A 144,179-nucleotide genomic window follows, 5' to 3' on the forward strand; every position below is an offset into this window, starting at 1 on the left:
AGTACGTGTCAGAGAGTATAAATAAACAATTTTTCATATTTTAGTAAGAGGTTTGATATTTTACTAGTCATACCAAATTTGTGGTTCGCTTATAAATGCCATCAATGTCATACATAAATATAGCTGAAGTTCACAACTTTACACACATTTTCGTTGAGATGAAAAAAAACACGAGTTTTATGGTGAAAAGCATAACCGAAAGTAAGAATCAGACGGCAAAAACCGCTGTTCATATTCTGGTGAAATTTCACTTTCACCAAATTTATCGGCTGCGAATATTTTTTTCATGTTTTAACTAAAAACAGCTAAGTTTCACACTCATTTTCCTAGCCATTCAAAATGTTAATTTTTAGGATGAAAAGCATAACCGGAAGTAAACATCAGACTGTATAGCTGCTGTTAATTTTTGGGTAAGAAAGTTGTTGTTTTTTACCACTTATGCAAAATGTATTGTTGTGTATACTATTAATGGTAAATAAAAAAAAAAGTTAAGGTTCACTATGTATTTTAGAAATTTAAAACATTAAGATTTAAGATGAAAAGCAGAACTGGAGGTACATGTCAGAGAGTATAAATAAAGCATTGTTCATATTTAATTAAGAGGTAATTTTACTACTCAAACCAAATTTGTTATTTGTTTATGCCATCAATGTCATGTAAAAAATAGCCACAGTTCACAACTTCACACACATTTTTGTTGCTATTCAAAAAACACACGTTTTAGGGTGAAAAGCATAACCGAAAGTAAGAATCAGAGGGCAAAAACCGTTGTTCATATTTTGGTAAGATTTTACTTCCACCGAAATTACCGGCTGCGAATATTGTTCTTTGAAATTATTCAAGTTTCACACTCATTTTCTTAGCCATTCAAAATTTAAATTTTAGGATGAAAAGCTTAACCGGAAGTAAACATCAAACTGTATAGCAGCTTTTTTTTTTTTTGGGTAAGAAAGTTGTTTTTTACCACATATGCAAAATTTATCGTTGTGTATACTATTAATGGTAAATTTAAAAATAGTTAAGGTTCGTAGTATATTTTAGCGATTTAAAACATTAAGATTTAGGATTAAAGCATAACCGGAAGTACATGTCAGAGCGTATACATAAATCATTGTTCATATTTTAGTGAGAGTTTTTTTTATTTTACCACTCATACCAAATTATGCCATCAATGTCGTATATAAAAATATCTAATGCTCACAATTTTACTAAGCGATTAAAAACATTGAATTTTAGTGTGAAAAGCATAACCCGGAAGTTTATGTCAGCCAGCGTCTGAAGCCAGCTGGTGTAACACGCCGCCAAATGAAAGTTGTCTATGTCAGTAATTCTCCACGCCAGTGTCGTAACTCGCTTTCACTTCCTCTTTTCGGAACACATTGAACAAAAAAAGAACAAAAGGTCCCCTCTGTCTCCACAGCCACCATAATGTCGGGACACGGACACGGCCATCACGACCACGGCTGCAGCTGCGAGGGCTCCCATGAGCCCGCCGAGAGAGGCGTCGAGTACGGCCTGTATCAGCGGATCGACCTGGACAAGATGCAGTGTCTGAACGAGAGCAGGGACGGCGACGGCAGGCTGGTGTTCAAGCCGTGGGACCAGCGGAAAGACCGGGACAAGGTAGGCAGCACGGCTGACCTCCCAAACAAACTTAAAAAGACTTCCATCCATCTTCTTCCGCTTATCCGAGGTCGGGTCGCGGGGGCAGCAGCCTAAGCAGGGAAGCCCAGACTTCCCTCTCCCCACCACTTCGTCCAGCTCTTCCCGGGGGATCCCGAGGCGTTCCCAAGCCAGCCGGGAGACATAGTCTTCCCAACGGGTCCTGGGTCTACCCCGTGGCCTCCTACCGGTTGGACGTGCCCTAAACAGTTCGGGTGGCATCCTGACCACCTCATCTGGCTGCTCTCCATGTGGAGGAGCAGCAGCTTTACTTTGAGCTCCTCCCGGATGACAGACTTGAATGCCATTTTACAAAGTCCACCTTTGGCCGATTCAAATAAGCAGAGTCGTTTCAAATATCGATATCAACACCATATTGCACAAATACTATATTGACAACTACATTAGGTATAACATAGTCAGTAGCCATGTGTTTTTATATGAAAAATAATGTTCAAAGTATATATGAAAAGGTTTAAACATAATTTATTTCCTTGATTTTCCGCCGGGCCGCGAATTAATTTAAAACTTCTTCAGAAGCATGCAGTAAAAGTAAGCATGCACTAATTAATTTAAAACCTCTTCTCACTCCGGCACTTACCAAAGACATGCAGTAAAAATTTGAGTGTGATGTAAGCTTGGACCTTAAATCCTACTGAATAGCTCTTAATCTTCTTTCCTTTATGCGATTTCAAATTACCGGTATTGAAATCAGCCTCCTCCATTTTGAAAATGACGACAGGGGAAGTTTTACTCGTGACGTCACAAGTTTGACCAGGCGGTAATTCAAGGCAGGCGCATACTATATGCCCTGCGGCAATTCAAGGAAATACGGTAGTTTTATAGGTCAAACGGGTCAAATCTACTGTAGTAAAGTCCATTCCAAACTGTAGTGTAGCTTTGGCAGTATTTGAAAAGTATACAAAACAAAATAAATGGGCAACAACTTCTTTAGACACAATACATTTGTAAGGAAAAAGTTTTAACTTAAAGGCCTACTGAAATGAGATTTTCTTATTGAAACGGGGATAGCAGGTCCATTCTATGTGTCATACTTGATCATTTCGCGATATTGCCATATTTTTGCTGAAAGGATTTAGTAGAGAACATCGACGATAAAGTTCGCAACTTTTGGTCGCTAATAAATAAAGCCTTGCCTGTACCGGAAGTAGCAGACGATGTGCGTGTGACGTCACGGGTTGTAGGGCTCCTCACATCTACGCGTTGTTTACAATCATGGCCACCAGCAGCAAGAGCTATTCGGACCGAGAAGCGACGAGTTCCCCATTAGTTTGAGCGAGGATGAAATATTCGTGGATGAGGAAAGTTAGAGTGAAGCACTAATTTTAAAAAAAAAGAAAAGAAAGAAAAGGCGACGGCTCCAGGCAGCAGCAGTGGGAGCGTTTCAGATGTATTTAGACACATTTACTAGGATGATTCTGGAAAATACTTTATCTGCTTATTCTGTTAATAGTGTTTTAGTGAGATTATAAAGTCATACCTGAAAGTCGGATGGCTGCGGCGAACGCCAGTGTCTCTGAGAGAAGCCGAGGAGCCAAGATCTCAGCTGCCTTTTTGAGCTGCAGGAGGAGGTCGCATAATCCACTGAAGTCTCCTGTAAAAGCCGACTCAATATCACAATTTTCCCATCCAAAAACTTGCTGGTTGACGTAGAGAAAACATGTTCGCTTGACCGCTCTGTGTTAAAGCTTCACAACAAACAAAGAAACACCGGCGGTGTTTCGGTTGCTAAAGGCGGCTGCAATCCACCGCTTTCCACCAACAGCATTCTTCTTTGACGTCTCCATTATTAATTGAACAAATTGCAAAAGATTCAGCAACACAGATGTCCAAAATACTGTGTAATTATGCGATGAAAAGAGACTACTTTTAGCCGTATGTGGTTTTTGTGTTTTTGGAAACTGTGGGCGTCATGTCCCCAAAAGGGACAAGCGGTAGGAAATGGATGGATGAAAATGGCCACCGATTGTACACCTCTGTGCTATATGGATGACTGTGTGAAATGATGCAGTGATTGCTGGTGTTTCCCCTTGCAGTACGTGGAGAGCGACGCCGATCAAGAGCTGCTGTTCAATATCCCGTAAGTTGTATTTCCCTTGATGAGTCGGCGGGATCGCACACGGTTGGGTTGCCGTTGGCGATGACGCTCGTCTCCTCCTCAGTTTCACAGGTAGCGTCAAGCTGAAAGGAGTCATCATCTCCGGGGAGGACGACGGCTCACACCCGGCAGAGATACGACTGTGAGTGGGACCGGCGCCCGTCCCGGCGTCCACCGAACATAGTCACTGTTTTGTGTTGGCGCGCCAGGGATACATTTGGACCGCTACACATCGTCTTCCAGAGAACAAGACAACATAGCAGGAGGGAGCAGTGTTGCCAACTTCCCAACTTATTTCCTCATACAAACATTAATCACTTTTCAGTTCACGCTTTGGCATATATGTCCTTTTTTACATTTAAACGCATATTCTTCCTGTTTTTGGGGCATTTCCAAGCATAAAAACAGCTATACTAAATAAAAATACCAAAACTGTAATAGTATGAGCCACTGAATGGAAAAAAAACTGCACCAATCGCCAACAATTTGCACAGGAGTTGTCAGCAAACGATTAGCACAGTAGTTGTTAGCACGCGATTAGCGCAGTAATTGTCAGCTAAGGATTAGCACACTAGTTGTCAGCAAGTTAAAGTTAAACTACCAATGATTGTCAAACACATTAGTGCACTAGTTGTCAGCTAGCGTTTATCCCACTAGTGGTCAGCTAGCGATTAGCACTCTAGTTGTTAGCAAGCGATTTGTACAGTACTGGTCAGCAAGCGATTAGCACAGTAGTCGTTAGCACGTGATTAGCACACTAGTTAGCAAGAGGTTAGTGTAGTAGTTGTCTGCTAGCGATTAGCACACTAGTTGTCAGCAAGTTATTAGTGCACTAGTTGTCAGCTAGTGTTTACCCCAATAGAGGTCAGCAAGCGATTAGCACTCTAGTTGTTAGCAAGCGATTGGTACAGTAGGTGTTAGCACGCGATTAGCACACTAGTTAGCAAGAGATTAGTGCAGTAGTTGTCTGCTAGCGATTAGCACACTAGTTGTCAGCAAGTTATTAGTGCACTAGTTGTCAGCTAGTGTTTATCCCACTAGTGGTCAGCTAGCGATTAGCACTGTAGTTGTTAGCAAGCGTTTGGTACAGTACTGGTCGGCAAGCGATTAGCACAGTAGTCGTTAGCATGCGATTAGCACACTAGTTAGCAAGAGATTAGTGCAGTGGTTAACTGCCTACGATTAGCACACTAAATGTCTGCAAGTGATTAGTGCACTAGTTTTCAGCTAGTGTTTACCCCAATAGTGGTCAGCTAGCGATTAGCACTCTAGTTGTTAGCAAGCGATTGGTACAGTAGGTGTTAGCACGCGATTAGCACACTAGTTAGCAAGAGATTAGTGCAGTAGTTGTCTGCTAGCGATTAGCACACTAGTTGTCAGCTAGTGTTTACCCCAATAGTGGTCAGCTAGCGATTAGCACTCTAGTTGTTAGCAAGCGATTGGTACAGTAGGTGTTAGCACGCGATTAGCACACTAGTTAGCAAGAGATTAGTGCAGTAGTTGTCTGCTAGCGATTAGCACACTAGTTGTCAGCTAGTGTTTACCCCAATAGTGGTCAGCTAGCGATTAGCACTCTAGTTGTTAGCAAGCGATTGGTACAGTAGGTGTTAGCACGCGATTAGCACACTAGTTAGCAAGAGATTAGTGCAGTAGTTGTCTGCTAGCGATTAGCACACTAGTTGTCAGCAAGTTATTAGTGCACTAGTTGTCAGCTAGTGTTTATCCCACTAGTGGTCAGCTAGCGATTAGCACTGTAGTTGTTAGCAAGCGTTTGGTACAGTACTGGTCGGCAAGCGATTAGCACAGTAGTCGTTAGCATGCGATTAGCACACTTGTTAGCAAGAGATTAGTGCAGTGGTTAACTGCCTACGATTAGCACACTAAATGTCTGCAAGTGATTAGTGCACTAGTTTTCAGCTAGTGTTTACCCCAATAGTGGTCAGCTAGCGATTAGCACTCTAGTTGTTAGCAAGCGATTGGTACAGTAGGTGTTAGCACGCGATTAGCACACTAGTTAGCAAGAGATTAGTGCAGTAGTTGTCTGCTAGCGATTAGCACACTAGTTGTCAGCAAGTTATTAGTGCATTAGTTGTCAGCTAGTGTTTACCCCAATAGTGGTCAGCTAGCGATTAGCACTCTAGTTGTTAGCAAGCGATTGGTACAGTAGGTGTTAGCACGCGATTAGCACACTAGTTAGCAAGAGATTAGTGCAGTAGTTGTCTGCTAGCGATTAGCGCACTAGTTGTCAGCAAGTTATTAGTGCACTAGTTGTCAGCTAGTGTTTATCCCACTAGTGGTCAGCTAGCGATTAGCACTGTAGTTGTTAGCAAGAGTTTGGTACAATACTGGTCGGCAAGCGATTAGCACAGTAGTTGTTAGCATGCGATTAGCACACTAGTTAGCAAGAGATTAGTGCAGTGGTTAACTGCCTACGATTAGCACACTAAATGTCTGCAAGTGATTAGTGCACTAGTTGTCAGCTAGTGTTTACCCAATAGTGGTCAGCTAGCGATTAGCACTCTTGTTGTTAGCAAGCGATTGGTACAGTAGGTGTTAGCACGCGATTAGCACACTAGTTAGCAAGAGATTAGTGCAGTGGTTGTCTGCTAGCGACTCGCACTCTAGTTGTTAGCAAGCGATTGGTACAGTAGGTGTTAGCACGCGATTAGCACACTAGTTAGCAAGAGATTAGTGCAGCGGTTGTCTGCTAGCGATTAGCACACTAGTTGTCAGCAAGTGATTAGTGCACTAAATGTCAGCTAGTGTTTATCCCACTAGTGGTCAGCTAGCGATTAGCACTGTAGTTGTTAGCAAGCGTTTGGTGCAGTAGTGGTCGGCAAGCGATTAGCACAGTTGTTGTTAGCACGCAATTAGCACACTAGTTATCAAGAGATTAGTGCAGTAGTTGTCTGCTAGCAACTAGCACACTACTTGTCAGCAAGTGATTAGTGCACTAAATGTCAGCTAGTGTTTATCCAACTAGTGGTCAGCTAGCAATTAGCACTCTAGTTGTTAGCAAGCGATTTGTACAGTACTGGTCAGCAAGCGATTAGCACAGTAGTCGTTAGCACGCGATTAGCACACTAGTTAGCAAGAGATTAGTGCAGTGGTTGTCTGCTAGCGACTAGCACACTAGTTGTCAGCAAGTGATTAGTGCACTAGTTTTCAGGTAGCGTTTATCCCACTAGTGGTCAGCTAGCGATTAGCACTCTAGTTTTTAGCAAGCGATTGGTACAGTAGTTGTTAGCACGCGATTAGCTCACTAGTTAGCAAGAGATTAGTGCAGTGTTTGTCTGCTAGCGACTAGCACACTAGTTGTCAGCAAGTGATTAGTTCACTAGTTGTCAGCTAGTGTTTATCCCACTAGTGGTCTGCTAGCGATTATCACTCTAGTTGTTAGCAAGCGTTTGGTGCAGTAGTGGTCGGCTAGCAATTAGCATGCTCGTTGCCGGCAAGCGATTAGCACTGTAGCTGTCAACTAGTGATTAGCACACTAGTTCCCAGCTAAGAATTAACGCACTTGTCAGTAAGTGATTAGAGCACTAGTTGTCAGCTCGCGATTAACGCACTCAGTGTTAGCACACGATTATCACACTAGTTCTCAACTAGGGATTAGCGCAGTAGTTAGCAAGAGATTAGTGTAGTGGTTTTCTGCTAGCGATTAGCACACTAGTTGTCAGCAAGTGATTAATGCACTAGTTGTCAGCTAGTGTTTATCCCACTAGTGGTCAGCTAGCGATTAGCACTCTAGTTGTTAGCAAGCGTTTTGTTCAGTAGTGATTGGCTAGCAATTAGCACAGTAGTTGTTAGCACGCGATTAGCACACTAGTTAGCAAGAGATTAGTGCAGTGGTTGTCTGCTAGCGACTAGCACACTAGTTGTCAGCAAGTGATTAGTGCACTAGTTTTCATTTAGCGTTCATCCCACTAGTGGTCAGCTAGCGATTAGCACTCTAGTTGTTAGCAAGAAATTGGTACAATAGTTGTTAGCACGCGATTAACACACTAGTTAGCAAGAGATTAGTGCAGTGTTTGTCGGCTAGCGACTAGCACACTAGTTGTCAGCAAGTGATTAGTGCACTAGTTGTCAGCTAGTGTTTATCCCACTAGTGGTCAGCTAGCGATTAGCACTCTAGTTGTTAGCAAGCCTTTGGTGCAGTAGTGGTCGGCTAGCAATGAGCATGCTCGTTGCCGGCCAACGATTAGCACTGTAGCTGTCAGCTAGTGATTAGCACACTAGTTCTCAGCTAGGAATTAACGCACTTGTGGTCAGTTAGCGATTAGCACTCTAGTTGTTAGCAAGCGATTGGGGCAGTAGTGGTCGGTTAGCAATTAGCACACCAGTTGTCATCAAGCGATCAGCACGCTAGTTTCCAGTAAACAATTAGCACTGTAGCTGTCAGCTAGTGATTAGCACATTAGTTGTCGACTAGGGATTAACACACTCGTCAGCAAGTGATTAGTGCACTCGTTGTCAGCTCGCGATTAACGCACTCAGTGTTAGCGAGCGATTAGCACACTAGTTGTCAGCAAACGATTAACGCACTTATTGTTGGCTGTCGATTAACACATTCTTTGTCGGCTAGCGATTAGCGCACTCGTTGTCAGCCAGCAATGGACCCACTCAATGTTAGCAAGTGATTAGCCCACTAGTTGACAGCAAGCGATTAGTGCACTAGTTGTCAGCTAGTGTTTACCCCACTAGTGGTCCGCTTGCGATTAACACCCTAGTTGTTATCAAACGATTGGTGCAGTAGTGGTCGGCTGGCAATTAGCACGCTAGTGGTCAGCAATCGATAAGCTCAGTAATTTCCAGCAAGCAATTATCACTGTAGTTGTCAGCTAGCGATCGGCACGTTAGTTGTCAGCTAGGGTTTACCCCACTAGTGGTCCGCTTGCGATTAACACTCTAGTTGTTATCAAACGATTGGTGCAGTAGTGGTCGGCTAGCAATTTGCACGCTAGTGGTCAGCAAGCGATAAGCTCAGTAATTTCCAGGAAGCAATTATCACTGTAGTTGTCAACTAGTGATTAGCACATTAGTTGTCGACTAGGGATTAACACACTCGTCAGCAAGTGATTAGTGCACTCGTTGTCAGCTCGCGATTAACGCACTCTGTTTTAGCGAGCGATTAGCACACTAGTTGTCAGCAAACGATTAACGCATTTGTTGTCGGCTGTCGATCAACACATTCTTTGTCGGCTAGCGATTAGCGCACTCGTTGTCAGCCAGCAATGGACCCACTCAATGTCAGCAAGCGATTAGTGCACTAGTTGTCAGCTAGTGTTTACCCCACTAGTGGTCCGCTTGCGATTAACACCCTAGTTGTTATCAAACGATTGGTGCAGTAGTGGTCGGCTGGCAATTAGCACGCTAGTGGTCAGCAATCGATAAGCTCAGTAATTTCCAGCAAGCAATTATCACTGTAGTTGTCAGCTAGCGATCGGCACGTTAGTTGTCAGCTAGGGTTTACCCCACTAGTGGTCCGCTTGCGATTAACACTCTAGTTGTTATCAAACGATTGGTGCAGTAGTGGTCGGCTAGCAATTTGCACGCTAGTGGTCAGCAAGCGATAAGCTCAGTAATTTCCAGGAAGCAATTATCACTGTAGTTGTCAACTAGTGATTAGCACATTAGTTGTCGACTAGGGATTAACACACTCGTCAGCAAGTGATTAGTGCACTCGTTGTCAGCTCGCGATTAACGCACTCTGTTTTAGCGAGCGATTAGCACACTAGTTGTCAGCAAACGATTAACGCATTTGTTGTCGGCTGTCGATCAACACATTCTTTGTCGGCTAGCGATTAGCGCACTCGTTGTCAGCCAGCAATGGACCCACTCAATGTCAGCAAGCGATTAGTGCACTAGTTGTCAGCTAGTGTTTACCCCACTAGTGATTCGCTTGCGATTAACACCCTAGTTGTTATCAAACGATTGGTGCAGTAGTGGTCGGCTAGCAATTAGCACGCTAGTGGTCAGCAAGCGATAAGCTCAGTAATTTCCAGCAAGCAATTATCACTGTAGTTGTCAGCTAGCGATCGGCACGTTAGTTGTCAGCTAGGGTTTAACACACTCGTCAGCAAGTGATTATTGCACCAGTTGTCAGCACTCAGTGTTAGCAAGCGATTAGCGCACTAGTATTCAGCAAATGATTAACGCACTTGTTGTTGGCAAGCGATTAGTGCACTAGTTGTCAGCAAGCGATGAACGCACTCAATGTCAGCAAGCAATTAACACTGTAGCTGTCAGCTAGCGATTAGCACATTAAAGGTCGGCTAGGGGTTAACACACACGTCAACAAGCAATGAACACACTCAACGTCAGCTGGCGATTAGTGCACCGGTTGTCAGCTTTAGAAGAACACACTCAATGTTAGTAAGCGATTAGCACACAATTTGTCAGCTAGCGATTAGTGCACCAGCTGCCAGAGGCTGAAGTCTTGATAAGAAGTCAACTTAAACCATTCCGGCTGCAAGACAGAGCAAACCTCGCTAATGGGAATGTTGCCTTCAGGTACAAGAACATCCCTCACATGTCTTTTGACGACACTGGCAGAGAACCTGAACAGGCCTTCAGACTCAACCGAGACCCGGACGCTCAGCTGGAGTACCCAACAAAGTGAGGCTCACTATGGTTTAAAAAAAAAAAGGCTTGTTGTTCGGGGATGACTAAGTAATGTGTGTGTGTGTGTGTGTGTGTGTGGTGCGTTTAGAATTGCTCGTTTTTCCAACGTCCAGCACCTGTCCATCCATATCTCCAAGAACTTTGGGGACGAGAACACCCGTATCTACTACATCGGCCTGAGAGGGGAATACTCCGAGGTGCGTCTTTGCATTTTTATTTTTTTTTACTTTCCACGTCACTTCTTTGTGATGATGAAAACAAACACACTTTTTCCTGCACCTTGCCTGGGTCTCTGCGTTCCGGGGTCCAGCCCATAACCGATCATGACACATTTTAGTTGATTATTTTGCAGTGAAAAAGGGCATAGACCAAGTCACAAATGACTACTTATTGGCAATGTTTGGTCGTGCGATTAACAAGGGGTATCGTTCACATTTGAACCGATACGGCACCAATCTGTACTTGACGATACCAATTTTTTTCTACTTTGTGATATTTTGTTTTCTTACACTTCTGGGTCTCATTTGGTCGACTTTGCATGCACTTGACATTAGATGGCAGTAGTGTATCGGCTACGGTGTGTTGCCATAATCAGAGAGTAGTCTTTGCCATTAAGTTGAAGTATTGTCATTTAAGTTCTACAAAGTGTTTATACTGTAAATATTGTACTTATAACACACCAGCTGATTGTAGTTGTAGTTTTCATTACCAAATTCAGAGGTGTTAAAACCGGCAATTGAAATGCTAATTGGTAGCATGTGTATGCCATAGCCCGCGTAAATTAGCATGGTGCTAGCACATTTTTGAAAAGTTACATACTTTTGAGCGCTTTATATCGGACATACTTGCTTTATTAGAATGGGAAAGGAAAGGAAATTTGGTACTATTAACGGTACCGACCCAATTCTTTGGTACTATCGTCTTACCGAGTCACATAAATTCGATCCAGTTCAAATGGTCATATTCGTAGAAAGCTGCCCTGGATGACAGGCTGCACTTTTCAAAATGCGTTAGCTCGATGCTAATTCACTCTGGACATTCGGGTTCAAACACTGATGACATCTAATTAAACAGAACAAGAAGCAAAGAATCAAACAGAGACAGAATTAAATTTGGCTCAATTTGAGGAGAAACGTCTGGTCTGTACTCTTGTACAGTCTCCTCCTTTATTTGGACTTTCTCTGACCACATGGCAACCGCTGCTTCTAAGGGACGGGGGTCATAAAAAGTTCACAGAAAAGATCGTAAAACAGTTCAAAGAAGCGGTGCCTGGTCCTGCTTCCTCTTCGCCTTTGTAGTTCTTGGGTCAGACAATATCTTTCTGTTAATTACAATACAAGAAAGAAACAGAACACCTTCATTTTGCTTCCATCTCCTACACAGTGGAGTTTTACAAGCCTTCTTGGTAGGTCCAATGACGACTTTTGGTCTTCTCGCCGGGAACTAATTTCAACACAAAGTTTTTGTGATGACTTAGAGAAAATTATTCTAAAATGCTACTTTTTAACGTTAGCGATTTTCCATGGCGATTCCAACACCTCCAAAATTGGTTCATGAAAGACGGGGAAAGACTCTGGGGGAGTCTTGTAGCAACAACCTTGCCGAGCTATTCCATTGGGAAAACAAAACCTAGGTTAGAATGTTGCAGCGTGGAAAGCTTCTCCAAGATGTTATCCAGTTTGCGATTTAGTTCCGTCTGAGTAACCAAAACATGGCTGCAAACAGGCGCATCTGTAGTTAACTGCCTGATGGAAAGCACTTGAATGTAAGGCTCCACTCTTTCAAAATGTTGTAGCGTCCTGGATGAGTTAGTGATGCAAGGGGTTCTGGGTATTTGTTCTGTTGTGTTACGGTGCGGATGTTCTCCCAAAATGTGTCATTCTTGTTTGGTGTGGGTTCACAGTGTGGCGCATATTTGTAACAGTGTCGTAACTTTTGGTCGCTAATAAAAAAAGCCATGCGATATGCTTCATGATGTCACGGGTTGTGGAGCTCCTCACATCTGAACATTGTTTCCAATCATGGCCACCAGCAGCGAAAGCGATTCGGACCGAGAAAGCGATGATTTCCCCATTAATTTGAGCGAGGATGAAAGATTTGTGGATGAGGAAAGTGAGAGTGAAGGACTAGAAAAAAAAAAGACTAGGGCAGTGGGAGCGTTTCAGATGTTATTAGACAAATTTACTAGGATAATTCTGGAAAATCCCTTATCTGCTTATTGTGTTACTAGTGTTTTAGTGAGATTATATGGTCGTACTTGTACAACCTGAAGGTCGGCCCCGCACCTTTCTTCAGCACCAGTCGACGGGTGGTGGCGATGCCCATCTTTGCCCTTCGCAAGGGACCCTCTTCGAAACACGATCTTTCGAAATGACCACTGCATAATACACTGTACTTTGTGTGTGTGTGGTCCAATCCAACCGTGTTCGCTTGACATCTCTGTTCCATAGTAAAGCTTCACCGTCATCTTTCGGGAATGTAAACAATGAAACACCGGCTCTGTTTGTGTTGCTAAAGGCGGCCGCAATACACCGCTTCCCACCTACAGCTTTCTTCTTTGACGTCTCCATTATTGATTGAACAAATTGCAAAAGATTCAGCAACACAGATTTCCAGAATACTGTGCGGACGACTTATATCTGGGAACGGTGCTGGAACCAAATGTCCTCTACAATGCGTGACATCACGCGTTTTAGCATGCTGATTCCGCGTGAAATTTAAAATTGCAATTTAGTAAACTAAACCCGGCCGTATTGGCAGGTGTTGCAATGTTAATATTTCATCATTGATATATAAACTATCAGACTGCGTGGTCGGTAGTAGTGGGTTTCAGTAGTGAAGTGAAGTGAATTATATTTATATAGTGCTTTCCTCTAGTGACTCAAAGCGCTTTACATAGTGAAACCCAATATCTAAGTTACATTTAAACCAGTGTGGGTGGCACTGGGAGCAGGTGGGTAAAGTGTCTTGCCCAAGGACACAACGGCAGTGATTAGGATGGCGGAAGCGGTAATCGAACATGAAACCCTCAAGTTGCTGGCACGGCCACTCTACCAACCGAGTTATACCGCCCCAGTAGGCCTTTAAGAGCACAGTTATCATTATTAGCTCACTGCTAAAATGTTACATTTACATTTTATATTTTAACAAAAGAACACAAACAAAAGTACCGAAAATTTAGTACCAATATCCATTCCCACCGTAGCAGTTCAAGTGTGCAAGGTACCAAGCCTTAAAGGCCTACTGAAACCCGCTACTACCGACCACGCAGTCTGATAGTTTATATATCAATGATGAAATATTAACATTGCAACACATGCCAATACGGCCTTTTTAGTTTACTAAATTGCAATTTTAAATTTCCTGCGAGGTGTCCTGTTGAAAACGTCGCGGTATGATGACGCGTGCGTTTGACGTCTCGGGTTGTAGCGGACATTATTTTCCAGCCCGATCCAAGCTATAAGATGTCTGCTTTAATCGCATAATTACACAGCATTCTGGACATCTGTGTTGCTGAATCATTTGCAATTTGTTCAATGAATAATGGAGACGTCAAAGAAGAAAGATGGAGGTGGGAAGCTTTTATCCTTTAGCCACACAAATACAGCCGGTGTTTCCTTGTTTAAAATTACCAGAGGTGAAGCTTTACTTTGGATCAGAGCGGTCAAGCAAACATAGATCCCGACCACATGTCAACCGTCAGTTTTCGGTGAGAAAATTGTGGTAATAAGTTGGCTCTTACTGGAGACATCAGCGGAGCTTCTGTCCTGCTGCAGCTGCGTGACTTCCCCCAGAGACTCTGGCGGTCAATACACCCGTGGTCACACCCGTTTGACTTTTGGGTACTATTTAATCTCACTAAAACACTAGCAACACAATAGGCAGATAAGGGATTTTCCAGAATTATCCTAGTAAATGTGTCTAATAACATCAGAATCACTCCCACTGCAATCGCCTTTTTTTTCTTTTTTCTAGTCCTTCACTCTAAATTTCCTCATCCACGAATCTTTCATCCTCGCTCAAATTAATGGGGAAATTGTCGCTTTCTTGGTCTAAATAGCTCTAGCTGCTGGAGGCTATGGTTGTAAACAATGTGAGGATGTGAAGAGCCCTACAACCCGTGACATCACGCACACATCGTCTGCTACTTCCGGTAAAGGCAAGGCTTTTTTAATTAGCGACCAAAAGTTGCGAGCTTAATCGTCGATGTTCTCTACTAAATCCTTTCAGCAAAAATATGGCAATATCGCGAAATGATCAAGTATGACACATAGAATGGACCTGCTATCCCCGTTTAAATAAGAAAATCTCATTTCAGTAGGCCTTTAAGTGCAGCAAAGGTATCAAAATATGGTTTAGTTCGATTTTAAGTACCTTTTTAGTTGCAACCTAATCTGGTTGCTACCTATAAAATTACCACATTCGGTTGAAGAAATGTGTATCCTAATATATAACCAGGAGTCTGTTTTTCACCTTTAATTCCTTTTTTGCATCCTTTGAAGGCTCACAGGCACGAAGTGACTATCTGCAACTACGAGGCGGCGGCCAACCCTGCCGATCACAAAGTGGAGAGCATCATCCCACAGACCAACTTCATCTCTTGAAGTGTCGCAGGGAAGAAAGGAGGAGGCGGCGGCGGACATCGACGGGCACAAAGATGCTTTTGTGACGACCGCCACGCTACAGGCGACGTCCTGATCCTGACCGAGTGTTGCTTTTCTTTCCTTGGCAATGAAGGCTTGATAACCGGGATATAAGACTTTGTAACCCGCGAGTAGTCACGGCTGAAATAAAACACGGAGCGCTAACGCATTTCTTTGCTGATCCAGGGTCAGATCTCTGCAAGTCCTCCCACATGCCCCAAACAGCCACGCGTGCAGGTCTTCAACAGGAGGTCCGCGGCCCCCAAGGGGTCCTGCAGTGGTACTGCAGGGGGCATCGTGACGATTTTTTGTTAAGTTAGACTTATTGGTTTTGTTTTTTAAATATTTATATTCCCAATTTTTCCAACACACTGTAGTGTGTTTATACGTGGCACGGACCCCCTCCTCACTGTACCTTGCAGCGTTAAAATAAAAACCATGGGTAGTTTAATGTGTTATTGTATTCATTTAAGACAGCTAGTGTTTACTTCATCATTTAGCGCTCTGTAGTTTAGCAAAGCAATTGTGAGCTATCCATTAGCGCACCAGCTGCTAGCAATTAGCATGGCAATTTTCTGCTAGTGATTAGCGCACCCGTTGTCAGTGACTAGTACACTAGTGGCCAGCTAGCTATTAGCGTGTCCGTCATTGGCAAGCGATAAGCCCAGCAGTTGTCGGCGAGCAATTCTCGTTCCAAATGTCAGCAAGCAATTATTGCACCAGTTGTCAACTAGAGATTAGCACACCAGTTAACTAGCGATTAACATAGACTGACCATACGTCCTCTTTTTCCCGGACATGTCCTCTTTGGCGGGACTGTCCGGGGTGTCCGGGCGGGGTTTCTTAAATGCCTCAAATGTCCGGCGTTTTGTGTCAAGGTTGCGTGTATTTTCAATGTACCTACAGGGTTAAAAGGAGTTAAAGGCCTACTGACCCACTACTACCGACCACGCAGTCTGATAGTTTATATATCAATGATGAAATATTAACATTGCAACACATGCCAATACGGCCGGGTTAGTTTACTAAATTGCAATTTTAAATTTTGCGCGGAAGTATCATGCTAAAACGTTGCGGTATGATGACGTGTGCGCGTGATGTCACTCATTGTAGAGGACATTTTGTTCCAGCACCGTTCCCAGCTACAAGTCGTCTCTTTTCATCGCATTATTCCACAGTATTCTGGACATCTGTGTTGCTGAATCTTTTGCAATTTGTTCAATCAATAATGGAGACGTCAAGGAAGAAAGCTGTAGGTGGGAAGCGGTGTGTTGCGGCCGCCTTTAGCAACACAAACACAGCCGGTATTTCATTGTTTACATTCCTGAAAGATGACGTTGAAGCTTTACTATGGAACAGAGATGTCAAGCGAACACTGTTGGATTGGACCACACACACAATCCAATCCAATCCACTTTATTTATATAGCACATTTAAACAATAACGTTTCCAAAGTGCTGCACAGCCATGTTAAAAACAATAAATAAATCAATAAAATTAAAAAAAAGTATATATATATATATATATATATTATGCTCCACCAATGACTGAATAAAAACAAAAAATAAATATAAAACCAATAAAAACAATATAAAAACAAATATGATTAAAAACTATTTTAAAGGGTAAAATCAATTAAAACAGTAAAATAGAAATCAAAGTGTATAAAAAACACAGAGGACAACAGAGAACAGAGGACCACACAACTCACGTAGTGTTAAAAGCCAAAGAATAAAAGTGGGTATTAAGATGAGACTTAAAACACTCCACTGTGGAAGCAGTTTGAACATGGAGCGGCAGAGTGTTCCAAAGCTTAGGGCCGACCACAGAGAAGGCCCTGTCTCCCCTGGTCTTAAGTCTGGTCTTGGGCACCACGAGCTGGAACTGGCTCTCGGACCTCAGAGCGCGCGCAGGGATGTAAATTTGGATGAGGTCCGAGATATATTGAGGTGCCAGTCCATGTAAAGATTTAAAAACAAACAGCAATGTTTTAAAATCAATTCTAAAATGAACAGGGAGCCAGTGCAAACTCTGAAGAATTGGGGTTTTATGCTGGCGTTTCCTGGCCCCTGTTAAAAGTCGTGCTGCCGCGTTCTGGACTAACTGCAACCGGGAGAGAGCTTTTTGGCTAATGACAGCATAAAGTGCATTGCAGTAGTCCAGGCGACTTGAAATAAAAGCATGCTCGACTTGTTTAAAAAGGTTAAAAGATAAAAACGGTTTAACCTTTACTAAAAGACGAAGGTGTTAAAAACACGATTTTAAAACGCCATTGACTTGTTTGTCTAGTTTAAAATCGCTGTCTATAGTGACGCCAAGGCTGGGGACTTTGACAAAGTACAGTGTATTATGCAGCGGTCATTTCAAAAGATCGTGTTTCGAAGAGGGTCCCTTGCGAAGGGCAGAGATGGACATCGCCACCACCTGTCGAATGGTGCTGAAGAAAGGTGTGGGGCCGACCTTCAGGTTGTACATGTTCGACCATATAATCTCACTAAAAGACTAGTAACACAATAAGCAGATAAGGGATTTTCCAGAATTATCGTAGTAAATTTGTCTAATAACATCTGAATCGCTCTCACTGTAGTCTTTTTCACTTTCCTCATCCACAAATCTTTCATCCTCGCTCAGTGGATTATGCGACTTCCTCCTGGAGCTCAAAAAGGCATCTGTGATCTTGGCTCCTCGGCTTCTCTCAGAGACACTGGCGTTCACCGCAGCCATCCGACTTTCAGGTATGACTTTACAATCTCACTATTAAAACAATACGCAGATAAGGGATCTTCCAGAAGTATCCTAGTAAATGTGTTTAATTACATCGGAAACGGTCCCACTGCCGCCACCTGGAGCCGTCGCTTTTTCTTTTTTTTGTGTGATTCACTCTAACTTTCCTCATCCACGAATATTTCATCCTCGCTCAAATTAACGGGGAAACCAACGCTTTCTCGGTCCGAATCTCTCGCTGCTGGTGGCCATGATTGTAAACAATTTTCAGATGTGAGGAGCTCCACAACCCGTGACGTCACGCGCACATCATCTGCTACTTTCGGTACAGGCAAGGCTTTTTTTTTATAAGCACCAAAAGTTGCGAACTTGATCGTCGATGTTCTCTACTAAATCCTTTCAGCAAAAATATGGCAATATCGTGAAATGATCAAGTATGACACTTAGAATGGACCTGCTATCTCCGTTTGAATAAGAAAATGTAATTTCAGTAGGCCTTTAATGCAGTGGTCCTGATTGGTACCGGACCGCAGAATAATTTTTTATTTATTTGTATTTAAAAAAAAAAAAGTAAAAAAAAAATATTTTTTTGTTTTTTGTTTTTTTTATTAAATCAACATAAAAAACACAATATACACTTACAATTAGTGCACCAACCACAAAAACCTCCCTTTGTCATGACAAAAACGTGTCTTTTTCATGACAAAAAAAAAATAAATAAATAAAAATTTGGCGCTTAATAATTTGTCCCGGGCCGCGGGACAAATTATTAAGCGTTGACCGGTCCGCGGATACAAAAAGGTAGGGGACCACTGCTTTAATGCACCTTTATTTAATTTGTTTTAAATAAAAAAAAAGAATTTTTTTTTTGTCTTTTTTCAGTGAGACTCATTGTGTATAGTTAACCGGTATCAAGATACAGATGTAGTACTACTAGTAATGGGCGTGGCTATAGTGATGACGTCAGGACACCAGGCCCCGCCCCTTGTCTGCGGACGCCAACCGGAAGTCCCGTTTCGTCGTGAAGTGGGACAGCAAAGCGGTGAGTGCAAGAATTTCTTACAGCTAGCGGGCTGCATTTTACACGCAAATCTCACATTAAGAACATTTTTTATTCATTATTTAAATGGCCACCATTTATCGCTTTAACCTCGGAGCGCCTCCGTTGCCCCAGCAGCCGAGCGAACTCCGGCGTGGCCATTTTGTGTGGGTTAAGGTGGACTCGTCACGCTCGCTCGCCGGCAGCGCACAATAACAAGTTATTTGGGGTGAGCCTGCTCGCTTCGCCTGTGGACACATTAATCCGGATTAAAATCCGTGCCGGACAGGGACGGGAGTCTTTGTCGAGGCAGGCTCGTTCGCGGCGCTGAATGCCATCACTGATGGGGATGAATCGAAAAGAAACCACCATTGTTCTCCGCATCGACATCCGTCGCAGCCTACTTCCTCCTCCGCGTTAGCCGCCACTTTTCACCGCTTTGATCAATACACTGACCCCGTATAGCGAGCTTTGTTGATGGATGTGGAACTACTACTGTATCGTGGGTGGGCGCATCGATCCAAATGTTGATATTGTTAGTCGACACTAAGGGTAGTATCAGTATCGGGTCGATACTAGTTCGATTCGCTATGTGTGTTGCTGTGTTGTTCGTATTGTCACGTTTTTGGAGCCAAAGACATTAACTTGACACAGGGCTCCTTGGGATTTGAATAAATCGACACTGCATGTAAATATATTTTTCAAAAATATTTTATATAATAAATTGGAATAATATTGGCATACTTGCCAACCTTGAGACCTCCGAATTCGGGAGATGGTGGTGGGTGTATATATTTTCAAGTATTTCATATATATATATATATATATATATATATATATATCTATACATATATAAATGATAAATGGGTTGTACTTGTATAGTGCTTTTCTACCTTCAAAGTACTCAAAGCGCTTTGACACTACTTCCACATTTACCCATTCACACACTGATGGAGGGAGCTGCCATGCATGGCGCCAACCAGCACCCATCAGGAGCAAGGGTGAAGTGTCTTGCTCAGGACACAACGGACGTGACGAAGTTGGTACTAGGTGGGATTTGAACCAGGGACCCTCGGGTTGCGCACGGCCATTCTCCCACTGCGCCACGCCGTCCCTTATATATTATATCCCATATATATTAGAGATGCGCGGATAGGCAAGTATATCATCCGCAACCGCATCACCAAAGTCGTCATCCACCCGCCATCCAACATTTTGTCAGAACCGCAACCGCCCGCTGAAATACATCAGAGATCGGCCACCTTTAATACTCAAAGAGCTATTTTAACCGGTTTCACAGAGTAAAGAAGACAATGGGAGCCGCTAACGCTCTCGCGAATATCCGATAGTGTTCATCCAAATAACGAAAACAAGGGCGTGCTGTGAGGCCATTGCCTTTGACGCCTACTACAACATGTACGAACCGTTTGCCAGTCTAGCAACATGTTATATGCAGCTTCCGTTAACACACGTACAAGATTGCAAGGCATACTGGGTGATACAGAGTACACTGATGGTTGTGATATAAACAATTTTAACACTCTTACTAATATGCGCCACGCTGTGAAGCCACACCTAACAAGAATGACAAACACATTTCGGGAGAACATCCTCACAAACGCAACACAACAAATACCCAGAATTCTTTGCATCTATGACAAATCATATATTTTACACCCTCACGCCCGCAACCCCGCCCACATTACCGACGCACAGGGGGTGGCGGGGTTTGCTGCTAGCGGGGTGTATGATATAGTCAGGAATAGTCATGGATGCAAAGGATTCTGGGTATTTGTTGTGTTGCGTTTATGTTGTGTTACTCTGAGGATGTTCTCCCGAAATGTGTTTGTCATTCTTGTTTGGTGTGGCTTACAGCGTGGCGTATATTACTAAGAGTGTTAAAATTGTTCATATCACAACCATTAATGTACTCTGTATCACCCAGTATGCCTTGCATTAATGTGTATGTGTCTGCGGAAGCCACACACAACACGTTGCTGAACTACATGTTGTAGAAGGCGGCAAAGGCTTCACAGCACGCCCTAATACTTATTTACAGGGTGACTGCCTTTAAACATTCTTGAGAATGTTTGCGTCTCCTATTGTCATATTAGTTTTGTGACATGGGTCCAAAATGGCTCTTTGAATGGTAAAGGATACCGATCCCTTAACCATGTATATCAAATATTTCAGATTGGTTCAACCGCCACCCGCCCGAATTTATTTAAAATCTATTTTTTCGTCATGTCACCCGCCCGACCCGCGGTTTATCCGCGGACTCGGCGAATAAGACCGCAAACCGCGCATCTCTAATATATATATATAAATGATAAATGGGTTGTACTTGTATAGCGCTTTTCTACCTTCAAGGTACTCAAAGCGCTTTGAAACTACTTCCACATTTACCCATTCACACACACTTTCACACACTGATGGAGGGAGCTGCCATGCAAGGCGCTAACCAGCACCCATCAGGAGCAAGGGTGAAGTGTCTTCCGCAGTACACAACGGACGTCCCTATATATATATATATATAACGTATTTCCTTGAATTGCGGCCGGGGCGCTAATTAATTTAAAACCTCTTCTCACTCCTGCGCTTACCAAAGGCATGCGGTAAAAGTAAGCATGCGCTAATTATTTTAAAACATCTTCTCACTCCGGCACTTACCAAAGGCATGCAGTAAAAAAATTGAGTGCGATGTAAGATTGGACCTTAAATCCTACTGAATAGCTCTTAAGCTTCTTCCCTTTATGTGATTTCAAATTACCGGTATTAAAATCAGCCTCCTCCATTTTGAAAATTATGACAGGGAAAGTGTCACTCGTGACGTCACGAGTTTGACCAGGTAATACTAAGCATGCTCTAATTATTTTGGGAAGCGAGTTTGACCCGGCAGTAATTCAAGGCAGGCGCATACTATATGCCCTGCGGCAATTCAAGGAAATACGGTATATATATATATATACAAACCCCGTTTCCATATGAGTTGGGAAATTATGTTAGATGTAAATATAAACGGAATACAATGATTTGTAAAACCTTTTCAACCCATATTCAATTGAACGCACTACAAAGACAAGCTATTTGAAGTTCAAACTCCTAAACTTTTTTTTTTTTTTTTTTTTCAAATAATTAACTTTGAATTTCATGGCTGCAACATGTGCCAAAGTAGTTGGGAAAGGGCATGGTCACCACTGTGTTACATCACCTTTTCTTTTAACAACACTCAATACATGTTTAGGAACTGAGGAAACTAATTGTTGAAGCTTTGAAAGTGGAATTCTTTCCCATTCTTGTTTTATGTAGAGCTTCAACAGTCCGGGGTCTCCGCTGTCGTATTCACGCTTCATAATGCTCCACACATTTTCGATGGGAGACAGGTCTGGACTGCATGCGGGCCAGGAAAGTACCCGCACTCTTTTTTTACGAAGCCACGCTGATGTAACACGTGGCTTGGCATTGTTTAGCTAAAATAAGCAGGGGCGTCCATGAAAAAGACGGCGTTTAGATGGCAGCATATGTTGTTCCAAAACCTGTATGTACCTTTCAGCATTAATGGTGCTTTCACAGATGTGTAAGTTACCCATGCCTTGGGCACTAATGCACCCGCATATCATCACAGATGCTGGCTTTTGATCTTTGAGTCGATAACAGTTGATGTCGAATATTTCCAAAAACAATTTGAAATGTGGACTCGTCAGACCATAGAACACTTTTCCACTTTGCATCAGTCCATCTTAGATGATCTCGGGCCCAGAGAAGCCCGCGGCGTTTCTGGATGTTGTTGATGAATGGCTTTCGCTTTGCATAGTTGAGCTTTAACTTGCACTTACAGATGTAGCGATAAACTGTATTTAGTGACAGTAGTTTTCTGAAGTGTTCCTGAGCCCATGTGGTGATATCCCTTAGAGATTGATGTCAATTTTTGATACAGTGCCCTTTCCCAACTACTTTGGCACGTGTTGCAGTCATTAAATTCTAAGTCGATTATAATTTGCGAAAAAAATAAAGTTTATGAGTTTGAACATCAAATATGTTGTCTTTGTAGCATATTAAACTGAATATGAGTTGCAAATAATTAGCAAATCATTGTATTCTGTTTATATTTACATCTAACACAATTTCCCAACTCATATGGAAACGGGGTTTGGCTATATATATATATATATATATATATATATATATATATATATATATACACACACACACACACATTTATATATAAGTGTTCGTTGTCCTTGGACAGGATACAAACTGTACTTTACCCACCTGCTCCCGGTGCCACCCATACGGGTTTAAATGCAACTTAGATAATGGGTTTCATTATGTAAACCGCGTTGAGTCACTAGAGAAAAGCGCTATATAAATATAATTCATTTCACTTCATTTACTTACACAAATACACACACACACACATAACATTCCTCTCTACTCATTGTTGTATTTGAAAGTGCAATGCTTTGCAGCCAGTAGCACAGCCTTTGAAGGAGCATAGGTATGGGCAGCATCTGTGACATTTTAATTTGCAGGAAAGGAGTGAGTTTAGGGTTGAATTGTCCATCCTTGTTCTATTCTCTGTCACTGTTTTTTTTTAGACATTACTACTTGCCGTAGTTTTGAAGCAATGCATGATGGGAATCCGGATGTTGTGTGTCAATGTAGTGCTACACACCCCAGTCGTGTTTCGCAGTGCAAACATGTCACCGCAATATTTTGTCTTTTTGCACTTTTAGATGATTGCCAAACCTCCCGTCTTCTTTGGGCCCTTTGCCCTCTTTCCACCATGTCGTCGTTTTTTCTTTAAGACAAATCTCTCGGCACTCCGTAGTGGGATGTACGTCACCAATAGGTGCACTGCGCTCTATTGGAAGCGATGTCTGCGTATATGTACAAACACACTGCCAAAAGAATCGTGCATTTATGTTACACATCTAGAAATTATCCTGTATGACAGGGATGTCCAAACTTTTTCCACAGAGGGCCGTACACGGAAAATTTTAAGCATGCGAGGGGCATTTTGATATTTTTAAATTTTCAAACCATAACAAAATATATGGATTTTTTTTATTCCTTAGTGCTCCTGGGGAGCATAGAGGGAGGGTCTCAGTCACTAAAATGTAAAAAATAAGTCAAATTATTATTATGATTTTTTATTTAATGCTTACAGTAAATCTTTATATCAACTTGAGGTTGATATAAAGTAAAATAAATAAGGTTTTATGCCTTTTCTGTCAAAGACAACTTTGTTTTTTATAGTAAAACTGAAATATGCAGTATTTAGGTAGATAGAGAGATAGTACTTTATTGATTCCTTCAGGAAAGTTCCTTTATTTAGCAATTAAAGCCCTCAAAGATCAATAATGCAGGACACCATTGGTTTTAATTATTTAATATTTTTGAGCAATCACAGTGAAAAGTTAAATAAAATCCTACTAAATATATTTGAGGTCCGAAAGGTTCCCCACTCATAAAGTGATGCATTTTTATTAGTTTTTTTTTAACTTTTAACACTTAAATTTCTAGATCAACTTCCGATATATCTGTTGATTTTAAGTTTAAACTATTATTTTGTTTGTTTTATGCTCTTTTGTCAAAACTGTGATGTTTTTATATGGCAACCACACAGCATATGCAATATTTTTTCCACATTAAACATTTCAAAGTGATATTTTTTAAGTAATAATTCATTATAACTGTTTTTTTTTTCTTGTTTTTCTTGTGAGCAGTGGAAAAAAAAGAAAATAAACACAAAAGGGAAAAAAAACTGCCTGCATGGCAGCTTTTTGTCAACATTGCCATTTTTTCTCATTAGATTTTACCTCATTCAACTTTTTTTTAATGTTTTTATTATTTTTTTTTGCAATACTATCAATTTTGCAATTTTTGCAGAATGTGTGGCGGGCCGGTAAACGATTAGCTGCAAATGGCCCCCCGCGCCGCACTTTGGACACCTCTGACTGTATGACATTCTGAGAATAAAATTGCATTGGTGCCCGAATATTATGGTCTTTTTTAAAATTCATTTAAATGAAGCACAGATGTAATTTACTACTATTGGTCAAAATGCATAAGTGTGACTACTCTGATTACAAATTGTAACTGTAGAACTGATGTATCGTTCTCAAATAAGTTTGTTGATAAGTTCCGTTTGCTTAAGATTGGGTCTTGATATTTTTGTGATTAAATCAAATTAGGATCACTCAACGATCCCAAAATGTTTGGAGTAAAAAGTATTGGTATCTGTAATGCTGGCCCCATAGTTACTCGGTATTGCACCGATACCTGAACTGACAGTATCGGCCGTCCCGAGCGCATGCGGGAAGAGCAGGAGGAGTCTGTCTGTCATTCACTGCAGCAAAATATCGTCCTGTTGTTTGTCAGACATGTGAGCCTTCTGCAGGCTGTCTTCTCTCTCTCTCTGTGTGCCTTTGTTTGTGCTTCCTGCCTGTTTGCTTCTTTCATTCTCATGAAATTGGAGTCACGCAGAAGACATACTCGTGACGACTTGTAATGATTTTGGAAATGCTATCGCAATCTGCCGGTAACACATTCTCAGATAAAGAAATACAAAATATAGTCTCCATTTCAATCGCACAGCCCGGGCTTGTGTAGGTGCATGCCAAATGTACACTTCTTGTATTCACTTAAAATGTTAAACCTTTCCAGTGAGAAACTGTACAGCTGCGTTTGGTTCCATACTACATGTATTCGATACACCAGAGTTTCTTAACCCTAGGGCCAGGGCCCATTGTTGGGCTGCAAGCCAGGCCGCCAAAATATATCTGTTTCTTACAGTGGTAGGCAAGGCAAGGCAAGGCAACTTTATTTATATAGCACACTTACAACAATTTTTAAATTGAACCAAAGTGCTTTACATGTTAAAAAGCATAGAGCAAAAAAAAACAAAAAACATAAACAATGAATGAGTTAAACAAGATAGTGCTAAAGCAATACGGTAAAAGGAGTCAAATAAAAAGTAAAAAAAAAAAAAAAAAACTAAATTGCAAAATAATAATAATAGTGCGACAAATTGAAAAAAAAACCACTCCGTTTTCAGTACTCGGTTGTAATACACTTTTACACCACTTGTGGCAGTAATGACAATATCAAACGTATATGTATAAGACTGTATTTATATTATTCACATGTGAATAATGCTGTATAATAGACTGTATTCATATTATTCACATGTGAATAATGCTGTATAATAGACTGTATTCATATTATTCACATATGAATAATGCTGTATTATAGACTGTATTTATATTATCCATCCATCCATTTTCTACTGCTTATTCCCTTTCGGGGTCGCGGGGGGCAGATAGACAGACAGACAACATTCACACTCACATTCACACACTAGGGCCAATTTAGTGTTGCCAATCAACCTATCCCCAGGTGCATGTCTTTGGAAGTGGGAGGAAGCCGGAGTACCCGGAGGGAACCCACGCATTCACGGGGAGAACATGCAAACTCCACACAGAAAGATCCCGAGCCTGTATTTGAACCCAGGACTGCAGGACCTTCGTATTGTGAGGCAGACACACTAACCCCTCTGCCACCGTGAAGCCTGTATTTATATTATTCACATTTAAATAATGCTGTGTAATAGACTGTATTTATATTATTCACGTGTGAATAATGCTGTATAATAGACTGTATTCATATTATTCACATATGAATAATGCTGTATAAAAGACTGTATTTATATTATTCACATGTGAATAATGCTATATAATAGACTGCGTTTATATTATTCCCATGTAAATAATACTGTATAATAGACTGCGTTTGTATTATTCACATGTGAATGAAGCTGTATAATAGACTGTATTTATATTATTCACATATGAATAATGCTGTATAATAGACTGTATTTATATTATTCACATGTAAATAATGCTGTATAATAGACTGTATTTATATCATTCATATATGAATAATGCTGTATAATAGACTGTATTTATATTATTCACACGCCGATAATATAATCATAATGGGGGACTTTAATATCCATATGAATACCCCATCGGACCCACCGTGCGTAGCGCTCCAGACTGTAATTGATAGCTGTGGTCTCACACAAATAATAAATGAACCCACGCATCGCAACGGTAATACGATAGACCTATTGCTTGTCAGGGGTATCACCGTCTCCAAAGTTACGATACTCCCGTATACTAAAGTATTGTCCGATCATTACCTTATAAAATTCGAGGTTCAGACGCATGTTCGTCAAACTAATAATAATAATAACTGCTATAGCAGCCGCAACATTAGTACGGCCACAACGACAACTCTTGCTGACCTACTGCCCTCGGTTATGGCACCATTCCCAAAGTATGTGGGCTCTATTGATAACCTCACTAACAACTTTAACGACACCCTGCGCGAAACCATTGATAACATAGCACCGCTAAAGTTAAAAAAGGCTCCAAAAAAGCGCACCCCGTGGTTTACAGAAGAAACTAGAGCTCAGAAATGATTATGTAGAAAGCTGGAACGCAAATGGCGCACGACTAAACTTGAGGTGCACCATCAAGCATGGAGTGATGGTTTAATAACTTATAAACGCATGCTTACCTTAGCTAAAGCTAAATATTACTCAAATCTCATCCACCGTAATAAAAACGATCCTAAATTTTTGTTTAGTACGGTAGCATCGCTAACCCAACAAGTAGCATCGCTAACCCAACAAGGGACCCCTTCCAGTAGCTCAACCCACTCAGCTGATGACTTTATGCAATTCTTTAGTAAGAAAATTGAAGTCATTAGAAAGGAGATTAAAGACAATGCGTCCCAGCTACAACGGGGTTCTATTAACACTGATACGATGGTATATACGGCGGATACTGCCCTCCAAAATAGTTTCCCTCGTTTTGAGGAAATAACATTAGAGGAATTGTTACAACGTGTAATTGGAATAAAACAGACAACTTGCTTACTTGACCCTCTTCCTGGGAAACTGATCAAGGAGCTCTTTGTATTATTAGGTCCATCAGTGCTAAATATTATAAACTTATCACTCTCCTCGGGCACTGTTCCCCTAGCATTCAAAAAAGCGGTTATTCATCCTCTTCTTAAAAGACCTAACCTCGATCCTGACCTCATGGTAAACTACCGACCGGTATCTCACCTTCCCTTTATTTCAAAAATCCTTGAAAAAATTGTTGCGGAGCAGTTAAATGAACACTTAGCGTCTAACAATCTATGTGAAACCTTTCAATCCGGTTTCAGAGCAAATCACTCCACGGAGACAGCCCTCGCAAAAATGACTAATGATCTATTGCTAACGATGGATTCTGATGCGTCATCTATGTTGCTGCTCCTCGATCTTAGCGCTGCTTTCGATACCGTCGATCATAATATTTTATTAGAACGTATCAAAACACAAATTGGTATGTCAGACTTAGCCCTGTCTTGGTTTAACTCTTATCTTACTGATAGGATGCAGTGTGTCTCCCATAACAATGTGACCTCGGACTACGTTAAGGTAACGTGTGGAGTTCCCCAGGGTTCGGTCCTTGGCCCTGCACTCTTCAGCATCTACATGCTGCCGCTAGGTGACATCATACGCAAATACGGTGTTAGCTTTCACTGTTATGCTGATGACACCCAACTCTACATGCCCCTAAAGCTGACCAACACGCCGGATTGTAGTCAGCTGGAGGCGTGTCTTAATGAAATTAAACAATGGATGTCCGCTAACTTTTTGCAACTCAACGCCAAAAAAACGGAAATGCTGATTATCGGTCCTGCTAGACACCGAACTCTATTTAATAATACAACTCTAACATTTGACAACCAAACAATTAAACAGGGCGACACGGTAAAGAATCTGGGTATTATCTTCGACCCAACTCTCTCCATTGAGGCACACATTAAAAGCGTTACTAAAACGGCCTTCTTTCATCTCCGTAATATCGCTAAAATTCGCTCCATTCTGTCCACTAAAGACGCTGAGATCATTATCCATGCGTTTGTTACGTCTCGCCTCGACTACTGTAACGTATTATTTTCGGGTCTCCCCATGTCTAGCATTAAAAGATTACAGTTGGTACAAAATGCGGCTGCTAGACTTTTGACAAGAACAAGAAAGTTTGATCACATTACGCCTGTACTGGCTCACCTGCACTGGCTTCCTGTGCACTTAAGATGTGACTTTAAGGTTTTACTACTTACGTATAAAATACTACACGGTCTAGCTCCATCCTATCTTGCCGATTGTATTGTACCATATGTCCCGGCAAGAAATCTGCGTTCAAAGGACTCCGGCTTGTTAGTGATTCCCAAAGCCCAAAAAAAGTCTGCGGGCTATAGAGCGTTTTCCGTTCGGGCTCCAGTACTCTGGAATGCCCTCCCGGTAACAGTTCGAGAGACCACCCCAGTAGAAGCATTTAAGTCTCACCTTAAAACTCATTTGTATACTCTAGCCTTTAAATAGACTCCCTTTTTAGACCAGTTGATCTGCTGTTTCTTTTCTTTTTCTTCTATGTCCCACTCTCCCTTGTGGAGGGGGTCCGGTCCGATCCGGTGGCCATGTACTGCTCGCCTGTGTATCGGCTGAGGACATCTCTGCGCTGCTGATCCGCCTCCGCTTGGGATGGTTTCCTGCTGGCTCCGCTGTGAACGGGACTCTCGCTGCTGTGTTGGATCCGCTTTGGACTGGACTCTCGCGACTGTGTTGGATCCATTGTGGATTGAACTTTCACAATATCATGTTAGACCCGCTCGACATCCATTGCTTTCCTCCTCTCTAAGGTTCTCATAGTCATTATTGTCACCGACGTCCCACTGGGTCATTATTGTCACCAATGTCCCACTGGGTGTGAGTTTTCCTTGCCCTTATGTGGGCCTACCGAGGATGTCGTGGTGGTTTGTGCAGCCCTTTGAGACACTAGTGATTTAGGGCTATATAAGTAAACATTGATTGATTGATTGATTGATATGTGAATAATGCTATATAATAGACTGCGTCTATATTATTCCCATGTAAATAATGCTGTATAATAGACTGCGTTTGTATTATTCACATGTGAATGAAGCTGTATAATAGACTGTATTTATATTATTCACATGTGAATAATGATGTATAATAGACTGTATTCATATTATTCACATATGAATAATGCTGTATAATAGACTGTATTTATATTATTCACATGTGAATAATGCTGTATAATAGACTGTATTCATATTATTCACAAATGAATAATGCTGTATAATAGACTGTATTTATATTATTCACATGTGAATAATGCTGTATAGTAGACTTCGTTTATATTATTCACATGTAAATAATGCTTTTCGAATTAGTTGGTTCTATTTATTTACCAAATAATACATAGGGGTATGCAGTGGCTACAAAAAGTAGTCTGAACCCTTTAAATTGTTCACTCTTTGTTTTATTGTAGCGTTTTGCTAAAATCAAAAAAGTTCATTTTATTTCTCATTAGTGCAAGCATTGACAGTAAAAAACTGAAATTTAGATTTTTTGGCAGATTTATTAAAAATAAAAAACTCAAAAATCACATGTACCGTATTTTTCGGACTATAAGTCGCAGTTTTTGTCATAGTTTGGCAGGGGGTGCGACTAATATTCAGGAGCGACTTATGTGTGAAATTATTAACACATTAGCGTAAAATATCAAATAATATTATTTAGATCATTCACGTAAGAGACTAGACGTATAAGATTTCATGGGATTTAGCGATTAGGAGTGACAGATTGTTTGGTAAACGTATAGCACAGGGGTAGGGAACCTATGGCTCTAGAGCCAGATGTGGCTCTTTTGATGACTGCATCTGGCTCTCAGATAAATCTTAGCTGACATTGCTTAACGCGATAATTATGAATAATTTCGCTGGTAATCACAGTGCTAAAAATAACGTGCAAAATTTAAAAAATTCTCATGCATTTAAATCCATCCATCCGTTTCCTACCGCACCTGTTCAAGAAGTTGCATTAATGGTAAGAATTATTTTATGTCACGATGGGGGGGTTGCAGCTTGCTGCGGGGTCGTTCTCCCAGGAAGGCAGACGGACTACTCGGGACATTGCATTTAGGTAAAAACATGATTTAATTTTAACTAAAAAAATATACAAACAAAAATCGCTCACAGCGGAGGCACAACTTGGGCTAAAAAACAAAGCTAACGCTTAAACAGACTAAGAACATAAATCAAACAAAACTTACTTGCCATGGCATGAAGCACGAAACTATGGCAAGGCATGAAACAAGTCAGCACAGGGCGACTGACTGGCAAAGACGGGCTTAAATACTGCCTCTGATTAGTGCTCGGGAAGCAGGTGAGCAGGCATTTTGTCCACCAGAGACAGGTGGACAAAATGAGTAACCAAGGAAACCAGACAAGGGAGTGGAAAAAAACAGTAACTTAAAGAGTCCAAAGGACAAACAGCACATGGCCGAACAAAAACATGATCAACAGACATGACAATTCATCTATTATTGGTTAACTTCAGAATAACAATGTTATTAAAAAGAATAAGAGACTTACTATACTCTAAAAATGTTGGTCTTACTTAAAAATGCACGCATTTAGTTGTATTCAGTGTTAAAAAAATATGATATGGCTCTCACGGAAATACATTTTGAAATATTTGGCTTTCATGGCTCCCTCAGCCAAAAAGGTTCCAGACCCCTGGTATAGCATGTTCTATATGTTATAGTTATTTGAATGACTCTTACCATAATACGTTACGTTAACATACCAGGCACCTTCTCAGTTGGTTGTTTATGCGTCATACAAAGTACACTTATTCAGTCTGTTGTTCACTATTCAAATGTCTATTCTTGGTGTTGGGTTTTATCAAATAAATTTCCCCAAAAAATGCAACTTATACTCTAGTGCGACTTATATATGTTTTTTCGGCAGGTGCGACTTATAGTCCGGAGCCACTTATACTCCGAAAAATACGGTACATAGTTATACAGACCTTTAACTTTGTTGATGCACCAAATACAGCCTTAAGTCATTTTAAATATGATGCCAGAAGCTTGGCACACCAATTTCTGGGTAGTTTGGCCCATTCCTCTTTGCAGCACCTCTCAAGCTCCACCAGGTTGGACGGGGAGCGTTGGTTTTCATCCAGGATGTCTCTGTACTTTGCTGCATTCGTCTTGGTCTCGTCAGGTGAGGTTCTCAGACCATGAGAAACAAAATGATCTGGTCTGAGCTTGAACTCTTTGCCGTGAATGCCAAGGCATTATGTTTGGACGAAACCAGGCACCGCTCGTCACCAGGCCAATACCATCCCCACAGTGAAGCATGGTGGTGGCAGCATCATGCTGTGGTAGGGCTGGACTCTATTGCCTTTTTTTAATATCGCTATATTTTTAGGCCATATCGGGATAGACGATATATATTACGATATTTTGCCTTAGCCTTGAATGAACACTTGATGCATATAATCACAGCGGTATGATGATTCTATGTGGATACATTATAACATTCTTCTTCATACTGCATTAATACATGCTACTTTTAAACTTTCATGCAGAGAGGGAAATCACAACTAAGTCAATTGACCAAAAGTGTATTTATTAAAGTTATTAAGCAATGGCACAAACATTCAAGTCATTTCCAAAACATAAGTTGCAAGATTGTCAGAGACATTTTGAGTGTCAAATAAAAATGAGCTGCATAGCTGGAAATCAAATAGTATTCGTCCTTCACTATGTGGTAGGTTACTAAGGTTATGAAATTCTCTTCATTCTCTAGCGAGTGACTTTACAAATGATGCTACATATTAGCAGTAATGCTACTTTTTATAGCAACGCTTTTCTCCCCCACACTTGACAAATTACGGTTGTCTGTTCGACATATTCCCACTTGAAGCCGAACCACCGCCAAGACGATGGAAACCCTGCTGTTTTTATTGGGAATTAAGTGAAGTGAAGTGAATTATATTTATATAGCGCTTTTCTCAAGTGACTCAAAGCGCTTTACATAGTGACACCCAATATCCAAGTTACATTTAAACCATTGTGGGTGGCACTGGGAGCAGGTGGGTAAAGTGTCTTGCTCAAGGACACAACGGCAGTGACTAGGATGGCACAAGCAGGAATCGAACCTGAAACCCTCAAGTTGCTCTACCAACCGAGCTATGCCGTCTTCCTTCATTTGTTACCAGATCCGCACCATTGTCACGGCAAATTTCTTCCCCCCCGTTTACTTCCGGGGTCATGATTAATACAAACATTTTGTTAACGCTATATTATAAAAATATAACGCTATATTATAAAAATACAGACGTTTTGTTAACGGTATATTATAAAAAATAAAATTCAAAAAACAATTTACAAACACAAGCTATGGGATGACACATTTACTTCCGGAGTCACTTTTCCTCTTCATCCCATAGCTTGTGTTTGTAAATTGTTTTTTTTTTCATTTTTTAAAACTTTTTTATAGTATAGCGTTAACAAAACATCTGTATTTTTATAATATAGCGTTATATTTTTATAATATAGCGTTAACAAAACATCTGTATTAATCATGACCCCGGAAGTAAATGGGGGGGGGGGAGTTTTTGTAGAGGGAAGAAATTTGGCGTGACACCATCTTTCTCTCGTACGGCTACGTTAGCAGCTAACGTTAGCCACGCCGCTACCTCTCTGCTCAGCAAGGGCGTGTATGTGACGTGACAGTTGTGACGTATGTAAGAATGTGCGCCTGCTTGTCTGCGAGAAGGAGACACAGGAAAGAGCGAGGAGAGCCAGAAGTGTACGCCCGTAGCTAAAAGTTCTGCGTGAGAACGTATACTCGAATATTACGATATAGTCATTTTCTATATCGCACAGAGACAAACCCGCGATATATCGATATATCGCCCAACCCTGTGCTGTGGGGATGGTTTTCAGAACCAGGAACTGGGAGACTAGTCAGGATAGAGGGAAATATGAACGCAGCATTATACAGAGACATCCTTGATGAAAACCAAAGCTTCTCATACAATCTGATGGCGCTTGAGAGGTGCTGCGTAGAGGAATGGGCCAAAAATGTGCCAAGCTTGTGGCATCATATTCAAAAACACTTAAGGCTCTAATTTCAGTATTGAGCAAAGGGTCTGATTTTGGAGTTTTGTTATTTTTAAAATTCCTACATTTCAGTTTTTTTCCGTTGTGTTCATTAAAGGGTAACATTATCACCAGACCGATGTAAGCGTCAATATATACCTTGATGGTGCAGAAAAAAGACCATATATTTTTTGAACCGATTTCCGAACTCTAAATGGGTGAATTTTGGCGAATTGAAACGCCTTTCTGTTTATCGCTCTTTTTGCGATGACGTCAGAACGTGACGTCTCCGAGGTAATACAGCCGCCATTTTCATTTTCAACACATTACAAACACCGGGTCTCAGCTCTCATTTTCCTTTTTTTCGACTGTTTTTTGGAACTTTGGAGACATCATGCCTCGTCGGTGTGTTGTCGGAGGGTGTAACAACACTAACAGGGAGGGATTCAAGTTGCACCACTGGCCCGAAGATGCGAAAGTGTCTGCCGCCAGACCCACATTGAATGTGCTAAAGTGTCTCCACATTTTACCGGATATGACAAACATGGCACAGAGATGTATGGATAACGTGCAGATGCATTTGCAACGATAAATTCAACGAAATCACAAAGGTGAGTTTCGTTGATGTTGACTTATGTGCTAATCAGACATATTTGGTTGCGGCGTGACTGCCAGCTAATCGATGCTATCATGCTATTTACCGGCGGTGCTAAAGCAGACATGGCACAGAGATGTATGGATAACCTGCAGATGCATTTGCAACTATATTACGTTTCCTTCCACCAACATTTAATGCGAAAAAAGTTGCTCCAGTGTCACAAGATGCTAAAGTCCTGATCGTTTGGGCCGCACATTTTACCGGCGATGCTAACGCAGCTATTCGGCCATGCTATGGCTATGAATAGCGTCAATAGCTATTAGCTCAATAGATTCAGTTTCTTCTTCAATACTCTCATACTCCAACCATCCGTTTCAATACATGCGTAATCTGTTGAATCGCTTAAGCCGCTGAAATCCGAGTCTGAATCTGAGCTAATGTCACTATATCTTGCTGTGCTATTCGCCATTGTTTGTTTACATTGGCAGCACTGTATGACGTCACAGGGAAATGGATAGTCGCATCGCAAATAGCGAAAATCAAGCACTTTAAAGCTTTTTTTAGGGATATTCGGGGACCGGTACAATTTTGAAAAAAACTTCAAAAAATACAACAAGCCACTGGGAACTGATTTTTATTGTTTTTAACCCTTTTCAAATTGTGATAATGTTCCCCTTTAATGAGAAATAAAATGACCTTTTTTAACTTTATCAAATGGCTACAGTGAAACATTTGAAGGGGTATGACTGCTTTCTGTACTCCCTGTATAGCGTTATCACAGTATAGATTTTAGGTCATGTCGCCCATCCGTATGTAGACATAGCAAACAGCACCTAAGAATTACAGTCTGGAGATCCGGGTTCAACCGTCGTCTGTGAAGATGACATGTTCTCCCCTGTTGGCGTGCGGTTGCTGCGGATACGCCCCACCTGCAAAAACATGCACATTAGGCTCATATGAGCACCTGGGATGGGCTTTTATTCTAAATGGCTGGCTGTGTAATGAATGTTCGTGGTTCAGTGCACTGCATCATGTGTGTTCTTTGGGCTCACAGATCCGTGGGCGTACAAAAAGAGAAAGCGCTGTGAAAATGATACACATCTTAAGTGCGCTTTAGTGGCTTTTACGCCCCAGTTTGAATTGTACCAGGCACAAGCGCTATTTTTAACTCGTGTCCTCCTCCCGAGCCATTGTTTCCTATGACGGCTTTTTAAGGACCGCCGTGTGTGGTCGGTGTTATGGATCATTGCGGGTCCACGGAAAGAAAGGTTAGACCACAATCAATCATCCCGTTGCTTGATGAGGGAGCTCTGTCCGCTTCTTCCAATACATCCATGTGCAGTGTTTCTCAAACTTCTTCCTGCCTTTGACTGCAAACGTCATGTGTGCAATATAGTTTAGTCATTGTTGAACTTTTACTCAAGGCAAGGGTGTCCAAACTTTTTTCACTGACAAATTGATGGGTGTTTCAATATCATTCGCCACAAATACATGGTGCACTACTGTAAGTGTTTGCCCTCACTTATAAAGTATATTATTTGTACAGTGGGGCAAAAAAGTATTTAGTCAGCCACCGATTGTGCAAGTTCTCCCACTTAAAATGATGACAGAGGTCTGTAATTTTCATCATAGGTACACTTCAACTGTGAGAGACAGAATGTGAAAAAAAAATCCAGGAATTCACATTGTAGGAATTTTAAAGAATTTATTTGTAAATTATAGTGGAAAATAAGTATTTGGTCAACCATTCAAAGCTCTCACTGATGGAAGGAGGTTTTGGCTCAAAATCTCACGATACATGGCCCCATTCATTCTTTCCTTAACACGGATAATTTGTCCTGTCCCCTTAACAGAAAAACAGCCCCAAAGCATGATGTTTCCACCCCCATGCTTCACAGTAGGTATGGTGTTCTTGGGATGCAACTCAGTATTCTTCTTCCTCCAAACACGACGAGTTGAGTTTATACCAAAATGGATACATGGATGATACAGCAGAGGTTTGGGAGAATGTCATGTGGTCAGATGAAACCAAAATAGAACTTTTTGGTATAAACTCAACTCGTCGTGTTTGGAGGAAGAATACTGAGTTGCATCCCAAGAACAACATGCCTACTGTGAAGCATGGGGGTGGAAACATCATGCTTTGGGGCTGTTTTTCTGCTAAGGGGACAGGACGATTGATCCGTGTTAAGGAAAGAATGAATGGGGCCATGTATCGTGAGATTTTGAGCCAAAATCTCCTTCCATCAGTGAGAGCTTTGAATGGTTGACCAAATACTTATTTTCCACCATAATTTACAAATAAATTCTTTAAAATTCCTACAATGTGAATTCCTGGATTTTTTTTTCACATTTTGTCTCTCACAGTTGAAGTGTACCTACGATGAAAATTACAGACCTCTGTCATAATTTGGGACGGCGTGGCGCAGTGGGAAAGTGGCCGTGCGCAACCCGAGGGTCCCTGGTTCAAATCCCACCTAGTACCAACTTCGTCACGTCCGTTGTGTCCTGAGCAAGACACTTCACCCTTGCTCCTGATGGGTGCTGGTTGGCGCCTTGCATGGCAGCTCCCTCCATCAGTGTGTGAATGTGTGTGTGAATGGGTAAATGTGGAAGTAGTGTCAAAGTGCTTTGAGTACCTTGAAGGTAGAAAAGCGCTATACAAGTACAACCCATTTATCATTTATTATTTATCATTTTAAGTGGGAGAACTTGCACAATCGGTGGCTGACTAAATACCTTTTTGCCCCACTGTATTTCTTATCACATTTGATTTGCTTGTCATTTGTTACGCTCACTTCTTGTCCCTGAGCATCCATAAACAATATATGCACGTTGGGGATGGGCGATATGGCCTAAGATCCACATTAATCCAGCTTCCTGCAATGGTGAATGGGTTATACTTGTATAGCGTTTTTCCACCTTCAAGGTACTCAAAGCGCTTTGACACTACTTCCACATTCACACACACATTCACACACTGATGGCGGGAGTTGCCATGCAAGGCCCTAACCAGGACCCATCAGGAGCAAGGGTGAAGTGTCTTGCTTAAGGACACAGCGGATGTGACGAGGTTGGTAGAAGGTAGGGATCGAACCAAGAACCCTCAGGTTGCTGGCACGGACACTCTCCCAACTCCGCTACGCCGTCCAATAACAATATATATCACAATGTATTATTTGGCTTATTAATGACAATAGAACCGTTTCCAAACGGGTTACAAATGCTCCGAATTTGGCTGCTGCCGTATGCATTTAACATGATTTCCAGTTGTATTATTTGCTCAAAACTATGACGTGATATTCAAACCCTGTTTCCACATGAGTTGGGAAATTGTGTTAGTTGTAAATACAAACGTAATACAATGATTTGCAAATAATTTTCAACCCATATCCAGTTGAATATACTACAAAGACAACATATTTGATGTTCAAACTGATAAACAGCATCTGTGATGGTATGGGGGTGCATTAGTTCCCATGGCATGGGTAACTTACACATCTGTGAAGGCACCTTTAATGCTGAAAGGTACATCCAGGTTTTGGAACAACATATGCTGCCATCCGGGTGCCATCTTTTTCATGGACACCCCTGCTTATTTCAGCAAGACAATGCCAAGCCACATTCAGCACGTGTTACATCAGCGTGGCTTTGTAAAAAAAGAGTGCGGGTACTTTCATGGCCCGCCTGCAGTCCAGACCTGTCTCCCATCGAAAATGTGTGGCGCATTATGAAGCGTAAAATACGACAGCGGAGACCCCGGACTGTTGAACGACTGAAGCTCTACATAAAAAAAGAATGGGAAATAATTCCACTTTCTAAACCTCAACAATTAGTTTCCTCAGTTCCCAAATGTTTATTGAGTGTTGTTAAAAGAAAATGTGAGGTAACACAGTGGTGAACATGCCCTTTGCCAACTACTTTGGCAGGTGTTGCAGCCACGAAATTCTAAAAATGAAAAAATGAAGTTTATGAGTTTGAACATCAAATATCTGGTCTTTGTAGTGCATTCAATTGAATATGGGTTGAAAAGGATTTGCAAATCATTGTATTCCGTTTATATTTACATCTAACACAGTTTCCCAACTCAAATGAAAACGGGGTTTGTAGAATGACTATTAGTTGGCGGTTTCAGCCCAAAGAGTCAACACACTGAGCCGCCAAGCAGGCAGCGCAGTAGTTTGGCTTCCCCAACCTAGACAGTGTTGGAATTTTAACAGCCACCGAGTCTAATCCAGTTCAAGGTTTACACATTAACCCCCCCCCCCCCCCCCCCCTCCTCTCTCGCTCGCCTTTCTTCTTTGCCAATCGTCCTGTGCTTCTCAGCCTACGTCATCAAAGTGTCGAAGGGCATCAAGGAGAGGCTTTACTGCTCTACCACCGAATAACTGCAATCCAGCCTTATCGCTGCAGGCAATACATCGGGTAGCTTTGTGTCAGTTGGTGCGCTGGCAGGTCATAAAAGGAAATCAAATCACGGGGTTAGTGACAGGCCTTTAAGATGAAGATTAATTGTAGCGAATCAAATTCATCATAGGCAGCTCTATTGCTGCATGGTAGCACTTAATTGGACCAACACATGCCCCAAAGTTCCTCCCCTGCGGGACTTGACACTAAATTAGCTCTTATTAGCGGTGTAAAAACTAAAAAAGGCTATTACTACTAAACATGGAAACGTACTGACTGGTGCCAACGTTTTAATGTGTCAGTCCTTTTCTTTTTTTATTCCTGCAGACTCTCTTCCAGTGTATGTGTGGCAACAACATGTCTGTGCCACTGCTCGCCGAGGCTGTGACGGTGTCTGGGAACGAGAAGGAGACCGCGGCTGTGAGTAAAACAAAACCAAAAACGATTTAACTGATTTCTTGCAGTTTTTGTTGGTTCAGCCCACAGTACCTCCGCAGGGGGGGGGTTGTGTGTGCACAATTGCTAACAGATTGTAGGAAGACTAGGGATGCGCAATAATTATCGATAAAAGGCAGACCTGGGCTAAGTAAGGCCCGTTGAGCTTTTCAATCCGGCCCGCCGGACATTCCCAAATCATTTTTTTAGATCTTTAAGATGGAACGTGTAGCTGCCATTATGATGTTTTCTAATGACCGTAAGTCTTCAACTATACAAAGGGAAGTGAACTGAATTATATTTATATAGCGCTTTTCTCTAGTAACTTGGAATTTGGGACATGCTCTCCCTGAGAGAGCGTGAGGAGGTTGAGCTGGGCAGGGATGGGGTGGGGGCAGGGGGGGTCTGGTAGCGGGGGGTGTATATTGTAGCGTCCTGGAACAGTTAGTGCTGCAAGGGGTTCTGGGTATTTGTTCTGTTGTATTACGGTGTGGATGTTCTCCCGAAATGTGTTTGTCATTCTTGTTTGGTGTGGGTTCACAGCGTGGCGCATATTTGTAACAGTGTTAAAGCTGTTTATACGGCCACACTCAGTGTGACCTGTATGGCTGTTGACCAAGTATGCCTTGCATTCACTTATGTGTGTGTGAAAAGCCATAGATATTATGTGACTTGGCCGGCACGCAATGGCAGTGTCTTTAATGTTTATTGGCGCTTTGTACTTCTCCCTACGTCCGTGTACCGCCCCGTACAGCGGCGTTTTAAAAAGTCATAAATTTTACTTTTTCAAACCAATACCGATCATTTCCGATATTACATTTTAAAGCATTTATCAGTCGATAATATCGGCAGTCCGGTATTATCGGACATCTCTAGTTAGTATCAATCTCCAAGTAAATTTGTCAAATCCATCTTTGTTTGAGTCTTTCTTACTTTCAGCAATAATTTATTTAGGCAATAATAGGTAGTATCGGTCTTGAGATTTCAGGAGGTTGTCGTTATCAGCTTGAAAAAAAAAAGTTGTGCATTTCTAATCATAATGTTCCATGATCTCTTCCAGCGTTTACATAGAATACACATTTAGGATTAGCTTTATTTTTACTGCTCTTTCCCCCTCTTCCTCAGGTGATCTTTCTTCATGGATTGGGAGACACAGGGTAAGTTTGAAAGGGGAGACATTGTGCGGGTGTTCGGTTGTACGGTGTCCCTTCACGGTTGAAGCTGTGACCTGTGCCAATGAATTGAACAAAGACCAAACAAAGGACGACAGCGGAGGACATCTTTCCTCCCCTCATGCGGCTCTTTATGACAGGAAGAAAGACCCGCTTTGTTTGAGAACAGGCGTCTTTTGTCTTCTGCTTCCGGGATGTTTTGCTTTTCAGCATAGTCACCAGTATAGAAGAGAAGACTCCCACAATGTAATAACTTGTTTTTTGTAATTTCTCATTTGTCCTTATAATTTTTGAAAGTTTCACCAAAACCGCCAATGTACCGTAATTGGGGTATTATAGTGTTTGGAGTATCTAAAAAAAGGGGTCTCTGACACGCGGCCCTCGAGACGTTATTTTGCACCTTAATATGAAAGTTTAATGTTAGTGCGGCCCGCGGATTTTACAAACCCCGTTTCCATATGAGTTGGGAAATTGTGTTAGATGTAATATAAACGGAATACAATGATTTGCAAATCCTTTTCAACCCATATTCAATTGAATCCACTACAAAGACAATATATTTGATGCTCAAACTCAAAAACTTAATTTTTTTTGCAAATAATAATCAACTTAGAATTTCATGGCTGCAACACGTGACAAAGTAGTTGGGAAAGGGCATGTTCACCCCTTGTTACATCACCTTTTCTTTTAGCAACACTGAGTAAACGTTTGGGAACTGAGGAAACTAATTGTCTAAGCTTTGAAAGTGGAATTCTTTACCATTCTTGTTTTATGTAGAGCTTCAGTCGTTCAACAGTCCGGGGTCTCCGCTGTCGTATTTTACGCTTCATGTTGCCCCACACATTTTCGATGGCAGACAGGTCTGGACTGCAGGCGGCCCAGGAAAGTACTCTCTTTTTACGAAGCCAAGCTGTCGTAACACGTGCTGAATGTTGCTTGGCATTGTCTTGCTTAAATGAACAGGGGCGTCCATGAAAAAGACGGCGCTTAGATGGCATATGTTGTTCCAAAACCTGGATGTACCTTTCAGCATTAATGGTGCCTTCACAGATGTGTAAGTTACCCATGCCTTGAGCACTAATGCACCCCCATACCATCACAGATGCTGGCTTTTGAACAATCTGGAAGGTTCGCTTCCCCTTTGGTCCGGATGACACAATGTCGAATATTTCCAAAAACAATTTGAAATGTGGACTCGTCAGACCACAGAACACTTTTCCATTTTGTATCAGTCCATCTTAGATGATCTCGGGCCAAGAGAAGCCGGTGGCTTTATTGGATGTTGTTGATAAATGGCTTTCGCTTTGCATAGTACAGCTGTAACTTGTACTTACAGATGTAGTGACAAACTGTATTTCGCGACAGTGGTTTTCTGAAGTGTTCCTGAGCCCATGTGGTGATATCCTTTAGAGATTGATGTGGGTTTTTGATACAGGGCCGTCTGAGGGATCGAAGGTCACTGTCATTCAATGTTGGTTTCCGGCCATGCCGCTTACGTGGAGTGATTTCTCCAGATTCTCTGAACCTGTTGATGATATTATGGACCGTAGATGTTGAAATCCCTAAATTTCTTGCAATTGCACTTTAAGAAACATTGTTCTCAAACTGTTTGACTATTTGCTCACGCAGTTGTGGACAAAGGGGTGTACCTCGCCTCCTCCTTTCTTGTGAAAGACTTGAGCATTTTTTGGGAAGCTGTTTTTATACCCAATCATGGCACCCACCTGTTCCCAATTAGCCTGCACACCTGTGGGATGTTCCAAATAAGTGTTTGATGAGCATTCCTCAACTTTATCAGTATTTATTGCCACCTTTCCCAACTTCTTCGTCACGTGTTGCTGGCCTCAAACTCTAAAGTTAATGATTTTTTTGCCCCAAAAAAATGTTTATCAGTTTGAACATCAAATATGTTGTCTTTGTAGCATATTCAACTGAATATGGGTTGAAAATGATTTGCAAATCATTGTATTCCGTTTATATTTACATCTAACACAATTTCCCAACTCATATGGAAAAGGTTTTGTATAAAATAAGACTGAGGGTGAAGGGAGAGGTCCAGTCCTTATCTTTCTAAAATGCGACCTCCAACACACTTTAGTAGACCACCCCTGATGGACTGTCTTGTGTTAAGATGAATGATGTCACCCTGCTTGAAACTTCTCCTCTTTGATAGGCACGGATGGGCCGACACCTTGACGGGCATCCAGCTGCCCCACGTTAAGTACATCTGCCCGCACGCGTGAGTGTCCTTCATTCCTTGATTTCGACAGTCTTTCAGTCAGTCAGCAGCAAGAGTTGAAGCACACTTTGCTCTTCAAACGAGTCCAACCAGTGCTAAAAAAAAAAAGAAGCTTGTCGCTCCTGTTTTAACCGACCTTCTTGTGTTCTCCTCATGTAGGCCACGGATTCCTGTCACTCTCAGCCGGAACCTCATGATGCCGGCGTGGTAAGAGATGTTTGCGCTGCCGGCCGGAAGAACAAAGTCAAAACGAGGATTTGTGTGCAGGTTTGACTTAATGGGTCTGAGCCCCGACAGTCCCGAGGACGAATCTGGGATCAAAAAGGCAGCAGAAAACAGTGAGTTGGAGTCACGTGCAACACATGTTAAACCTCTAGTGGCCTTCGGCAAAGACTTAGAGCTCCCAGGAGTGTATGTCTGCAGCCTGGAGACATCCCGTGTCATGGCTCCCCTCTCATGCCGTATTGTCTGGGGCCTTCAGCAATGTGTCACCTTTTCAAAGTAATAGCTTGCTTTTCTGGTCTCCTTTCTACTTCTGTGTTTTTTTTTTACGTTAACAGTTTGCCGCTTGCTACAGCTAAACAGACCTCAAAAAGTCCACAGTGACGTTTTGGTGAATTTACGAAACAATACAAAAAGAATGCCCTTGTAAGCTAAAGGCCTACTGAAATGGGATTTTCTTATTTAAAGGGGAAAATTATCACCAAACCTATGCCAGCGTCAATATATACCTTGATGTTGCAGAAAAAAGACCATGTATTTTTTTAACCGATTTCCGAACTCTAAATGGGTGAATTTTGGCAAATATAACGCCTTTCTGTTTATCGGTCTTTTAGCGATGACGTCAGAATGGGACGTCACCGAGGTAACACACCTGCCATTTTCATTTTCACATTACAAACACCGGGTCTCAGCTCTGTTATTTTCCGTTTTTTCAACTATTTTTTGGAACCTTGGAGACATCATGCCTCGTCGGTGTGTTGTCGGAGGGTGTAACAACACTAACAGGGAGGGATTCAAGTTGCACCACTGGCAAGAAATCTGCCGCCAGACCCCTATTGAATTTGCCAGAGTGTCTGTCGGCGATGCTAAGACAGACATGGCACAGAGATGTATGGATAACCTGCAGATGCATTTGCAACGATTAAGCCAACAAAATCACAAAGGTGAGTTTTGTTGATGTTGTTGACTTATGTGCTAATCAGACATATTTGGTCACGGCATGACTGCCAGCTAATCGATGCTAACATGCTACGCTAATCGATGCTAACATGCTATTTACGCTAGCTGTATGTACATTTGAAAGTAGATACCCACATTTAATGCGAAACAAACACTTACCAATCGACGGATTTAAGTTGCTCCAGTGTGACAAGATGCGAAAGTCCTGATCGTTTGGTCCGCACATTTTACCGGCGATGCTAATAAGGCAGCCATGCTATGGGCCACTTCATTAGGTACACCCATGCTATGGCCGAATAGCGTCAATAGCTATTTGCTCAATAGCTTCAATTTCTTCTTCAATTTTGTTTTTCGCTATCTGCCTCCATACTCCGACCATCTGTTTCAATACATTTGTAATCTGTTGAATCGCTTAAGCCGCTGAAATCCGAGTCTGAATCCGGGCTAATGTCGCTATAATTTGCTGTGGTAACCGCCATGTTGTTTGTATTGGCAGCACTGTATGACGTCACAGGGAAATGGACAGTCGCATCTCAAATAGCAAAAATCAAGAACTTTAAAGTTTTTTTTAGGGATAATCCGGGAAGTGTAAAATTTTGAAAAAAACTTTGAAAAATAAAACAAGCCACTGGGAACTGATTTTTATTGTTTTTAACCCTTTTGAAATTGTGATAATGTTCCCCTTTAAACGGGGATAGCAGGTCCATTCTATGTGTCATACTTCATCATTTTGCGATATTGCCATATTTTTGCTGAAAGGATTTAGTAGAGAACATCGACGATAAAGTTTGCAACTTTTGGTCGCTAATACAAAAGCCTTGCAGGTACCGGAAATAGAAGACGATGTGCGCGTGACGTCACCGGTGTGAGGGCTCCTCACATCCTCACATTGTTTATAATGTAAGCCTCCAGCAGAAATAGCTATTCGGACCGTGAAAGCCACAATTTCCCATAAGTCGCTCCGGAGTATATGTTGCACCCCCGGCCAAACTATGAAAAAAAACTGATAGGCTCCAGCACCCCCGCAACCTGGAACGGGACAAGCGGTAGAAAATGGATGATACACACACACACAGCTCGGCCCCCGGCCAAATGTTTTTAACCCAGAGCGGCCCCCAAGTCAAAAAGTTTGGTGACCTCTGACCTACAGTGTCGTCCAAAAAATGGCGCCATAGCAAAAACAATAACACACCTACTTAGCGTTTGCTTGGTATTGGTACTATTTGAATTATGCCCCTCTGCAAAGACAAATCCATGTATTAGCCACACTGTTTTATAAGCCGCAGGGTTCAAAGCATAGGAAAAAGGTAGCGGCTTGTAGTTGGGAATTTACAGTATATCGCGATATAGATTTTGGACCATATCGCACATTCCTACATTCTTATGTATGTAAAGGGCTAAAATGTATAATTTATCAATTTAAATGTGTCTTAATTGATTGCAATAAAGATGCTCACAAACTTAACTGAGACGCCATCATGAAAACTATTTGCCATTTGTATGTTTGGTTGGGGGGCTTCACGGTGGAAGAGGGGTTAGTGCGTCTGCCTCACAATACGAAGGTCCTGAGTAGTCTGGGGTTCAATCCCAGGCTCAGGATCTTTCTGTGTGGAGTTTGCATGTCCTCTCCGTGAATGCGTGGGTTCCCTCCGGGTACTCCGGCTTCCTCCCACCTCCAAAGACATGCACCTGGGGATAGGTTGATTGGCAACACTAGAGTGGCCCCAGTGTGTGAATGTGAGTGTGAATGTTGTCTGTATCTGTGTTGGGTCTGCGATGAGGTGGCGACTTGTCCAGGGTGTACCCCGCCTTCCGCCCGATTGTAGCTGAGATAGGCACCAGCGCCCCCCGTGACCCCAAAGGGAATAAGCAGTAGAAAATGGATGATACACACACACACAGCCCGGCCCCCGGCCAAATGTTTTTAACCCAAAGCGGCCCCCCAAGTCAAAAAGTTTGGTGACCTCTGACCTACAGTGTCGTCCAAAAAATGGCGCCATAGCAAAAACAATAACACACCTACTCAGCGTTTGCTTGGTATTGGTACTATTTGAATTATGCCCCTCTGCAAAGACAAATCCATGTATTAGCCACACTGTTTTATAAGCCGCAGGGTTCAAAGCATAGGAAAAAGGTAGCGGCTTGTAGTTGGGAATTTACAGTATATCGCAATATAGATTTTGGACCATATCGCACATTCCTACATTCTTATGTATGTAAAGGGCTGAAATTTATAATTTATCAATTTAAATGTGTCTTAATTGATTGCAATAAAGATGCTCACAAACTTAACTGAGACGCCATCATGAAAACTATTTGCCATTTGTATGTTTAGTTGGGGGGCTTCACGGTGGCAGAGGGGTTAGTGCGTCTGCCTCACAATACGAAGGTCCTGAGTAGTCTGGGGTTCAATCCCAGGCTCAGGATCTTTCTGTGTGGAGTTTGCATGTCCTCTCCGTGAATGCGTGGGTTCCCTCCGGGTACTCCGGCTTCCTCCCACCTCCAAAGACATGCACCTGGGGATAGATTGATTGGCGCAGTGGGAGAGTGGCCGTGCACAACCCAAGGGTCCGTGGTTCAATCCCCACCTAGTATCAACCTCGTCACGTCCGTTGTGTCTTGAGCAAGACACTTCACCCTTGCTCCTGATGGGTGCTGGTTAGTGCCTTGCATGGCAGCTCCCTCCATCAGCGTGTGAATGTGTGTGTGAATGGGTAAATGTGGAAGTGGGGTCAAAGCGTTGTGAGTACCTTGAAGGTAGAAAAGCGTTATACAAGTACAACCCATTTATAACACTAAATTGGCCCTAGTGTGTGAATGTGAGTGTGAATATTGTCTGTCTATCTGTGTTGGCCCTGCAATGAGTTGGCGACTTGTCCAGGGTGTACTCCGCCTTCCGCCTGATTGTAGCTGAGATAGGCACCAGCGACCCCAAAGGGAATAAGCGGTAGAAAATGGATGGATGGATGGATGGATGTTTGGTTGGACTCCAGTGAGAGGGCAAGGCATATTGAGACAAGCAATAATTGACTCAACGCTCCCCCCAGTGGTCAAAAGGTGAAATGTGACATTCCTGACACCTAGTGACCAGTCAGTCGTCGACAATGGACAAAATCCATCCATTTTCTACCGCTTGTCCCTTTTGGAGTGGTGGGCGGTGCTGGAGCCTGCCTCAGGTGCATTCGGACCGACTATGAAAATCTTGCGCCGAAAACGGTCCTAATTGAAGCGCATTGACCAGGAGTCCTTTGTGATCTATGTTCCATTTTATCTTTATTTTTGTCTCTTCTTGCAGTCAAGGCAATAATTGAACACGAGGCTAAAAACGGCATTCCTCCCCACCGCATCATGCTCGGAGGCTTCTCTCAGGTAGGAACCTTTTTTTTTTTTTAGGCCGAGCACAGGAACTGATGCCCTTCTGTTGTGTGCGTCCTCCTTCAGGGAGGGGCTTTGTCCCTGTACACCGCCTTGACCTGCCAGCATCAGTTAGCCGGCGTCGTGGCCCTCAGCTGCTGGCTGCCACTTCACAAGTCTTTCCCCTCGGTGCTTACTATTATTATCATTACCACTTGTTGTCGAGCTAAAGTCCTCGGTCGAATCAGTTGCCGTGTCTCCACCGTGCAGGCGTCGAACGGCTACAAGAACATGCCCATCCTGCAGTGCCACGGCGAGAAGGACGAGATGATCCCCGTGCAGTTTGGCGCCATGACTTCAGAAAAGCTGAAATGCATAGTCACCCCGCAGATGATCACCTTCAAGACATACCCAGGGGTGCCTCACTCGTCCTGCACTCAGGTACGGAAAACTTCATCACGCCATTGCGGCCAGAATGTTATACTGTGTTCTCTTGCAGCTCCCTGGGCAAGATTGGATCGCCAGCTATTCAGTTTTTGTGGCGCCGCGGATTTGCGTTTGTGTTTTTTCTTTCCAAAAATATGCAGTTTTTTCTAGAAAACCCATCTCATTCACCCTAAGTCGGTAATGCTAAAATAAAACACATGTAACGATGTACAAACCCCGTTTCTATATGAGTTGGGAAATTGTGTTAGATGTAAATATAAACAGAATACAATGATTTGCAAATCATTTTCAACCCATATTCAATTGAATATGCTACAAAGACAACATATTTGATATTAAAACTGATAAACAATTTTTTTTTTTGCAAATAATCATTAACTTTAGAATTTTATGCCTGCAACACATGACAAAGAAGTTGGGAAAAGAGGCAATAAATACTGATAAAGTTGAGGAATACTCATCAAACACTTATTTGGAACATCCCACAGGTGTGCAGGCTAATTGGGAACAGGTGGGTGCCATGATTGGGTATAAAAGCAGCTTTAATGAAATGCTAAGTAATTCACAAACAAGGATGGGCGAGGGTCACCAATTTGTAAGCAAATTGTCGAACAGTTTTAGAACAACATTTCTCAACGAGCTATTGCAAGGAATTTAGGGATTTTACCATCTATGGTCCGTAAAATCATCAAAAGGTTCAGAGAATCTGGAGAAATCACTGCACGTAAGCGATGATATTACGGACCTTTGATCCCTCAGGCGGTACTGCATTAAAAAAACGACATCGGTGTGTAAAGGATATCACCACATGGGCTCAGGAACACTTCATAAATCCACTGTCAGTAACTACAGTTGGTCGCTACATCTGTAAGTGCAAGTTAAAACTCTACTATGCAAAGCGAAAGCCATTTATCAACAACGCTCAGGAACGCCGCCGGCTTCGCTGGGCCCGAGCTCATCTAAGATGGACTGATGCAAATTGGAAAAGGGTTCTGTGGTCTGACAAGTCCACATCTCAAATTATATTTGGAAACTGTGGACATGGTGTCCTCCGGAACAAAGAGGAAAATAACCATCCGGATCTTTACAGGCGCAAAGTTCAAAAGCCAGCATCTGTGATGGTAACACTTGCAAATGTTAAGTGGAAGCGTAAGAAAACAAGACAGCACAGTTATCGTTATCATGTTAAAAGTGAAATACAAATCAGAACTTAATAATAATAATAATAATAATAATGGATTGTATCGCGCTTTTCTATTAATAGATATCCAAAGCGCTCATAGAGAAGTGGGAACCCATCATTCATTCACACCTGGTTGTGGTAAGCTACATCTGTAGCCACAGCTGCCCTGGGGTAGACTGAGTTTGCGCCTACGGCCCCTCCGACCACCACCTATCATTCATTCACCAGTGAGAGCGGCACCGCGGGCAAGGTTTAAGTGTCCTACCCAAGGACACAACGGCAGCTATTTGGATGTCAATAGGCGGGGAGCGAACTTGCAACCCTCAGGTTTCTGGCACGGCCGCTCTACCCACTACGCCAGGGGTCACCAACCTTTTTGAAACCAAGAGCTACTTCTTTGGTCCTGATTAATGCGAAGGGCTACCAGTTTGATACACACTTAAATAAATTGCCAGAAATAGGCAATTTGCTCAATTTACGTTTAACTCAAAGTTATTATTTATCTTTGTGGAAACACTGATCAACTTAATGATTTCTCACAATAAATATATCATTTTTATGACATGTTTTAAATAGGTTAAAATCCAATCGGCACTTTCTTAGAATATATAACAAATTGGACCAAGCTATCCATCCATCCATCCATTTTCTACCGCTTATTCCCTTTAGAGGTCGCGGGGGGCGCTGGCGCCTATCTCAGCTACAATCGGGCGGAAGGCGGGGTACACCCTGGACAAGTCGCCACCTCATCGCAGGGCCAACACAGATAGACAGACAACATTCACACACTAGGGCCCATTTAGTGTTGCCAATCAACCTATCCCCAGGTGCATGTCTTTGGAGGTGGGAGGAAGCCGGAGTACCCGGAGGGAACCCACACATTCACGGGGAGAACATGCAAACTACACACAGAAAGATCCTCAGCCTGGAATTGAACCCAGTACTGCAGGACCTTCGTATTGTGAGGCAGACGCACTAACCCCTCTGCCACCGTGAAGCCGGACCAAGCTATATTTCTAACAAAGACAAATCATTATTTCTTCTAGATTTTCCAGAACAAAATTTTTAAAAGAAATTAAAAAAGAATTTAAAATAAGATTTAAATTTTCCATCCATTTTCTACCGCTTATTCCCTTTCGGGGTCGCGGGGGGCGCTGGCGCCTATCTCAGCTACAATCGGGCGGAAGGCGGGGTACACCCTGGACAAGTCGCCACCTCATCGCAGGGCCAACACAGATAGACAGACAACATTCACACTCACACTCACATTCACACACTAGGGCCAATTTAGTGTTGCCAATCAACCTATCCCCAGGTGCATGTCTTTGGAAGTGGGAGGAAGCCGGAGTACCCGGAGGGAACCCACGCATTCACGGGGAGAACATGCAAACTCCACACAGAAAGATCGCGAGCCTGGATTTGAACCCAGTACTGCAGGACCTTCGTATTGTGAGGCAGATGCACTAACCCCTCTGCCACCGTGAAGCCCCCAGATTTAAATTTTATTATACAGATTTTCTAAATTTGCCATAATATTTTTTATTTTATTTTAATCATAAGTTTGAAGAAATATTTCCCAAATATTCTTCGTCGAAAAAACAGAAGCTAAAATGAAGAATTAAATTTTAAAAAAAAAATTATTATTCTTTACAATAATTTTTTTTTTTTTTACTTGATTATTGATTTAAATTGTCAGTAAAGAGGAGGAAGGAATTTAAAAGGTATATTTGCATGTCTTTGGAAGTGGGAGGAAGCCGGAATACCCGCACGCATTCACAGGGAGAACATGCGAACTCCACACAGAAAGATCCCGAGCCTGGGATTGAACCCAGAACTGCAGGACCTTCGTATTGTGAGGCAGACGCACTAACCACTCTGCCACCGTGAAGCCCATGCACCTGGGGATAGGTTAATTGGCAACACTAAATTGGCCCTAGTGTGTGAATGTGAGTTTGAATGTTGTCTGTCTATCTGTGTTGGCCCTGCGATGAGGTTGCGACTTGTCCAGGGTGTACCCCGTCCTCAACCCGATTGTAGCTGAGATAGGCGCCAGCGCCCCCCGCCACCCCAAAAGGGAATAAGTGGTAGAAAATGGATGGATGGATGGAAAAGGTATATGTGTTTAAAAATCCTAAAATCATTTTTAAGGTTATATTTTTTCTCTGAAATTGTCTTTCTGAAAGTTATAAGAAGCAAAGTAAACAAATAAATGAATTTATTTAAACAAGTGAAGACCAAGTCTTTAAAATATTTTCTTGGATTTTCAAATTCTATTTGAGTTTTGTCTCTTTTAGAATTAAATATGTCAAGCAAAGCGAGACCAGCTCGCTAGTAAATACATAAAATTTTAAATTTTAAAAATAGAGGCAGCTCACTGGTAAGTGCTGCTATCTGAGCTATTTTTAGAACAGGCCAGCGGGCGACTCATTTGACCCCTGCACTACGCCTCGCCGCCCCCTAATAAACACATTACCCTTTATTATCACATGTGCTGAAAATTGTAATTTTCCTGACGGAATAAATAAAGTACTATCTAATCTAATCTAATCTAATGAACACACACAAAAGTACCGAAAATCGGCACTGTTGTGTACAGGTATCGATTCAAATGTGAAAGGGGCCCATCCCTTCGTGACAATAAGTGTTCCGTGAGACGATTACCTCAATGACAGTGTCGGGCGCATCTCGTTGGAACGTGCGGGTGTGCCTGATCAGTTGAGCGTGTGCTCTTGTCTCGCTTGCAGGAGATGCTGGCAGTAAAGGAATTCATCGAGAAGTACTTGCCTCGGATCTGACCTCGCCGCCTCGATCCGACGGTGACGCCCCCTCTTCCCCTCGTGACACTGACCTCTCTCACCCTCGATCTGTCGTTCCCCCAACAGGATACAGCCATGAGCACCCTCTCTTCCTTCCACCCACTAATTGGATATAACAAAAGTGATCTCGCTAGAGGGAAAAACACCACCTCACACGGAACATTCCTGGTGATTTATGCTTGTTTTCATCCACTGTCACCTTATTTTGATGAAGCTGTCTTCCTTCCCCTCCCCCTTGTGATGTCTTCTTAATGCCCACTCGCCTCCCTGCCATCCACCCCCATTACATTGTTTGCGTCATTGTCCGACAAGTTCGAAGCTGCGTATTCCCGCCGGTTGAGCCCATCTCCCTCCTCTGGCCACTTGGTGTCTAACCCCACTGATCAAGTTCAAAGCTTCCCAACATGGCAACAGGCGGAGAGGAACGTAACCGGCGGGTGGTTCAACAAAGTGAAGAAAGTTAACCCTGATCTGTGAGGAGTCGTGTCAGTAAACAAAACTTTTCCCAGGTGTTTTTTTTTTTTTCCTTTTCCTTTTCAATTTCCTCGTGTTCTTTAGTTTGCAAACTTGATTTGAAAAGGATGGGAGGACAGACATCCGCGTTGATTGTTGTTGACAAATCAATGAATGATCTCTGTCGCGTCGCTTATGAAATCATGCAACCTGTGTTTGCTTTGTGTCCTCGTCAACTCCTGCCTCACTTCCTTTATTTGTTTTTTTTCAGTGTGTGTGTGACAATGTCACACGTTCTCATTTTCCTCAGTTGTATGTGTTGTGATTGGTTTGAATTTTTGTGTCACGGAACTTATTTTTTGTGTTTATTTTGCCACTGTTGTCATCTCATCCTTTGTTGTTGCGTGTTTATATTGGTGATTATTCAGTAAAGTTATGTTGTTTCCAAGCACCTGTAATGCAGAATAAATGATAAGAAAAACGGTAAATGTTGAGTGAAATGTTTTTAGGGGATGAACTGAAAGGCCTACTGAAATGAAATTTTCTTATTTAAACGGGGATAGCAGGTCCATTCTATGTGTCATACTTGATCATTTCGCGATATTGCCATATTTTTGCTGAAAGGATTTAATAGAGAGCATCGACGATAAAGTTTGCAACTTTTAGACGCTAATAAAAAAAACCTTGCCTTTACCGGAAGTAGCAGACGATGTGCGCGTGACGTCACGGGTTGTAGGGCTCCTCACATCTGTGCATTGTTTACAATCATGGCCACCAGCAGCAAGAGCTATTCGAACCGAGAAAGCGACAATTTCCCCATTAATTTGAGCGAGGATGAATGATTCATGGATGAGGAAAGTTAGAGTGAGGCACAAAAAAAAACAAAAAACGACGGCCGCGGCAGTGGTATTGTTTCAGATGTAATTAGACACATTTACTCGGATAATTCTGGAAAATCCCTTATCTGCTTATTGTTTTAATAGTAGATTCTAAAGTCATACCTGAAAGTTGGATGCCTGCAATAAACGCCAGTGTCTCAGAGAGAAGCCAATGGAGGAGCCAAGATCTCAGATGCCTTTTTGACAGCGAAAGGAGGTCCCATAATCCACTGAAGTCTCCGGTAAGAGCTGACGTAATACAACAATGTTCCCATCCAAAAACTTGCTGGTTGACGTAGAGAAACATGTTCGCCTGACCGCTCTATGTTAAAGCTTCACAACAAAGAAACACCGGCTGTGTCTCGGTGCTAAAGGCAGCTGCAATCCACCGCTTTCAACCAACAGCATTCTTATTTATACTTTCCATTATTAATCGAACAAATTGCTAAAGAGTCAGCAACGCAGATGTCCAAAATACTGTGTAATTATGCGATGAAAAGAGACGACTTTTAGCCGTGTGTGGTGCTGGGCTAATATGTCCGCTACAACCTGAGACGTCACGCACACGCATCATCATTCTGCGACGTTTTCAACCAGAAACTCCACAGGAAATTAAGAATTGTAATTTAGTAAACTAAAAAGGCCGTATTGGCATGTGTTGCAATGTTAATATTTCATCATTGATGTATAAACTATCAGACTGCTTGGTCTGTAGTAGTGGGTTTCAGTAGGCCTTGAAGCGCACACACATGTCAAGTCGGTCATGTAGTGAATTGAAGTGAAGTGAATTATATTTATATAGCGCTTTTCTCTAGTGACTCAAAGTGCTTTACATAGTCAAACCCAATATCTAAGTTACATTTTAAACCAGTGTGGGTGGCACTGGGAGCAGGTAGGTAAAGTGTCTTGCCCAAGGACACAGCGGCAGTGACTAGGATGGCAGAAGCGGGAATCGAACCTCCGACCCTCAAGTTGCTGGCATGGCCACCCTACCAACCGAGCTATGCCGCCCCATGTAATGACCAGTAATACCACTTTTTCATTGCGTTGTAATGTTATTTCTCATTTTTCGGCACTTTTGCTCAAGGTGTTAGGAAAGTTGCGAGTTTGAGGCCGTTGCGGAGGAGGAGAGGAAAAGGGGAAAGCAACGCCGCCATCAGCAGAAACGCATCATTGCTTTGAAATTCCAACGCAGGCATGACACTACAATGTAATATTCAGCTTTTAAATTAATTTGATTTTTAAAGCAGTTAGACATACTGAATATGTCAGCGTACACTTATTAAATTGTAACTGGCTATGAAAGTGAATAAGTATAAATATGAAGGTATGTCACTACATCTAACTTTATTTTCCACCTTTGAACAATTGTTGTATTTGGGAATATGAAAATCCGATTGGTTTATTTGAATTTTATTTTTATTTTAAACACCCTTTTCAGCGTTGAAAATAAATAACTACATCCAAAACTGTTTTTTTTTAGTTTTATATTTCACTACCAAAATTAAAATAGTTATCAGCTGAAGTCCATCAAGTTGTCTTTGTGATGTAGGCAATAAAAACATAGAGAAATTCCGGTTCCGGTGTTGAGTATTACAAAATAATTTTGTTTTTGCTACAGTTTTTCGTTTTTTTCTGACTGGCGATTTTTTTATGTGAAATATAACATAAAAAGAAAACCGTATGTGAGATGTGGTCGTTGCCTTTCAACACGGAAAAACGTTGGATGTTTTCCTTTTTTTTTTTTTGGGTTTCAAAATAAAATTCCGGTTTATTTTCATTTTTATTTTAAACACCCTTTTCAGCGTTGAAAATAAATAACTACTTTCAAAACTTTCTTTTTTGTTTTATATTTCACTACCAAAATTAAAATAGTTATCAGCTGAAATCCATCAAGTGGTCTTTGTGATGTAGGCTATAAAAACATAGCAAATTCCGGTTCCGGTGTTGAGTATTACAAAAAAAAATTGTTTTTGCTACAGTTTTTCGTTTTTTCTGACTGGCAATTTTTTTATGTGAAATGTAACATAAAAAGAAAACCGTATGTTAGATGTAGTCGTTGCCTTTCAACACGGAAAAACGTTGGATGTTTTCCTTTTTTTTTTTTGAGTTTCAAAATAAAATTCCGGTTTATTTTCATTTTTATTTTAAACACCCTTTTCAGCGTTGAAAATAAATAACTACTTTCAAAACTGTTTTTTTGTTGTTTTATATTTCACTACCAAAATTAAAATAGTTATCAGCTGAAATCCATCAAGTGGTCTTCGTGATGCAGGCTATAAAAACATAGCAAATTCCGGTTCCGGTGTTGAGTATTACAAAATAATTTAGTTTTTGCTACAGTTTTTCGTTTTTTCTGACTGGTGATTTTTTCATGTGAAATATAAAAGAAAAAGAAAACCGTATCTGAGATGTAGTCGTTGCCTTTCAACATGGAAAAACGTTGCATGTTTTTTTTTTTTTTGAGTTTCAAAATAAAATTCCGGTTTATTTTCATTTTATTTTATTTTTATTTTAAACACCCTTTTCAGCGTTGAATATAAATAACTACATCTAAAACTGTTTTTTTTTTGTTTTATATTTCACAACCAAAATTAAAATAGTTATCAGCTGAAATCCATCAAATGGTCATTGTGATATAGGCTATAAAAACAGCAAATTCCGGTTTATTTTCATTTTATTTTAAACACCCTTGTCAGCGTTGAAGAGACATAACTACATATAAAACTGTTTTATATTTCACAACCAAAATGAAAATAATCAGCTGAAATCCATCAAGTGGTCTTTGTGATGTAGGCTATAAAAACATAGCAAATTCTGGTTCCGGTGTTGAATATTGAAAATAACAATTTGTGTTTGCTACAGTTTTGCGTTTCTTCTGACTCACGGCAATTTTTTTTATGTGAAATATCAAATAAAAACAAAACCATATGTGAGATGTACTCGTTGCATGGCTTTCAACACGGAAAAACAATGGAAGTTTTCCATTTTATTTTTAGAGTTTCAAAATAAAATTCCAGTTTATTTTCATTGTATTGTATTTTGAACACCCTTTTCAGCGTTGAAGAGAAATAACTACATCCAAAACTGTTTTTCTTTAGTTTAATATTTCACAACCAGAATGAAAATTGTTAATCAGCTGAAATCCATCAAGTGGTCTTTGTGATGTAGGCTATAAAAACATAGCAAGTCCAGTGTTGAATATTAAAAAATAATTTTGTTTTTGCTACAGTTTTGCGTTTCTTCTGACTGGGGATTTTTTTTAGGTGAAATCTAAATTGAAAAGAAAACCGCAGGTGAGATGTAGTCGTTGCCTTTTAACACGGAAAAACGTTGGATGTTTTCCATTTTATTTTTTGAGTTTCAAAATAAAATCAGTCTTTTTGTTTTTCCAATTTGACTTTGCGATGCGAACATATCAACGATCTGCCCTTTTTATATATATATATATATATATATATATATATATATATATATATATATATATATATATATATATATATATATATATATATATATATATTAGGGCTGCGAATCACGATTCGATAATATATCGATTTTTTTCGATTCAACGCGATTCTTGATTCAAAAACGATATATTCTGTATTCATTCAATACATAGGATTTCAGCAAGATCTACCCCAGTCTGCTGACCTGCCAGCAGAGTAGATTTTTTTTAAAAGCTTTTATAATTATAAAGGACAATGTTTTATCAACTGATTGCAATAATATGACTTGTTTTATCTTTGTGAAAACATTGGACACAGTGTGTTGTCAAGCTTATGAGATGCGATGCAAGTGTAAGCCACTGTTACACCATTGTTTTATTTTTTATAAATTTTTAATGATAATGTCAATGAGGGATTTTTAATCACTGCTATGCTGAAATTATGACTAATATTGATACTGTTGTTTATAATATTCATTTTTATTTCACTGCTTTTGGTTTGTTCTGTGTTGTGTTTGTGTCTCCTCTCAATTGCTCTGTTTATTGCAGTTCTGAGTGTTGCTGGGTCAGGTTTGGTTTTGGAATTGGATTGCATTGTTATGGTATTGCTGTGTAGTGGTTTGTTGGATTAATTAAAAAAAACAAAAAAACTATTAAAAAAAAAAGAGAATCAATTCTGAATCGGACAACGTACTCGAATTGATTTTTTCCCACACCCCTAATATGTATATATATGTATGCGTTTCAATCATACTTTGAATATTTGCTCTTTGCATTGTAACTATAAGGGCTCATTAAACATATTCAACATTTTAAAATACAAAATGATGCATTTCCCGAATCGGCGTGGCTTTAGGCCTAATCTGTTTACACTACGTCAAAAAAAACAAAAACTGATGCAAGATAAAACGGGTTTAGGGTGAAATATAAAAAAGTAGGAACAAAAATGACATAAAGCCTTTGTGACCAAACTAATGGTCATTGGTTATAAACAGGGACTATTGGCTCCGCCTTCTTTTACAAATGAACCAATGAGAGTATTAGGGCGGGGCCTTTGTAGCAGAAGACGAAGAAGAAAGAAGTCTTTTGCAGCGCAACCGTCGGCAGCCATCTTTGACACGTTCTAACCCAGAGCGAGCGTCGTGTTTGTGAGCTTTACGGCGTTTAGTGCTACTCTATATACGTAGTCGGTAGTAAATAGCGATGTCTCGATATTATAATAATCGCAACGGCATGGGAATGAATCAATTCCAGCCTCGCAGAGGTGGTGGAGTCGGTGGTCCGATGCGCGGTGGTTTTAACCCCCAAATGAGGAACCACCCTTTCCAAAACCACCACCAAAGAGGACAGAATAGTAACTTCAATAGGTCGTCCAACAATGGACAGCAGGCGACTCAACAGAAGCCAGCCATCATCCCACCGCCGAGCCCCGGGCCTGCTCTCACCATGCAAGGACCGATGGAGAAGCAGCAGACACCCATCAAGCAGGAGCCGGCTTCTTCGCCGGTAATCCCGGCCATCGAGCCCAACAATCAGCGCAAGGAAGTAGCATCGCCCCAGCTGAACCAGCATCTTAAGTCGCCTAATGCAAATGCTAACAGACAGCAGCAAAATCAATTTGGGCTGACCAGTCCTAAGTCAGATCCGCAGCAGGACCAGAAGGGAGCCCCGCAACAAAACCAGCAGGCCCAGAGGACCGGCCAACAGCAGAATCAGCAGCAACAGAAGCAGAACCAAGGCCAGCAGCAACAGAAGCAGACCCCAGGCCAGCAACAAATTCCACCGAAGCAATCCTCGGGCCAGCAACAAAGTCTACCGAAGCAATCCCCGGGTCAGCAACCAAGTCAACTGAAACAATCCCCGGGTCAGCAACCAAGTCAACTGAAGCAATCCCCGGGTCAGCAACAAAGTCAACCGAAGCAATCCCCTGGTCAACAACAAAGTCAACTGAAGCAAACCCCGGGTCAGCAACAAAGTCAACCGAAGCAATCCCCTGGTCAGCAACAAAGTCAACCGAAGCAATCCTCTGGTCAACCAGGTCAACCGAAGCAATCCTCTGGTCAACCAGGTCAACCGAAGCAATCCCCTGGTCAACCAGGTCAACCGAAGCAGCAACAAGGTCAACCGAAGCAGACCCCTGGACAGCAACAAGGTCAACCGAAGCAGACCACGGGCCAGCAACAAGGTCAACCGAAGCAGACCCCAAGTCAGCCACAAAGTCAACCGAAGCAGACCCCAAGTCAGCAACAAATTCAACCGAACCAGACCCTGGGCCAGCAACAAGTTCAACCGAACCTGACCCCGGGCCAGCAACAAATTCAACCGAACCTGACACCTGGCCAGCAACAAATTCAACCGAACCTGACACCGGGCCAGCAACAAATTCAACCGAACCTGACACCGGGCCAGCAACAAATTCAACCGAACCTGACCCCGGTCCAGCAACAAATTCAACCGAACCTGACCCCGGGACAGCAACAAAACCAGATGAACCAGAGGACGGGCCAGCAACAGAACCAGAGAATGGATCAACAGCAAAACCTGAGGGGAGGCCCACAACAGGACCAGAGAATGGATCAACAGCAAAACCAGAGGGGAGGCCCACAACAGGACCAGAGGATGGGTCCGCAGCAAAACCAGAGGGGAGGCCCACAACAGGACCAGAGAATGGATCAACAGCAAAACCAGAGGGGAGGCCCACAACAGGACCAGAGGATGGGTCAGCAACAAAACCAGAGGGGGGGCCCACAACAGGACCAGAGAATGGGTCAGCAACAAAACCAGAGGGGAGGCCCATACCAGGACCAGAGGATGGGTCAGCAACAATACCAGAGGGGGGGCCCATACCAGGACCAGAGGATGGGTCAGCAACAAAACCAGAGGGGAGGCCAATACCAGGACCAGAGAATGGGTCAGCATCAAAACCAGAGGAGGGGCCCTCAACAGGACCAGAGGATGGGTCAGCAGCAAAACCAGAGGGGAGGCCCGCAACATGACCAGAGAACCGGGCCTCATAGCAGTCAAGACCCAGAAGAGGATGCAGCGGGCAAAAGTTCGGATGACAGTCAAACAAAGGTTAGTTTTGATTTCAATATGCATATTTTTTTTTAGTTGAAACCTATAAAATGTCGACGATGGTGTTTTGATCTCTGCTGCATGGGTGTTTAACTTGATTAGCTAAGCATCCCGCAGGGGCGGTGCGACAAAGCGCTCGTTCAGCAAAAAGACGTACCTCCCTTTTGTCTTGACAACAACGCGAAGGTGGGGGATGAATCAAACGCACCCAGTGTTTGCGATTTCATCCGTCCGCCATTTTGTCTAAAGGCCTTCGTCATAAACCTATGTAATCTCTTGGTGTTTTGACCGTTGTTGTTCATTTTACTTTCACAAAATGTATTGATTAGTTTAACTCCACCCTTATGAAGTGGAGGAATAGCGACAGTTGTATGTTTAGCTCCGTGGTCGCGCTGTATCGAGTTCGACGACACTAGCGTGTGTCCTCGAGAAGTAAAGATGGCGACGGTGAAAATACAATCCCCCACCCCAGTTACGTCATGTTTTTTTGATTACTTCACGAACAATACATCGCCGGCGATCCCCATCAATTGGTTCAACAATAACATTATATTAGTGAGTCAGCTTTTCAATAAGGAAGGTCAACTTTTTAATTACCAAGAATTTCTCAACCATTTTAAGATACCTATGACCAGGGTCCCGCGGCCACCAGGGGGCCTCCAAAAGCAATGAACAAAAAATTCTTTTTTTTAATTTTTTGCATCTGCAGCGCGGAGCTTTTCCAAGCTCAAATTAATATAAAACTACTTGAGATCTTCCATGGCTCAAGAAAGACTGAGTGGACTGGCAGTGATTAGTATTAATAACAAATTCGGCCATCAGATTTCTTACAGTGATGTCAGAAATGACTTTGCTTCCAGAAAAGCCAGGAAGCACAGGTTTAAAGGACTGGGTGGAGTGGTGTGGGTGGTGAAGAACAGAGGAACAAAACTGTGATGTGATGGTCAAATGTGTGAATGAAGGTAGTTTATTTAGATTTTTTCCCCCCCAAAATTTTTTACACATCGTTATGTACATTTACATAGTTTTAATATGTAGTAACTTTATATTTGTTTATAAACCGTTATGTTACCTTGTTTCTGGTAACTCTGTAAATTAATATTATTTAAGTATTTGCTTGATATTTAATTTAATTATGTTGTTTTTTGTACAATTTCATTTGTTCCTATTTATATATATTTAAGTGATTTTATTGTTGCACTTTATTGGTTTTCTTGCAATACGAATTATTTTTGCAAATTGCTGTTTCAGGTTTTTGTTACCAAAAATATTAAAGTGAATCAGAATCAGCTTTATTGTACAGTTATGTTTAACATACATGGAACTTAACTTCAGTAGATTGCGCTCTCTTTGTACAAAGTAAACATTAAATATGAACAATTAACTAACTAAAAATATAAACTAGCAATTAGAGACTAATATGTACAAGACTGATGTGATGAGACAAGATGACACTTTTACTGTAAATACAAAGCTTTATCACTTGGACTGTTCAACCCCAGGCCACTCTTGTAGCTGAATGTTTTCTACATTTTAAAATTAGGAACCATATGTGGCACTCTGGACATCATTCGTTCATTCATTGGTATTATTTATGTTCTTAACGGGGCCACCCCCATATCTTTATAAATGACATGCATGTCATTTGTAAAGACATGCCAGGCTGACAATAGGGTAATGTAAACAACACTGCCAGAGCCGCATTGAGTTTATAGTAGGTGTGAATGATCAACAATCAATATTATTGGCAGAAATGAAGGGCCCCAAAATCAAATTTTGCTTAGGGCCCCATGGAGGGAGGCTTGGGCCGGCACTGCCTGTGACTCCCAAACAATTTGCCATCGTATTTGATGCCATTCCAACAGGTGTTATGTTGTACAGGGCTTACACACCACCTTTTTATGCTGTAAAAATGGTGAATGATCCACTTGACACTCCTGTGGGGAAACTTTGCTTCGATCAGAAAAATCCGCTGCTTATTCCAAAATGATTGTATGTCTGTTTCCTATGTAATTGCCCTCTGGAAGAAGGTTGTAAACGACATCTGTTGGGTCCCTTCCTAACAGGTATTTACTTACCAACAAAGTCAAAGAGATATCTTTCAAAATCATTCATCGTCATTACCCTGTAAAGCAGGGGTCATCAACCTTTTTGAAACTGTTGTAGGCACAACACCAATGTGAGCAATTTTTATAATGCGCAATCTTTTTGCAAATTGCTTCCAGCAATATATTTGAATAATGTGTGGTGCACATTTTGCAAATCAATGGGCGCAAATACATGTTTTTGGTGTCAAAATAATTTATTAAATACTTATGTAAATCTATTCATTTGTAGTCGGGACAATATAACTGAGTATAGCCCTCAAATCAGTCCAACCCTAACCAAGATAAAGTGTACATCCACGACTAAACTACTGACTAAACTACTACCACAACTTGGTTTACTATTTATAAAGCATAATAATATAGGGTTACTGACTAAACCATCCACAAAATCTCATCTTAAATATCGTCTTGCGATATGCAAATTGCTTGCGCACAATGGAAATGACGTATAATTGGTGAAATTCTTACAACAAAACCTAGAGCTACTTCTTGGGTACTGATTAATGCGAAGGGCTACCAGTTTGATACACACTTAAATAAATTGCCAGAAATAGCCAATTTGCTCAATTTACCTTTAATAAATCTATATATATATTAAAAAAAAATGGGTGTTTCTGTCTGTCATTCCGTCGTACATTTTTTTTCCTTTTACGGAAGGTTTTTTGTAGAGAATAAATGATGGAAAAAAGCACTTGAACGGTTTACATGAGGAGAAAACACGAAAAAAATGAAAATTAAATTTTGAAACATAGTTTATCTTCAATTACGACTCTTTAAAATTCAACCGAAAAAAATGAATAGAAAAAATACCTAATTCGAATCTTTTTGAAAAAATTAAAAAAAGAATTTATGGAACATCATTAGTAATTTTTCCTGCTTAAGATTCATTTCAAAAATTTTATGACATGTTTTAAATAGGTTAAAAAACAATCTGCCTTTTGTTAGAATATATAACAAATTGGACCAAGCTATATTTCTAACAAAGACAATCATTATTTCTTCTAGATTTTCCAGAACAAACATTTTAAAAGAAATTCAAAAGACTTGAACATTGATTTAAATTTTCAGGAAAGAAGAAGGAATTTAAAAGGTAAAAAGGTATATGTGTTTAAAAATCCTAAAATAATTTTTTAAGGTTATATTTTTTTCTCTAAAATTGTCTTTCTGAAAGTAAATTAATTTATTTAAACAAGTGAAGACCCAAGTCTTTAACATTTTCAGATTCTATTTGCGTTTTGTCTCTCTTAAAATTAAAAATGTCGAGCAAAGCGAGACCAGCTTGCTAGTAAATAAATAAAATTTAAAAAAATAGAGGCAGCTCACTGGTAAGTGCTGCTATTTGAGCTATTTTTAGAACAGGCCAGCAGGCGACTGATCTGGTCCTTACGTGCTACCTGGTGCCCGCGGGTGCCGCGTTGGTGACCCCTGCTGTAAACACTGATATGGTTAGATACAAGAAGGACATTGATTTTACCTGCACCTTTTGTAACATACATCCAGAGACTGTTAACCACTTGTTTTGGACTTGTGAAAACACTCGATCACCATGGCAGGGCATCTGTCGCTTCGCTTCATCGTGGACAATATTCATGACTAATTTGTGCTTTGCTTTAAAGATGTGATTTTTGGTTTTACACTGTGTGAACAAAAATTTGAAAAGGAATTCTACCTTTGCAACCTCATTATTCTATTGGCTAAGTTTTAAATTCATAAATGTAAGTTTCTCAATACCCGACCTATCTTTGTGCCTTTAAAAAAGATTTTGAACTTTACATTAAAACGCTCTCTTTGTGAAAACGATGATACTGTGTTCCAAATTTAAGTTATTTAATGAATCTGAATGAGCCTATGGCTTTTCACTTTGTTTATTATATATATATATATATATATATACATATATATATATATATTTTGTATTTTGTATTTTATTTTTGTTATTTTGAATTTACAACCCCCTGGCGCTGTTTTGTACTGTTCGTAATTGTTGAAATTTATAAATAAACTTTTTTTTTTTTAAATACATTTCAATATTTCACAGGATTTCAAGGCGCCATTGTCCATGTTGCTAAAGCCTGGCGAGAAAACATACACACAGCGATGCCGTCTGTTCGTCGGCAATCTTCCCAATGACATCACAGAGGAGAATTTCAGGAAGCTTTTCGCCAAATATGGCGAGCCAAGTGAGGTCTTCATTAACAAGGCCAAAGGCTTTGCTTTCATTCGACTGGTAGGTTGAAGTTTGAACGCGAACATCACCAACACAGGCTTGTTTAGGTTGACCATTCCTCTTATTAAATGTGTGCTTCATTTGAAGGAGTCTCGTGCCTTGGCCGAGATAGCAAAAGTGGAGCTTGATGACACGCCAATGAAGGGCAGAACCCTCCGCGTACGGTTTGCCACACACTCTGCGGCTCTTTCCATCAAGAATCTGTCACCCTATGTGTCCAACGAGCTTCTGGAGGAGGCTTTCTCACAGTTTGGGTTGGTGGAAAGGGCCATTGTCATTGTTGACGACCGCGGACGCTCCACCGGCAAGGGTATTGTGGAGTTTGCTTCCAAGCCTGCGGCCAGAAAGGCCCTGGATCGATGCAACGAGGGCGTCTTTCTGCTCACCACGTAAGTTGACTCTTTGCGGATGCTTTGGTACTCAGGGGGACCTTGGGAGACTTTATTGATTTTTTTGCACAGTACAACAAAACACTTTTTTTTTCCCCCATTTTTTCCATTTTGGCAGAGATAATCATGCAAGGCTTGAAAAGGGGTTGGATGAAGCAGATGCTTATAATATCCCAACACCTTTCACTCATTCCACATTTAACATAAACAATATAATACAAGAACAATACTATATAAACAAAAACATGAAAAACTCTTGTACAGTAACAATACGATAGTACCATTGTTACTATGTTACCATTGTGCTGAGGGCATCACTCTCTTTCCTCTTCGTACTTCTTCAGTACTTCTTTTTCAAACACTGTTTTAAATTTAATCATGTTAGACTTAAAGTTTTTGCTTCCATCTTTTCAGGTCACCACGACCCATAGTTGTGGAGCCCCTTGAGCAGTACGATGATGAAGATGGACTTCCTGAGAAACTGGCACAGAAGAACCTCAGATATCAAGCGTAAGCAGACCCACATGAATCAACCTAAAATGTTTTGTCCGAATTACATTTGTTATTTCATAACTCAGGCTGTTAAGCGATTAGATTATTTAATTGCGGTTAATTGCATTTTGTCCATAGTTAATTCACGATTAGTTGCTTTGTTCAAGTCATAATAAATTGTGATTAATTCATGATTACCGTATTTTTCGGACTATAAGTCGCAGTTTATTCCATAGTTTGGCCGGGGGTTTGACTTATACTCAGGAGCCACTTATGTGTGAAATTATTAATACATTACCGTAAAATATCAAATAATATTATTTAGCTCATTCACGTAAGAGACTAGACGTATAAGATATCACGGGATTTATCGATTAGGAGTGACAGATTGTTTGGTAAACTTATAGCATGTTCTATATGTTAGTTATTTGAATGACTTACATAATATGTTACGTTAACATACTAGGCACCTTCTCAGTTGGTTATTTATGCGTTGTATAACATAGTTATTCAGCCTGTTGTTCACTATTCTTTATTTATTTTAAATCGCCTTTCAAATTTCTTTTCTTGGTGTTGGGTTTTATCAAATAAATTTCCCCCCAAAATGCGACTTATACATGTATTTTTCCTTCTTTAGTATGCATTTTCGGCAGGTGCGAATTATATTCCGGAGCGACATATACTCCAAAAAATACGGTGGTCACTTTGTTAGGAGTTAAGTCATCATAAATTATGGTTAATCACTCAAAACGTTTTTTCATCTCATTCGCGGAAGAGACAACGAAAATTTCAGCAATCGTCACACACACGTAAACCAATAAGAATTCGGCGGGGGCGGGTCATGGCAGAAGTGCATTGTGGGTCATGGGATGCTAACTGCAATATGATACTGCCGTAGCTATTAAAATAAATAATTTTAACGTTGGCGGTAATTTATAAAACTGAGAAGGGCTGAACAAAAATGGCACCGAAAAGGAAATCATGTACTGCAGATTTCAAGCTGGACGTAGTGAAATATGCAGCAGAAAACGACAAGAGGAAGCGGCGCGTACCTTTGGAGTTGGCCGAGTTGTTTAGAAGCGACATCGAGGAAGAATATTTCATGGGATTTAGCAATTAGGAGTGACAGATTGTTTGGTAAACATATAGCATGTTCTATATGTTATAGGTATTTGAATGACTATTACCATATTATGTTACGTTGACATACAGGGCACCTTCTCTGTTGGTTATTTATGCGTCATAACTTACACTTATGTTAGGGTTAGTTGGGTTAGGGTTAGGGTAGGGCATGTTGTTCACTATTCCTTATTTATTTCAAATTGCCTTTTAAATGTCTATTTTTGGTGTTGGATTTTATCAAATAAACTTCTCCCAAAAATGCGACTTATACTCCAGTGCGACATAAATGTTTTCCTTCTTTATTATGCATTTTTGGCCGGAGCGATTTATAATCCGAAAAATACGGTACTCCATGCATCTCTATTTATCTTTTTATCTCTCAGACACCAATTTAACCTATTTATGTTAAAAACATGTTGACTTAATTGGATTCAACAAAGTAATATTTGTGGCTTATTTTACCTTTTTCTTTTATCGTAACAGAGAGCGCGAAGAACCTCCTCGCTTTGCCCGGCCAGGCACCTTTGAGTTCGAGTACTCTAAGCGTTGGAAGTCCCTTGACGAGATGGAGAAGCAACAGAGGCAGCAAGTGGAGAAAAACATGCGCGAGGCTCGTGAGAAGCTCGAGAGTGAGATGGAGGATGCCTACCATGAGCACCAGGCCAACATGCTCCGCCAAGGTAGGAAGGACCGGTGATCCTGCCGTCACATCAGATCTTTGCAGTTGTCCTTGACCCAAGCAACCATAGAGGACATGTATAAAATCTAATTTATATCTGCAGATCTGCTCAGGCGACAAGAGGAACTTCGGCGCATGGAAGAGATGCACAGTCAGGAGATGCAGAAGAGGAAGGAGATGCAGTTAAGGTATTGAAGTCCACTGGACTTTAACGGCGCATACCTTTTTAGTTTGCTCTTTGTTAAAGATGTCTGTTGTGAGTAGACAAGAGGAAGAGCGTCGCAGGAGGGAGGAGGAGATGCTACGTAAACGAGAGGTGGAAGAACAGTTGCGGCGTCAGCGTGAGGAGAACTATATGATGAACAACTTCATGGACGTAAGTTTGACTTGTAAACATAGTGACAAATACAACGCTGATCAAGTTGTGACATACTTTTTAAATGTATTTATTTTCAGAGGGAGAGAGAGATGAGAATGACTTCTTCTAGTGCAATGGGCATGGGAGGCAAGTTCATTTCTTTGGTTTGTCAATGTTCAACAATGAATGAAACGCTTGCTTAAAAAGACTTCCTAAATAACCCTTCTATTTTTTTTTTAAATTACCCTCTAACTTCAAACTTCCCATTTTAGAGAAGTGTGTACTTGCACTCATACTGCCTTTTTTCCCCCCCCGACACCAGTGGCATTTTTGGTTCTTTCCAGTAAGGCTAAAAAGCCTTCCTTAGAACATAGTCTACACTTTTAAATGTTTTAATGACTGGCTTCTTTTGACACAGTTGAACACGTAATTATTTTGACTGTGTGGATGTCAGGGGGACTTCCCTGAAGTGGTTCAGCTCATACCTGTCAGGTAGATGCCTCCTTAAGACTGGGAAGACTTCACGTCGTCCACTGTCCCCCTTGACTGTGTAGACCGTCAGCGATCAATTCTTGGGCCCATCCTGTTTGCCCATAATATTATCCCACTCGGTGCAAGATTTTAAAAGCATGGGATCGCGTGTCATTTTTATGCAGATACGTGTCAAGTACACCTGCCACTATCCAATAAACGAAAATATTTCCAGGCCTGGTTGGCTCAGAATTTGTTAAAGCTTAATGGGAAGGAAACTAATGTTGCTGGATCGATCCTTTACTAGACTTGACCCTTTTCAAGAACTCTTTCATCTCACAGCCCCCACCCTTGGCGTCATTTTAGACAATGGTCTTTAAAGTACCAGTAGAGTGGTAAAACAAGTTGACTTTAAATATTCTGAATTGTGTTCCATTGTATCCGTTAAACCATATCCAATTGTGTTTCCAATCCGCAAATTTGTGAAAATACCGTCTTAACATCCACAAAATGATACAATTTCAGACGACCAATTTGAATAGTTCGCTTACGATCGTGTCTGGCAATTACCGTAGATTTGGTATCAGATGGTGTCACAAAAGGAGCGCCTCTGCACTTTAACTATATCAGCTGGTGAAAGTTATTCTAGACTATAAATCATGCCTCTCATCTGGGTAATAGGAGGTATTGGCCATAAATTGAGAAGTGCTTCATATGTGACATTAAACTTACAGCCGTAAATGGGGAGAGAGAACAAAGACGAGCGTGTGCTGCAACTTTTAGTTATTTTTTCAAACCTTTGGGTGAATTGATTAATTCTTCATCCAAACGGGAAAGAACATCCTATCAGTCGTCATCCAAGTGAGTGCAGTAAGTGATCCTTTTATCATGTTCGTAGTTTGTATTTCTTGTTCAGCACTTAAGCAATAAAGCAATACTGCTAAATAATGCTTAATGTTTAACTAAAGCTGGATCTGTTTAGCACACCGCGTTTAAATTGTGTTATTCCTCCTTGTATAGCGCAATAACATAAGATTCTGGATCAAAATTTTTCCAAAAGTAATTGTTGGCTCTCACAAAATCTGCATGATAGCCTTGTTGCTGGTGAAGGGAGCGGAGTGGTAGTCCCCATGGGGACGTCAAAGATCACAAGACTGGCTTGCTTATTATCTCTCAAAATGGCTCTGAAATCTCCATGAGATTTGTACAATTTTATATTTACTAGCAAACTTTGCAAATCCTTGGTGTTATAAATATATATATAGACAAGACTAGGCTTCAATAGCAACTTGTTTTTCCCTTATATTGGTAATTTTTTGGTCTTTTAAACAAACAGTTCTTTACTACCTGCATTGGCTTCTGAGGCCAGTGCCAACTTGCTGTACTAAACTAAGATTTTAGACGAGGGAAGACCGGGTCTTTTTTTTGTGATGGACCAAAAACTATGAATTGCTCTGCCCTCTTGTCAGAACAACCTTTTGGTTCATGACGTGCAGCCCTTTGGAAACAGTATTAGTTAATAGTCCTATATATGAATAAAGTGGATTTGGATTAAATGTTCATTAAATATAACTTAAGAATTAAACTGAAGGCAAGTAGAGAGGAGAGAAGTGGGAATCTGACCAGATGCCTGAACCACCTCATCTGGCTCCTCACGTTTCAATTAAAAATCGATTATTATCCATCCATCCATCTTCTTTCGCTTATTCGAGGTTGGGTCACGGGGGCAGCAGTCTAAGCAGGGAAGCCCATACTTCCCTCCCCCCGCCACTTTGTCCAGCTCCTCACGGGGGATCCCGAGGCATTCCCAGGCCAGCCGGGAGACAGTTTTTCCAACATGTGCTGGGTCTTCCCCGTGGCCTCCTACCGGTCGGACGTGCCCTAAACACCTCCCTAGGGATGCGTTCAGGTGGCACCCTGACAAGATGCTTGACCCACCTCATCTGGCTCCTTTCGATGTGGAGTAATTGCAGCTTTTTATTTTGAGCTCCTGGATGGCAGGGCTTCTCACCCTATCTCTAGGGTAGAGCCCCACCACCCGGCGGAGGAAACTAATTTTTGGCTGCTTGTACCCGTGATCTTGTCCTTTCGGTCATAACCCAAAGCTCATGGCCATAGGTAAGGATGGGAACGTAGATCAAACGGTAAATTGAGAGCTTTGCCTTCTGGCTCAGCTACTTCTTCACCACATCGGATCGATACTGCGTCCTTTACTGAAGACGTCACACCGATCCGACTGTCGATCTCACGATCCACTCTTCCCTCACTCGTGAAAAAGATACTTGAACTCCTCCACTTGGGGCAAGATCTCCTCCCCAACCAGAGATGGCACTCCACCCTTTCCCGGGCGAGAACCTTGGACTCTTGACTTGGAGGTGCTGATTCCCATCCCAGTCGCCTCACACTCGGCTGCGAACCGATCCAATGAGAGCTGATGATCCTGGCCAGAAGAAGCTATCAGGACCACATCATCTGCAAAAAGCAGAGACCTAATCCTGCAGCCACCAAACCAGATCCCCTCAACACCCTGACTGCGCCTAGAAATTCTGTCTTATTTGTATTTGACTTTATTAAATGTGTGGGTAGAATTATATTAAACGAAACCAGATTTCTTTGAAGTAATATAGGAATTGAGCTGAGCTGACTCCAAGGTACTTGAACTCCTCCACTTGGGGCCGGGTCTCCTCCACAACCCCAAATTTGATTATTATTGCATCTTTAATTCATGTATATTGATGCAGTTTTACATTTCTTTTTGTTTCACTAAATAAGCGTTTATCACTTGCAATAAAAATAAAACTATTCATTTGGAATAAGAAACGGTTAAATTAATTCCCACATGTATTGATGAAAATTTGTTGCAAAGTGGACCATAAATCCCCAATAGTAAAGGAGCTGGTCGGATCTGTCGTTGAGGTGTCTCGCTGCAGTCAGCCAAATTTTATAACTGTCTGCATTACTTTATTTACAATAAATTAATATATTATTGACGTTCATTATTGGATTTTATAATTTGTCATGTCCGAAATGTGATGCATCTAAAAATCGATTATTTCCCCCACCTCTGAGAGAGGATCTGTTTCGTTTTTTTTCCTGCACTTTTGTTTTTGACTGGTTTGTTGTCCTTTTCAGATATGTCCTTTACCACCGTCACCCAGAACTTCTCATTGAGTGGAATGGGATTTGAGGGGCAGCAGCCATCTCCAGGATCCATGTTGAGCAACGAAATGGTAATGTATCCCGTTTCCAGGAAGCTCAGTAGTTGATGGAGCTAGTGTTTGGCCTTTCCCTTCAGTGGGAAAAGACTCTGAACTGATTAGTGTTCTTTAAACGTTTGCTTGGTTCCGATGGGAGGTGCCAGTTGGTTACGTATGCTGTCGATACTTGCAGATACAAATGTTCTTTACTGGCAAGCCAGCCCCCCTCAGGATTGTTTATCAGTGGATAAACTTAAAAGTTAGTCACCAGCCTGTACTAAATTCTAATACTTCTCACATATCACACTTTTGCAAGCCCTGTCTCTTGTGAGCTGGACAGGCACTTTTTCTTGGCAGTAGACAGAACGGTGTGCATGTTTTAATGTAAGCCTTTTTATATTGTTGACAGCGTGCCCTCATATTTTCAAGTAAGTCTTCCATGCTGTGCTAGCACTTACAAGCGAAATCAGCCATGAGAAGAAATGTTCTTGTGCTCCTTTTTGTACAACTTAGTGACACATATTTGCGTTTGTCTTGGATAACATTTGGCTCCCTACCTTTTTTTCCTCTACAGAAGTGTGTTTAGTGCAGGCTGGCGGTCTAGCAAATAAACAGAAAGAGAAGTCACTTAAGACTCAATTTCTAACTCCTGGGGAGGGACACGGCGTTGTGAAATAGTGCTACCTGTTTTTTGCTCAGATGGATTTGAGTTGAAGTAGAAGTTGGTCATACTCTTGTTTGCACCTACAGTTGTGATCAAAATTATTCAACCACCACACAATTTTGGTGTTTTAGCAAGTTGGACATTTATTCCGTATTTTGTTTATAGTCATATCAAATAAAGATGCATAAAATAGACAAATGCAACTTGAATTACAATATTATATTTTGTAACATACCAAACAGTGTCATTTCTCTTAATATCTCATTGACAAAATTATTCGACCCCTTGAAGATCATAACTCTTAAGAACAGAATTTGAATAAGGTCTTTTCAATCAGGTGTTGAAAACACCTGTAGATGTAATTAGAACCATAAGGAGCAACAATTAAACTGATTGAAAAAGACTGACGCTCAGCTTCTTGTAGATGGTCAATGGTGTATTTGCAACATGGTGAAGTCCAGGGAGTGAGAGGAGGTAATTTCTCTTCATAAGAAATGATATGGATATAAGAAAATAGCAAAGACATTATACATTCCAAGAGACACATTTGGGAGCATAATTCGCAAGTTTAAAGCTAAAGGCACAGTGGAAACACTACCTGGGCGTGGTAGAAAGAGGATGCTGTGTGCAACTGCTGTCCGGTATTTGAAATGTACAGTACAGTGGTGAAAAACCCCCGGGTAACAGCTGAGGAACTACAACAGGACATTGCAGAGGGGGGGAACGCAGGTTTTGTCCCAGACAATAAGGCGCGCCAAAAATCATCTGGACAAACCCCAAATGTTTTGGGAAACCGTTTTATGGAGTGATGAGACAAAACTGGAACTCTTTGGGCCTATGAATCTAAGTTATGTCCGGAGGAGAAAAAATGAAGCTTACAAGGAGAAGAACACCTTGCCTACTGTTAAGCATGGTGGGGGGTCAATCATGCTCTGGGGCTGTTTCTCTGCCTCAGGTACCGGGAATCTCCATCGTGTTCAAGGCATTATGAATTCTATTTCTTACCAGGTTATATTAGCTGCAAATGTCATGAAGTCAGTGATGAAGCTGAGGCTTGGGAGACGTTGGACCTTCCAACACGACAATGATCCCAAGCATGCCTCCAAATCAACATCAGAGTGGTTGCAGAAGAAGGGCTGGAAGACTCTGGAGTAGCCTTCACAGTCGCCAGACCTAAATCCTATAGAAAACCTGTGGTGGGACTTGAAGAAGGCAGTTGCAGCACGCAAGCCCAAGAATATGAATGAACTGGAGGCCTTTGCCCAAGAGGAATGGGCTAAAATACCTGTAGATGGTTGCAAGAAGCTTGTGTCCGTTTATGTATCACATTTGAAGGATGTAATTACTGCCAAAGGGTGTTCTACTAAGTACTAAGGATGCATGTAACTAGCGGGTTGAATAATTTTGTCAATGAGATATTAAGAAAAATGTCCTTTTATGGTATTTTGTAAAATACAGTGTTACAATTTAAATTGCATTTGTCTATTTGACACATCTTTATTTGATATGACTATAAACAAAATACGGACTAAATGTTCAACTTGCTAAAACGCCAAAATTGTGTGGGGGTTGAATCATTTTGATCACAACTGTATAATAGGGCTGGGCTATATGGCTGACAATTGTATCACAATATGTGTTTTATTGCGGTCAGTATCAATAATCATTTATATTTTTTTATGACTTATTGAAAATAAGGAGCAGGGGAAAAATATCCTAAATGTACAAATGTAACCTCCCTCTGATTATAATCCCCCTCATCTATCAAGACCGAAAGGAAAGTGTCAACACAACCATTGAAAATACTCTAGAATCACATTAAAGATTTAACAATAACCTCTTAAGTTAAGGTGGTGTGGCACTATCGGTCTTGGTGGGGATGAGCGGCTCACATAATTTACAGACAAAATTAGTCTGAATATGGTCCCTTTTAAAAAAAAAAAAAAAAAAAAAATCTAAAAACAATAAACCTGCCATACTGTCTATGATTTATCTAAAGTTAACAATGTCTACGCAGCACTCCTTTTTAGTTTCTCTTTTCCATTTAAAGAATCTACTGCGAGACAACAGGGCACATCCAAACTTGATAGTTGATACTTTAACCTGATTGGCTGATCAGTGATCATGCAAGCAGCCTTGCTTTGCAATTTTTTCCGACGAAGAAAATTTAACACATTTTTTTAAAATGTAGATTATGTGTATTGATATCATTTTAACGCCCAGCCCTAACCTTTAACGACAATTACATTCTTTCCTACCTAAAAATGAAAATTTGTATAAATAGTTGACAGTTCAAAGTCATCTTGTCAATAGCAAGTTGCACCCTCCTTCACATTTGTGTAGTTGTCTTTTGAGACATGCTGCCTTGAATATATTCACTTCATGAGCAGTACATACCTAAGTTTAGCCAGAAACCACTGTCAAGGTACCCTGGACATACATTTTGTGTGTTAACCCCATGTAACAAAAAAAAATGTTTATGTTCAGCCCAGTGCTGACCTTTTATCCGATGGAGACAAGACTTGCATTTTATCCATGCAGTACATCATGTTTTAACGTGTACCGCAAATGAATACCTCCAGCCGGTTCAAGGAACCTTTACAATTTACTTTAAGTTTATTCACTACATATTTAAACAAAACCTCTGTTGTCCGTCATCACCATAGTCAGTAGGGGTGTAACGGTATGACATCCTATGGTTTAATACGTTTCTCGGTATTAGTGTCGCAGGTCAGTTCATTTTCTGGGCAGAAAGAGTACAAAATGCAAACTCTAAAACTAGTTGTTGGGTTTTTTTTTGTTTGTTTTTTATAAAGTTAAATAATGCATGAATGCAAGTGTGATAGTTTTAACTTAGAAATGATTTTTTATTTTTTATGTCCCATCCATTTTCGCCAGCCAATTGCAGATTTTTAGTATATTTAAGGTCCTTTATTGTCTGAAATGCAGCGCTAATACTTTCAGCTTATAACTTTTCTTATCTACTTGTCTATTTATGTCAGCGCTGGACTAAATTTTCCCAACAAGGGCCGCAAATTGAAAGCAAGGGGACTTTGGTATGCATACCGTATTTCCTTGAATTGCCGCCGGGGCGCTAATTAATTTAAAACCGCTTCTCCTGCGCTTACCAAAGGTATGCGTTAAAAGTAAGCATGCACAATTATTTTAAAACTTCTTCTCACTTACCAAAGGCATGCAGTAATAATTTGAGTGTGATTTAAGGATACCATCATGAAAACCACATTTAATTAAAAAAACGTTAGTATGGTCTTACCATTACTTATAAATTAAGCCCATGCCAGCTCCTTCTGATCAAAAGCATCGATAACTTGTTAATAGAAGTCTTCCTTATCTTTCTTCAGTTTTAAAAGTATCTCTGTCTCGATGGAGATCTTCCTTTATTACCTCCTGCTTCGATTGAAATGCCAATTTAGAAAACTGCTATCAGTTAGCCTGGCTCCTCAAGTGCGGGCGATGACAGAATTATCCTCTGCCAACTCCCCCTCCCGTTCTGCTCCTTGGGTGATCTCTTTATCCCACCGCTGCCACCAGGAAGTGTTATTGTATAAATACTGGGTATTTAGGACTGTAACATGCTTTATTTCAGCCTGGTTGTTTACATAGCCAGCATGGGAGTGTTACATCCTAAAAGGCTCGTCGTGCACCCCCGCGTCATATCCGTCCCAGCACATATCACGTCACTCATTGTCACTTCTTCTGGAGCCGAGTAGTCTCAAGAAGGATCACTAGCGCCCTCTACCTCCAGGAGGCATTTAATGACTCATATTTGACACACGCAGCTACAGTATTGTGACTGTCTCAAGCAGTCGTCTTGCTGGTTCCCAGGACCACCAAGGAAGGACATGGCTTGAGCAGTTAGATTTTGATTATTTTTCAATAAAACCTCAGTCTAGGTCGCTTTTCCGCTCCTCCGCTCGCTCGCTGTCGCCGCCATCTTGGGCCGGGCTCCAGCGTGTCCTGCTTGTCTGTCGGACCGTCGGCTCCACGTCTCCACAGGTATATTAATAAAACATAGTTGCTTACTGTTCTTTTTAGCATACCGGTATTCAATAGCTTGGACCTTAAATCCTACCGAATACCTCTTAATGTTCTTCCCTTCATGCGATTTCAAATTACAGGTATTGAAATCAGCCTCCTCCATTTTGAAAATGATGACAGGGGAAGTGTCACTCGTGACGTCACAAGTTTGACCAGGCGGTAATACTAAGCATGCGTTAATTATTTTGCGAAGCGAGTTTGACCCGGCATTAATTCAAGGCAGCCGCATACTATATGCTCGGCGGCAATTAGAGGAAATACAGTAGTTTAAAAAACAAACAAACACGTATTTCAAAGGTGAAACTGTATTTAGCTTTGTCTATTTAAAGTTTTTATTTATTTTTTTGCAACATTTAAAAATTGTTTGGATTTTTTAAAATGTTTTTATTTCATTTCATACTAGGCAGGGAATCTAGGGAATCAAAAGGGAATCATCTAGGCCTATAAAACACTTACTAACCGTGATCATTTTGGTCACAATATCTTGGAAGTGTTCTGTACGCTTCCACGCCTCACCTTTTATTGGTGATAGTGCGCATGTTCCTAAGTTTGTAAAAATGTCATGCATGTTTGGATCTCTGCTCATGCAGCCAATACTTGGCTTTAGAATCCACTTGTAGTTTATTAGAAACACTTCTTACTTATATTGTTTGTAATGCAGGAATTTGGTTTGCTTGTACTAAACCGAAGGCTCCGTACCGAAATACAGTATTCATGTACCGTTACACCCCTAATAGTCAGTCATGCCATGTTCATTTTTTTCAACGTAGGACCCTATGAAATCTAGCGTAATTTTTTTTATTTCTGTCAAATGTCGCCCATATTTTTCAAAAGAATTCGGAATTTCAACAACATATAGAAGAATTACTCCAAAAAAGTTTTTATGCTCACATTTTTAAACACGCATTTTAGGCACAAACATAGTGAGCGGTGCCTTCAACAGACCCATTGCAGCCTCTCACCTGTGAGTAACTTTGTTGTATCACTGTTTTTGAAAACTAATTAGACTCCGATCATTTGCTAATCGGTCTTAGGTTTTTAAAGTCGAACCCTATCTTAATGTTTAAAGACGTGCCATTCTTTCAGAAATTTCCACCTTGCGGATTTCATAGGGCCCTAAAATAGTGTATGTGCTAACTAGTGACTTCAGCCGTGACTCGCCATGCACTGCAGCTGGCTGTTAGGGAGGCACTGACTAACGAAAGCATTACCCTCTCTTCCTTTTCCGTATGTAACCTGTGGCACCTGTGGACCTTCATATTGGAATTCTTCGGATGTGTCGCCTGCTGCTTTTGTTGTCAATCTGTTGGTGATCTAAAAACGCCATTTGCTATACATGCATCTATATATACATGTATTTGCTTCCACGTGGACATGAACTGTGCCCTGACTCCAACATATACTGAACACACTCACACACCACCCGATCTGCTTCCCCGGCTAATTGTCCTCTACAGCGCACTGAGCGCTTCGGTCAGAGTGGGGCCAGAGGAATGGCTTCGGGTAATAACTCCACTTACGGAAGGGTCCGCGAGGAATTTGACAGTCCTGCTAAGAAAGCTCGTTTTTAAACGCTCTCCCTTTCTACAGCGTTTGTATAGTTTCTCCGATACAAAGATGACTCACAATTTGTTTTTATTTAAGTTCAGAATGTTCCAAGTTTTATTCTGACATTTGATTTAGTTAGTATACTCATTTTTTTATTTTCTATTGTCAGTGGAGTAAAAATGTAGGTTGCCCTTAAGCTCTAGTAGACCCCTATGTAATTCTTTTTCTAGCTGTATTGTGTTGTGATTCGTGGTGGAGTGTTAATTGTAACTTTTCTTCCGAATAATGGCTGTGTTTGTGCCATGCACTTGGCGTCCACACATATATTACAATAAAGACAAATGGGTTCAATCTGGCCAAACCTTTTTTGACATTTATATTGCGTTGTTCAAAAACAACCAAGCTCCAGCATAGGATTGTTTTTTTTGTTCCTTTGGGTTTTTTTTCACAAATAAAAATGTGGCAAATGTAGGTAGGTACATGACATCAGCTCTAAAAAGGGTCTGTACCCTGGGGAATGGGCATCCATATCCATTTGTAATACCTAACAATCCATTCTTACTGAAAGAGCTCATTCATATAGCTCAGGAAATTGAGTGCAAATTTGCCATGTAAACTTTCTGTCAATCTGTCCCGTTTTCCTATATTCCTGTTTTATGTTGAGGAAAAAGTAAACTTTTGATCTGGGCATGCAGTGATCACGTCATTTGATTGATTTGACGTCTAATGTTTCACTGTCACACTGAACGGATCAGTTGACAGCCGCAGCTTGACTTTAAAAGTCTGTTATGTAGATGATCATGCTTCAAACAACTACAGATTATCAGGACCTTTTTAGCCATTTGTGCTCTCTGAACGTTAAAGCTAAAATAAATGCTAACAACGTAATGGGCTTCAAGAAGCCTGGGTTAGGCTACAGGGTCACTTGCTCCTCTTTTTCCAAACCCTCTTTGCGGAGCTTGATGTGCAACTCAAGGTCTGTTATGTCGCATCAACAACAACGCGGACCTCAAATCTATGTTTGATGGGCTTTTTTTTTTTCCATACACAATTTCCAATATGTAGCCTTTCCTATTTTTTCCTCCTGCAAAAGCCACATGTATTTTATACGTGACGGATGTTCCAGCTCCAACTATAATCTGGATGTCTCTTCAGACACACAATTATTCACTTTTGCTATTCAGGAAGCTAAATGGCTAGTCAGGAAGAGTTGTGGTTGATCACCTTCATAAAATCAGCACTACAAAGCATTAGGCGCCTCACCCGGTCATCCCAGACAGAGAGCTATAGAAGGAAAAATACGGTGTTGGGAGCAACGCACTAGTGACTAAACAGAAGCCTAATCCAGGTTTTAATTTCTGCTGAATACTTGTACTGCATTTGGAATATCTAGTCTTACAAAATTAAAAATGTAAATTGTTCCCAAGAATGCTGTAAAACAAGCACCATCCATCCATGACCTGAATTTGAACCTAATTGGCAATTGATTTGTGTATGCCCAGCTTTATTGTTGTCGTCCATTGTGTTCAAACCTCACACTTGGAACGGTTATGTAAAGGAAATAATTATATAACACCACAGCTGTTTACGTGAGTCCAAAATGGATGTTGCTCTGAAGCCATTTTGAATCCTTGGTAATGATTTTGATGTTGGATCCTAGAACTTAAAGACCGTATTGCCATTCACACAGCCAATCAAGACACACTCTTTGCTTGCTTATTTGTTGCAAACACAAAACTACTGTTTCCCTGTTCTTGAAAGGTTTGCTTTTTGACCAAGTCTCCATGTACAGCACTCTAGTTACTTGTAAACTACAAACACATGGTTTTCAAGGACCTTGATATTTCTGATGTTTATCACTGGTTGTGCTGTAGGTAGACCAGAAGTTATCCAGAGGAAAAAGCAGTTTAAACAGGTTAAAGTTGCAGTTTGTCCGGGTTGCACAACAAAAAAATGGCAGGACAGTAAAAGCATATTTTTTTCTGCTTCTGAATGTTTCATTGTTTCATTTGTGCTGTGAATGTATTTCTCCTTACTTGAGAAAGATTCCTCTGCTGTGTTTATTACGCCATTTATTTTTAAAATACTTTTAATTTTAGAGGTACAGATAATGAGGCTGATTAGGACATATTTGAGAAGTAATAAGCGGTATTATTAACACTGTATTACCTGTGTTAAATTAAATGTATTGAAAAACCTTGATTAGGCCCTTTTCTAGCAAAAGCTCAGGAACTTGTTTCCTGAGACGGTTAGTTCCTGGAAGTAAATATTCTTGTAGAAGTGTGTGGTTTGCATTTCCACAACATTTCACAGTTCAGGGTAGTTTATACAAATCAGGCTGATGACGTATAGAGGAGTGGTTTAGTATATTTCTACACTGATGCCACAAGTAAACAGACAATAATAAATTTAGTTAGTTCATTTACTAAAAGTTAAGTAAATGAAATACAAAGCGATAATATACAAAACTATATGATTTATAAAAAATAAAACAACAGTACCGAATTGTTCGTAAGTTAGGGTTATTGTTTGTGGTGTCCAAGTTGTCGTCTCCGTAAATTATGCAGGCAGGCGATTCTTTTTTTGTCCACTTTAGCTGTAAACATACAGATAAAGGTCAGTGTGCATTTCACATTCACTCGAGTTGAGACAAATAACTTAAACAAATTGAGTGTCACTGACTAGTTTCACAAAGTAAACAGTTATTTGCTGAAATTTACCTTCCTTTCACTTGTGTATAGTCTACTTTTTTGTATTTCCCCAACAAAGTTTCAGAGTAGTAAACAGCCGAGGTCGTTGCTTCGAGTCCAGCTGAATACTTCATACTCCTCCGCGAAGTGTTTAAAAGGCTGTCCTCTTCTTGTAGATTTGCGCATCAAAATGAAGTTTGTAAAATATAATGAAACATTAAACTGCATAGAGTTTAACGACTACAGCTGAGTAAAAACATTGCAAGATAGTTCCACTGGTCAGCATTCTTCAGCACAAAGGTGCCCCACAAAACTTCTTTCCATTCAAAATTTCACTTCGTTCTTCTCTCTCTCTATTGTCAGGTTTGTTGTAGTAGAAATAGACAAGAAATGGGAAATAAACAAGTTGTCTAGCATTCTGTAATGGTGGCAACTGTGTTTAACCAATCAGCGTTCGACAGCACAGCCCTCCCCCGATAAGGTGTCAAGAACCTTCCAAAAGTCCACCTCGCTGGCAGGAACTAAAAAAAAAAAAAAGTTCCTAAATAACTAAATCTACATTTGTAGTTTTTGGTGGAAACACAGGGGGAACATTATTTACCTGGGTAAATAGGAAAGAGTAAGAGTCTTCGATAGAAAAAGGCCTATTGTCAACTGAACTTTGATAAATTCACAGACTGGCTGGCACCAGCTTTCTAGCTTCAATGCTAATATGAGAACAAAATAAATTAATATCCTTACGCATTAAGAAACATACCCCAATCTAAACACATTGCTGTCAAAATAGTTAATGCATTCAATTGTGCACATTGAACCTACAAGCTGTGCTCTCAACACTGCTCGGCGATTCAAGAAAGATGATTTTATGGTGCGTTCAAGGACAGCTAAAAAGAAGAGGAGGCCACAAAGTCTGCCAGAAATAATAAATGATACATTTTAGTAGTTGCGCTTGTTTCATTTAACTAATATTAATGTGCTAAAGTACAAAGCAATACTTATAACAAATGCTTAGCCATTAGAGCAGATACAATGCTAATACTAAAAAACCCTAATGTGCAACATAGAAAAAGTACAATACATGCAAAATAGTGGCTTATTCTAAAAGTTTGTATATTTGTTAAGGTAATTTAAAAAAAGTGTGTTCAAAATATTTCAATATGTGTGCAAAAGCACTGTTTGAGCACATTCAACACTAATTTAATAACTGATCGTTTTGGTCACAATAAAGTCACATACATTTTCATATTGTTACATTCCTACATCATACCAATAACACGGTACCAAAAAAAGCCAAGCTAAAGAAAAAAAACTACGTGACAAGATTACCTGTATTTTGGTGTAGGTGGGTTAGGGTGAGCAAATCAAACACTCCTTTTCTCCTACCTCAGGTATCTGAACTTGGCGAACTGCAGTAAACTTCTCTTGAGCTCACTTTAACCAAACATGGTGTGAATCGTGTGGGGCTTCTTACATTTTTCATGCCGTTTGCACCAAATGTTCTGCACACATTCAGCAAAGAGGGTGTAGCCCTCAGATTTCCACATCTTCAACCTTCTCAACTACCAACAGTGATTGGAGGCCAACAATGATGCCTGTTCTGGTAAAGATCCAACCCCAGAGCCAGGCACAAAGAAGTGTTCATAAACTACAGTTAAAGCTAAAAATAATAGCTATTAAGTTACTGTTTACCAGCCTTGGAGCAAGAAGTTTGCAATGTTATTATAGGGTTGAAAAAAAAATAGCTTCGGTATTTATTGATACCAGTCCCTAGTTGGCAGGGAGGCGAAAAGTTCTCCAGAGGAATAATTAGTCCAAACATGTAGACGTTGCCAGGTTAGGTCCTTGTTGCTTGATAAGAAAATTCCTGGACTGTGAAAGCATATTTATTTTCTTCTGCTTCTGAATGCATAATTTGTTCTACAAACATCTATTCTGGCTTGAATAGCGAAGTTGTAAGATTCTTCTACTGTTCCGATTAGACTATTCAATAGTTATGAATATTCTTAGTATATTGGTAAAAGACAACCTCTGTGCTGTCAAATAACAGCTATGTATTTTTTATAAAAACACTTGGCATTATCCTCCTAATTTAGTTGGTGATTTATCACAGGTATCAAATTATGAAACATTTTTTTTAGTCCCCAGTATTAAAATATGCACCAAACATTGGAGTAAACCGGTAAAAAAAAATTTTTTAAACTGTACACTTGAAATCAAGACCAGCAAATGTCTTAATTTTTTTTAGTAAAATAGTTGTCGAGGCTGTCCCCTGAAATGTTGCTTGTGTGTTTTCTACATTCTTTCCAAACAGGTTTGACCGACTATAAAGATGTTGGACTGTGGCGAAGTAGTTTTTTAGTGGTGATCCATCAATACTTATTTGCAAACGCTATTTAAACATCAGCAAGATGTGATGTTAGTTTGTGAGACGCTGCATTTGGCTATGAAGTCTGTGTAGCACCAATGGAAGGTTGGTAGGTAACGACCACACGAACAACTTGCATGACAAATATGTGTACATTGTTGTTGATTACTCAAATTTAGATATTTTTGTTAATAAGCTTTGATAGAATTGGGACTACCTGCATGCCCACACTCTTAGAACATTTAAAAGCTGCTTCGTAAAACCTTTTCTTTTACTTTTGACAGTGTAAACTTTTAGAACAAGTGATGAGGAATAATTGAATTTTGTCCATTTCGATTGATCAGCCTTGTGTGGTATTAACTTTTAATTCCACAGTAGCAAATCTCTACTGGCTAAACACGAGTGCTAAATGCCAAACACCTATATGTTTTAGTCCAGTTTTACGTAGGATCACTATTCACGTAGTCTACCGTTCTAAGACTGTGTGGAGTTTGAATTGAACCTGAAAGAAACGTCAAGACTTCGACATACGGGTAGTTCTTATTAATTACTTGCAGTACTGGTAGATAATTAAAATGTGTTTAAAGTACAGTTGAACTGGTTTGTGTCGACAACTTGTTTGTCAACAGACTTGGATCCTGGTTCGCTGTTTTTCTTTAAGTATCCGCTTAAACAGACATCAGTGTGCAATGTCGACTGCTTTTGTTAAAGTTTTACACCAAAAGGGTTCAATTCTATTATTATTTAGTCCATATATGTTGATGTGTTGTAGTATAAACTTCCTCATTACAACGTTGCATGAGACAAATGCAACACAATCTCAGAAGTTATGCAGCATTCAAACTTGCACACAGAGACACCCTGTCAAAATAAAACAATGGGAACTATAGACCGTGCTAGTCCCAATTTCCTAATTTAAAAAAATCTAGAATCCAGATGGTGATCCGGATCAAACCCAAAATCTAATGACTTGTTTCTTAACCCATTTTCTATAAGTGTCATTAAAATCCACCCATAACTTTTCAAGCTATGTTAAAAACCGACAAAATACTTAAGTTTAAAATTCTATTGTAAGCCATTTACCTCATGTTGCCGACCAAAGTCGGAAGTAAATGCGTAAGTAGTGGCTGTTTTCGGTTTTGTAATGTCGACAATCATCTTTGTGAGTCGGCCAGTCCATTGAACATCAACTTAACAGGTCCCACTGTAGGCAGGCAATGTACTTTGCCCTATTCTTGTATTGTTATATTTGGCATGCTATGACATACTATAGTTCTTTTATCCTACATTACTTTTTGTAAAATAAAACCAATGACCGTTTTTATTGAATAGCCTTTGTTTGACCCAAGTGTACGGCTTAAAAAGCTGAATGTTGTCTGTGGTGTGCAATTTGTTTTCTTTAACAGGTTTGTCCATCTTTAAAGGTGACAAGGAACATTCCAAACCAAGAACTTAGGTCTGTGGTAACCTTGGATCATTAGTTTGTGGTTAGCACTTGTTGGAGTGGTTTGGATGATGAAAAGGTATGACGACCTTATTTTCTCATGTGAAAGATGTGATGTGGTTGCTTTGAAGCCAAGCCTGTAGTTCGGATGATGGATGATGTGAAACGGTTTGTTTTTCTTCCCTAATCTGTAGCAGTTCCAAGAATTTTAACAATATGTAGATTTAAATCAATATACAGTGAAAACTGACAGATGGCCAACCTTTGAAGTACCAGTAGAGTGGAAACATGTTGACTTTATATGCTTGTTTCATTGTATCCATTAAACCATATCAAATTGATTTCAACAATCTGCAAAGAGTTTGAAAACGCCATTTAACATCACAAAATGCCATAAATTTAGTTAGCCATTATGAATATTCCGCTCTGAACATCTTCTGCTATTTTTGGAGATTGAGGTCACAGTAGTAGGGCTTCTGCACTCGGACCATGTTATCAGATCAGTCAAACTGGAAATGTGCAAAATCTAATAAGAAGTTCTGTCACTCACGACCTCTATACAAGACATGAACAAACGTTTGTTTTTTATATGCATTCTAAGTCCTAAATAAATACATAAAGTCCGCTAACAATAGTCTATGGGGTCTTTCTGTTTTGCCCACAAAACTCTTTTAACATTTCAAAACCTGCCAACACTATATTTACATCTCGTGACCTGAATAATTAACCAATTGTTGGTAATGTTACTATAAGCGCCAACGCTGACAAAGTATTTTTAGTATTGTTAACAGAGCGCTAACTATACTTTATGCTGCACTGGACTTAAATGTAATTATAAAATGAAATTGAAGAGGGCAGGAATGCAACATATCTAGATGAGAACTGCCATAAAACTAATAAAAAATCAGCTCATACAACATTGAGCCGTTCTCATCCGGATATTAAGAGGATTTACACATTAATCTAGAAGTTGTTAATCTGTGACATTCAGTTTATACCAGGTGTTGAAGACAAACATACCATATTAAAAGACCATGTCAGCAGCAATTTTTTTAACCCTTCGTCGTGTGGATTGCAATTATTCATCCCAACAGGAAGATATGGACACCCTTGACATTCAGTTTATACCCAGTGTTGGAGACAAACATAGTATAACAGAAGAGAGTGTCCGTAACAACTTTTGTAACCCTTCGTCGTGTGGATAAAGATGAATTATTCATCCAAACGGGAAGATATGGACGTCCTATCTGTCACAGTGAGAGCAGACATACAAGAAGCGATCTTTTAATGTTTGCAGTTTGTATTTCTTGTTTAGCACATTGCAATACTGTTGCATGATGCCAAGTGTTCCACTAAAGCTGAATCTGTTAGGCAGAGCTTCTAAAACTTGTAGTTGGATCTTTTTATATTCAGTATAATAAAAGTATATGGTTCTGTGCCATCATTTTTTCACAAAGCAGTTAGTATTGGCTTCCACAAAGTCTATGATTTGCATTGTTGTTAGGCAAAGGATCTGCGGTTCCTATGTCTGTCACGCGATCACGTGACTAGTAAGCTCATTATCTCTTAAAATGGCTCAGGAATCTGAAATTTATACTATTTAGAGCATATTTATTCACCCGCAAACTGAATCTTTTTGTGTCATATATCACACATATACGCTAATAGCTTCAATATAGAGGCAACTTGTTTTTCCACTCAACTGTTACTTGAATTCTCGACTTTTCAGGGTATTAGCATTGATCGCGACTGAATCGTTCAGACTGTCTTTGAAGTAGAGGTACATTGGGTAGTTTTTTTGTATTGTAGTTGGGTCAGTACAGGAGAAAAGGTCTATTAAGATTCTGGACGAATGATACAACTATCAGTTCTGACACCACTTACTGAAATATATATAATGTAAAGTCACGCCCTGCGCACATGAATGCCATAAATAAATATTCGCAGCTGAATGTACTTGTGCATTGCAGAATCTTTTATTCTGTAATGGATTGGTGCGGCCATTACAAGGTGACATAACTGCTTCGCACGTTGCAAACCTAGTTGACAGGTTTAGATAAGACTTCCCTGCTGTGAGATGTTACATGATGATGCTGGTGTTATCCCGGGCACTTGTGGTAATTAACAATTATTTGTACATCTTTTCACATTTTTATTTACACTATATTGCATTTAGTGCTGATAAATATCAGTATTAACATTTTACCAACACACATCCCTACTTGAAAGCATATTTTGAGCAGGCTTCATCAGCTCATGGTTTTGTATTCATCCTCGAGCAGGGGGTAACAAGAACAATTTGGCTCTATTGTGGTGGAAAAAGATAGCAAGGAGAGCCCTGCCAGCACAACAGTAGTTAGTATCCAAACACCCTCGTTGGCATTGCTTTATTGTAGCGCAAAATGACAGCTGTCCAGAGGCAAACCGCTTCTAAAACAATCTCAACAGTCCAGTTGCGATCGATTCAATGCCCTGATAATGCAGTGACCTGGATGAATGAAAATATTCACAAGTATGACTAACTCAGGCTGGATAAGACCATTTTGTCATTAACTAAAGATAATATATAAAATCAATCCTTCAGTAAGTGTATACAATCTGTGTGTGATAAGAAAACACATTCCACAGTATTTACCTGATGCATCGTCTTGTCTTAACTCTGTGAGGCTGCTGTTCATTGAAGTAAGTCATCCAGAAAAAGCAAGTTAATTAATCCACTGAATTGAATATTGCATTATATGCGGATGTTTTGCATATGAAGTTTTGCAACTTTGTCATATTTTGCCCGAAATGTTTTGCTCTAATTCTAATTTGTACAACCTCTAGGTTATTCCACTTTGGACGTTCTTCAATACACAACAAAACAACGTTTTAGACATGCACCTTTTATATGAAATATATCCTGCGTTTGTCATCCGTTCTGACTAGACATCTATTTCAACGCCAAATTAATGGTCGTGATTAATTTAGACATTGCCGAGTTATTTTATCGTTGATCTTCCCACAGAATTCATTTCATAATGTAGTTAAAACCACAGATTTGGGAAGGATTCGAATTGTCCTCGTAAATGTAATGTAGCAAATTTGTTCTTAGGATTCCAGATCTATAATTTTTTTTTTTTTTTTTCATAATTTTACACATAAGTCTAAAAAGAAGGTATAAAGATAATAGTAGTTTTAAAAAAAAAATGCTGAAACACAATCTTGACCTATATGGCTGCTAACAGTATACCTCATTAGTCCCCAAAGAATGACAATCTTAGAAGTATACCTTTTTTATCTATTTATGTTTTTATGTGTTATTAATTTGCACTAAATTAGTTTTGCATACAATTTCGTTGTACAATGACAGATATATTCTATTATATTCTATTCTAATATGACCACCAAATTTAGCTTCAGTCACTTATTGTAGGGCATTTAAAAGCCAAATTGTAAGTCCTTACAATTTACAATGCCAACATTGCTTCAGGCCCTGCAAGATTGCACTATGTTGCAGTAATGCCGTTCAACAAAAGTTCTACCAATTCACAGAAAGTATGCGCAGTTTTTCAACTTAGTTTAATCTTCGCAATTTTCTGGTACATTTTGGGCAATCATTGTCATTTTACCCCCATTGAATTTGTCTGAGCAGTGCTCACCTTGACGTCATTTGCTAAACAACCAAACGTGTTAACATTAAACAGATGACGACTTGTTTTAATGATCCAGTGGTTCCCATACATTAGTTTACTTTTTTCGAGTAGCGAGCCACCACAGGTATATTTTGCCATCCTCATTTTGTTGGACTGCGAATGTAGCTTGTAATTACAGCGCCGTACACTAGGCGTCAGTGCACATGATAACCCTGCAGCGGCTTGGACGCGTCTGTTCTCCCAGAGAAAAAGATATGAGGAAAAAGTGAAGGTGCAGTAAGATATCTGCTGAATTTGTTGAAAATGTTAATACATTGTGAGATTCATGTTCGTCCAAAATACGAAACAACTATCGGCGACAGTTGGTTGGGTCATCGCGCTTGGACTTAGACCGTCTGAAAAGTATTGTTTTAACGGGAATGGTTTGACCTATGTTCAGCCAAGGCAACTTTAACTCCAGCCTACAAATCTCCCACCAGCCACCGAAAAAGATCTATTTGGTCAACAACACCTGTAGCTACAGCCCGTAAGAAAAATAAATATTGGTTTATTTTGTTAAATGTTTTTAAAACAATAGATAATGTCATGCGTTTTTTAAAACCTGAACCAAAGTGTATATCCAAATTACATGATTACATCCTATTTAATCATGCCTACGTGCAAATTAGGAAATGTCATGCATTGCTCTGCCCCTTTGACACCAGGTGCAAACTGCGTGCAATATGTTGGAGCATTAAAAAATAAGTTTAAAATCAACTGGCATTTAACTATATACTGCAAAAATGTCAGTGTGTGTTTTATTTGAACTAAGCAAAATTATCTGCCAATATAACAAGAAAATTTGGCTTGTCCAGACTTTCCAAAACAAGTCAAATTAGCTAACCTCAATGAACCCAAAAATACTTTAAAATAAGTATATTATCACTAATAAAGTGCACTTGGTAGAAAAAAAATTAGACGTTTTTGCTCTATGTGTTGGAAAATATTCTTGAATTAAGCAAATGCTCGTGCCATTATCTTGACATGATATGCGCTCGGCCGTCATTTTTTTTCATGTTTGAAATAAGAAATTATTACTTTAAAAAAGTAGTTTTATACTTGTGAGTGTTAATGACACAGCTTTGCATCAGTTGATATTCTAGTTTCAAGGATGTTTTACTCACTCAATATAGGTCATAAAATCTCAGCAACAAGCTGTAATATCTTACTGAGATAATTAAGACCAAACCCCTTAAAACAAGTAACACTAACATAAAATCTGCTTAGTGAGAAGAATCATCATATCAGACAGAAGAAAAGCAAATATCACCCTTATTAGAGATATTTAATCTTACTTAGATTTCAGTTTTTGCAGTGCGTGACATGCACGTAGAATTTTAGCAACTTGCGGACAACAGAGCAGACGGGGCAATAAGGGTGCATACAATAAATTTGTCGCTGTCGTATGGTCTGAACGGGTTCAATCAGATGCCAAGGCAAGCCTTGGTTAAACCCGGGAAACCCCAGCACCTCTAGTCCGTGCGACAACATTCCAGCAACAGCAGCGTAACATTCTGTAGCCAGTAAAGCCACGCATTCTAAATAAAAGCTCTTTCAATAAAGTAAGTGTTGAACCACAATCATGAATTAGAATGTGGGCAGTATAGAACATGTAACTGGGCCCGAATGTAAGGCCAGAAGATGCGTTGTGTGATACTATAATGGACACAGAAATTAGCTTTTTTCGCTTTTGTCTGACTAAAGCCGAAAACGGAATGCCTGCTTTACCAACTTTCTAACTAAGATGGGCATACATCCTGGTGGGAAAATGAAGATACAATTCCCTCAAAAAATATTTGTTAAATAAAATATAAAGGCCCTAAAGTACAAATCAATTACTTAAAGGGGGTGTTTGCACTTAGCTCATTATAAAGTGTCTATTTTTCTGATTTACTAATTGAATAAAGGTTGTTCGCAGCAGGCCCAGAGAAGCAACTATTAATTTGTTGTGTTGTTACGATAAGACTATACATTTATGATAGCTAGTGTTAGCTTGCCGAATTGCTTTCTTTAGCTGATAACAGACAAAGCTAATGCGAAAGAATGTGTTACAAACAGTCATAGTTCCGTCATTACATGCCTGAAGGCGTAATAGGGTGGGTTAAACGCCTTCAAAAGGTATCTGTGTAAGGTTTGCAAACATCCCGCCCAAAGTGACCACACTAAAGTGTATCACACTTGAAACATTGCTGAAAAAGTCGCAAGAGACCGCATATATTTCGAAAAGGACTAATTATTGGTGTGTAACGGAAGTCTTGTAACGTCCTGGAGAGTTTTAACTCACAATGAAGAACTTGTATTCTCCTTTTTTGGACCAAATACATGGTCCCCCTGTTGAACGAGCCCCGGAAAGCCTATCCACCCTTTGCTGGGACCAAGCGCGGCCTGTTGTGTGTATGTGTGTGTCATGTCTTTGGCAAAGAGAGCTGCGTTAGCTGCAGTCAGCCAGCTAGCTTGTCAGAGACAGGCTGCCCCAGTCCAAGTCCCTGCATTGGCTTACATTGACCATGAGTAGTTCTGCAGCAGTCAGTGGACAGTAAAGCACTGCAGCCAGAGGTATGCTTACACGGATCCCGTAAGGTAAGTGTTCATCCATGTTTATCTTATCAAAAGATGCACAGTTCTCCCATGACTTAACTTCTTTCTCTGTCCTCACTCATGTCACGTCGCCCCCCCCGAGCGGTGACTCTTTTGAAGGGCTTCTGGCATCACACTTGTCAAGAATGGCATCACAGTGCAGATCCTCTTCCCTCCTTGTGTGTGTACATGACCAAGCTTTGTAGACTCTGCAGTGTGAGTGTGTGCGTGGATGTAGTACTTTGCATATTATCTGTCTCACGGAGACAGCATACGGGCGGCTGAGTCGCTGGTCAGCTTCCTCGACCAGACGTAACAAATTCCTTTTTGACTCAAACATTGTCTTCTTGTGTATAAAGTGCTTACTCATAGTACAATCATCTTCAGTAACAATACTCTCAACTTGATGTCTGCTAGTACTCCTTCACTTCCCGGTGCTTATAATACAGAAATAAGCCGGTTGTCTTTAAATAACCAAAGGTCCTGTCGCAGTGTTCAGACAAGGAACCAGAAGACTAGAACCGTGCTGCTAAGCTCTGTTTCCGCCAAGCAAGGCCGTTGGTTACAATACGCAATTATTTGCTTTTGTCAGAACGAGAAGTATAAAAATAACTTGCCTTTTTGTGGCACTAACGCACTTTTTCTTTGGCGTATATCTGCATTCGGCAATAATAAAGCCGAGTTAGAAGCCTTTTTGTTGCTTACTAACAGCCCACTTTTAACAGCCCACTTTGTGGAATTTATTGGTCACTTACATCAGTGGTTCTCGAGCTTTTTTCAGTGATGTACCCCCTGTGAAAAATTTTTTTAATTCAAGTACCCTCTAATCAGAGTAAACCATTTTTGGTTGAAAAAAAGAGATGAAGTAAAATACAGCACTATGTCATCAGTTTAAAAAAGAGAAAGAAGTAAAATACAGCACTGTCATCAGTTTCTGATTTATTAAATTGTATAACACTGCAAAATATTGCTCATTTGTAGTGGGCTTTCTTGAACTATTTGGGGGAAAAAGATATAAAAAAAACTTGTTGAAAAATAAACAAGTGATTCAATTATAAATATAAATTTCTACACATAGAAGTAATCATCAACTTAAAGTACCCTCTTTGGGGATTGTAATAGAGATTCATCTGGATTCATGAACTTAATTTTAAACATTTCTTCCCAAAAAAAGACATTTATAAAGGATTTTTGAATTGTTGCTATTTTTAGATTTTTATTTTATTTTTTTTAATTCACGTATCCCTTGGCATACCTTAAGTACCCCCATTTGAGAACCACTGACTTACATCACTGCTATGATTTAAAAATCTCATTAAGGTTATAGCTTTCAAATTGACTGGACTGCTTAGCGGAAACAAAGCTACACCTGCACACTATATGTGGTATTTTTTTGTTCTTAATACCTTCTATCAGCTGATTTTTCTCTTGCACCCACAACATGACTAGATCGGTCTGGGTCCTGTGTAGTCTAGTATAGTCATTGTCTTCACGCCCTGTACAAGCTCTTGGTGGGACTGAGGAAATTACTAAAATACCTCAACTTACAAATTCCATTGGTAGGACCGAGCTCGTAATTCAAAACATTTGTGTCTTAACATTTTTTGGGGGAAATCTATTCAATCCGTGCTTGGCACTGGCACCTCCAAACACCTGAATTTGGACATTTGATAAGCATTTTAAAAAGAAAAAGTAATTTTATGAAGTAAATAATACATAGCATTTACCTTGAAAATGATTCACGGAGAAGTAAGTTTCATGTTTGTTGTTGGCTATTCGCCTCTAGTTAAAGCGGCAGTTTGCCTTTATGTACTGCTTCTGTCGCTAAAACACAATCAGTATCTTCTTCGCCTAGCTGCTGCTTAGGTTGGTGCCGACTGCATAGCGGTGCTGTGGTCGATCAGGGTTGGTTTATTTGGTTCGTTAAGTGTTGCAGGGTTTGCTTTGCCATTTTCTTCTTCATGACAACTTAATCGTAACTCAAATGAATGCTCGCAACTTAAGGCATAACAAAAAGCAGGGATACAGCTCGTTTCTTGAGGTACTTTGTAAGCTGAGGTACAACTCGTGAAGCAAATGTCTACCACAGAAGCACTTCTGTGTTGTTGGGCTTGGATGGCTCTATCTGCATCTATTTAATTGAAACTCAATAACTTATGGCAGGGACATATGTCACATTTTGCTTTTGTTTTGCCTAATAATTCCCGGCATAAAGTAGTTTTTCACTGTACCAACGCCTTGACACATACGTTATTTCCATTGAGAACTGAGTGAGCATTTAAACAACCGTCATGACTGTACAGAACCTACATTTGTACTTGAGAGACATTTTGTAGATATGTTGGGTGAGTTAAGGGACAAAGTGCTGCACTGGTGCACGACTGCACAACCTGAACCTGTTTGTGTTGTGTTTCCATCCGGTTGTTTGTTTGTTGGGCATCGTCCCAATGACTCAAGTGTTCTGTTGTGTGGCCCCCGAAGGACCACGCTGCTCAGCAATTGGAGCCCTTGAGGCATTCCATATCAGTCAGTCTGCACTGTGATCCATTCCACTTCCTTTCTCAGCCCTCATTGGTCGGACTACTTTTTTTCCTTTTTTTTTTTTTTTTTTGTTGCGGTGTCCTATGACAACATGAGTGTGATGCCAGAACCACCCTCGTGGCCGCCAATGGCCCTCCTCTAAAACGTCTGCAAGAGCGACGTTGGGGGGAAGCCTGGTCTTCCCTTACTCCTCCAAACATCGGAAATGCTCCAGTTGTGTTTGCTGTAACTGTTAACAGTAGTACTTTCCTGAGAAGCAGGGAGTTCTATGAATGTTAGTAGTCAGGAATATTGTTTTTGCAACTTGACGACAAATGCACACCTTGTCTGCAGCTCTTCCACTCCATGGTACACTTTTGTACTTCACACTTCGCCCAGGTCACACTGCACCACTTCACTCTTTTTGGAACGCAAATCACCCGCTTCGACATGTTTTTTTCTTCCCCGTTGGTTTTAAGCACGTGCACTTTTGAAGCACTTTTTGTAGTCTCCTTCCCACGCGAGACATTAGGTTAAACCGACATTCCTGGCAAATTTTCGCCGCGGCGATCCGACAATTCTGAAGGTGGTGTAGTGTGACGTCTGACATGAACGACATTAACAGTTACTCTTTCGTAATGCATGTTCATATCATAACCTTTTTTTTTTTTTTACACACACAGACACATACAACCAACACAAACACACACATCATTTTAAACCCACAGAGGGGTGTCACTATCAGGCTCTCACTGCGTGTCTCTTGCCACAGGAGCGTCCACCAGCTGAAGGAGGGTGACCGTCCTCGCTGCTCATTTGCAGTAAGTTTCTCCCACTTTATTAGATCCACTTTTCATGCTGCTCATGCCACATATCTTGCTGTAGATTAGAGGGTTCATGTTGTTCAAGTTGTGTATGGTCAAATCCAGAAAAAGTTGTCCTTATTTCTCTTTATTTTTTTGGTAGATATTTTTGGAAAATGCTACCTAACAATAAAAGCAGCATATTTTCTGGACCATATAGGGCGCACTTCCAATGAGCGGGGACTATTCAAGTCTTTTTTTTCATACAAATAGCGCACTAGATTAAAAGGTACATTGAAGGGGTCACATTATGATTTTTTTTCTAAATGCAAAACATTTCCATGTTAACATGTAATGGTGGTTCCTTAGACAAAGGTTGCATAGACGTTTTACAGACCATCTTCAAGTTGCTTTCTGAGAGTCGCTTCAGGATGCGCCGTTTTGTGTATTTACGTGGCCCACCTTCGACAGCGTCTCCTCCCCGTCATCTTTGTTGTAGCGGTGTAGCGTGCAAGGATGGAAGTGTCAAGGTGGAGCTAACTGTTTAAATGACATTCAGACTTTATTTCATGGACTTTACTTAATGTAGCAGCATCTTCTCATCCGTGGCTCACTAGTGCAACAACGCCGGAAATGTGTTCCGTGAAAAACCGTCTAACCGGAACTCTCTACTAACTAAAGTTCAGTGGGTGAATTATGTAAACTCACTACTACACTGGTAGTTTATAGCGCATCCATAGAGAGATATAACTTAAAAGTAGGGTTAGGCGATATGGCCTTAAATTAATATCTCAATATATTTGGGCCATGTCACGATACACGATATATATCTCGATATTTTGCCTTAGCCTTGAATGAACACTCGATGCATATAAAATCACAGCAGTATGATGATTCTGTGTGTCTACATTAAAACACATTAAAACATTCTCCTTCATACCATGGTATGGGACGGCGTGGCGCAGTGGGGAGAGTGGCCGTGCGCAACCCGAGGGTCCCTGGTTCAAATCCCGCCTAGTACCAACCTTGTGCCGTCCGTTGTGTCCTGAGCAAGACACTTCACCCTTGCTCCTGATGGGTGCTGGTGGGCGCCTTGCATGGCAGCTCCCTCCATCAGTGTGTGAATGTGTGTGTGAATGGGTAAATGTGGAAGTAGTGTCAAAGCGCTTTGAGTACCTTGAAGGTAGAAAAGCGCTATACAAGTACAACCCATTTATTTATTTATTTATTTATCATACTGCATCAATAAATGCTCATTTTAAACGTTCATGCAGAGAGGGAAATCACAACTAGGTCAATTGACCAAAAGTGTATTTATTAAACAGACATTAAGCAGTGGCACAAACATTCATGTCATTTTCAAAACAAAGTGCAAGATTGTCAGAAACATTTTAAAACAAGCTATTAGTGCACTTTTGTGCATGATGTCACTAAGATGACATATCAAAACAACACTAAAGTGTACAGAACGCCACTACAATAGTTTAAAACAAATAAAGTGCACTTTTGTGCATGATGTCACACAAGATATTTCAATAACTCAAATAAAAATGAGCTGCATAATAGGAAATCAAAGTGTATGTGGTAGGTTCCTGTGGACGTTATCTCCTTCTCTTGTTGACTTTTTTTTTTTTTTTCATACGGTGTTGTATCTGGAAATAGTTGCTTCGGCATTTTATGGTTGTGGCACCGGCCGTAGATGTTGACATGCAGAGTTTCAAGCCTTCATTCTTTAGCGGGTGACTTTTCAAATGATGCTACATTAGTTGTGCTGCTACTTTTTGTAGCAACGTTTTTGCCGCGTAAATGTTGATCATATTCCCGCTTGAAGCCAAACCACCGCCGGACGATGGATCCTTTGCTGTTTTTCTTGTTAATTAAATTTTCCTTCATTTGTTACCAGATTCGCACCTTCTCTATTTCGTATTACCACCCGCACCTCACCGTTAGCATCACAGCTAATGTTACCATGTCGCTACCCCTATGCTCCGCGGGAGCGTGTGACGCTGCACACGTGACGTATGTACGAAGGTGCGCTTGTTTATGTCCCTGTGAGAAGGAGAGACAAGATAGTGAGAAGAGCCTGCAGTGTAATGCCCGCAGCTAAAAATCAACTGCGTGAGAACGTATACTCGAATATCACGATATAGTCATTTTCTATATTGCACAGAGACAGACCCGTGATATATCGCCCAGCCCTAATTCGAACTTTACGCTACTTTATATTCTAAATGGCAACTGCACAGGGTAAATGCCCCATAACAAGAAGATAGTAGAAAAAGAGGAAGCTTATCAACTACGTCTTTGGCACGGACTACGGTGGCGGACTTACGCAAATTTTCAGGACTTATGCAGATCTCAAATACACAGCAGGTACCAGAAGGTAAGAAAAGTTGGTTTTGCATAATATTGTGAAACAAAACGCCAGATAATGTCTGCCATTTTGCGGTCCTTATACACACACACACCATAGCAATACTTATGTATATATATCTCTGACTACAGTAGCCGTAATGGGCCGACAATCCATCAAGCGGTTTGGGCTTCAAAGTCATAGTAAAACATTTTGACAGATTTTTGAGTGCCGTGTATAACGTTCTTTATTTTCAATGGAACATTTGAAGTTTTGGTGTGATTTACTGCCATCATATTGCAGTCTACACGTATCTCTTATGTGTAACTCCCATCTACTGGTACACTTATTACAGCATATCCATCCATCTTCCGCCTGTCCGTTATTATTATTACAGCATATACCAAATAAAATTGCTTCGAGGTCGGTAAGCACAACCAGAATGGGTCCGTACATTAGGCGCTGGTTATAAGGCACTGTCGATTTTTGAGAAGATGGAAGGATTATAAGTGCGACCTATAGTCCAAAAAATTCCGTATTTATGTATGATGTAAAATATAACATGTATTACGTACATGTTATATTTTACTTTGCTATATTTAGTCGATTTATACCTGCATTGTCCTTTCCATCCTTGCACTTTCCATCATTATAACTGAGCTACCGTGTGGAACAATTTCCCTTGTGGATCATTAAAGTTTGTCTAAGTCTAAGGTATCTGCCAGCCCCAAATGCTCCTCGATTTAACCACCCTTGTCATGCACTACAATGTTGACATTTCTTTTCCCCTCGCCTTTTTGTAGTGAACGTGACCCTAAAACTGATGGTGCAACAACAATGGTGATGCCCCGGAGGCCCTCCATGTTTGTTTCCCGTGACGTGGATGCCAGATCGGCCTGGTATGTTACTTTAATGTTTCTATAGTACGACTGCTTTGAAGCTTTAAAACACTTTGGTCCGCTTTTTTCAGTGGCGCTTGACCTGATGCTGAAGAAGCACACCGGAGGATGAGCATCCTGTTTTACAGACTATGGACTGATGCTCTGAAATGGCCAAATAAAAAAAAGTAAACCTCACCAACAGTGCCAATTGTTTTTAAAGCTCGGTAACCAAAACAACTGATCCGTAAGTTGCCATCGTTGCTCGTGACTCAGCCTGGTCTTCCGGAAGCCTCGTCGTCACTCACAGCCCCATTACTTTGCACAATTAAATGTGGAGCGGTGCCACGTTTCCACCAAGGAGAGAAAAGGGTGTTTCGAAACTGACCCCGGTTTGGGGGGAGGGGCACTAGTCCAATGTGGGTCAGTTTCAAGTTGAATGCACTCTGCTGAATCCGACACTTGGACTCGCTTTACCTACACCGCAGGAGAATGTAGACGTGTGAAGGACTTGACCTCTTGTCCTTTGTAGCCATGTGAGCCACTGTTAATAACAGACTAAACACAGGAGAGAGAAACGGGTTGGTTGCAGGGATGTGTACCGGATTCGGTGCTATGATAGGCACCAACCGGATTCTGTCCTTAGTACTTGGTATTGACTCATGTTAACTCAAACTGCCGTACTTTGATACCTAAGTTCTACATGACGTCACGTCCGGTTGCAGACTAAACACCGCCTCGCTTAAATAGTCGAGCAGCACTGAGGGCGGACTCAACTTAGCTCCCTCCAAGTCATTTTGCAATTTACAATTCCAACAAAGCAAGTATGCTTGGTAGAAAACGCTGGAATGTAAAGGTAAGTCCACTCTTCCCCTGATTGATGCTATTTTACATTGGATTTCCCATAGACAGGCTATCATTGGCATTAGCGCTTTCGCATGAGGATTTCAACATCTAAATTTGGTGACAAAAAGTACAACTAAGATGAATGTCACAATTGGAACATCTGGTCTTTAATAAGCATAATTCTTACCGTATAAACACTTTGTTGAGCGCGACATAAAACATTCAGCTTCCTGGAAAAAGATACTTCCTTGTTGGGCAACATACAGTACTGCCATCCAATGTCTTGTAGGTGCAACTACATTGCAAATGAAACTTAAAGGCCTACTGAAATGAGATTTTGTCATTTAAATGAGGATAGCAAGTCCATTCTATGTGTCATACTTGATCATTTCGCGATTTTGCCATATTTTTGCTGAAAGGATTTAGTAGAGAACATCGACGATAAAAGTTCACAACTTTTGGTCGCTAATAAAAAAGCCTTGCCTGTACCGAAAGTAGCAGACAATGTGCGTGTGACGTCAATTGTTGTAGGGCTCCTCACATTGTTTATAATCATAGCCACCAGCAGCTAGATCGATTCGGACCGAGAAAGCGACAATTTCCTAATAAATTTGAGCGAGAATGAAAGATTCGTGGATGAGTATAATGAGAGTGAAGGACTAGAAAGAAAAAAAAAGGCGAGGGCAGTGAGAGCGATTCAGATGTTATTAGACACATTTACTAGGATAATTCTGGAAAATCCCTTATCTGCCTATTGTGTTACTAGTGTTTTAGTGAGATTATATAGTACCTGAAAGTCGGAGGGGTGTGGCCACAGGTGTGTTGACCGCCAGTGTCTCCGGTGGGAGGAGATAATTGTCTGCAGAAGGACGCAAGCTCAGCTGATGTCTCCGGTAAGAGCCGACTTATTACCACAATTTTCTCACCGAAACCTGCCGGTTGACATGTGGTCAGGATCCATGTTCGCTTGACCGCTGTGATCCAGAGTAAACTTCACCTTCGGGAATTTTAAACAAGGAAACATCGGCTTTGTTGGTGTTGCTAAAGGCAGCTCCAGAACACCGCTTCCCACCTCCATCTTTCTACTTTGACTTCTCTATTATTAATTGAACAAATTGCAAAAGATTCAGCAACACAGATGTCCAGAATACTGTGTAATTATGCGATTAAAGCAGACTACTTATAGCTTGGATCGGGCTGGAAAATAATGTCCGCTACAACCCGAGACGTCACGCGCACGCGTCATCATTCTGCGACGTTTTCAACAGGATACCTCGCGGGAAATTTAAAATTACAATTTAGTAAACTAAAAAGGCCGTATTGGCATGTGTTGCAATGTTAATATTTCATCATTGATATATAAACTATCAGACTGCATGGTCGGTAGTAGTAGGTTGGATACCACATAATGATAACTTGAATATTATATTAAAAGATGAAATGTTATCAAAAACTGTTAATTAAACAAAAGTACCGAAAATAGGTACTCTGTGGTACCTGTATCTGTACCATATTGGTTCAAATGTGAACAGTACCTATGGTCGTCACACTTTTCAAATCGTAACATTTCAATAATCACCATCAAAGCATAAAGTTTTGCTTGGAATGTGTTGCATTCATTTTCTATTTTGTTTTTAACAAAGCGGAAAGACACAGTGACAACTAACCCCATCACAAGGATGTCCGTCACTAGGGCTGCATGATATGGTCATAAACTACATCACAATATACGTGTTTATATTGACATATATTATATCCATAATATCAACTTTTTATGACTTATTTAAGCCTGCCAATAAATACAGTAAAACCATTTTCAACTTACCAAGGGTGTTATTTCTCAGTGAAGAGAGTGTCTGGCAGCCAGGTAGGATGAGTTAAAGTGATAAAAATAAAAGTATATTTGAAGGTACTTGCAGATTTGATACACTAGATGGCAGTAGTGTACAAGCTATTGAAAACGACAGAGTTGTTTGGGAAGTTACTCATTAAAAAGACACAACCTGTTTTTTGTGCCTTTAAAAAAGAATTAGAACTCTACGATGTATATGTATATATGTATATATATATATTTATGTATGTATATATATGTATTTATGTATGTATATATATATATACACATGTAAATATGTATATATATGTATGTGTATATATATATATATATGTGTGTGTAATATATATATATATAGATTGTTTGTAAATGTTGCAGTTTATAACATTTTTTTAAAAAAAAGGAAAGTTGATTTAATTCACACAGTATAAACAAAGATTTTAAAATGTATTTTACTTTTGCAATGTCATTATACTATTGGCTAAGTTTTATATTCATAAATGTATGTTTCTCAATACCCGACCTGTTTTTTGTGCCTTATAGTCATACCAAAGACTATAAAACATGGGACCCATTACCTCCCTGCCTGGCGATAAGCATCAAGAGGTTGTAATTGGGGGTTAAATCACTAAAAAATTATTCCCGAGCGCGGCCACCGCTGCTGCTCACTGCTCTCCTCACCTCCCAGGGGGTGATCAGGGGTGATGGGTCAAATGCAGAGAATAATTTCGCCACATCTAGTATGTGTGTGACAATCATTGGTACTTTAACTTTAAATTTTGCAAATTATAAAGATTTATAAAATAAAATAAAAAAGTAGTGGCGACTGGTGTTTTTACCTCTGCAACCTCATTATACTATTGGTTAAGTTTTATACTCATAAATGTAAGTTCCTCAATACCCAACCTGTTTTTTGTGCTTCTAAAAATTAGAACTTTACTTTGAAACACTATTTACCTCTAACAACCAAAAAGCTGTGAAAACGATGACGCTATGCTCCACATTTAAACTATTTTCAGAACGTGTGTGAGCTTATAACTATACAAATTAATACATATTTTACATTCTACTATAATTACTGCTTTTGTACTTGTTTTAATCTTCCCTGTTCATATGTTTGTTTGTAAATGTTAAACTTTATAAGGGTGTGTGTATATATATATATATATATATATATATATATATATATATATATATATATATATATATATATATATATATATATATATATATATATATAAAGTAGTGGCGACTGGCGAATGTGTCCTGCAGAAATGCGACCAAACTATTGTTTGTGTTGCAACAGGGACATTATTCAGTGATGCACCGAAAATGCAGTAAAACTTTTGCGTTGAACGTGTCCGCCGAAGTTGTACGATAAATTACGGCCCAAGTTGGTGTAAATAATAAATTATGTAGTCCGTGTGTGATAAAAGACATAATTTTACAATTCCAAACCTAAAGCGGAGCTTAGCAGACCCCTTGTCGGGTAAAGTGAATGCTGTTACCCCCGACGACAACGTCCGCCCTTGAGGGAACGTCTCAACATTGGCTGCTGCGACGCGAGAAATTTGGCTGCCATCTTGAAGTGGTGATGAGGAGCCGGCGAGCGACCTAAACTGACAGCTGACAGGTAGAAAACAAGGATGGTGTTCAGCGTTTTCCTGCTCAAATGAGGGAACTGATGAACATAGGAATCGGAGGGGGGGGATTACTTTTCACAAGTAAGATTTAACATTGGTTGTATTTTGTGAAAATAATACTACCGCAGAGTTGAGAAGGAGCAAAGATCTTCACTATTTGTATGTGAAAATCACAAAGAAATATTCTGAGGGGAGGATGACCCCCCAGACAGGTGTTCGGTTTACAAACTTTCAACCCCACCTAAAACAAAATTCACCAGCCCCCACCTACTCAGTGGCCTAGTGGTTAGAGCAGGCGTCACCAACCTTTTTGAAACCAAGAGCTACTTCTTGGGTACTGATTAATGCGAAGGGCTACCAGTTTGATACACACTCAAATAAATTGCCAGAAATAGCGAATTTGCTCAATTTACCTTTAACTCTATGTTATTATTAATAATTAATGATATTTATCTTTGTGGGAACACTGATCTTCTTAATGATTTCTCACCATAAATATATATTTTTGATGACATGTTTTAAATAGGTTAAAATCCAATCCGTACTTTGTTAGAATATATAACAAATTGGACCAAGCTATATTTCTAACAAAGACAAATCATTATTTCTTCTAGATTTTACAAAACAACAATTGTAAAAGAAATTAAAAAGACTTTGAAATATTTAAATTTGATTCTACAGATTTTATAGATTTGCCAGAATATTTTATTTTTATTTTAATCATAATCAGTTTGAAGAAATATTTCACAAATATTCCTCGTTGAAAAAACAGAAGCTAAAATGAAGATTTAAATTAAAATGTATTTATTATTCTTTACAATAATAATAATAATAAAAAAAATACTTGAACATTGATTTAAATTGGGGCTTCACGGTGGCAGAGGGGTTTGTGCGTCTGCCTCACAATACGAAGTTCCTGCAGTCCTGGGTTCAAATCCAGGCTCGGGATCTTTCTGTGTGGAGTTTGCATGTTCTCCCCGTGAATGCGTGGGTTCCCTCCGGGTACTCCGGCTTCCTCCCACTTCCAAAGACATGCACCTGGGGATAGGTTGATTGGCAACACTAAATTGGCCCTAGTGTGTGAATGTTGTCTGTCTATCTGCGTTGGCCCTGCGATGAGGTGGCGACTTGTCCAGGGTGTACCCTGCCTTCCGCCCGATTGTAGCTGAGATAGGCGCCAGCGCCCCCCGCGACCCCGAAAGGGAATAAGCGGTAGAAAATGGATGGATGGATGATTTAAATTGTCAGGAAAGAAGAGGAAGGATTTTAAAAGGTAAAAATGTAGATTTGTTTAAAAATCCTAAAATCCTAAAATGTTGGTGTTTTAGCAAGTTTGACATTTATTCCGTATTTTGTTTATCGTCTTATCAAATAAAGATGTGTCAAATAGACAAATGCAACTTAAATTGTAACACTGTATTTTACAAAATACCAAAGAAGGACATTTTTCTTAATACCTCATTGACAAAATGATTCAACCCGCTAGTTACATGCATCTTTAGTACTTAGTAGAACACCCTTTGGCAGTAATTACATCCTTCAAACGTGATACATAACCGGACACAAGCTTCTTGCAACAATCTGCAGGTATTTTAGCACATTCCTCTTGGGCAAAGGCCTCCAGTTCATTCATATTCTTGGGCATATGCTGCCATCTAAGCGCCGTATTTTTCATGGACGCCCCTGCTTATTTCAGCAAGACAATGCCAAGCCACATTCAGCACGTGTTACAACAGCGTGGCTTTGTAAAAAAAGAGTGCGGGTACTTTCCTGGCCCGCCTGCAGTCCAGACCTGTCTCCCATCGAAAATGTGTGGCGCATTATGAAGCGTAAAATACGACAGCGGAGACCCCGGACTGTTGAACGACTGAAGCTCTACATAAAAAAAGAATGGGAAAGAATTCCACTTTCAAAGCTTCAACAATTAGTTTCCTCAGTTCCCAAACGTTTATTGAGTGTTGTTAAAAGAAAATGTGATGTAACACAGTGGTGAACATGCCCTTTCCCAACTACTTTGGCACATGTTGCAGCCATGAAATTCTAAGTTAATTATTATTTGCAAAAAAAAAAATTATGAGTTTGAACATAAAATATCTTGTTTTTGTAGTGCATTCAACTGAATATGGTTTGAAAATGATTAGCAAATCATTGTATTCCGTTTATATTTACATCTAACACAATTTCCCAACTCATATGGAAACGGGGTTTGTATATAGTGAAACCCAATATCAAAGTGACATTCAAACCAGTGTGGGTGGCACTGGGAGCAAGTGGGTAAAGGGTCTTACCCAAGGACACAACGGCAGTGACTAGGATGGCGGAAGCGGGGGTCGAACCTGGAACCCTCAAGTTGCCGGCACGGCCACTCTACCAACCGAGCTGTACCGCCCTAACATTTCCTGTTTCCTGTTTGCCTATAGCGCGAGTGACTCTAAAATTAATCACGCTTCATAATTTCAATATTTTTCGACCAAAAAATTTAAATATCTACGGAATATTCTACCAAACGCATTTTCATATTGTTATCGAGTATGTGCCTATCGCAATATATTTTACTAGCGTTTTATTGGCCCCGCCCTATTTATGACTGCTATTTGATAAGAACATCTATTTAAATAATGGGCAGCACGGTGGAACAAGGGGTTAGTGCATGTGCCTCACAATACAAAGGTTCTGAGTGGTCCTAAGTTCAATCCCGGGCTCTGGCTCTTTCTGTGTGGAGTTTGCATGTTCTCCTCGTGACTGCGTGGGTTCCCTCCGGGTACTCCGGCTTATACACACACGACTGAAATGCTCTCACATACACTACTGAAATGCTCTCACACACACTACTGAAACACTCTTATACACACTACTGAAATGCTCTTACATACACTACTGAAACACTCTTATACACACTACTAAAATGCTCTCACATAAACTACTGGGATGCTCTCACATACACTACTGAAATGCTCTCACACACACTACTGAAACACTCTTACACACACTACTGAAATGCTCTCACATACACTACTGAAACACTCTTATACACACTACTGAAATGCTCTCACATACACTACTGAAACACTCTTATACACACTACTGAAATGCTCTCACATACACTACTGAAACACTCTTATACACACTACTGAAATGCTCTCACATACACTACTGGGATGCTCTCACATACACTACTGAAACACACTTATACACACTACTGTCGCTGGTTGAAGTGCGCATGGATCGGCTCCAAAATGGGATGACTTGCTCCTTATCCCATTTAGGACCTTTCTTGAAAGTTAGTTGATAAATACGCTGTTAACTTTTTGAGCATCATCTACATTTCCAGCCTGTAAAGTGACCTGTAGAGGAAATGACACAGGTGGGGTCCACATGACCACTTGTGGTCATCTATAATTAATGCTCATGAATTTTTGACGGCCCCCGCTGCCCACAGGTGGAGCGCAGCAGCTCCTCACTCACCTCCGGTCTCTGGTCGAGGACACGTCCATGTCTTCTTCCAAGGGGTCCAAGTGTGGCTTTGAAAAAGTTACCAAGTGTCTTCTAGATGTCCATGAGCGGGACTGCTGGAGTGCCCCCGCCCTTGGTGCTGGGCGTGGGCATCAGCGGACCGTGGTACCCGAGACCCAGCGCACGAGTCCGTGCTGAGCAGCCGCCAGCCGCAGGGCAGATGAGAGGTTTCGACACCCCACTGAGGTTGCCCTCGCTGCGGGGCCCCCAGAGGACACCGCACAGGCGCAGCATCAACATGGCTCGACTCAGGTCCATTTTTTTTTTATATATTAAAAAGTAGTACCGTGTTGGTAGAGTGGCCGTGCCAGTAACTTGAGGGTTACAGGTTCGATCCCTGCCTCCGCCATCCTAGTCACTGCCGTTGTGTCCTTGGGCAAGACACTTCACCCACCTGCTCTCAGTGCCACCCACTCTGCTTTAAATGTAAATTAGATATTGGGTTTCACGATATAAAGCGCTTTGGGTCACTAGAGAAAAAGCGCTATATAAATATAATTCACTTCACTTCACTACATGAGTGTCAAAAGCATGTTGTGCAGGCCCGCCCATATATTTTGCGTGAAAAAGCCCAAAATGTCAATAAATGAATGGCAGGAGAAATTACACCGCAAACATATTCCTAGCCCCTTCCAGCTCCATCACTGAAAAGGACCTAATGGCAAATGTCCTTATTGTTGCTGTTTTTGTAAGGCAATGCTAAGTTCAAATATCAGAATTGTGTCGGGAAGTTTATGTTTTACTTATGTACATTTGTTTTTTTGCACAAAACATGTGTTTACTATTTATTTACCATGAAACAGTTTTAGTACAAAATATGCATTCAATTCAAGTTTGAATATATATATATATATATATATATATATATATATATATATAGGTGTGGGAAAAAATCACAAGACTACTTCATCTCTACAGAACTGTTTCATGAGGGGTTCCCTCAATCATCAGGAGATTTTAATGGAAGCATTCACATACAATGGTTTATATAGAGCACAGAGTGGGTGGGTACAGGCAGGCGCAGGGGCATGGTGATTGGCTCATGTGTTACCTAGGAGGTGTTTCCGTCTGTGGCGGCATGTTGAAATGATTTCACTGCGCTTGTTGAGGGATGATAGATCTGGATGATATATAACAAACAGTTTCTCTTTTAAGCATAGGTTGCATCTTTTATTACCACTGTTGTAAGGTGTGCTGGATGCAAGAATTTGCCATGTTATTGAATATTCAACATTATTGTCTTTGAGGTTCCAAATGTGTTTGCTGAGTTCTGTAGAATTCTGCAAAGTCTGGTTTCTAAAGGAGGGGTTGTGATTATTCCATCTTGTTTTGAACGCTCCTTCGGTTAATCCTACGTACGTGTCGGATGTGTTAATGTCCTTGCGTATTACCTTTGCTTGGTAAACGACTGATGTCTGTAAGCACCTTCCGTTGAGAGGGCAATCAGGTTTCTTGCGACAGTTACATTCCTTATTGGTTTCAGAGTCGTTTAGTCTGGGGGTAGGCAGTCCTTTTGCAATTGCTTTGTTGTGGTTTGAAATGATTTGTTGCATGTTATTCATACAGCTGTAGCTCAATTTAATGTTGTTCTTGTTGAATATTTTTCTTAGGGTGTTGCCTTTGGGGAAGTGTTTGTCGATCAGAGTGAGGAACTTGCGGCCGATATTGGTTGAGACGTTTTTACTGAATGGCGGATTGTACCAGATGATGTTGTTTCGTTTTCTGCTCTTTTTTGGTTGGTTTCCTGGAGTGGGTTCATAGGTGAGGGTGAAGTTGTATCCGCTTTCATCAAGTGCTTTCTGGTACGGGGGGGTTGCTTGGTCGAATTCAGCTTTGCTGGATGACAGCATCGATAGCCTTTTATTAATTCCGGTAGGTATTCTTTTCGTGGTGGTGGGTGGGTGGTTGCTGTCATGGTGCACGTATTGGAGTGTTGTGTTGGGTTTCGTGAATGGTTGGTAGCTGTTATTTCTCAGGTTGAAAGTGACGTCGAGGAAGTTGACGGTTTGCTTGTTGGCTTCAATCGTGATCCGTAGGCCGTTTTCTTTGAAGATTTGGCATATGCGCTTCTTGGTGTTCTCGCTGCTCTCAGGTTGTATTACTCTTGTTGAGAACAATTGTTGTACATTCTTGGGTCGCAGGTTATAGTTGGCATGTTTGCAAATGCACCAAATTGTTAAATTTCAATAATTGTGATTAAATAAATAAAGGGTTTGTATGTTCTCTATATCCAATATTATGTATTATTCTAACTGATCTTTTTTGCAACACAGTTAGTGAATGAAGTGTACTTTTGTAGTTATTTCCCTATATTTCTACACAGTAACTCATATATGTAACACTAGTGAGCAGTAGAGATAAAGGAGTGATTTTTTTTCTACGAAATGTTTTGCTTTATTCATTACGACGTGTTTCTTGCTACTTTATGTTGTATATATTTTACATGAGCTTTCCAGTTCATTTTATCATCTCTTGTTACACCCAAACATCGTTTTCTTGTGTGTGTTGGATGTGTGTTAGATGTGTTGGATGTGTGTTGGGATGTGTGTTAGGTGTGTTTTGGATGTGTGTTAGGTGTGTTTTGGATGTGTGTTAGGTGTGTTGGGATGTGTGTTAGGTGTGTTTTGGATGTGTGTTAGATGTGTTGGATGTGTGTTAGGTGTGTTTTGGATGTGTATTAGATGTGTTTTGGATGTGTGTTAGATGTGTTGGATGTGTGTTAGGTGTGTTTTGGATGTGTGTTAGGTGTGTTGGATGTGTGTTAGGTGTGTTTTGGATGTGTGTTAGGTGTGTTTTGGATGTGTGTTAGGTGTGTTGGATGTGTGTTAGGTGTGTTTTTGATGTGTGTTCAATGTGTTGGATGTGGGTTAAGTGTGTTTTGGATGTGTGTTAGATGTGTTGGATGTGTGTTAAGTGTGTTTTGGATGTGTGTTAGTTGTGTGTTGGATGTGTGTTAGGTGTTTTTGGTGTGTGTGTGTGTGTTAGGTGTGTATTGGATGTGTGTTAGGTGTGTATTGGATGTGTGTTAGTTGTGTGTTGGATGTGTATTAGGTGTTTTGGTGTGTGTGTTAGGTGTGTATTGGATGTGTGTTAGGTGTGTACTGGATGTGTGTTTGTTGTGTTTTTGGTGTTTGTGTTAGGTGTGTATTGGATGTGTGTTAGGTGTGTACTGGATGTGTGTTAGGTGTGTTTTGGGTGTGTGTTAGGTGTGTTTTGGATGTGTGTTAGGTGTGTTTTGGATGTATGTTAGATGTGTTGGATGTGTGTTAGGTGTGTTTTGGATGTGTGTTAGATGTGTTTTGGATGTGTGTTAGATATGTTGGATGTGTGTTAGGTGTGTTTTGGATGTGTGTTAGGTGTGTTGGATGTGTGTTAGGTGTGTTTTGGATGTGTGTTAGATGTGTTTTGGATGTGTGTTAGATGTGTTGGATGTGTGTTAGGTGTGTTTTGGATGTGTGTTAGGTTTGTTGGATGTGTGTTAGGTGTGTTTTGGATGTGTGTTAGGTTTGTTGGATGTGTGTTAGGTGTGTTTTTGATGTGTGTTAAGTGTGTTTTGGATGTGTGTTAAGTGTGTTTTGGATGTGTGTTAGATGTGTTGGATGTGTGTTAAGTGTGTTTTGGATGTGTGTTAGTTGTGTGTTGGATGTGTGTTAGGTGTTTTTGGTGTGTGTGTGTGTGTGTTAGGTGTGTATTGGATGTGTGTTAGGTGTGTATTGGATGTGTGTTAGTTGTGTGTTGGATGTGTATTAGGTGTTTTGGTGTGTGTGTTAGGTGTGTATTGGATGTGTGTTAGGTGTGTACTGGATGTGTGTTTGTTGTGTTTTTGGTGTGTGTGTTAGGTGTGTATTGGATGTGTCTTAGGTGTGAATTGGATGTGTATTAGGTGTGTGTGTTAGGTGTGTATTGGATGTGTGTTAGGTGTGTGTGTTAGGTGTGTATTGGATGTGTGTTGGGTGTGTGTTGGATGTGTGTGTTGGATGTGTGTGTTGGATGTGTGTTAGGTGTTTTGGATGTCTGTAATGATGTGTTGGGTGTGTGTTGGATGTGTGTTAGGTGTTTTGGATGTGTGTGTTAAGTGTGTGTTAGGTGTTTTGGGTGTGTATTGGATGTGTGTGTTAGTTGTCTGTTAGGTGTGTGTTGGATGTGTGTTAGGTGTATATTGGATGTGTGTGTTAGGTGTGTGTTGGATGTCTGTATTGGATGTGTGTTGGATGTGTGTTAGGTGTTTTGGATGTCTGTTTTGGATGTGTGTGTTAGGTGTGTGTTGGATGTGTGTTTGGTGTTTTGGATGTCTGTATTGGATGTGTGTGATAGGTGTGTGTTGGATGTGTGTTAGGTGTTTTGGATGTCTGTATTGGATGTGTATGTTAGTTGTGTGTTAGGTGTGTGTTGGATGTGTGTTAGGTGTGTGTTGGATGTGTGTTAGGTGTTTTGGATGTTTGTGTTGGATGTGTTTTAGGTGTTTTAAGTGTGTGTGTTAAGTGTGTATTGGATGTGTGTGTTAGGTGTTTTGGATGTCTGTATAGGACGTGTGTGTTAGTTGTTTGTTAGGTGTGTGTTGGATGTGTGTTAGGTGTTTTGGATGTTTGTGTTGGATGTGTTTTAGGTGTTTTAAGTGTGTGTGTTAAGTGTGTATTGGATGTGTGTGTTAGGTGTTTTGGATGTCTGTATAGGACGTGTGTGTTAGTTGTTTGTTAGGTGTGTGTTGGATGTGTGTTAGGTGTTTTGGATGTCTGTATAGGACGTGTGTGTTAGTTGTTTGTTAGGTGTGTGTTGGATGTGTGTTAGGTGTGTGTTGGATGTGTGTTGGATGTGTGTTAGGTGTTTTGGATGTCTGTATAGGACGTGTGTGTTAGTTGTTTGTTAGGTGTGTGTTGGATGTGTGTTAGGTGTTTTGGGTGTGTGTGTTAGGTGTGTATTGGATGTGTGTTGGATGTTTGTTAGGTGTTTTGGATGTTTGTGTTAGGTGTGTATTGGACGTGTGTTAGGTGTGTGTTGGATGTGTGTTAAGTGTTTATTGGATGTGTGTTAGTTGTGTGTTGGATGTGTGTTAGGTGTTTTGGGTGTATGTGTTAGGTGTGTATTGGATGTGTGTTAGGTGTGTGTTGGATGTGTGTTAGGTGTGTGTTAGGTGTCTGTGTTAGGTGTGCATTGGATGTGTGTTGGATGTCTGTATTGTATGTGTGTGTTGGAAGTGAGTTTGGTGTGTGTTGGAAGTGGATTAGGTGTGTGTTGGATGTGTGTTAGAAGTGGGTTAGGTGTGTGTTGGGTGAGTTTGGTGTGTGTTGGAAGTGGATTAGGTGTGTGTTGGATGTGTGTTAGAAGTGGGTTAGGTGTGTGTTGGAAGTGGGTTGGGTGTGTGTTGGAAGTGGGTTAGGTGTGTGTTGGAAGTGGGTTAGGTGTGTGTTGGAAGTGGGTTGGGTGTGTGTTGGATGTGTGTTGGATTTCTGTATTGAATGTGTGTTGGAAGTGGGTTAGGTGTGTGTTGTAAGTGGGTTGTGTGTGTGTTGGAAGTGGGTTAGGTGTGTGTTGGAAGTGGGTTAGGTGTGTGTCGGATGTGTGTTGGATGTGTGTTAGGTGTGTGTTGGATGTGTGTTGGAAGTGGGTTGGGTGTGTGTTGGATGTGTGTTGGATTTCTGTATTGAATGTGTGTTGGATGTGTGTTGGAAGTGGGTTGGGTGTGTGTTGGAAGTATGTTGGGTGTGTGTTGGATGTGTGTCGGAAGTGGGTTAGGTGTGTGTTGGAAGTGTGATCGGTGTGTGTTGGATGTGTGTTAGGTGTGTGTTGGATGTGTGTTGGAAGTGGGTTGGGTGTGTGTTAGGTGTGTGTTGGATGTGTGTTGGAAGTGGGTTGGGTGTGTGTTGGAAGTGTGTTAGGTGTGTGTTGGATGTGTGTTGGGTGTGTTGGAAGTGGGTTGGGTGTGTGTTGGATGTGTGTTGGAAGTGTGTTGGGTGTGTGTTGGAAGTGGGTTAGGTATGTGTTGGATGTGTGTTGGAAGTGAGTTGGGTGTGTGTTGAAAGAGGGTTAGGTGTGTGTTGGAAGTGTGTTGGGTGTGTGTTGGAAGTGGGTTAGGTATGTGTTGGATGTGTGTTGGAAGTGAGTTGGGTGTGTGTTGAAAGAGGGTTAGGTGTGTGTTGGAAGTGTGTTGGGTGTGTGTTGGATGTGTGTTGGAAGTGGGTTGGGTGTGTGTTGGATGTGTGTTGGAAGTGGGTTGGGTGTGTGTTGGAAGTGGATTAGGTGTGTGTTGGATGTGTGTTAGGTGTGTGTTGGAAGTGGGTAGGGTGTGTGTTGGATGTGTGTTAGGTGTGTGTTGGAAGTGGGTAGGGTGTGTGTTGGATGTGTGTTGGATTTCTGTATTTAATGTGTGTTGGATGTGTGTTGGAAGTGGGTTGGGTGTGTGTTGGAAGTGGGTTAGGTGTGTGTTGGATGTGTGTTAAGTGTGTGTTGGAAGTGGGTAGGGTGTGTGTTGGATGTGTGTTAGGTGTGTGTTGGAAGTGGGTAGGGTGTGTGTTGGATGTGTGTTGGATTTCTGTATTTAATGTGTGTTGGATGTGTGTTGGAAGGGTGTTGGGTGTGTGTTGGATGTGTGTTGGAAGTGGGTTGGGTGTGTGTTGGATTTCTGTTTTGAATGTGTGTTGGAAGTGGGCTAGGTGTGTGTTGGATGTGTGTTGGAAGTGGGTTGGGTGTGTGTTGGAAGTGGGTTAGGTATGTGTTGGATGTGTGTTGGAAGTGAGTTGGGTGTGTGTTGAAAGAGGGTTAGGTGTGTGTTGGAAGTGTGTTGGGTGTGTGTTGGAAGTGGGTTAGGTATGTGTTGGATGTGTGTTGGAAGTGAGTTGGGTGTGTGTTGAAAGAGGGTTAGGTGTGTGTTGGAAGTGTGTTGGGTGTGTGTTGGATGTGTGTTGGAAGTGGGTTGGGTGTGTGTTGGATGTGTGTTGGAAGTGGGTTGGGTGTGTGTTGGAAGTGGATTAGGTGTGTGTTGGATGTGTGTTAGGTGTGTGTTGGAAGTGGATTAGGTGTGTGTTGGATGTGTGTTAGGTGTGTGTTGGAAGTGGGTAGGGTGTGTGTTGGATGTGTGTTAGGTGTGTGTTGGAAGTGGGTAGGGTGTGTGTTGGATGTGTGTTGGATTTCTGTATTTAATGTGTGTTGGATGTGTGTTGGAAGTGGGTTGGGTGTGTGTTGGAAGTGGGTTAGGTGTGTGTTGGATGTGTGTTAAGTGTGTGTTGGAAGTGGGTAGGGTGTGTGTTGGATGTGTGTTAGGTGTGTGTTGGAAGTGGGTAGGGTGTGTGTTGGATGTGTGTTGGATTTCTGTATTTAATGTGTGTTGGATGTGTGTTGGAAGGGTGTTGGGTGTGTGTTGGATGTGTGTTGGAAGTGGGTTGGGTGTGTGTTGGATTTCTGTTTTGAATGTGTGTTGGAAGTGGGCTAGGTGTGTGTTGGATGTGTGTTGGAAGTGGGTTGGGTGTGTGTTGGAAGTGGGTTAGGTATGTGTTGGATGTGTGTTGGAAGTGAGTTGGGTGTGTGTTGAAAGAGGGTTAGGTGTGTGTTGGAAGTGTGTTGGGTGTGTGTTGGAAGTGGGTTAGGTATGTGTTGGATGTGTGTTGGAAGTGAGTTGGGTGTGTGTTGAAAGAGGGTTAGGTGTGTGTTGGAAGTGTGTTGGGTGTGTGTTGGATGTGTGTTGGAAGTGGGTTGGGTGTGTGTTGGATGTGTGTTGGAAGTGGGTTGGGTGTGTGTTGGAAGTGGATTAGGTGTGTGTTGGATGTGTGTTAGGTGTGTGTTGGAAGTGGGTAGGGTGTGTGTTGGATGTGTGTTAGGTGTGTGTTGGAAGTGGGTAGGGTGTGTGTTGGATGTGTGTTGGATTTCTGTATTTAATGTGTGTTGGATGTGTGTTGGAAGTGGGTTGGGTGTGTGTTGGAAGTGGGTTAGGTGTGTGTTGGATGTGTGTTAAGTGTGTGTTGGAAGTGGGTAGGGTGTGTGTTGGATGTGTGTTAGGTGTGTGTTGGAAGTGGGTAGGGTGTGTGTTGGATGTGTGTTGGATTTCTGTATTTAATGTGTGTTGGATGTGTGTTGGAAGGGTGTTGGGTGTGTGTTGGATGTGTGTTGGAAGTGGGTTGGGTGTGTGTTGGATTTCTGTTTTGAATGTGTGTTGGAAGTGGGCTAGGTGTGTGTTGGATGTGTGTTGGAAGTGGGTTGGGTGTGTGTTGGATGTGTGTTGGATTTCTGTATTGAATGTGTGTTGGATGTGTGTTGGAAGTGGGTTGGGTGTGTGTTGGATGTGTGTTGGGTGTGTGTTAGAAGTGGGTTAGGTGTGTGTTGGAAGTGGGTAGGGTGTGTGTTGGATGTGTGTTAGGTGTGTGTTGGAAGTGGGTAGGGTGTGTGTTGGATGTGTGTTGGATTTCTGTATTTAATGTGTGTTGGATGTGTGTTGGAAGTGGGTTGGGTGTGTGTTGGAAGTGGGTTAGGTGTGTGTTGGATGTGTGTTAAGTGTGTGTTGGAAGTGGGTAGGGTGTGTGTTGGATGTGTGTTAGGTGTGTGTTGGAAGTGGGTAGGGTGTGTGTTGGATGTGTGTTGGATTTCTGTATTTAATGTGTGTTGGATGTGTGTTGGAAGGGTGTTGGGTGTGTGTTGGATGTGTGTTGGAAGTGGGTTGGGTGTGTGTTGGATTTCTGTTTTGAATGTGTGTTGGAAGTGGGCTAGGTGTGTGTTGGATGTGTGTTGGAAGTGGGTTGGGTGTGTGTTGGATGTGTGTTGGATTTCTGTATTGAATGTGTGTTGGATGTGTGTTGGAAGTGGGTTGGGTGTGTGTTGGATGTGTGTTGGGTGTGTGTTAGAAGTGGGTTAGGTGTGTGTTGCATGTGTGTTGGAAGTGGGTTGGGTGTGTGTTGAAAGAGGGTTAGGTGTGTGTTGGAAGTGTGTTGGGTGTGTGTTGGAAGTGTGTTGGGTGTGTGTTGGATGTGTGTTGGAAGTGGGTTGGGTGTGTGTTGGAAGTGGGTTGGGTGTGTGTTGGATGTGTGTTGGATTTCTGTATTGAATGTGTGTTGGAAGTGGGCTAGGTGTGTGTCGGATGTGTGTTGGATGTGTGTTAGGTGTGTGTTGGATGTGTGTTGGATTTCTGTATTGAATGTGTGTTGGATGTGTGTTGGATTTCTGTATTGAATGTGTGTTGGAAGTGGGCTAGGTGTGTGTCGGATGTGTGTTGGATGTGTGTTAGGTGTGTGTTGGATGTGTGTTGGAAGTGGGTTGGGTGTGTGTTGGATGTGTGTTGGATTTCTGTATTGAATGTGTGTTGGATGTGTGTTGGAAGTGGGTTGGGTGTGTGTTGGATGTGTGTTGGGTGTGTGTTAGAAGTGGGTTAGGTGTGTGTTGCATGTGTGTTGGAAGTGGGTTGGGTGTGTGTTGAAAGAGGGTTAGGTGTGTGTTGGAAGTGTGTTGGGTGTGTGTTGGAAGTGTGTTGGGTGTGTGTTGGAAGTGGGTTGGGTGTGTGTTGGAAGTGTGTTGGGTGTGTGTTGGATGTGTGTTGGGTGTGTGTTAGAAGTGGGTTAGGTGTGTGTTGCATGTGTGTTGGAAGTGGGTTGGGTGTGTGTTGAAAGAGGGTTAGGTGTGTGTTGGAAGTGTGTTGGGTGTGTGTTGGAAGTGTGTTGGGTGTGTGTTGGAAGTGGGTTGGGTGTGTGTTGGAAGTGGGTTGGGTGTGTGTTGGATGTGTGTTGGATTTCTGTATTGAATGTGTGTTGGAAGTGGGCTAGGTGTGTGTCGGATGTGTGTTGGATGTGTGTTAGGTGTGTGTTGGATGTGTGTTGGAAGTGGGTTGGGTGTGTGTTGGATGTGTGTTGGATTTCTGTATTGAATGTGTGTTGGATGTGTGTTGGAAGTGGGTTGGGTGTGTGTTGGATGTGTGTTGGAAGTGGGTTGGGTGTGTGTTGGATGTGTGTTGGAAGTGTGTTAGGTGTGTGTTGGATGTGTGTTGGAAGTGTGTTAGGTGTGCGTTGGATGTGTGTTGGGTGTGTTGGATGTTATGTGCGGAGTAGCTCCGCCTCCTGCTGCATGAGCACTATGCACCCACTGGTCCTTTGTGCTGAGTCAGCACTTCACGTGATCACAGCGAGCGAGTGGGAGTGTCGCCCCTCCCCCTGGTGGCAGGACTTGGATGGTGCACCACCCACTGTGTGCCAGGCAGCAGGGGGCATGTTTGGGTCAATGACAGGCGGCCTCCAGCGGAGGATTAGATGGCCGCTGCACCAAGTAATGAATGTTCCAATCATCTTCATGATGACTTGACATTGTGTCCTGCAGCCTGAGCGAACCCTCCCTCCACCAGCAGAAGGACAACTTCCTGTTTGAAGGCTTCTGCTGTCTTCTGCCCCAGCGACCACCGCCATCTCCACCGTCTTGCAGGTCCAGCTGCCGGGTTCCCTCGCCTGCCTACATTCACTTGGCCCACCCCATCCAGCTGGGCTCCAGGCGCCACCCCGCCCGGCCTGCGTCCAACAGGTGAACGGCGAGCTCGCTCCGAGGCGACCTCCGGCCTTCTGGGGCACGGCCGCACTGTCCACCGTCGCAGCCAAACCAGCTGTGTGTGATCGGGAAGCCGTGTGTTCTGAGCTGCGGGCGGCGGCCCGTCACGGCGGCTCCTTCGGGCGGTCCGGGGCGCCAGCATCTCCACGTGTTCCTACCTGCGGAGGCGCAGGAAGAGGCGGATTCTGCGGGCGAAGACTTCATGGATGAACTGGACATTAAGATAACGTCACTGAGGTTGCAGCAGGAAGACCACAGTGAACTTAAAACGCCGCCATGATTGTGAGGCTCTAAGTCAGGGTGTCCAAAATGTGGACCGGGGGCCATTTGTGGCCCGCAGAAATTTTTTAAAAATGTAAAACATTTTTAACTGTCCATCCATCCTCTTCCGCTTATCCAAGGTCGGGTCGCGGGGGGCAGCAGCCTAAGCAGGGAAGCCCAGACTTCCCTCTCCCCAGCCACTTCGTCTAGCTTCTCCCGGGGGATCCCGAGGTGTTCCCAGGCCAGGCGGGAGACATAGTCTCCCCAACGTGTCCTGGGTCTTCCCCGTGGCCTCCTACCAGTTGGACGTGCCATTTGGGTGGAATCCTGACCAGATGCCCGAGCCACCTCATCTGGCTCCTCTCCATGTGGAGGAGCAGCGGCTTTACTTTGAGTTCCCCCCGGATGACAGAGCTCCTCGCCCTATCGCTAAGGGAGAACCCCGCCACCCGGTGGAGGAAACTCATTTCGGCCGCTTGTACCCGTGATCTTGTCCTTTCAATCATAACCCAAAGCTCATGACCATAGGTGAGGATGGGAACGTAGTTCGACCGGTAACTTGAGAGCTTTGCCTTCCGGCTCAGCTCCTTCTTCACCACAACGACTACAGGCTTGTTTGTGTTTTATTTTTTCCTCTGTGTGTTTAGTATTTCCTGTCCTTAGTTCCTGTCAGCACTCTTATTTTGGTTCTGCTTCCTGTTTGTCTCCCTGAGTGTTTTGTTTCGCCTTAGCTGCAGCTGATTGGCACCTGGCCACACCTGGTGTCAATCAGCCCGCTCCTATTTTACCTGCTTTGTTCCTACAGTCAGTGCTGGATTATTGTCATGCCGATGTCGCTCCTGTCGCATCGTGTCGTATCTTGTCTTGTCTATGCGGGGCGGCATGGCGTATTGGGTAGAGCGGCCGTGCCAGAAACCGGAGGGTTGCAGGTTCGCCTCCCACCTATTGACATCCAAATTGCTGCCGTTGTGTCCTTGGGCAGGACACTTCACCCTTGCCCCCGGTGCCGCTCACTGGTGAATGAATGATGAATGAAAGATGGGTGGTGGTCGGAGGGGCCGTAGGCGCAAACTGGCAGCCACGCTTCCGTCAGTCTACCCCAGGGCAGCTGTGGCTACAGATGTAGCTTACCACCACTAGGTGTGAATGAATGATGGGTTCCCACTTCTCTGTGAGCGTTTTGAGTATCTAATAATAGGAAAGCGCAATATAAATCTAATCCATTATTATTCATTATTATTATTATCATTATTATGCAGCGTTGCGATAAGCTATGTTTGATTGCGTTTTTTTAGCTTACTGCCTTTTGTTCCCTGCTTCCAAGTTTGTTTTTATATTACCTGTACGACTTCTGTTTCCTGCTCGATTCTTGCTAGCTTCCATGCTAAGTTCCTTTTTGTTTTCTAGCTCCCATGCTAGCTCTCTTAGTTTGTTATCCGCCTCGTGCGCGGTTTGTGTTAGTACCCTTTTGTTTGTTCTTGTTTTAGTATTTATATTAAATCATGTTTTCCTGCAAAATGCCTCCCTCCTTCTCTGTATCTTTGGGTTCGTCACAAACTAACTTTGACAAATGGATCTTTTTTCAAAAATAATTATGGATCAAAAGCAATGTGGTTTTGAGTTATTTGACCCAGCAGGCAGATGACATTGACACAACGTTGATTATACGTACATGTCCTTTAAAACTGACTTTGAAACGACGTTGCAAAATAGTTGTATTTTTAAATTTAAGACAACGTTGATGTCCAACGTTGGATCCATCTTATTGGTTGGGAAATGACCATTGACCAAGCTGACATTGAATAAATTTAGTCAAAAAGCTTGTTGTTTCAACGTGTTTGTGTTGTCGAATTTTGGTTGGAAAAATGACCAAATTTCAATGATCGAATCAACGTTGTCTAAAAGTACGTTGTTTCAATTATGAATTTGTGTTGTCCAATTTTGGTTGGAAAAATGACCAAATTTCAATGGTTGAATCAACATCACAAGCTGACATTGAAGAAACGTAAAAAAGTATGTTGTTTCAATGCTGTATTTGTGTTGTCAAATTTTAATGGTGGAATCAACGTCACAAGCTGACATTGAATAAAATGTGGTCAAAAGCATGTTGTTTCAATGTATTTTGGTTGGAAAAAATACGACATTTCAATGGTTGAATCAACGTCACAAGCTGACATTGAATAAACGTCAAAAAGTACATTGTTTCAATGTTGTATTTGTGTTGTCAAATTTTAATGGTGGTATCAACGTCTCAAGCTGACATTGAATAAATGTAGTCAAAAAGCTTGTTGTTTCAACGTGTTTGTGTTGTCGAATTTTGGTTGGAAAAATGACCAAATTTCAATGATCGAATCAACGTTGTCTAAAAGTACGTTGTTTCAATTATGAATTTGTGTTGTCCAATTTTGGTTGGAAAAAATGACCAAATTTCAATGGTTGAATCAACATCACAAGCTGACATTGAATAAATGCAGTCAAAAAGCATGTTGTTTCAACGTGTTTGTGTTGTCTAAAAGTATGTTGTTTCAATTAAGAATTTGTGTTGTCAAATTTTGGTTTGAAAAAAGACCAAATTTCAATGGTTGAATCAACATCGCAAGCTGACATTGAATAAACGTCAAAAAGTACATTGTTTCAATGTTGTATTTGTGTTGTCAAATTTTAATGGTGGAATCAACGTCTCAAGCTGACATTGAATAAATTTAGTCAAAAAGCTTGTAGTTTCAATGTATTTGTGTTGTCAAATTTTGGTTGGAAAAATGACCAAATTTCAATGGTTGAATCAACATCACAACCTGACATTGAATAAACGTAAAAAAGTATGTTGTTTCAATGTTGTATTTGTGTTGTCAAATTTTAATGGTGGAATCAACGTCACAAGCTGACATTGAATAAAATGTGGTCAAAAAGCATGTTGTTTCAATGTATTTTGTTTGGAAAAAATACCACATTTCAATGGTTGAATCAACGTCACAAGCTGACATTGAATAAACGTCAAAAAGTACATTGTTTCAATGTTGTATTTGTGTTGTCAAATTTTAATGGTGGTATCAACGTCTCAAGCTGACGTTGAATAAATGTAGTCAAAAAGCTTGTTGTTTCAACGTGTTTGTGTTGTCAAATTTTGGTTGGAAAAATTACCAAATTTCAATGATCGAATCAACGTTGTCTAAAAGTACGTTGTTTCAATTATGAATTTGTGTTGTCCAATTTTGGTTGGAAAAATGACCAAATTTCAATGGTTAAATCAACATCACAAGCTGACATTGAATAAATGCAGTCAAAAAGCATGTTGTTTCAACGTGTTTGTGTTGTCTAAAAGTATGTTGTTTCAATTAAGAATTTGTGTTGTCAAATTTTGGTTTGAAAAAAGACCAAATTTCAATGTTAAAATCAACGTCACAAGCTGACATTGAATAAACGTCAAAAAGTACATTGTTTCAATGTTGTATTTGTGTTGTCAAATTTTAATGGTGGAATCAACGTCTCAAGCTGACATTGAATAAATGTAGTCAAAAAGCTTGTAGTTTCAACGTATTTGTGTTGTCAAATTTTGGTTGGAAAAATGACCAAATTTCAATGGTTGAATCAACATCACAACCTGACATTGAATAAACGTAAAAAAGTATGTTGTTTCAATGTTGTATTTGTGTTTTCAAATTTTAATGGTGGAATCAACGTCACAAGCTGACATTGAATAAAATGTGTTCATAAAGCATGTTGTTTCAATGTATTTTGGTTGGAAAAAATACCACATTTCAATGGTTGAATCAATGTCACAAGCTGACATTGAATAGATATAGTCGAAAAGCTTGTTGTTTCAACGTGTTTGTGTTGTCGAATTTTGGTTGGAAAAATTACCAAATTTCAATGATCGAATCAACGTTGTCTAAAAGTACGTTGTTTCAATTATGAATGTGTGTTGTCCAATTTTGGTTTGAAAAATGATCAAATTTCAATGGTTGAATCAACATCACAAGCTGACATTGAATACATGTAGTCAAAAAGCATGTTGTTTCAACGTGTTTGTGTTGTCTAAAAGTATGTTGTTTCAATTAGGAGTTTGTGTTGTCAAATTTTGGTTTGAAAAAATACCAAATTTCAATGTTAGAATCAACGTCACAAGCTGACATTGAATAAACGTCAAAAAGTACATTGTTTCATTGTTGTATTTGTGTTGTCAAATTTCAATGGTGGAATCAACGTCTCAAGCTGACATTGAATAAATGTAGTCAAAAAGCTTGTAGTTTCAACGTATTTGTGTTGTCAAATTTTGGTTGGAAAAATGACCAAATTTCAATGGTTGAATCAACATCACAACCTGACATTGAATAAACGTAAAAAAGTATGTTGTTTCAATGTTGTATTTGTGTTGTCAAATTTTAATGGTGGAATCAACGTCACAAGCTGACATTGAATAAAATGTGGTCAAAAAGCATGTTGTTTCAATGTATTTTGGTTGGAAAAAAATACCACATTTCAATGGTTGAATCAATGTCACAAGCTGACATTGAATAGATGTAGTCAAAAAGCATGTTGTTTCAACGTGTTTGTGTTGTCTAAAAGTATGTTGTTTCAATTAAGAATTTGTGTTGTCAAATGTTGGTTTGAAAAAATACCAAATTTCAATGTTAGAATCAACGTCACAAGCTGACATTGAATAAACGTCAAAAAGTACATTGTTTCAATGTTGTATTTGTGTTGTCAATTTTTTTATGGGGAAATCAACGTCACAAGCTGACATTGAATAAATGTTGTCAAATTTTGGTTGGGAAAATGACCAAATTTCAATGGGCGAATCAACGTTGTAAATACATCCATCCATTCCCTACCGCTTGTCCCCTTTGGGGTCGCTGGAGCCTATCTCAGCTGCATTCGGGCGGAAGGAGGGGTAAAACCTGGACAAGTTAATAGATAATTAATATTAAAAAATTATAAATACATCCATCCATTCTCAACCGCTTGTCCCTTTTGGGGTCGCTGGAACCTATCTCAGCTGCATTCGGGCGGTAGGCGAGGTACACCCTTGACAAGTTTAAAATAGATAATTGTGGAGGGAGGTATTGCCAACGCGCCTGCAGGAGAAAAGGTCACCGCCTCTGTCTGGGGTGCTGAGGACGAGCGCCTTTGGATAGGATAATGTGCTGACGGCGAGACACAGCTGGCAGGTGATTGGATTTCACAGGTGCTACGTGTTAATGTAATCATCTGTTGTCTTTGGGGCGGCATAGCTCGGTTGGTAGAGTGGCCGTGCCAGCAACTTGAGGGTTCCAGGTTCGATTCCCACTTCCGCCATCCTAGTCACTGCCGTTGTGTCCTTGGGCAAGACACTTCACCCACCTGCTCCCAGTGCCACCCACACTGGTTTGAATGTAACTTAGATATTGGGTTTCACTATGTAAAGTCACTAGAGGAAAAACGCTGTATAAATTTACTTCACTTCACTTCACTTTAGCAGCAAGCGGCCGGGAGCAGGAGGGGAGAGAGGACGCGGACGTGGCTGAAAATGTTGCTGGAGAGAAAACTTTTGATAAAATCTAGGTACATTAAACTTCCACAATAATTATTAAAGAAAATGATAAATACATTTATAGACAAATAGCTCTTGTGGGTGAGTCCTGAATTCAATTCCGGGCTCAGGATCTTTCCGTGTGGAGTTTGCATGTTCACACGCACCTGGGGATAGGTTGATTGGCAACACTAAATGGTCCCTAGTATGTGAATGTGAGTGTGAATGTTGTCTGTCAATCTGCGTTGGCCCTGCGATGAGGTGGCGACTTGTCCAGGGTGTACACCGCCTTACGCCCGATTGTAGCTGAGATAGGCACCAGTGCCCCCTGAGGCCCCAAAGGGAATAAGCGATAGAAAATGGATGGATGGATGTACTGTACTGTGCAATCTACTAATAAAAGTTTCAATCAATCAAAATGAGGTGGCGACTTGTCCCTGGACAAGTCACCACCTCATCACAGGTCCAACAAAGATAGACAGACAACATTCACACTCACATTCACACACTAGGGCCAATTGAGTGTTACCAATCAACCTATTCCCAGGTGCATGTCTTTGGGGGTGGGAGGAAGCCGGAGTACCCAGCTATGTTTTATTAATATACCTGTGGAGAGGTGGAGCCAACGGTCCGACAGACAGGCAGGGCATGCTGGAGCCCGGCCAAAGGTGGCGGCGAGGAGACGGCGAGCGAGCGGGGAGGAGGAGCGAAAGAGCGACCTGGCCTGAGGTTTTATTGAAAAACAAACAAAGTCAAACTGCTCAAGCCATGTCCTTCCTTGGTGGTCCTGGGAACCCGCAAGACGACGGCTTGAAACCGTCACAATACCGTAGCTGGGTCTGTCAAATATGAGTCATTAAATGACTCCCGCCTCCTGGTGGTAGAGGGCGCTAGTGATCCTTCTTGCGACTACTCAGCTGCAGAAGAAGTGAAATGAGTGACGACATATGTGCTGGAGGAGGTAATAAAGGAAGATCTCCATCGAGAAAGAGAGACTTTTAAAACTGAAGAAATATAAGGAAGACTTCTATAAACAAGTTATCGAAGCTTTTGATCAGAAGGAGCTGGCATGGACTATATTTATAAGTGAAGGTAAGACCACAATGTTTTTTTTTTAATTAAATGTGCTTTTCATAATGGTATCCTTACATCACACTCAAATTTTTACTGCATGCCTTTGGTTAGTGCCGGAGTGAGAAGAGGTTTTAAAATAATTAGCGCATGCTTACTTTTACCCCATGCCTTTGTTAAGTGCAGGAGTGAGAAGAAGTTTTAAATTAATTAGCGCCCCGGCGGCAATTCAATGAAATTCGGTAATTATTATTTGCTAAAAAAAAAAAAAAAAAAGTTTATGAGTTTGAACATCAAATATGTTGTCTTTGTAGCATATTCAACTGAATATGGGTTGAAAAGGATTTGCAAATCATTGTATTCCGTTTATATTTACATCTAACACAATTTCCCAACTCATATGGAAACGGGGTTTGGAAGAAGTAATTCTGAATAATGTCCCTAACGGCCACTCATAGTTGTCCACCTCCACCCACAGAGATGTCGCTTTTTTTTTTTGGGGCTGCCCAAAAAGTCATGGGCGGATTTGTATTTATTTACCTTCCAAGAAATGTCAGAAATTAGATAAGGAAGAAGCGATTACATTTTGGGAATGATCCGGATCGTTGTTTGTGTTCAAGACCTGTTTGTTTGGCGCGGAGAGGCTTTTATGTATTTGTCAACTTGTCGATAAAATTTAGCTTTCACGTTTCGTTCTGCCTTCTTTAAATAGCATCCATCCCTCCATTCCAGCGTACACCCTGGACAAGTCGCCACCTCATCGCAGGGCCAACGCAGATAGACGTTTGGAGGTGGGAGGAAGCCGGAGTACCCGGAGGGAAACCACGCGGTCATGGGGAGGACATGTAAACTCCACACAGAAAGATCCCGAGCCCGGAATTGAACCCAGGACTACTCAGGACCTTCGTATTGTGAGGCAGACGCACTAACCCCTCTGCCACCGTGAAAACCCCTGCATAAATACACTCCAGCTTCCTCCCACTTCCAAAAATATGGACCTGGGGATAGGTGGATTGGCAACACTAAATGGTTCTTAGTGTGTGAATGTTATCTGTCTATCTGTGTTGGCCCTGCGATGAGGTGGCGACTTGTCCAGGGTGTACGCCGCCTTCCGTCCGGTTGTAGCTGAGATAGGCACCAGTGTCCCCTGTGACACCAAAAGGAATAAGCGGTAGAAAATGGATGGATGGATGGATGGACAAATAGCGCTTGTGGTTGAGAGCAGTGTTTGGGAACATCCGCTAGGGGGAAACACGACCCAGGCGCGGGTTTTTCGTCACCCAAAAGTAAACAAACGAAGAAGACGATGCCCCTCAATCTCGCAACATTGGTCGGCTAGAATGCTCCATCGGGGGTGAAATCTGCCGTCGCCGTCGCGCTGCAGACTCCACTAAATGCACTAAAAGTCGCATTTCTTTGCCCAATTCCAAGCCTCGAGGACTGGGAGCGAACACGGCGGCCATGGAAACTGGCGACGGGCATCAACATCCGGCCGCCAATGAAGTGCAAGTTGCGGTAATGAATCCTCACGTTTCGCCTCCGAAAAATGCAGCTCGCCCGCAAGCGCGCTTTTCTCCTCTCCCCTAAACTACTCTTTTGTCGACCTTGTGTTTTTTTTTGGTCATCACCCTGCGTGGGCGTCCACGCGTGTTAAAGTCACTGTAGCTAATGTAGCTAACGAGCTAGCGTGCCTCCATGCTAACGTTAGCTTAGCATGTGCTCAGCCCGCCGTCCAGTCTGGACTTTATAGTCATGATAGCGGAAAAGAAAAGAATAAAGTAAACACCCGTGGAGGTTCTTAATGTTTGGGTGGCTCTAAATAAGGGATCACCAACCTTTTTTAAAACCAATCAGTACCAATTTTGGGTACTGATTAATGCGAAGGGCTACCAGGTTGATACACACTTAAATATCAATCGATCAATGTTTATTTATATCGCCCAAATCACAAGTGTCTCAAAGGGCTGCAAAAACCACTACGACATCCTTGGTAGGGCCCACATAAGGGCAAGGAAAAACTAACTCCAGTGGGACGTCGACAGTGATGACAATGAGAAACCTTGGAGAGGACCGCATGTGTGCAAATTGGCTATTTCTGGCAATTTTTTTAAGTGTGTATCAAACTGGCAGCCCTTCGCATTAATCAGTACCCAAGAAGTAGCCCTTGGTTTCAAAAAGGTCTGTGACCCCTGATCTAACGTAACCGTGAGAATCAAGTCCAAAGTGGATCCAATATAGTAACGAGAGTCCCAAATAAATGGTCAGAAATAGCCAATTTGCTCTAATTAACCTTTAATAAATAAATCTATATATATATAAAAAATGGGTATTTCTGTCTGTCATTCCGTCGTACATTTTTTTTTCTTTTACGGAAGGTTTTTCAGAGAGAATAAGTGATGAAAAAAAACACTTAATTTAACGGTTTAAAAAAGGAGAAAACAGGAAAAAAATGAAAATAAAATTTTGAAACAGAGTTTATCTTCAATTTCGACTCTTTAAAATGTTAAAATTCAACCGAAAAAAATGAAGGGAAAAACTTGCTAATTCAAATCTTTTTGATAAAATTTAAAAAAAGAATTTATGGAACACCATTAGTTATTTTTCCTGATTAAGATCAATTTTTGAATTTGATGACATGTTTTAAATAGGTTAAAATCCAATATCCACTTTGTTAGAATATATAACAAATTGGACCAAGCTATATTTCTAACAGGGAGAAATCATTATTTCTTCGAGATTTTGCAGAACAAACATTTTAAAAGAAATTCAAAAGACTTTGAAATAAAATTTAAATTTGATTCTACAAATTTTCTAAATTTGCCAAAATATTTTTTTTGAATTTTAATCATAATAAGTTTGGAGAAATATTTAACAAATATTCTTCATCCAAAAAACAGAAGCTAAAATGAAGAATTAAATTAAAATGTATTTATTATTCTTTACAATAAAAAATAAAATACTTGAACATTGATTTAAATTGTCAGCAAAGAAGAGGAAGGAATTTAAAAGGTAAAAAGGTATATGTGTTTAAAAATACTAAAATCATTTTTAAGGTTGTATTTTTTCTCTAAAATTGTCTTTCTGAAAGTTATAAGAAGCAAAGTAAAAAAATAAATGAATTTATTTAAACAAGTGAAGACCAAGTCTTTAAATTATTTTCTTGGATTTTCAAATTCTATTTGAGTTTTGTCTCTCATAGAATTAAAAATGTCCGGCAAAGCGAGACCAGCTTGCTAGTAAATAAATAACATTTAAAAAATAGAGGTAGCTCACTGGTAAGTGCTGCTATTTGAGCTATTTTTAGAACAGGCCAGCGGGCTACTCATCTGGTCCTTACAGGCTACCTGGTGCCCGCGGGCACCGCGTTGGTGACCCCTGCTCTAAATGGAGCCGAGCTAAATCGGTATTAACTTGACTATTTCCATTATATTTCGATATAATCACGTGCAACCATCACCGAGGCATCTTCATTGATTTTTTATTTTTTTATTTTTACGGTGGCCGATAAGAAGAAAGACGCCACAGAAATGATCCGAAACACCAAACATTATACAAACATCCATCCATTTCCTACCGCTTATTCCCTTCGGGGTCGCGGGGGGTGCTGGAGCCTATCTCAGCTACAATCGGGCGGAAGGCGGGGTCCACCTGCTATTATTATTGTTGTTATTCAGAGACTTGACATTGAGCAGACCCATCCTGATGGTGTTATTGGCAGGCTTCGATGTTGGCCTTTGATTTGGAGAGAATAGGAATGAGATTGTTTAGGTTAGCAGGGTGGCTACGGTTCCCCAATGTTTACTCTCTTGGTAGTCACAACAGGAATGTAGAAGGTGCCATGATTTGATGTAGGCCACCTTGGGCCCAGCTGATAATAAGGTCTACAGCTGAACCCTTTTCTGTATCAGAAAAAATGAGGGTATTTTACATGAAAACACAATTAAGTGATATGTTACAAATGAATATACATATATCCATCCATCCATTTTCTACAGCTATCCCAGTTGCATTCGGGTAATATACATATACATATATATATATATATATATACATATATATATATATATATATATATATATATGTGGGTACAACTGTCGCAAGAAACCTGATTGCCCTCTCAACGGAGGGTGCTTACAGACATCAGTCGTTTACCAAGCAAAGGTAACACGCAAGGACATTAACACATCCGACACGTACGTAGGATTAACCGAAGGAGCGTTCAAAACAAGATGGAATAATCACAACGCCTCCTTTAGAAACCAGACTTTGCGGAATTCTACAGAACTCAGCAAACACATTTGGAACCTCAAAGACAATAATGTTGAATATTCAATAACATGGCAAATTCTTGCATCCAGCACACCTTACAACAGTGGTAATAAAAGATGCAACCTATGCTTAAAAGAGAAACTGTTTATTATATATCATCCAGATCTTTCATCCCTTAACAAGCGCAGTGAAATCATTTCAACATGCCGCCACAGAGGGAAACACCTCCTAGGTAACACATGAGCCAATCACCATGCCCCTACGCCTGCCTGTACCCACCCACTCTGTGTCCAATATAAACCATTGTACGTGAATGCTTCCATTAAAATCTCCTGATGATTGAGGGAACCCCTCATGAAACACTTCTGTAGAGACGAAGTAGTCTTGTGATTTTTCCCACACCTACATATTGCGCTCTACCACGGTATCGAGCACTATTCTCTGGATAATCCAGTCAAGATATATATATATATATATATATATATATACATACATACATACACACAGTAGAGATGTCCGACAATGGCTTTTTTGCCGATATTCCGCTGTTGTCCAATTCTTAATTATCGATACCGATATCAACCGATATATACAGTCGTGGAAATAACACATTCTTATGCCTAATTTTGTTGTGATGCCCCGCTGGATGCATTAAACGATGTAACAAGGTTTTCCAAAATAAATCAACTCAAGTTATGGAAAAAATTGCCAACATGGCACTGCCATATTTATTATTGAAGTCACAAAGCGCATTATTCTTTTTTTAACATGCCCCGAAACGGCAGCTTTGAATTTGGGGCATGCTCTTTCTGAGAGAGCATGATCAGGTTGAGGTGGGCGGGGTTGAGGTGCGGGGTAGCGGGGGGTGTATATTGTAGCGTCCCGGAAGAGTTAGTGCTGCAAGGGTTTCTAAGTATTTTTTTTGGTTGTGTTACGGTGCGGATGTTCTCCCGAAATGTGTCTGGGGTATATCTATTTTTAGGAACACTAAGTCAAAACCTCACAATATTTTCTGATTGAATGCTAAAAAGTTTATGACAGACCGTCTTAAAAAACGGAATGGAATTAAAATGTTTTTAACTGAATGAGACCCCCAGAATGTACATGAAAATAAAGAATGTGGGATTTACAATATTAACTATGAACGATAAAACACTGAATATTTACAACCTATGAATGTCACACACCCACTCGAGCTACACATTTTACAATCAAGCGAAACGCAACAAACTGCGAAATATGAACAGGAACGGTGAAGACAAACAAACACCTATAATCTGATATCACTAAGCTTTAGAACTTTGTTGTAAAAATCTCCTTCTGCGTCTGTCCCTGACACCCGCATTTCAGGCTGGCCGCTGTGGAAACGCTCCCCCCCCACACTGCTTGAGCCGCTGTAACTAATTAGATTACCATAGTAACTAATTAGTTTACCATAGTAATTAACTAAATGACTATAGTAACTTGTATATCATGCAAAGCACAGATTTTAACCATTGAAATACTTTGTATAGTTCAAGACTTGTGGTCATTTGAAAACATCACTGCACATCATAATGGCAGCTAGAGTTTCCCTCTTCCATCCGTCCATTTTCTTCCACTTATCCGAGGTCGAGTCGCGGGGGCAGTGGCCTAAGCAGGGAAGCCCAGACTTCCCTCTCCCCAGGCATTTCGTCCAGATTCTCCCGGGGGATCCCGAGGCGTTCCTAGGCCAGCCGGGAGACATCGACATAGTCTTCCCGTGGCCCCCTACCGGTCGGACGTGCCCGAAACACATCCTTAGGGAGGTGTTCGGGTGGTATCCATCTTAATAATCTAAAAAAATAATGTGGGAATGTCCGGCGGGATAGATTGAAAAGCGGCCCCTGTTTCTTAATTTGCCCAGGTCTAAATTAGTGTTACACATACCACAGTTTCAGAATCACTGCATTATAATATTTAAATAACTGTGGTTGGTTTGTTTTATGACCCCTCAGGATGTCACTCTTTGTTTCCTGTTTGTGGGCAGGAAACTGACGGTGAAGCTCCAGTAAATGTTGGAGATCCAGGAGCTTCTGCTCCAAATGAAATGGAAGGCAACACTTTGAAACATCAGGCAGCCGACCTGCAGCTGGTGCCATGCCGTTGGGAACCTTTAAATATTTCCCCGCCCCACCCGGGAGCGGAGACCGGGCCCTCCGACCTAACGGGTGGCGAGACAACTGAGGACGGATGTCTGGCCGAGGCAGACGGCGAGGAAGAGGAGATGGACATGAGCGCCACACAGGACCCAGAGGAGGAGGATGAGGAGGCGGAAACTGAGGCCGAGGCGGAGGCCGAGGCAGAACCTGAGGCGGAGGCCGAGGCGGAACCTGAGGCGGAGGCCGAGGCGGAACCTGAGGCGGAGGCCGAGGCGGAACCTGAGGCCGAGGCGGAACCTGAGGCCGAGGCGGAACCTGAGGCCGAGGCGGAGCCTGAGGCGGAGGCCGAGGCGGAGGCCGAGGCGGAGGCCGAGGCGGAGCCTGAGGTGGAGCCTGAGATGGAGGCCGAGGCGGAGCCTGAGCTTGAGGCGGTGGCTGAGGCGGAGGCGATGGCTGAGGCGGAGGAGGACGTCCATGACAAAGAGGAGGAGGGTCAAGGGAAATGTTCCACGGGGACACAGAACGATCTCGACGAGATGATGGACATCGGTACTGTGGATGAGCAGGAACAGGAAGCCCAGATGGAGAAAGATGAGCAGGACGTGACGGAGAATGATGGCAGCAGCTCGCCGTCTGCTTGCCGCGCAGGTAATGTATGCACGTTAGCGTCCTTCTCTTGTTGGGTCTTGTTTGTCTGGAAGTATCATTCCCTCGTGTCTTGTGCAGTAGACCAAAACACCAAGGTGGACGCCGATGTTAAAGCGGCGGCGGCAGAAAACAAGCAGTCGACGGCAGAAGACAAGCAGTCGACGGACGAGAAAGTGCCTGAGGACGCCGTTCCGCCGACCATAGACACAGCCGACACAGGTGAGGGACAACACAGCTAAAGTCTGCTATTTTCATCCTGTCCCACAGTCATTAATCTATTTGTGGCTCATATGCATAATTGGCCATGATACTTTGTGTGTAATTGTAATTGTAATGAACGCTATGGGACACAAAAATGTGTTGTTCCTTCTTTTTTGTGAGTTCTTTAAAGTTGGAGCTATCGATTATTTTAGTAATCGAGCAATATATCGATTAGTTGTTTGATTAATCAGGTCAAACACACTTTGTAGCCTCAATGCCTATTTGAGGGGAAAAAGTTGAATTAGACAAAGATTTTTATACTTTATAATCTTCATTACCTTCAAATTACTTTATTTGACCTATTTACATTTTTTTTACATTCTGTTTGTCTTATTTTAACTTTCATTTATTTTCCCTATATCCTCTTTTGGCTTTTTTTATTTCCTTTTACTTGATATTTCCTTTGTGTTGATCTTTTTTGGCCTACTATTTACTTTTTTTTTTTTACCTTTATGTTTTTTTCCTCTTACCTTTTTTCCCCGTCTTTTACATTGTTACCTTCTTTTACCCTTTATTTACCTTATTTTACCATTTATACACCTTATTTACCCTTTTTAACCTTCTAATTGCTTATTTTACCTTTTTATTTACCTTCTAATTACCTTATTTTACCTTTTATTTACTGTACTTTCTATTTAACTTTTTAATCTTCTTTTTTTCTTTTTCACATTTTACCTTTAAATTATTTTCTATTTATCTTCTAGATTCTATTTACCTTTTTTCTTAAATCATTTTTGACATTCTTTTACCCTTTTATTACTTTTACTTCTATTTAGCTTCTTTTACCATCTTTTATCTTTCCTTTACCTTATTTTAAACTTAATTCACCATCTATTTATTTTGTAGCTTTTATTTATCTTCTTCTATTCGTCTTTTTATCTTTTTTTTAAACTTTCTTTTACCGTTTTTTTCCTTTTACCATACTTTTTTTTTTACCTTTCTAACCTTCTTTTACATTGTATTTACCTTTTATTTAACTTCTTAAACCTTCATTTACTTTTTGTTTGCCTTCCTTTGTAACTTTTTCACCTTTTACATACACTTTACCTTATATTCACTGTATTTTATCTTCTATTTACCCTTTACATTCTTTTACTATCTTTTCAACTTGTTTTACCTTTTGATTACCTTAATTTACCGTAACTTTTTTTAACCTTGTTTTGACTTCCATTGACCTTTCAACCCTTTACTTTATTTGACCGTTTATTCACCCTTTACTTACTTTTGCTGTTTTAAACTTCAGGCTGTCTGCAGACAGTGTCTACCACTTTTGGTTCTCGTAATCTGTAATTCCTGTAGAAGTGTGTGGTTTGTGTTTCCACCGCATTTGACAGTTCAGGGTAGTTTATACAAATCAGGCTGATGACGTATGGAGGAGTGGTTTTCTATATTTCTATACTAATACAGTGTGTGTGTATATATATATATATATATATATATATATATATATATATATATATATATATATATATATATATATACACACAAAAAGCATGCGATTTAAAAAAATAAAATAAAGTATACCTAATTGTTCACAAAAAGTCAGGCCTTTGTCCGCAATGTAAGTCAGAAAGTCGTACTCTCGGTATATGACAAATTAATGAGGGTCAGGCAATATACCTTTTGGTTCATTTCATCTGTAAATAACACTCTATAAATGATAAATGTCAGTGTTTATATGTAAATAACAATATATAACTAATAAATGTCAGTGTTATCTGTAAATAACAATATATAAATAATAAATGTCAGTGTTTATCTCATGCAGACAACACAAACACATCGGCTTTAGCGTCAGCTTGTTAGCATTAGCATTCTGTTCACTCTGGTTGAGGCTAATAACCACACAAATGAATTGTCACTGACTAATTTTACATCATGTAGTAAAGTAAATAGTTAGTATTTGATGTTATTTACTAGGGCTGCAAATCTTTGGGTGTCCCACGATTCGATTCAATATCGATTCTTGGGGTCGCGATTCGATTATATATCGATTATTATTATTATTATTTTTTCGATTCAAAGCGATTCTCGATTCAAAAACGATATTTTTCCGAATCAAAACAATTCTGTATTCATTCAATACATAGGATTTCAGCAGGATCTACCCCAGTCTGCTGACATGCTAGCAGAGTAGTAGATTTTTTTTTAAAGCTTTTATAATTATAAAGGACAATGTTTTATCAACTGATTGCAATAATGTAAATTTGTTTTAACTATTAAATGAACCAAAAATATGACTTATTTTATCTTTGTGAAAATATTGGACACAGTGTGTTGTCAAGCTTATGAGATGCGATGCAAGTGTAAGCCACTGTGACACTATTGTTCTTTTTTTTTTTCATAAATGTCTAATGATAATGTCAATGAGGTATTTTTAATCACTGCTATGCTGAAATTATAACTAATATTGATACCGTTGTTGATAATATTAATTTTTGTTTCACTACTTTTGGTTTGTTCTGTGTCGTGTTTGTGTCTCCTCTCAATTGCTCTGTTTATTGCAGTTCTGAGTGTTGCTGGGTCAGGTTTGGTTTTGGAATTGGATTGCATTGTTATGGTATTGCTGTGTATTGTTTTGTTGGATTAATAAAAAAAAAAAAAAAAAAAAAGATTTTTTTTTAAAAATGAGAATCGATTCTGAATCGCACAACGTGACAATCGCGATTCGTATTCGAATCGATTTTTTCCCACACCCCTATTATTTACTGTTGTTCCACTCGTGTACTGTCCCTGTTTTTTCACATTTAACCAACAAAGTCCGAGTAGTAAGTAGCTGAGGTCGTTGCTTCGAGTCCGGCTTCACACTCCTCTGTACATACTTTTATAAGTAGCTTCACGTATCAAAATGAAGTCTGTAAAAATGAATAAACAACAATAATGCAGCCGAGATAGGCTCCAGCATCCCCCCGCGATCCCAAAAGCGACAAGTGGTAGAAAAAGGATGGATGGAAACTGCATTAAATCTTAGACTACAGCTGAGTAAAAACACTGCAATATAGTTCCACTGATAAGCGTTCTTCAGCACAAAGATGCTCCTCAAAAGTTCCTGCAAGTCTAAAGTTCCTTTCGTTCTTCTTTCTGTCCATTTTCAAGTTTGTTGTAATAAAAATAGACAAAAAATAAGAGATAAGCAAGTCGCCGCACATATTCTGATGGTAGTCGTGTGTTTGAAAAATACGTTTTAGGAACGCCCCCAACTGTGTTCAGCCAATCATTGTTGGACGGCAAAACCCGCCCCTCAAAAATGTTCTGAGAAACTTCTTAAAGTCCCACCTAGCAGGCAGGAGCCCTGAAATGTTCCCGAAGAACTAAATCTACCCAGGTAGTTTTTGGTGGAAACACAATGGGAACTTTATTTACCCACATAATTGGGAAAGTTCCTGCGGTGGAAAAGGGACTAATAATACCATGAATTGATTAACGTGGACCCCGACTTAAACAAGTTGAAAAACTTATTCGGGTGTTACCATTTAGTGTTCAATTGTACAGGATATGTACTTTACTGCGCAGTCTACTACTAAAAGTTTCAATCAATCAATCAATAATAGAGGCGCCAAAAAACAAAGACCCCCAAGCTCTTATCTTAGCTCAGGAATGCACGGGGGAAGGGTTGGAGGGAAGTGAGCACATCTCCTCTCAGATGGGGTGAGAAGAAAAATGCCTGTCCTCCAACAGAATACATTTGTTAAAACATGGTCGCAAATACCATCAGTACATAGTTACACCATGACTTCGATGATAATTGTCCAACAAATAATTATAATAATAATATTAATTATTTCCACCAGTTTTGGTGGGGACGAGCTAAGTTGGCATCAGGAGTATCCACACTTTTTTCACCAAGGGCCTGCATAGCGAAAAGTCCAAGTATACAGGAGCCATTTTGATATTTATTACTTTGGAAGAAAAAAATTGCTGAAAAACCGACATATTACTTAGATTTAAAGACAAAACTTGGTGTCAGCTTTGCGTTTAAGTGACAAAGTGTACTGTCACTAGTTATTACAGGGGTGTTTAAAATGTGACCAGAAAGCCATTTGCCGACTAAATCTCAATTTTTGTAGGCCCGCAAACTATTTTTGGACAAATACAACAGTGAAAATGTAACAAAAAAGAGCATAAAGTCATAATGTAATGAGAAAAGGTAAATATTTTTATACTTCCAACTATTAACGATAACATTTGTCACTTATAACACAAAGCTGGCACTAAGCTGCCACTAAGTCTGTAACATTTTTTATTACTAAACAGAAACATATCAAAATGTCCTTCACATATCTAGACTTTTAAATTGTTTATTAAATTTGAGGCTTTTTACTCAGTACATTACATCTTTGTGCTATTTTTTCTGAAATATTTACTTTTTATGGTTGTTGTTTTTTTTACATGTCGCAGGCCAACAAAACTTTGCTGTCAGCATGTGTAATTTTTTCATAATTCAACCAAAAACGGAATTACTAATTCAGAATTGTTGATTTTTTTTTATGCGCATTTTTTATTGTTACGATTACATGTCTATCTATGTATTTTAATATTGTTTTGTCGCCCACCTATTTGATAATTGTAGCGACAAATTTGCTAAGCTGGCATCAGGGGCATCCAAACTTTTTTCACCAAACGAAAAGTCAAAGTATGCGCGGGCCATTTTGATATTTATTACTTTGTAAGAGAAAAATGCTGAAAAACCAGACAGATTACAAAGATTTAAAGACAAAACTCAGTGTCCGCTTTGTGTTTAAGTGACAAAGTGTAGTTATTACAGGGGTGTCCACATTGTGACCAGAAGAGGGCCTTTTGCCGACCAAAGCTCCGTTTTTGTAGGGCCGCAAAATATCGTCGGACAAAAACCGTGAAAATGTAACAAAAAAAGAGCATGAAGTCATAATGTAATGAGAAAAAGCTAACATTTTGATTCTACCAACTATTAACAAAAAAATGTGTCACTTATAACTAGGGGTGTAACAGTATGTGTATTTGTATTGAAACGTTTCGGTACGGGGGTTTCGGTTCGGTTCGGAGGTGTACCGAACGAGTTTCCACACGAACATATTAAGTAGCGTACCGCACGTTGTGTAAACAATGCACAGCGAGGCACAACACACGGCATGCTAGCAACGACTGAGCTACGATAGACTGACCATACGTCCTCTTTTCACCGGATATGTCTTCTATTGCGGGGCTGTCCGGGCGGAGTTTCTTAAATGCCTCAAATGTCCGGCATTTTGAGTTAGGGTTGCGTGTATTTTCAATGTACGTTAAGGGTTAAGAAGGGGTTGAAAACAAAACAAATTGTGTGCGCAGCAACATTTATGAGTGAGAGACAGAGCGAGCGAGAGAGTTATGATAAACGCGCATGCGTCTGCTTTTTATCCATTGATTTATCAGATTACATTTTTTATTATCTACAGCAGGGGTGTCAAAAGTGTTCCCCACAGGCCATTTGCAGCCCACAGCTAATGTTTTAAAGGCCCACAGCACATTCTAAAAATACCATTATAATAAACAAAAACATAACAAAAGTGATATAAAAAAGCTTAAAGGTTAAATGTAATTTAGAAAAAGTTGCAATGTTGACTAATAAAACAGAGCTGTTTTATTTATTTTTTTCAAACTGTCATTGCTGAAAACATAACATTAAGTCAAAATCAATGTTATTATGAATTATTGACCTATCCAAAGTTCCGATTACTTTACATCAAATATTCCACTAAGAAAAATATTTTTGGTGGAAGATTTTGCAAATTTGGTAAATAACCCCAAAAAATTATATTTTGTTGTTTTCTTACTGTACCAAAAATAAACTGAACCGTGACCTCTAAACCGAGGAACGTACCGAACCGAAATGTTTGTGTACCGTTACACCCCTACTTATAACACAAAGTTTTGATATGTGATGTCTAACTTTTTTTTTTTTTCTTACAAAATAAAAACATCAAAATGTCCTTCACATATCTAGACTTTCAAATTGTGTAATACATTTACATTACATTAAATATTTTCCCTCCTTTTTCCTATGTTTTTACATACTTTGCACACTTCGGTTATATATGTATGTGAAACACTATTTCCGCTAATTCAGCATGTCAAATTTTTTCCTAAGTCAAATAAAAACAATAAACGGGATTATTAATTAGAAATGGCGATTCAAGCTTTTGCATCGAATGTCATTAAGTCATGTACCATATTTTGGGGCCCGTTGATCTGGATCTGCTTTTCCCGCAGGCGGCTCTTCGTCACCGCCCGACATGACCAACGGGATGAAGGTGGTCCAACTGTCTGTCTCGGCGCAGGGCACTTCGTCTCCCTCGCCTCCCGTACAAATCAAGGACGAGCCCGTCGACGAGGAGTACGACCTGGCGCTCGTTTCCACTTCGACCACTGTGAAGGACGAGCCCAGCATAACTGAGGTAGGTTGTGTTTTTATTTTTACATCATGGAACAAATCATAGCGTGCACATTTACATGTTAAAGTAAGGAAATTTTTTTTAGTTGACATGTTTTTTTCCATTTGTGCGTATTTCTTTTTTCTTTTTCCCACCGCATACTTTATAGTGCTAGCTAACAGAGTTGCTAATTGAGTTGTTTGTTTGGACCACAAACACGAAAATAAAGCTTTAATACCTGCAAAAATCGTTCCCTTTGTCTAAAAATGGTGGTAGAATCCCATCTCATCAATGCTTTTATTTTGAAGCATACGGTGCACTGACAGGAAGTCACGGTGTGCACGTTTTAACGCTGTGTAATTAGACAGAAGTTATATTGCTCCTTACGAATTTAACAATAATACATCAATGGGCTGGGCGATATGGCCTTTTTTAATATCTCGATATTTTTAGGCCATGTCATGATACACGATATATATCTCGATGTTTTGCCTTAGCCTTGAATGAACACTTGATGCATATAATCACAGCAGTATGATGATTCTACGTGTCTACTTGAAAACATTCTTGGTCATACTGCATTAAAATATGCTCATTTTAAACTTTCATGCAGAGAGGGAAATCACAACTAAGTCATTTGACCAAAACTGTATTTATTAAACAGTGGCACAAACATTCATGCCATTTCCAAAACAGAAAGTGCAAGACTGTCAGAGACATTTTTAAACAAGCTATGAGGGCACTTTTGTGCATGATGTCACTGAGATGACATATCAAAACAACACTAAACTAAAGTGCACTTTTTGTACAGAACGCCACTACAATAGTTTAAAACAAATAAAGTGCCCTTCTGTGCATGATGTCACACAAGATATTTCAATAACTGTCAAATAAAAACAAGCTGAATAATAGGAAATCAAATAGTGTATGTCCTTCGCTATGTGGTAGGTTCCTGCGGACGTTATCTCCTTCTGTTGTTGACTATTTTTTTCATACGGTGTAGATGTGGAAATGGTTGCCTCGGCATTTCGTTGGTGTGGCACCGAACAGGGATGTTGACATGCAGAGTTTCAAGCACTCTTCACTCTCCAGCGGGTGATTTTTCAAATGATGATACATATTAGCAGTAATGCTACTTTTTGTAGCAACGCTTTTGCCCCACACTTGACAAATTACGGTTGTCTGTTCAACATCTTCCCACTTGAAGCCAAACCACCGCCAGACGATGGACCCCCTGCTGTTTTTCTTTGGAATTATTCTTCCTTCATTTGTTACCAGATTCGCACGTTCTTTCTTTCGTATTACCACTCGCACCACAGCTAACGTTACCCATGCCGCGACGTCTCTGCTCCGCGAGGGCGTGTACGTATGTGACGTATGTAAGAAGGTGCGCTTGTTTTATGTCTCTGTGAGAAGGAGGGACAAAAGCCTGAAGTGTAATACCCGCAGCTAAAAACAACTGCGTGAGGATGTATACTCGGATATCACGATATAGTCATTTTCTATATCGCGCAGAGACAAACCTGCGATATATCGAGTTTATCGATTAATCGCCCAGCCCTAATACAACACTTGTCGACATAAACGGATCATTTTCATTTTCATTTTATGTCGGCGAAAGCGGTGGTCGTGTTTGTTGACGTCGACATAGGCAAGAGCTTTTTAGTTAAAATAACATGTTTGATAAGGATTTGATGAGTTGGTCGACATGCCAAAATTTATACAGTTTAAAAGTACGGTTGTGTTTGTGTGTGTATGTTTTTTTTGAAGCTGTGTTTATCTGCGACAAGAGTATGTGTTTCTAAGAACCACTATTGCGTACTGGTTCCACTTTTGACGTGATAGATGTCATATATCGCATACAAGGTAACATTAAGGAGTAGGCAAGGAGCACACAAGCGTTAGCAACACTTGCATAGCTATGTGAGCTACATGCTAACATTACATTTTAACGTCATTCCAGGTTAGGTGGCTGACAACTGTATAAGCATATAAGTGTTTTATATCGGTCTATAATTATTTATATTTATTATGAGCTGTTGAAAATGACAATGTAAACATTGTTATTTCAAATGTAACCTTCCTGTGATTATAATCCCCTCAGCTATCAAGGAGGAAAGGAAAGGACATGTCAAGGACAACAATCAATGTTAACAAAGTTCTAAAAAACAAAAAAAACACTTAACAATAAGCTCTTAAAATGAAGGTGCAAAAATAGGGAATATGTAAGAAAAGCTTCAAAAAGTGTAAGAAAATAGTGTGAAGTGTGAAAATGTAAACATACAGAAACCTGAAAAGAACCATTATCTGCAAGTTTAGTGCTAGGAAGTTAAAGCTGTGCTCTAAAGAGTGAGCGCGGCTACGGTGGTGTGGTATTACCGGACTTGGAGGGAACGAACACCTTGCATCATTTACAGACCACATTGGTCTGACTACGGTCCGTTTTTTAAAAAAAATCCAAAAAACTGCCACACTGTCGATGTGACTTTTTGGGTTTTATCCCCAATTTCTTCATTTCAACTTTCTCTTCTCACTCCATGCAAAGAATCAACCGCAAGACAACAAGATGGTGAAACCAAACGTGATAGTTGATACTGTTACCTGATTGGCTGTTAGCGTGTCATCCCACTGAGCGAGTGCCTTTGTTCATGCAACCGACCTTTCTTAGCGACTTCTGCTTTCTTTCGATGACGAAGAAAAAAAAATTATCGAATGCATGTTTTGTTTATCGATTACATGTCTATATGTACATATATATGTATATGTACATATATATGTGTGTGTGTGTTTATATATATATGTGTATGTACATATATATGTGTGTGTGTGTATATATGTATATATATATATATATATATATTTGACAAAAAACATGTTCAAACTTACAGCACTCACATTTGTAGCTGACTGACAGTTAGCAGTGCGCCCGTCTGCATTTTAAGATGTGTAGCAAAGCCTGGAGAAGGAGTTTTTTTCCTTATGATAAGCGTTTGAGATCCTCTCACCAGACAATTGACGGAGAGCGGAGTTCATTCTCCAACAGGCTCCATCAGATTCGGTCCCACAGTGTTCGATTCAAGAACTTTTTCATTCCGCCCTCCATCCAGCTGTGTAATCACTCGCCATACAGCAATATATGATATCTGTCTATTACCTGACACCTTCTATGTTAGCAACTTCTCTTTGTTTTTAATATCTATTTTCTGCTGGATTTACTCTTTATTTTATGCTGCAGCTGTCACATATACTGTAATATTGTACATGGTAACTGTTATATGTTGGATATATGATATAGACATAATATAATAGTATATATAACCTACTGTACATATATGTAAATATTACGTGTATATGTTATATTTTATGTTGCTGTATTTAGTCTATTTATCCTTTCCATCCTTACACTTTCCATCATTATAATTGAGCTACTGTGTGGAACAATTTCCCCTGTGGTTCATTAAAGTTTGTCTAAGTCTAACTCTTCTCTCAAAAGTTGTGCAAAATAATGATGGAAATTATATATTTGTATAATGTTTGTTGCTCATACACCAAGAAGACATATGACTGTTACAATGTCATGAAAAAATGAAAATATCTTTAAAGCTGGTTAACCACAGTTAAAGTTAAACAATAAAACATTTTTTGCCACGTCGCCATTTCTAATTCTGTCTTTAACAGGAGGAGGACTTACAGATCGGAGCGGTGTACTCCGTAACTCCGCCCGCCAATGCCCCGACGCAGCGAGACCACTCGTCTTCGGCGTCTTTGCACATGTCCTGCGCGCACTGCAAGCTGGGGCTGTTGAAAGGACAGACGGCCTACCAGAGGAAAGGCTTGCCGGCCCTCTTCTGCTCCACCAACTGCCTGACCGCATCGCTGAGCTCCACCAAGACTGTCAAGACCTGCCACCTGTGCCAAAAGTGAGCTCCACTCTCTTTTTCTTCTGGTGTCAAAGTCGGTCCTTCCTAAGCATTCGTCTGTGGCAGGAGGATAGCCCGGCCTCAGGACATCATCCTGTCGCCTGACACGGACGGAGTCATGAAGGGGTTCTGCTCCCAGGTGTGTTTGAACGCCTTCAACCGCAAGAGATCCACAAGAAGCGCAAAAGCAAAGCTGCTGGGATCCGCAGGCCTGCCGGGCCAGACGGCGTGCAGCATGTGCGCCAGATTCAGCATTGTAAGTCCACCATAGTACTGCACCCATGCACAATAATGTGTTATTTCAGCCTCTCGGGGCATACTTGTTCGAGGTCTTCTAATAAGGCTTTTTCTCTTCCTGTACCATACGGATGTTGGAGCCTTGAGTGTTGGCTGATACCAATATTAATCCAGTACGATATCAGGGGGAATCACATCAAGAGTTTACTATATCGGATATTGGCAAAAAAGACATTATCGGACGTCTCTACTTAGTATGCTTTTATGGTATTGTGTGCTTAGCTCTTGTGTAGCTCCTATAGCAGGGGTAGGGAACCTATGACTCTAGAGCCAGATGTGGCTCTTTTGATGACTGCACCTGGCTCTCAGATAAATCTTAGCTGACATTGCCTAACACGATAAATAATGAATAATTCCCCTGGTAATCACAGTGTCAAAAATAACGTTCAAAATATAAAACATTCTCATGCATTTTCATCCATCCATCCGGTTCCTACCGCACCCGTTCAAGAAGTCGCATTAATGTTAAGAAGTATTTTATTTATTTTTGGTTAGCCTCAGAATAACAATGTTATTAAAAAGAATAAGAGACTTATTATACTCTAAAATGTTGGTCTTTCTTAAAAATGCATTCATATCGTTGTATTCAGTGTTAAAAAAAAAAAAAAAAAGATATCGCTCTCACGGAAATACTTTAAAAAATATTTGGCTTTTATGGCTCTCTCAGCCAAAAAGGTTCCCGACCCCTGCCCTATAGCATACCATGTTTACTTTTTATAAATGACTACACAAACATATAAGGATATGTTAACTTTGTGTGCTTCTTGGAGAACATTTGGATGTTGACCTGTTTTGCACCAGTAAATGTATCGGCATTAATATCAGAAAATGTAAATGCAAGCAGATATCATACGATATTATTTTACTGATATAGGACCATTTTGGGCTGGGCAATATGGCCTTTTTTTAATATCTCGATATTTTTAGGCCATATCGCGATACACGATGTATATCTCGATATTTTTGCCTTAGCCTTGAATTAACACTTGATAAATATAATCACAGCAGTATGATGATTCTATGTGTCTACATTAAAACATTCTTGTTCATACTGCATTAATATATGCTCATTTTAAACTTTCATGCTGAGATGGAAATCACAACTACGTCAATTGACCAAAACTGTATTTATTAAACAGCTATTAGCATGTGACTTTTCAAATGATGCTACATATTAGCAGTAATGCTACTTTTGGTTGCAACGCTTGTGCCCCACACTTGACAAATTAAAGTTGTCTATTCGACATCTTCCCGCTTGAAACCGAACCACCGTCAGACGATGGACCCCCTGCGGTTTTTCTTGGGAATTAATTCTTCCTTCATTAACACCTTCTTTCTCTCGTATTACCACTCGCATGGCTCTGCTAGCATCACAGCTAACGTTAGCCATGCTGCTACCTCTCTGCTCCGCGAGGGCGTATACGTATGTGACATATGACGTGACCGCATGTGACGTGTGTAAGAAGGTGCGCTCGTCTGTGAGAAGGAGACAGGAAGGAGTGGGAAGAGCCTGTAATGTAATGCCCGCAGCTAAAAGAAACTGCGTGAGAAAGTATACTCGAATATCACATCGCACAGAGACAAACCCACGATATATCACGTATTTCGATATATCGCCCAGCCCTGGGACCGATATCGATATCAACTCAGCACACTCCTAATACTTTGTGTATTCACTTTTAAATCCATCTGGTCCAGTTTGACTGCAGTCCACTGAACCCAACATGAAAACACAGTGAACGCTATCTGGTCCAGATGAGAGTCTTGGACGACGAGTGTGAAGGCACTCGGTAACCACTTTTTGTAGTCCTCACTTTTTTTCTTCTGCATTTAAACCAGAGCAAACACGAGGTGGTCCTGAGCGGCACCGTCCACAGGATGTGCAGCGACTCGTGCTTCAAGCGCTTCCGCACCACCAACCACCTGTCCATGGCGGGCTGTGCAAACTGCGGCACCTTCTGCCACACCAGCCCGCTGCTGCTCAAAATGGAAGGCAGCAGCAAGACGCTGTGTAACATCGACTGTCTGACCAAGTACAAAATCGTACGGACGCCTGAAGAGAAATCACAACAGATTAAAGTCCTTCTTTGCGATCGCAACTCATTTTTTTTCTTTTTTTTTGCATCCAAAAGAAAACCAAGATAACGCTGCCGTGCTCCATGTGCCGTTCTCCGCGGCTGCTCGCAGACATGGTCCACAACCAAAGCACAGACGACTCTGTGAGCCTCTTCTGTAGCAGCAGCTGCGTCATGGCCTTCATGGTCCAGAGCGTCAGCTCTTCAGGTATGCGTCGCCTCCTCCTCCTTTTTTACACATTCATTTGACTCCGTTTGATATGAAACCAGCTAACACACAGATTAGTTTTTTCTCTGCATTTTTTTAATGCTAACTTTAAATAGAGAGTGGTTTGATGCCACTATCTGCCGGGTGGAAAAAAAAGAGTGCTGCAGCATTCTGTATGTCCAGTCCATTCACTCAACATTTTCAAGCAGGAAGATGCCTTGACAAGACGTGTTGTTGTGTAACTGCACATTTTTTCCATGTGATTGTATCATAATCATACTTGCCAACCCTCCCGATTTTCCCGGGAGACTCCCAAATTTCTCCCGATTTCCAACCAGACAACAATAATGGGGGCGTGCCTTAAAGGCACTGCCCTTAGCGTCCTCTCTCACCTGAAAAGGCGATTATTATATATGTCTCCGTTAGCCATAAGTTTATCACTAACCCATAAAGTAGGCAGGCACAAAGCTATTTCTCGGCGTGTGTTTATTCCAGCCGGCACATTAATACACTGACACACAACATCCGGATTCCCATTATGCATTGCTTCAAAGCTACGGCAAGTAGTAATGTCCCAAAAAACGTAACAGAGACGAAGCAGAAGAACGAAGAATAGACATGGCGACGATGAGCAAGAAATGCGCTTACAAGTTCCAAAATGATTGGGAAAAATAATTTCAGTTCATCCAGGACAGCTCGAAAGGGAAGGGGTATGCTGCCTGCAAATTTTGTAGATCAGACTTCTCCATTGAACACGGTGGCCGAACGGATATATTCATTGTATGTATATATATATATATATATATATATATATATATATATATATATATATATAAAAAGAAATACTGAAAAATATACACCCTCCCGCTACCTCCCCTATCCCCCCAATCTCCCGAATTCGAGGTCTCAAGGTTGGCAAGTATGATCATAATGCGTAAAACTGAATCTAAAAAGGGTCTAATAACTGTTAGGGGCAAGGCTAGGTATTATCAATATATTCACAATACAGTACTTGAGTCACAGTATGATACAGTATTGCGAGGTTTATCAATATTCTGCATAGTTTAAAGATATATTTAAATAATATATTTAGGGACGGCGTGGCGCAGTGGGGAGAGTGGCCGTGCGCAACCCGAGCGTCCCTGGTTCAATTCCCACCTAGTACCAACCTCGTCACGTCCGTTGTGTCCTGAGCAAGACACTTCACCCTTGCTCCTGATGGGTGCTGGTTAGCGCCTTGCATGGCAGCTCCATCCATCAGTGTGTGAATGTGTGTGTGAATGGGTAAATGTGGAAGTAGTGTCAAAGCGCTTTGAGTACCTTGAAGGTAGAAAAGCGCTATACAAGTACAACCCATTTATTTATTTAAAATGCAGCTGCAAATATATTTTTTATAAATATACACAAGATCAGTGTTTCTTAACCATAGAGCAAGGCCAAAATCTGTTTCTCGGCGGTGGTCCCAATGGGCCGCATCGGCGCTCAGTTGTAATACACTTTTCCACCAATTGTGGCAGTAAGGACAATCTCAAACAGAAGAAGCCTGGAGCTATTGTTGCAGAGAAGTTTCTTTGGCGCAAAAATTATGACTAAAGTGGTGAAGCTGTATTTGAATTTCAATTTTATTTAGAGTTTATGTTAAAACCAAATGAAAATTATATATATATGTATATATATATATAATATATATTTGTTTTTATTATAAATTTATTTAGAATGTATTTATTTTAGCACTGGGTAATTGTATGTAAAAATATTTTTCATCAGTTTTGCTGTATATTTAATTAGTATTTATTTTTGTAATCAGTCTGACCCAATAATTGTCTTTCTGATAAACACATTATTTGACAAGGTTTATATAAATTACAATATTCGATAGGATTAAAATCAAGAGTAAGATGACTAATATAGTGTTAATAATATTTTTATTATTATATCATATTTTGCGGCTCCAAACAGATATTTTTTTTGTATTTTTAGTCCAATATGCCACTTTTAACATTTTATGTTGCTGACCCCTGCACTTGTACTAACATTACACGTACCACATTTTGAGAATCGTTGGTATAGAGGAAATAGGGCATGTTTCTTCATTTTTCCGTGAATAATCCTATTGCCGAATTCAGTTTCCTGCAGGAGGCATTATGAATGTATTACATTTCCCGCTTGCATCTCCAGGTGCGCACTTAAACTGCGACAACTGTGGCAAACACACGGTGCCGGCGTACCACCTGGCCATGTCCGATAACACCATCAGGAACTTCTGCACACTTACGTGCGTCATGGAGTTTCAGGTAGTCCCAGCAGAAACACAATGGCAGAAGCAAGGAAATACAGTGGAACCCGTTTAGGTCGGCAGCTCATCAAGTCCTGGTATCTTTGTCATACTACAAAGAGCTCGCTCAAGTCTATTATTCTTATGCGTCTGACCACAGTCAAAAGTGGAAATAATTGTTAGTTTCAGTTGTGGTTATGTCAACATGAGTCAGCCGTCGACCTAAAGCGGTTCCGCTGTATTTTGTGTCTTCGAGTTGGTCGCAGTTGTGGTAAAGGTTGTTTTTCGCTTGTGCGCCGCAGGAAAAGTTCAAGATGAAACAGAAACAAGCGAGCATATTCCCAAAGCTGTCTGTGGCCTCCGGCCAGGACCAGAGC

General features: G+C 40.7%; 4 protein-coding genes and 1 long non-coding RNA gene across 9 annotated transcripts in view; all 5 read left to right on the forward strand.

Annotated features, from left to right (window-relative positions):
* Positions 1-1,226: 1,226 nt before the first annotated feature.
* On the forward strand, positions 1,227-15,499 carry pithd1 (PITH (C-terminal proteasome-interacting domain of thioredoxin-like) domain containing 1). The gene is made up of 7 exons (XM_061897217.1): positions 1,227-1,320; positions 1,421-1,623; positions 3,720-3,763; positions 3,846-3,923; positions 10,295-10,399; positions 10,494-10,602; positions 14,908-15,499. Exons 2-7 carry the CDS (start codon positions 1,429-1,431, stop codon positions 15,007-15,009), a joined length of 633 nt encoding a protein of 210 aa, XP_061753201.1. The 5' UTR covers positions 1,227-1,320; positions 1,421-1,428; the 3' UTR covers positions 15,010-15,499.
* A 3,215-nt stretch (positions 15,500-18,714) lies between these two features.
* lypla2 (lysophospholipase 2) lies at positions 18,715-52,629 on the forward strand. Its single transcript, XM_061897218.1, has 10 exons — positions 18,715-18,814; positions 39,188-39,280; positions 40,421-40,452; positions 42,641-42,706; positions 42,866-42,913; positions 42,974-43,044; positions 47,184-47,257; positions 47,330-47,431; positions 47,513-47,683; positions 51,617-52,629. Exons 2-10 carry the CDS (start codon positions 39,203-39,205, stop codon positions 51,665-51,667), a joined length of 693 nt encoding a protein of 230 aa, XP_061753202.1. The 5' UTR covers positions 18,715-18,814; positions 39,188-39,202; the 3' UTR covers positions 51,668-52,629.
* Positions 52,630-57,519: 4,890 nt separating this feature from the next.
* On the forward strand, positions 57,520-96,358 carry LOC133550999 (splicing factor, proline- and glutamine-rich-like). 3 transcript variants are annotated; one of them, XM_061897220.1, is made up of 13 exons: positions 57,521-59,542; positions 63,689-63,877; positions 63,965-64,266; positions 64,681-64,776; positions 66,364-66,560; positions 66,663-66,747; positions 66,824-66,935; positions 67,016-67,064; positions 70,521-70,618; positions 76,766-89,787; positions 92,899-92,947; positions 96,086-96,181; positions 96,253-96,358. In XM_061897220.1, exons 1-10 carry the CDS (start codon positions 57,671-57,673, stop codon positions 76,877-76,879), a joined length of 3,114 nt encoding a protein of 1,037 aa, XP_061753204.1. In that variant the 5' UTR covers positions 57,521-57,670; the 3' UTR covers positions 76,880-89,787; positions 92,899-92,947; positions 96,086-96,181; positions 96,253-96,358. The 3 variants fall into 3 exon arrangements, with proteins under 3 accessions (XP_061753205.1, XP_061753204.1, XP_061753203.1); XM_061897221.1 differs by lacking the exon at positions 76,766-89,787 and having other exon boundaries at positions 57,520-59,542; XM_061897219.1 differs by having other exon boundaries at positions 76,766-92,947.
* Positions 96,359-100,099: 3,741 nt separating this feature from the next.
* LOC133551000 (uncharacterized) lies at positions 100,100-119,111 on the forward strand. Its single transcript, XR_009806409.1, has 2 exons — positions 100,100-100,470; positions 114,281-119,111. It is a non-coding gene; the product is annotated as an uncharacterized LOC133551000 (long non-coding RNA).
* Positions 119,112-122,610: 3,499 nt separating this feature from the next.
* Positions 122,611-144,179, forward strand: part of zmym4.1 (zinc finger MYM-type containing 4, tandem duplicate 1) — a 40,292-nt gene continuing 18,723 nt past the window's right edge. Inside the window, exons 1-10 of one of the 3 annotated variants that reach the window (XM_061897223.1) lie at positions 122,611-122,858; positions 127,621-128,380; positions 128,459-128,599; positions 134,867-135,051; positions 138,706-138,947; positions 139,014-139,203; positions 141,084-141,287; positions 141,377-141,527; positions 143,706-143,821; positions 144,105-144,179. The exon at positions 144,105-144,179 is cut by the window's right edge and continues 99 nt beyond it. In XM_061897223.1, the coding sequence (XP_061753207.1) occupies positions 122,805-122,858; positions 127,621-128,380; positions 128,459-128,599; positions 134,867-135,051; positions 138,706-138,947; positions 139,014-139,203; positions 141,084-141,287; positions 141,377-141,527; positions 143,706-143,821; positions 144,105-144,179 (2,118 nt within the window). In that variant the 5' untranslated portion in view covers positions 122,611-122,804. The remainder of the gene's footprint in view (positions 122,859-127,620; positions 128,381-128,458; positions 128,600-134,866; positions 135,052-138,705; positions 138,948-139,013; positions 139,204-141,083; positions 141,288-141,376; positions 141,528-143,705; positions 143,822-144,104) is intronic. The other 2 variants (XM_061897224.1, XM_061897225.1) reach the window with 2 other exon arrangements.

This window comes from Nerophis ophidion, linkage group LG04, assembly GCF_033978795.1.
Source record: "Nerophis ophidion isolate RoL-2023_Sa linkage group LG04, RoL_Noph_v1.0, whole genome shotgun sequence".
Classification (NCBI taxonomy): Eukaryota; Metazoa; Chordata; class Actinopteri; order Syngnathiformes; family Syngnathidae; genus Nerophis; species Nerophis ophidion.

Excerpts from the sequence above, each read along its gene's own strand:
- lypla2 (XM_061897218.1), top strand. The coding sequence starts at position 39,203 with ATGTGTGGCAACAACATGTCTGTGCCACTGCTCGCCGAGGCTGTGACG. Across the intron at positions 40,453-42,640 it reads CATGGATTGGGAGACACAGG|GCACGGATGGGCCGACACCT; the intron begins GTAAGTTTGAAA and ends CCTCTTTGATAG. Across the intron at positions 47,432-47,512 it reads TTCACAAGTCTTTCCCCTCG|GCGTCGAACGGCTACAAGAA; the intron begins GTGCTTACTATT and ends TCCACCGTGCAG.
- pithd1 (XM_061897217.1), top strand. The coding sequence starts at position 1,429 with ATGTCGGGACACGGACACGGCCATCACGACCACGGCTGCAGCTGCGAG. Across the intron at positions 3,764-3,845 it reads GAGCTGCTGTTCAATATCCC|TTTCACAGGTAGCGTCAAGC; the intron begins GTAAGTTGTATT and ends TCTCCTCCTCAG. Across the intron at positions 10,603-14,907 it reads TGAGAGGGGAATACTCCGAG|GCTCACAGGCACGAAGTGAC; the intron begins GTGCGTCTTTGC and ends CATCCTTTGAAG.
- LOC133550999 (XM_061897219.1), top strand. The coding sequence starts at position 57,671 with ATGTCTCGATATTATAATAATCGCAACGGCATGGGAATGAATCAATTC. Across the intron at positions 59,543-63,688 it reads CGGATGACAGTCAAACAAAG|GATTTCAAGGCGCCATTGTC; the intron begins GTTAGTTTTGAT and ends AATATTTCACAG. Across the intron at positions 63,878-63,964 it reads GCTTTGCTTTCATTCGACTG|GAGTCTCGTGCCTTGGCCGA; the intron begins GTAGGTTGAAGT and ends CTTCATTTGAAG.